Source organism: Gossypium hirsutum, chromosome D08, assembly GCF_007990345.1.
Source record: "Gossypium hirsutum isolate 1008001.06 chromosome D08, Gossypium_hirsutum_v2.1, whole genome shotgun sequence".
In the NCBI taxonomy this organism is placed as follows: Eukaryota; Viridiplantae; Streptophyta; class Magnoliopsida; order Malvales; family Malvaceae; genus Gossypium; species Gossypium hirsutum.
This window is the reverse complement of record NC_053444.1, coordinates 60,067,093-60,211,271: the sequence shown is the minus strand read 5'-3', so window position 1 is coordinate 60,211,271 and position 144,179 is coordinate 60,067,093. Positions and strand designations below refer to the sequence as shown.

General features: G+C 33.1%; 11 protein-coding genes and 2 pseudogenes across 13 annotated transcripts in view; 4 read left to right on the top strand and 9 right to left on the bottom strand.

Annotated features, from left to right (window-relative positions):
- Positions 1-1,993, top strand: part of LOC107929989 (hydroxymethylglutaryl-CoA synthase) — a 4,124-nt gene extending 2,131 nt beyond the window's left edge. Inside the window, exons 5-12 of the mRNA XM_016861547.2 lie at position 1; positions 197-270; positions 368-443; positions 555-610; positions 698-785; positions 1,061-1,201; positions 1,290-1,439; positions 1,569-1,993. The exon at position 1 is cut by the window's left edge and continues 158 nt beyond it. Coding sequence (XP_016717036.1) covers position 1; positions 197-270; positions 368-443; positions 555-610; positions 698-785; positions 1,061-1,201; positions 1,290-1,439; positions 1,569-1,775 — 793 coding nt within the window. The 3' untranslated portion in view covers positions 1,776-1,993. The remainder of the gene's footprint in view (positions 2-196; positions 271-367; positions 444-554; positions 611-697; positions 786-1,060; positions 1,202-1,289; positions 1,440-1,568) is intronic.
- Positions 1,994-4,383: 2,390 nt separating this feature from the next.
- LOC107929987 (transcription factor TCP19) lies at positions 4,384-5,737 on the top strand. The gene is made up of 2 exons (XM_041098627.1): positions 4,384-5,053; positions 5,086-5,737. Exons 1-2 carry the CDS (start codon positions 4,508-4,510, stop codon positions 5,542-5,544), a joined length of 1,005 nt encoding a protein of 334 aa, XP_040954561.1. The 5' UTR covers positions 4,384-4,507; the 3' UTR covers positions 5,545-5,737.
- Positions 5,738-15,174: 9,437 nt separating this feature from the next.
- LOC107930002 (cucumisin) lies at positions 15,175-18,664 on the top strand. Its single transcript, XM_016861558.2, has 10 exons — positions 15,175-15,315; positions 15,414-15,502; positions 15,620-15,714; positions 15,814-15,954; positions 16,041-16,140; positions 16,278-16,791; positions 16,875-17,197; positions 17,301-17,412; positions 17,515-17,728; positions 17,848-18,664. The coding sequence occupies exons 1-10, from the start codon at positions 15,220-15,222 to the stop codon at positions 18,498-18,500; spliced, it is 2,337 nt and encodes a 778-aa protein (XP_016717047.2). The 5' UTR covers positions 15,175-15,219; the 3' UTR covers positions 18,501-18,664.
- An 809-nt stretch (positions 18,665-19,473) lies between these two features.
- On the bottom strand, positions 19,474-23,622 carry LOC107930070 (phospholipase D gamma 1). 2 transcript variants are annotated; one of them, XM_041098625.1, is made up of 10 exons: positions 22,203-23,622; positions 21,968-22,090; positions 21,668-21,862; positions 21,205-21,453; positions 21,050-21,118; positions 20,809-20,956; positions 20,549-20,697; positions 20,283-20,450; positions 20,003-20,200; positions 19,474-19,912 (listed from the first exon to the last, which is right to left on the bottom strand). In XM_041098625.1, the coding sequence occupies exons 1-10, from the start codon at positions 23,163-23,165 to the stop codon at positions 19,619-19,621; spliced, it is 2,556 nt and encodes an 851-aa protein (XP_040954559.1). In that variant the 5' UTR covers positions 23,166-23,622; the 3' UTR covers positions 19,474-19,618. The 2 variants fall into 2 exon arrangements, with proteins under 2 accessions (XP_040954559.1, XP_040954560.1); XM_041098626.1 differs by having other exon boundaries at positions 21,968-22,081.
- Positions 23,623-32,228: 8,606 nt separating this feature from the next.
- Positions 32,229-37,400, bottom strand: LOC107930063 (homeobox protein HD1-like). 2 transcript variants are annotated; one of them, XM_041098114.1, is made up of 6 exons: positions 37,304-37,400; positions 36,496-36,834; positions 36,239-36,359; positions 33,201-33,391; positions 32,941-33,072; positions 32,229-32,734 (listed from the first exon to the last, which is right to left on the bottom strand). In XM_041098114.1, exons 2-6 carry the CDS (start codon positions 36,811-36,813, stop codon positions 32,594-32,596), a joined length of 903 nt encoding a protein of 300 aa, XP_040954048.1. In that variant the 5' UTR covers positions 36,814-36,834; positions 37,304-37,400; the 3' UTR covers positions 32,229-32,593. The 2 variants fall into 2 exon arrangements, with proteins under 2 accessions (XP_040954048.1, NP_001314239.1); NM_001327310.1 differs by lacking the exon at positions 37,304-37,400 and having other exon boundaries at positions 32,594-32,734; positions 36,496-36,813.
- Positions 37,401-61,006: 23,606 nt separating this feature from the next.
- Positions 61,007-67,596, bottom strand: LOC107930061 (ubiquitin carboxyl-terminal hydrolase MINDY-1). The gene is made up of 12 exons (XM_016861620.2): positions 67,182-67,596; positions 66,611-66,729; positions 66,419-66,525; positions 66,243-66,330; positions 64,002-65,076; positions 63,665-63,719; positions 63,467-63,548; positions 63,216-63,296; positions 62,390-62,494; positions 62,257-62,306; positions 61,849-61,966; positions 61,007-61,207 (listed from the first exon to the last, which is right to left on the bottom strand). Exons 1-12 carry the CDS (start codon positions 67,426-67,428, stop codon positions 61,124-61,126), a joined length of 2,211 nt encoding a protein of 736 aa, XP_016717109.1. The 5' UTR covers positions 67,429-67,596; the 3' UTR covers positions 61,007-61,123.
- Positions 67,597-71,121: 3,525 nt separating this feature from the next.
- LOC107929996 (protein STAY-GREEN homolog, chloroplastic) lies at positions 71,122-72,735 on the top strand. The gene is made up of 4 exons (XM_016861551.2): positions 71,122-71,547; positions 71,628-71,801; positions 71,897-72,064; positions 72,163-72,735. The coding sequence occupies exons 1-4, from the start codon at positions 71,437-71,439 to the stop codon at positions 72,442-72,444; spliced, it is 735 nt and encodes a 244-aa protein (XP_016717040.1). The 5' UTR covers positions 71,122-71,436; the 3' UTR covers positions 72,445-72,735.
- Positions 72,736-79,075: 6,340 nt separating this feature from the next.
- Positions 79,076-82,404, bottom strand: LOC107930022 (protein FIZZY-RELATED 2-like; annotated as a pseudogene).
- Positions 82,405-90,154: 7,750 nt separating this feature from the next.
- Positions 90,155-90,970, bottom strand: LOC107930007 (uncharacterized mitochondrial protein AtMg00810-like). The gene is made up of 2 exons (XM_016861561.1): positions 90,931-90,970; positions 90,155-90,837 (listed from the first exon to the last, which is right to left on the bottom strand). Exons 1-2 carry the CDS (start codon positions 90,968-90,970, stop codon positions 90,155-90,157), a joined length of 723 nt encoding a protein of 240 aa, XP_016717050.1.
- A 2,129-nt stretch (positions 90,971-93,099) lies between these two features.
- LOC121220365 (uncharacterized) lies at positions 93,100-93,735 on the bottom strand. Its single transcript, XM_041100060.1, has 2 exons — positions 93,547-93,735; positions 93,100-93,447 (listed from the first exon to the last, which is right to left on the bottom strand). The coding sequence occupies exons 1-2, from the start codon at positions 93,733-93,735 to the stop codon at positions 93,100-93,102; spliced, it is 537 nt and encodes a 178-aa protein (XP_040955994.1).
- Positions 93,736-95,680: 1,945 nt separating this feature from the next.
- Positions 95,681-96,577, bottom strand: LOC107930073 (uncharacterized). Its single transcript, XM_016861639.2, has one exon. The coding sequence runs from the start codon at positions 96,575-96,577 to the stop codon at positions 95,681-95,683; it is 897 nt and encodes a 298-aa protein (XP_016717128.1).
- Positions 96,578-97,531: 954 nt separating this feature from the next.
- LOC107930074 (expansin-A7-like) lies at positions 97,532-98,786 on the bottom strand (annotated as a pseudogene).
- A 9,449-nt stretch (positions 98,787-108,235) lies between these two features.
- Positions 108,236-111,150, bottom strand: LOC107930000 (PGR5-like protein 1B, chloroplastic). The gene is made up of 10 exons (XM_016861555.2): positions 110,592-111,150; positions 110,231-110,346; positions 109,876-109,972; positions 109,677-109,777; positions 109,441-109,497; positions 109,189-109,265; positions 109,010-109,061; positions 108,798-108,908; positions 108,619-108,716; positions 108,236-108,531 (listed from the first exon to the last, which is right to left on the bottom strand). Exons 1-10 carry the CDS (start codon positions 110,803-110,805, stop codon positions 108,462-108,464), a joined length of 993 nt encoding a protein of 330 aa, XP_016717044.2. The 5' UTR covers positions 110,806-111,150; the 3' UTR covers positions 108,236-108,461.
- Between the last annotated feature and the right edge of the window lie 33,029 nt (positions 111,151-144,179).

Here is a 144,179-nt window from a genome sequence, read left to right as displayed (position 1 = left end):
TGTAAGCAACCAATTTGCCTCTTAAAAGTTTTGCTGCTTTTATGGAATATATTGTTTATGCCACTTTAGTCAATAGGATTTAGTATGATGGCATTAGAAATCCTTTAACTCTCGTATCAATCACCTAAAGTTCATTTTTTGTTCACTATAAGTTCCTATTTGGGTAATGGTTCTAACTATTGACATGCATTCGTAGGTTGTTGATGGGAAACTTTCTCAAACGTGCTATCTCATGGCTCTTGATACTTGCTATAAGTATTTCTGTTACAAGTAAGTCGCTGCAGAAGTAACTGAAGCATTTTCTTCCTTTACAAATATGAAATTTAGACTATTTAAGCTCTGCTTATTCATTTATCTTTGGCTGCAGGTATGAGAAACTAGAGGGCAAACAATTTTCCATTTCTGATGCTGACTACATTGTTTTCCATTCTCCATATAACAAGGTAGCTAATTTTAGCTGTCATGGATAAATCAATGAACTTTCTTTCAAATAATCTCATGAATGTTGGACTTTCTCTAAGTTCTGTTTTTTTTTCCTATTTGAATGGTTGCAGCTTGTGCAGAAAAGCTTTGCTCGTTTGTTGTTCAATGACTTCATGAGGAATGCCAGGTTTTTCACTTTCCTTGATGCCCTTAGAGATTTTATTGATTGACTCATCACATTCTGATCATTTTCCTGGTTTACATGATTTTGCAGTTCTGTTGATGACATTGCTAAAGAAAAATTGAGTCCATTTTCAAATTTGACTGGTGATGAAAGCTACCAGAGCAGGGATCTTGAGAAGGTCTATTTTGAACTCAATAGTTTTTGACTAATTTTTGGAACAACAAACAAGCTATATTTAGCCATCTGGTCTATTTCCTTTGGTATACTTGAACTGTCAGTGTATTTTGTGAGGACAACTGGTTTAATAGATCCTTATTAGTTTGGTTCATCAAAATTAGGCACAACTGAAAACAGTTCCAAGATTTGATAGTGCAGACTTTCATGATAGATAGATGGTTGAAATTCATTGTTTCATACTTCTTACTTATGCCGCTTATAACCATGCATTTGCAGGTATCCCAACAAGTTTCAAAGTCCCTTTATGATGCAAAGGTGCAACCAACCACCTTGATACCAAAGCAAGTTGGCAATATGTATACCGCATCTCTTTATGCTGCATTTGCATCCCTTATTCACAACAAACATAGTGAATTGGTAATTGTTTATCTTTTTCCAAATATGACAAGTCTTCTGTCTCTGCTCATTTTCCCTTTAAAATCTGACATATTTAATAATGTTGCAGGCTGGAAAGCGGGTAATATTGTTCTCGTATGGAAGTGGTCTGACTTCCACAATGTTTTCATTGCGACTCCATGAAGGTCAACATCCCTTTAGCCTATCAAACATTGCAACGGTAATGAATGTTGCTGGGAAATTGAAGTGGAGGCATGAGGTATATTACAAGTTTGTCAGATATCTACAAAGATATCTACTAAAATAGATATCTACAAAGATAGAGACATACAACAGTAGAGTACTAAGTGGTATTGAAAAAGATTGTAATAGAGGTTTTCTCTTGCAGTTCCCTCCTGAGAAGTTTGTTCAGACAATGAAGCTGATGGAGCATAGATATGGAGCCAAGGATTTTGTGACGAGCAAGGACTGCGGCCTTTTGTCTCCAGGAACGTACTACCTCACCGAAGTTGATTCTATGTACCGGAGATTCTATTCAAAGAAGGATGGGGACTATACTGTCTGTGAGAATGGATCTCTTGCTAACGGACATTGAAGAACCGAGAGGAAGACGGCTTTGGCTTGGCTAAGATGCGTTACCTCGTGTGTATGTTAAAGAAAAAAAATGTTACATTTAGCAGTAAATCCGTTTTTTCAGCTTATTCTCGTTTTTTCCACCCTAGCTTCTAATAAGTTATGTAAACCAGTTTACTTGTGTTAAAACAGAGTAGTTGGCAAGTTCTTGAAGATTTAATAAGATTTTATTTACATTCATACAATTGGTGCTGCATGCCCAAGGTGCCATCCAGCTTCTAGATTTGGGTTGAAGGTTGATGCCGCATTAAGCACACAATTAAAGGCATGGCCATGGCCCTTGCTCCGGCTCATGTCTCATGGCCCATGGGGGTTTGTCATTTTTTTAAGAAAATTTCAGTATTTGGACGGCCTAAACGTATTTAGATAGTAGTTTATTTACTTGTTGATGGTCACATTATCAAAAGTATAGTCAGAGGCAGCGGGACCAAATTCGATTTTAGTTGAAGGGCAGGATAACCCATACCTTGCAATCTTATTCTTTGTCCCCTATTATTTCCTCTTTCGGTTTGCCAAATCCTGTGTAAAACCAAATGCGAATCTTTACTGACAAGAAAAAAAGAAAACTCCAAATGCTCCATTATAATGCAAGTGGATGTCACATTAACTGAGCTTCTCTGAGTCTGTATAATCAACATGTTTGATGTATGCAATCGGTAACAATTTGATTACACAATTTATATATATTCAAAGACAAAAACATTTAAAATAAAGACCATTCCTATCTACTTAGATGATATCTCACAAATATTTACTTCATTTTTAGTTCTTTTTCACCGATACTTAAGCTGCAGTACGATGGCCTCTTAAATTCTGGTAAAAAAAAGTAATCTAAGAGGAAGGATATTTTCATATTTCAGGTAGCTTTATTCAATTAGATTATGGGATGAATAAATTTATAAAAAATTAAAAATAATTTTGGTTGAAATTTTAAAGTTGAGTTAATAAATATCATATTATTTGGGGTTATGTGTTTTTTAAAATTTTAAGATAAATTTACTCTTAAATTAATATTATTGTTTTGTAAATAATAATGAGTTTTTGATAATTTCACAACTGAATTGAGGTTTGATTGATAAATGACTCTAATTCAATTAAATTCTTAAATAATAACATAGATATATTTTTCTAAATTTTATATAAAAAGATAAAATAACCTCAAAATAATATTGTTGTTTTTCTAGATTTTATGTACTTTTTAAAATTTAATATTTTTTTTGTAGACTTTTACCATTATAAATACAGTACATATACAAATTCAAGCAAGCAACTACAAAGCACAACAAATAAAGAACTGAACAAAAATCTATTAATGGCAAACCCAAACATTTTGGATTCTAGACCCTCGCACACCTCAAATGCATATAATGAGACTCGAATTAAGAATTTAGGTGCCCAATCACCAAGATATTAGCTTTAACCAATAGTATCAAGACCTCGAGAGCTACTTTTAAATCCAAACACAATGCGTCAATGATTTTAATTTCATCGCTATATCTCACTACCATAATAATTAGGTTAATATGTTGCAGGTTTTTATACCCTTCGTATATTTAGAATTTAATCATCTACTTTTATTTCAAAGAATTTATTTCCTTTACTTTTTGGATTTAAAAAAAGCAAGTCTAGGTGTTAATAATGTTAAAATTTTTCTATTAAATTTAGTTTCATTAAAGCATCATTTTTCTTATTATATGAATACTAAATGAGTATTTATTTATTTCAAAATATTGCACCAGTTACAAACTAATAAATTCATATTCATTATGACATCGTCTTTTTTTGTTACATGTTTATCAAGTTAGTATTTGTTTATTTCAAAATGTCACAACAGTAATTTGTTAACATAATAACAATATTTTTAGAATCAGACTAGTGGTTTAACCAACCAGATCATCAATTTATTGGTTTAATAAGTCTAATAAGTTCGATTTAAAAATTATTAAAAATAAAAAAAATCGATTCAATGAATTTTTAATCAATTCAAAATCACTCTCCAAATACTTTGACCAGCTTCGAATTCGATTGATAATTAATCTTTATCATCATAATTTTTTAATCTTACCGCCCCACCCCATTAAAACCAAGTCTCTAAAGTTTTATGAATCCATTAAAATCCAAAACAAAACTAATTAGTGCATGATATTGGAGTTTGAGTTCCATTAATACTTGGTTAATCCTAATAAGCTTTCTTATAGTGGCGGTAAGGATGGGGATTTTTATCTTGAGTGGGTAGTCCTTGGACCACCTTACATAGGCGGCTTTGGCCAATTAAATCAATTTTATTAACCCACAAACACAAATCTCTGATGCCACTCCCTATTTCTATTGGTTGAGAGTAGGGACCACCTATCCCTATCCCTATCCCTATCCCTATCCCTGTGCTTGGAACCAGCTGATCATCCAATGGTCATGAATTGGGGGTCCAACACCTGTCACTTTACTGCAATCACCACCGTTGGTTTCTGTACCCCTGAAACTGAAACCCTGAAAGAGGAGAAAAGTGAATAGATTGTCTTTGTTGTGTCATACGTTATTTTATTTTATTCTATTCATTTCATTTTCCCCTTTATAAATAATAATGCTCTGAGCTGGATCTGACCTCTTCTCCATTTCCATGTACAAACAAAAAAGCAACAAATATTTTCCCTTTGATTCCCTGCCAAAAAGGTAACGCTCACACAGTTTCAGGAAATGGATCTTGACGACGACGGAGGCACCTCTGATCTTAGCACCAGTGCTGGAGAACCTAACGCTGCCACCGATAAAATTTGTGAAAGCTCAGCGTTTCAGATTAAGCCATTTAAAGAAGAGCCAATAGATTCCCACCCTCCGCCGCCTATCGGGGTGGTCCCTGTTTCCATGCGGCCTCTACCCACTGTTAAACGCTCCTCCACCAAGGACCGTCATACCAAAGTCGAGGGCCGCGGTCGAAGAATTCGAATACCCGCCACTTCCGCCGCCAGGATCTTCCAGCTGACTCATGAACTCGGCCATAAATCTGATGGAGAAACCGTTAGATGGCTCCTCGAACATGCTGAACAAGCTATCATAGAAGCTACCGGTACCGGCACCGTTCCTGCCATCGCTGTCTCAGTCGGTGGTACCCTCAAGATTCCCACAACGTCGGGCTCAAACGCTTCCAATAACAAAAACAACAATAACCAAATAGACGACGACGGTGGTGCTACAAAGAAAACGAAGCGTCCGGCGAAAAGCGAATTTTGCGATATAAATGATGGGAATCCATTTGCAATTTCAAATCAACAACAGTAGTGACGCAAGCTTCAGGGCTGGCTCCAGTTACTCCGCAAGGACTGGTGCCAGTGTGGGCGGTTGGAAATACTGGAATGATGATACCAGCAAATGCGTTTTGGATGATCCCACAGCCCACGGCAACGGGCGCTGCTAATGGGCGGCTAAGTAACCAACAGCCATCATCGCCTCAAATATGGGCTTTATCACCATCGGTTTTTAACGTGGCTGCAAGACCCATATCTTCAATCGTTTCGACATCAAATCAATCTGTGTGCAATGGTTTGTCAACTTCAGCAGTGAATAGAAGCAGTACGGCAGTGGCTAAGAAGTCAACCATGGCGCCTAGCGGTAGCAGTGGTGGGGGTAAGGCTCAGATGCTTAGGGATTTTTCATTGGAGATTTATGATAAACAAGAGTTGCAGTTGATCGGGCGATCAGAGAGTCATCAGGCTGCAGATGCAAGTTGCTTCTAAGCAAATAAAATTTAGAGAGTTGAGTGTTCAGATTCTGAAACGGTATAATCCAATCAAATATTAATAACAACAATGGAAAATCGCTTTAGGGTTACCTCTGTATTATCTGTAATCCGTGTTTCTCAAAGTGATCGCTTCAGTGTTCTTTTCCTCATAAAATTTTCATAAATATCATTTCTTTACGCTACTCCAATTTGATCTTTGCACTATCCTAACACCAAAAGAAAAAACCTTATGACTTTTACGAATATGATAACAATATCAAATTTAATTTTCAAACGATTTTCTCCACCATATCCATGCTCTTCAAAATTAATTAATAATTACGTAGCATTATTCTTTTAAAGTGTTTAAAGGTTAAAAAGTATTTTTGAGTTAAGAGTTAATTTTTAACTTCTGCGTTTACAAAATATGTTTTTACAGAAGTATTTTTTGGAAAATTTGGAAAGTACTTGTTTAGTAATAATCTTATCCAAAAAGTATTTTTTTAATTTCTGCTTTTATAAAAAAAATTTTGTCAAAAAGTATTTTGAAAAACCTCGAAAGTGTTATGAATAATTTATTAAGTGGATGTCTATCATGATTAAGATAAAATTTTAATATACTTTAAATTCTAATCATTATTAGAATTAGATATCTACTTCTTTTATACTTTTTATGCCTATAAATAGAGATTCCGATAAAGCATTGTAAATCATCCCTTTGATCAATAAAGTACATTTTTTATTGCTTTCATATTTTCTTTGTTTTTTATTCTCTCTGCCTCTCTTTATTTTATAACATGTTCTCAGCATGATGATTCTCTATTTTTTTTTCAAAATCTTTTGAAGTCATCCCACAAATCAAATTCCTTTTCACCTTAAATTTTCTCCCTTACAACTTCATCTTCAGGATGTTGAAAAATTCAATCTCAGAATGGATTGTGGTTCCTATTCCCGATCCTTAATTTATAATTGTACAAGCATCGGTAAAAAATAGATTTGTCAAGGTGATGACGATGATGTTAAAGATCTTCAGGTGTATTTTACTATATTTTATTTATTATATTATGTTTATTATATTTGGAAACTATCATAACAACATGAATAGATAGATTCTAATTTAAAATCCACGCTTGTTTGCGATGGTGATTATGAAATAAAGAATCAATTAGGAGGTTTATAAGTTTGTCCTAGTAAATCTATTGCATTTCCCGAAGTGAATGTAAATATAAAAAAATAAAATATATACTCATGGACCACTAAAAGTGGAAACATAAGAGAACAATGAGAGTTCTAAAGATAACTTTTTAAAGGGTAAAGATAACTAATGTTATCAATGTGATATGAAAGATTATTGGCCACATATGTGGCGTATGCCCAAATATTTTGTTTCTGTTAATATTCTTTGAGGAATGATATGAAATGTAGTAATGAATTTTATCATTACATATAGAAAATATTTATCTTATTTGGTATTGAAACAAACAAATATTATTCCAATAATACAAAATTAGTTGAAAGCTCACTATCTAAAAAGCACAAAATTTGTTATGGTTAATACATTACTTTTAAAAGTTATTTGTAATGGATCTCATATTGTGATTGTGAATGAGGAAAATATTATATTTCATATGAATAAAAAAGGGGATTAGGTTATTAATTTATATTTATTTTTATAATCTTTGTGATATTTTTTTTGTCATCAGGGTTGAAAACAAAATATTTGACTGTGAAATATATACTTATGAGCAATAGAATATGATAATTCTATCTAAAGCTTATTATGGTTGGATGCACCTAAAGTTACAATTTTTTTAAAAAACTGTGAGTATAACTCTACAGTATTTAGAATAAGTTCTCAATTAAAATTATGTGATAAAATATTACTGATGAGAACTTACAAGAGAGAAAACTTATGTATGAAAAGTTATTGGTTATGTACTTGTTGTACATCTGGAAAATAAGATCCACTCTCAAAGTTTACTATTAATAAAATTTTGGGCATTTGAAGATTTTGACATATTCCTTGAAGGGAATACTGCATATAATTATTTGGAAATTATATTTATTGACTTTGGCATTATAGACTTCACATTGATTTAGACATTTCCAGTAGTAAATGTCACAATTGTACTTATATGTGGATACAAATTAAAATGAATGATAATAAAATTACCAATTTGTTACAATTTAGTACAATTGCAACACATGTTAAAGTAAACCAGAAGTTTACTAATACAAATGTGTTTACTACTTTGAGTGACTAGTTAGACCATCCTGGATTGTATATAATGCGAAAATTAATTGAGAATCCATATGGACTTCCATTAAAGAACAGAAGATTCTTTAATTTAAAAAATTCTCATTTGTTGCTTGTTCTCAATAAAATTGGTCCTTAGAAACTCACTAGCTAAAGCTGAGATTTAATGTCTTACATTTCTGAAATGATTATGGGCCCATTCATCCACCATGTGGATGGTTTTGATATTATATGATTTTGGTAGATGCATCTACAAAATAATCACATGCGTTATCAACTCGCAACATCTTGTTTGTGAGATTGCTTGTTTAAATGATTAATTTCAAATTATGCAACTAAAACAACTCATCTTGCTAATGTTGGTGAGTTTACATCCCAAGTTTTCAATGATTATTGCATGTTAATTGGGATAAAAGTTGAACATCATATAGCTCATGTTTACACACAAAATGATTTAGCTGAATTGTTTATTAAATGCCTCCAACTAATAGCTAAATCATTACTTATGAGAATAAAACTTTCTATTTCAGCATGAGATTGTATTGATTTACATGTTGCACGCATCAAGCCAATAAATTATAAATACTCTTCATTATAATTGATTTTTGGTCAAAACTCAAATATTTCCCATCTTACAATTTTTTGGATGTGCGGTATATGTTCCAACTAATCCACCACAACACATAAAGATGGGTCATTATAAGAGATTGGGAATCTATATTTATATGAGTCTCCTTATAATATTTTTGACCTATTAATTCGATATTTAGTTATGACAAGAGTTGTTAGTTTTCCCAATAGTAGGGGGAAAGAATAAAAAGCTAGATTAATAAAGTGCTTGAAATGAATTATCAATGTCTAAGATCCTCGTACAAAGCAATGTGAACTAGAAGTTCAACAGATAATTCATTTTACAAATCAACTGTCAGATTCATTAAATCTCACATACCAGCTGAAAATACTCCAATACGAATTGATGTCATAATAGGGCAAACTCTTAATACAAAAGAAAGTAATCCATGCATGAAGCGTGGAAGACCGGTCAGTTACAAAGATAAAAATCCTCGTAAAAGTAAAGGAGCAAACATTCAAGATGATCATATAGTGGAGGCGGGGGTTCCTGAAGAGACCCATGACATAATTAATTATAAAACTCAGGAGATTCAGGTATCTAAAAGTGAAAATGGAAATGGTGAAAATAAAGAAATCTCGATAAGTTATGTCAATACGAAAAAAAGATGGAACCGAAAAAAATAGTTGTCAACAATAATTTTTCTTATAATATTGCTATTAAAAGAATAAAAGAAAATAAGGATCTTGAGCCTAAATCTACTAAGGAATGTAAAAATAGAAAAGATTGGTCAAAATGGAAAGATGCAATTCAAGCAGAACTGAGTTCACTTTCTAAACATGAAGTTTTTAGACATGTAGTCCAAACACCTAAAGGTGTAAAAGCTAGTAGGATATAAATAGGTATTTGTGTGAAAACAAAATGAAATTAATGAAGTCGTAAGATATAAAGCTCGTCTTGTAGTACAAGGATTTTCGCAAAGTCCCGGCATTGATTATGAAGAGACATATTCTTCTGTGGTGGATGCAATCACATTTAGATATCTTATTAGTCTGACAGTACATGAAAAACTTGACATTCATCTAATGGATGTTGTTACATCCTATTTATATGGTACACTTGATAGTGAAATTTATATGAAAATCCCTCAAGGATTTAAAATCCCAAAAATATATAGAGTTTCTTGAGAAAATCACTCGATTAGATTAAAGAAAAGTTTATATGGAATAAATTAATCTTGATGTATGTGGTACCATCTTCTTAATGAATACTTGTTAAAAAAAGGTTACAAAAATGATCCAATTTGTCCATGTGTCTTTATAAAAAGGTTTGGATCAGATTTGTGATAATTGTTGTTTATCTTGATGGTCTAAATATTATTGGAACTCTTGAAGAGTTTCAAAATACAGTAAACTGTTTAAAGAAAAAATTTGAAATGAAAGATCTTGGAAAAACAAAGTTTTATCTTAGATTACAAATCAAGCATTTAAAAGATGAAATTCATGTTCATTAATCAACTTATATGGAAAAGATATTAAAGAAATTTTACATGGATAAAACACACCCATTAAGTACTCCAATGGTTGTATGATCGTTAGATGTGACTAAAGATTAATTTTGTCCTTACGAGAATGATGAAGAGTTTCTTGGTCTTGAAGTGCCATATCTAAGTGTCATAAGGACATTGATGTATCTTGCAAACAACACAAGATCTGATATAGCTTTCGTTGTAAACTTGTTACAAGATTTAGTTCTTCTCTAATATGTAGACATTAGAATAAAATTAAACATGTATTTAGATATTTTAGAGGGACCATTAATATGAGGTTATTTTATCCAAATGAATCAAAATCCCTATTAGTTGGCTATGCTGATGCTGGATACTTATTAGATCCACATAAAGGTTGATTTCAAACATGATATTTATTTACATGTGGGGGTACTGTCATATCATGGCGTCAACAAAACAAACATTACTTGCCGCTTCTTCAATCATGCAGAAATAATTGCAATGCATGAGGCAAGTCGAGAGGGTGTTTGGCTAAGGTTATTGACCCAATATATCCAGAAGATATGTAATTTTCCTTTACAGAAAAAGATGTCAATTATCTTATATGAAGATAATGCAGCATGTATAGCTCAATGGAAGAGTGGTTACATCAAAGGTGATAGAACGAAACATATTTCACCAAAATTATTATTCACCCATGATCTTGAGAAAAGAGGTGATATAAATGTTCAACAAATTCGTTCTAGTGATAATTTAGCAGATCTTTTTACAAAGGCATTGCCAACTTCAACATTTGAAAGACTACTACACAAGATTGAAATGCGTCGACTCAAAGATATAATGTAATATTACCATCAATGGGAGTCTAAAAACAAGTTGTACTCTTTTTCTTTAACCAATGTTTTGTCCCATTTGGTTTTCTGGTAAAAGTTTTTAACGAGGCAGCTTATAATAGAATATTGTGTACTTTTTTTTCTTTCATTAGGTTTTTTATCCCACAGGGTTTTTCCTAATAAGGTTTTAACTAGTCACATTATCTACTAATGGACATCCAATGGGGAGTGTTATGAATATCTTATTAAGTGGATGTCCATCATATCAAGATAAAGTTTTCATGTACTTTAAATTCTAATCGTTATTAGAATTAGATATTTACTTCTTTTATACTTCTTATGCCTATAAATAGAGACTCTGATGAAGGATTGTAAATCATCCTTTTGATCAATAAAGTACATTCTTTATTGCTTTCATATTTTCTTTGTTCCTTGTTCTTTATTCTCTCTGTCTTTCTTTATTTTATAACAAAAAGCATCTTGTTTAGTAATGATTTATCTTAAAAGTACTTTTTATCTAAAAAATGTTTCTTACAAACAATGCTAAACTGGTCATGTTAACGCTATTTAAAAAATTTGTGAATATATTAAAAATTTAACAAATTATATTATCAAATATATATGTTGACTGTAAAAATTAGACATACAACAATTAAAGGAGCATTTGTAAAGGGAAAATTTGATTTTTCTGTCCTTTTAATATAATTTTTAGTGGTGTTTTGTAAGTTATATTTTTATAATAAATTCTTTTAATTTGTTTATATTCAATATTTCAAATTATAATTTTATATAATAAGTCACAGTAAATTTTAGAACCGTTTAAAAATTTCACTGTTTTGTAAATTAAATACACTATTAAAATTGAAATTGATATATAAACATATAAATAAGGTAAGAATAAATTATTTAATGATCATAATATTTAAATTTAATTAATAATCTACATTAACTGATTAATAATTAAAATTAAGTAATAAATTATATTTAAATATATATATTTTCTCACGAACTACTATTATAATATTTATATTTTAAAAATAATTTTAAAAAAACTTGTTTATTTAATAATTTTTTAAAAATTAAACATATATACATTATTATATTTTAATTTTATAACAATATTATTAACCAACTCTTACAAATTTATGAATTTTTTTTAAAAATAATTAAATGTAATTTAACTAATACTAAGTAAAGAAAACTAGTAATGATATATTATATTATATTATATTATATTATATTATAAGGGAGGGATCAACTTACACTAGTGTTAAACTGAAGTGATTTTACACTCTGCCATAATTTTTTGTACGCTTAATATTTTAACAATCCAACCATTATATTTCATGCACCATTCATATAGATCATGCATGTCAAATTTGACGTAAATTAAAAAATTTTAACTATTTGTTTTATGTAAAAAAATTTGAACCATTCAATAAATATTAATATTGTAACACCTTGTTACCCAACCTGATCGCTGGGTCCGAGTTACAAGGTAGCACATTTGTTGCTGAAGTAACTATAGACAAATAACCTCGTTACCCATTCAATAAATATTAATATTGTAACACCTCGTTACCCAACCTGATCGCTGGGTCCAAGTTAAAAGGTGGCACATTCGTTGCCGAAGCAACTACGGTCAAATCGCCTTTATTTATTTTCTTACCTTTTCATTGTTTAATTGAGTTTATTGTATATCTATAAATTTATATTTTACATTGTTCTTCGTAAAGCAAAATCGACATAAATATATTTGTTATAAAAATATTATAGTGTAATTTCCTTTTAACAATCGAAATTTATTTTATAATAAAAAATATTTTGTAATAATGAATGATATATATAAACTTAATAATAAATATTTCTTATTAAAACTTAATTTAAATTACATATATTACATATATGAGAGTACATATTGACACATTAGAGTTGTAAGGGATAAATGAAGCTAAGCATTATTTACACAAATACTCATATTTATATAATTAAAATATTCATATTTTTATACTAGGTTAAAATATGTCACAAGTCATTATATTCTTTGCAAATTAGAAATTTAATTCATATACTTTTATTTTTGGGTCCCACCTCATTCGTTAACTTTATGTGATCTAATCTTTCTATCAAGCATGCCTTTCATTATATTATAAACTAGGGGCCCATGAATCTATTCTCATTTTTTATTTTTTATTCAGTAGTTAGCCCTTGAATCTAATTGAATCTAATAATAATACAAAATATAGAAAATAAGAATCCACTTTGAATTCGAATGAAATATATATTATTGTTATATTGATATTGTTATTGTTTCCACATATCTCAATTGATCAAATTCGAAGCAATTGCCCTCTTTTGATAACTGCCCTAAAGAGCCGTTTCGAATAATAAAGATTGTTCAAATTAGATTTTGAGATGCAGGAGCACCCTGTCTATATTAAGATCACAATCAAATATGTCGAAAATTTTCGCAGGTTATCTAAACTATATATAGTCTAGAGTCTAGCAATAATTGAAAAAAAAATTAGGAAAAATATTATGTTGATAAAAAATGAGTGACAAAAAAAGATAGAAAAGTTATCATTACATTTATCATTATGTTATAAGAAAGAAATCCACTTGTTTAGTTCTTTAATTCTTAAGGAGCACAAAAAAAAAAGGATAAAAGGGGAGGGGCCGATTGAGAAAAGAAAAGTAGAGAAAACTTACAAGCTATGATCTATCTGTATCTAGCTTATCAACTCCAAATATTGAAAATAAAAAGCAAAAGTCTTTATTTCAAAATACTTTGATATATGAGATGAGTCCAATATTTTGATTTATTGCTTATTTTGTTACTGAATTAAGTTGAGTGGTTTTACATTTACAAACACATAAAAAACTAATTTTGTGGAAAATAATGGTTTTTTTTTATGTTATGACTCTTATATATACGTCTGCTTTGGTTTGAATGAGCATTATTCTGCTATAGAAAAAAGAGGATTCTTGGATTGAGCTTTTTCCTCCCGGCGAGAAAGCTTTTATTTTGCAATTCATTTCAAAAGACTTCAATCGGTACACGCAAAAAAACTTTTAGTCCTACTTTTTAGATATCAAAATCCAGGTTCATCTGTTAGTATTATTAAAAATATTTTGTTAAATTTATGTTTATTATAATGTCGTTTTTTAGTTACATGAATACCAAATATATTTTTTTAAATGTGACATCAATAAAATTGACAAAAAAAATTTAACAATGTTAGCAATTGGGCTTTGATATTTAAATCTGAAAAGTAGAGGGACTAATTTCTTGAAAATAAAAGTACATGGACTAAGTTCTAAATTTGTGAAGAGTACATAGACTTATGACATAGTTTTACCTTTATACTACAAAATATTTATTATTAAAATATTAATATTGAATATTTTTCAATAATGTATGGAGAATATTGTTTAAAAGTATTATTTTTAAAATTAATTATTAAAATAAAATTGAGATATTTAATAATTTATTAAAATAATAAATTATATTAATGCTTTAGATATAGATAATTAAATATGTATGTTTAATAATATTGAAAATTATAATATTTTATATTAATATTTAATTAATTTTAAATATTTTAAAAATAAAAATAAAAATTTATTATTAATATAATAATATTAAGTTGGAGTTAAGTTAATTTTTATTTAAAAATAAAATCACACTAAATCAACTATTTTCTTGAGAGTGACTTATACTTTTGAAAAGGCTAAGTTATTTTACAAGAAAAATGGTTTATTTTTTGTTGATCTATAAGTCATTTTCCGTTGATTATGTTGTTTTCTACTAAACATACTCAAGAAAATACAAAAAATATTTTCAGTGAAACAAACGAAGCCTTAATCGTGATTTAACCTTAAAAAAATGAGCAATGTATTCAGAAGAAAAAGCAATAGTTAATAGTTAGAAAATTGACGTAATTTTCGTAGTGTTTTCTATTTCATCAGTATTTGGTTTGGTTGGATTAAAGATTTTGCGGATCAACTTCAGTTTATTGTTTTCTTTTTCCTTGGATCTTTTTATTTATTTGTTTAGTTAATTAAAATTCCATTAGACTAATTATCAGATTAATAACCAAATTAATTCAATAGCTAAGAGCTTATAAGAACCATGCCAACTTAAGTTACTCTGGTTTGCGATTATTAAATTTTTTTAATTAATTTCACAATCACCGTAATTACTCGTTTTACCTAGTTCATTTGATTGGACAAACTTACTTCCTCATAATCCACGAAGAGCAATATAACTTGTTCGGGGATACCAAAATAGAGACGAAGAAGATAAATAATCTTTTTTGTTTCACGTTAAATGATGTCCTAAATATAATAGATTGGCGATAATATTCATAAAATCGAAAGCAACAAAGATGGCCTGCTGCCAGTTGAGAAATAATGAGCGGACAAAACGATTAATCTAAATCACCCCTTATAAATACATTTCCTCCGCAAGTAATTGACACAAGTCTCATCAAGGTTAATTAAGCTAGTTCGTTTTATGAATGGCGAAGACAGGGCTGATGACTTGGCTCCTTTACTCCACATTATTTGCAGCATTGCTGTTGAATTCTGATGCAGCCAATGCCAACGAGAGAAAAGTAAAGCCTTTTGTTTGCGTTGTTACCCATAATTTTGGAACTGGCTGCTATTTTGGGTAGCTGTTGATCACTTGTGTTGTATATGTGTGTATATATAGGTTCACATTGTGTACATGGGAGACAGGCCCAAGGGGGATTTTTCTGCTAAAGCAACCCATCATTCCATGCTTACAAGCGTCCTTGGCAGGTTCTTTCTTTTCCTTCTTTTTACCAATACAACAACCCATAAGAAAAAAATCGGTTTACTTGTTAAAGTAATAAACTGAACTTGACAAAGACATGGCTTCCATTTAATCTATCACAGGTCTTCATCAGCCCAAGAATCCCTAGTCTATAGTTATGGTAACTTCAATGCATTTGCAGCTAAGCTAACTGCGGAAGAAGTTGAAAAGTTCTCAGGTGAAATGGTTAAACAAGACATGATTCATTGATTGCTAAAATTAGAAGCAATCATTTTCATGATTGATCCATGCTAAACGAAATATAAATTGGGTGCAGAGATGGATGGAGTAGTTAGAGTGATTCCAAACCATATACTAAAGCTTCATACTACAAGGTCGTGGGACTTCCTTGGTCTCAGCCAGAGCAATGTGGGCGCCCAGCTACAAGGTGATGTTGTCATTGGGCTCCTTGATACAGGTAAATAACTTAAATATGTAGACCCACATAGCTTTATCAAATATCAAGGCGTCAAGCTGACTTCAATGGGGGTCTTTGGTTTATAGGCATCTGGCCCGAGCATGAGAGCTTCAATGACCAAGGACTTGGTGCTCCACCTTCCAAATGGAAAGGAACATGTCAAGGGGCCAACTTTACCTGCAATAAGTGAGCTCCCTTTCTCCCCTTCATACCAATTGAATATGTATAAGGCCAAAAGGATTCTAAATAATTTTCTAAATTTTTAGATAAAAAGCATTTACTATTCAATCCAGTCAGCTAATAATATGAATTTGTCAACACAGCAAGATCATTGGAGGCCGTTACTACAACAGTGAGAACTGGTACTATGAAGGTGACTTGAAGTCTCCTAGAGACTCTGAGGGGCATGGGACCCATACATCCTCAACTGCAGCCGGTGACAGGGTGCCCGGAGCAAGCTACTATGGACTAGCTAATGGAACCGCAAGGGGTGGGGTCCCTGGTGCAAGGATTGCCATGTACAAGGTTTGCTGGTCCTTTGGTTGTGGAGCTGCTGATATCCTTGCTGCATTCGACGATGCCATAGCCGATGGTGTCGATATAATATCAGTGTCCCTCGGTTCAGAGTTTCCAGTACCTTATGATGTAGACCCTATAGCCATTGGCGCTTTCCATGCCATGAAATATGGTATATTGACATCAAGTTCTGCTGGTAATTCTGGACCATGGCCATATTCAGTTTCTAATTATGCGCCTTGGACATTGACTGTTGCTGCGAGCACCATTGACAGAAAATTTGTTGCCAAAGCAGTACTTGGCAATGGGCAAGCTTTCACTGTGAGTAGAACGGCAATCACTTAAGTGTTTTGTTCCTTCTCCTCCAGCTAATCATGGCTGACTTTTGTTCTTAATTCTTGAAGGGACTTTCCATTAACAGCTTTGAACTTTATGGAAAAACATATCCCTTGATTTGGGGAGGAGACGCTGCCAACTACTCTGCAGGCGCCAGCCAAGATCTTTCAAAATATTGTATCACTGGTTCCATGAATTCCTACAAAGTGGAAGGCAAGATTGTTTTCTGTGAAGTACTTTGGGATGGTACTGGCGTTCTTCTAGCGAACGGCGTGGGCACCATAATGGCTGATGACGAAATAACAGACTTTGCTTTCAATTACCCATTGCCAGCAACACAAATAAGCACATCTGACGGTGAAAAGATTTTGGACTATATCAAAACAACAGAGTAATCAAATCTTTTCGAATTGAATCCTTTACTATTACTTACTTGAAGCAGGACGTCAAGTTTACAATCTACAATTTTAATGAAAATAAGATTACTATTACAGGAATCCGATTGCAACTATTCTGCTCGGAGAAACATTGACAGATTACATGGCACCATATGTCGTGTCATTCTCTTCTAGGGGACCTAACCCTGTAACTCCAGACATTCTTAAGGTACTCAGAGGCTAGAATGCCTTAATTTTCAACATTCCATTACCTGTTTTCTTAAAGAAACCAAAACATAGTGTTCTAAAATATTGAATGCTTCATGTGTAGCCTGATCTCACTGCCCCTGGTGTTGATATCCTCGCTGCCTGGTCTCCAATTGCACCACCTTCCATTGACTGGGAAGACCCCAGAAGCGTAGACTATAACATAATATCTGGGACATCCATGTCTTGTCCTCATGCTAGTGGTGCTGCCGCCTATGTGAAGGCTGCCCACCCTGACTGGTCCCCGGCTGCCGTTAAATCTGCCCTTATGACTACAGGTATGTAAATCTCAATTATTTATTTATTTATTTATTTCAGGTTGTTGTTGTCAATGTTTGTACTTAAAGCTTGTAAATGGCCCAAATGATGGAGTGTTTTTCACATCTTACCTTTGCAGCAACTGTGGTGGATCCAAACAAGCACGAAGACCTTGAATTTGCTTATGGATCAGGACAGATCAACCCAGCACAAGCAATTAAACCGGGGCTCGTCTACGATGCAAATGAAACCGATTACATTAGCTTCCTCTGCAAGCAAGGTTACAACACCACAACTGTAAGACTCATCACTGGCGACAACAGCAGTGTATGTAGCAGCACATTGAATGGAAGAGCCTGGGATCTTAACTACCCTTCATTCTCTCTGGCTGTCGAAGATGGCAAGCAAATCGACGGCGTATTTACGAGGACAGTCACGAATGTGGGTTCAGCAAACTCAACCTACACTGTTCAGATGTACTCTCCTCCCGAATTTTCCATCAGTGTGGAACCAGAAGTACTGTCATTCTCAACTATTGGAGAAAAGAAATCATTCACAGTGAAAGTTGGCGGTGGATTCATTTCACAGCAAAAGATCACATCAGGTGCAATCATATGGACGGATGAATTAGAGCAATATCGAGTAAGGAGCCCAGTTGTGGTGTATAATGTTTTACCTGGTTATACTTTCTTCCCTCCACAAACATCAAAGTTCCAGAAGAAACCAACAACATTCCATGGTCCTCCTACTCCTTCCATGCATCACAAGAATGGAATCCTTGGACGCAACTAAGAACCACTGATTCAAGATTTTTTAAACTTTTGTTTCCATGATCGTTTTATATATGCAATAAGACTGCAATCAAGGAAATGTCCCTTTTTTTTTTTTTGAATAATGGGAAATGTACTGTTGAATCAAATGTAACTGTTTTGTTTTTTATTTCTAAAGATATTTACTGCAACAACTTCAGTAATTGTTTTTATTAATCCTTATGATTAATGAAAGAAAAATAATTTAGTAAATCTGTATTTATGATTATAATAAATTTTTTTATTGATTGGGTTTTTTTTTTATCAAGATAATACATCAAAATTTTTGTTGACCAAAACAACACTATATCGGTCAATTGACACTTATGACCAATCGAAATAGTGATTTCGTGTGAACTCTAAACAGTCTATGGGATATTGTGAAAGGCAGCTGGCATTTTATTTTTTGGTATAGATAAAATACTTATCCCATAGTAGTATAGCACTATATCCCATAGTAGAACTTTATTTTTATACATAGTAGTTTAAATCCTAATATTTTATTGGGTAAATGGACCTTTTAGAGGTTGTTTGGATGAGAATCAAATTTTTTTAAATAATCAAGTAAATATTTAATTTTTACAGAAGTACTTAAATAAAGATTTTTTACGTACTTCAATTTAATTTGTAGAAAAATTAAGTAAATATCATTTAGAATCAAATACATAACACCTAAATCAAATATTGCTTGAAAAGAAAATAAAGCAATCAGAACATAATTTGAAACTTGATATACGACATTAGAGAAGCTTTTGTTTGAGCACTTTCGAAAATGTTAAGCCCTTATGTGACTATTTTGAAAGGTTTAGTCTTCATTTGAATATTTTTATAAATATTAGGCCCTTAAGCAAGGATCAATTTAAGTGTTTAGCATATTTTATTATATAAGACCATTGCTCGTATACAAAGTGAATGCATTGGAGTTGACTAACTCAAGATCAAGATCAGTCCCCTTGTAATCAGAATATATATTCACGAGTAATTGTCTTAAAATGAACAAATTTACACACATTGCTATTTAACAAATGGTTTACAACTTACAAATTTCAATGACGCCATCTAATGCTTAGCTAAAAAAATAATCTGTTTTTCGTAAGTAGTTTAGATTGTGAGATTTTCTTGAGGGCCCATAAATGAACCCAAAATTTTTCCACCCACATCTGGGAATGTTTCACAGCCAGGAAGTGCCTTTACCTTGCCCATCCGATCAACTTCCACCGGATACTTCAGAAGGTGGCCCTTCATTTCTGTCACCTCATCAGCTATGTATTGTTTCCAGTTTTGCTCACTCAAAGACCGCACCCGCCTTACACAGTCCAGACTCTCTGGTTGCTTGAAACTCTCTTCAAGACCTCCAATATGCTCTGCCCATAGTGACATCCTATATCCGTAAACCTGCACTCATTTAAGTGAAACCTATTAAGTTTTGGTTCTAAATAAGCAAACAAGGACCTTAACCACAAAGAAATGTTAAGACATCCTTACCTGCCCATGTGGATTGTATCGTTTGCTTGAGCAGGTATGGTCAGGCTGATAAGCACCCATTGCTATTTCAGTGTCTCTAGTGCCTTCCATTGAGCGCTGGTTTATGTTAGCGGATCCTATTATGACATACTCATCATCCACTATCATACCTTTAGAGTGGATGTAAATCATAAAGCGCCGGTTCTTCTTAGCAAGTGCCTGTGTTACCAACATTTGGTTCATATTTTCTCATGGATGAGCAAGACTGGAATATTAAAGAGAGCTGAAACGGTCTATTTACCTGAGGAGTGTTTGATGCAGTGGCATCTCTAACAACCAAAGAATCTTCTACTTCTCGATTGCCAAGACAGAAGAAATTTAAAAAATCTTGAGGCTCATATCTATTCTCAAGTCCAGTTTCCACCAATGCCTTGTAAATTATGTCATACATCATTTGCATTGTTTTATGCTGCAGAAAATCAACAATTTAATACTGTGTGAATAAGTTTAACATCCAGCAGAAAATCTTAAAAAGAATCTTTTTTTCCACCTATAAATAGAGCTTACCTGCCAAAAGAGAATCCTTTGGATAGGATTGCTGGTTGTAACTCCTTCTGGCCACATTGGGATGAGAATGTAAGCACAAAACCTCTCATTTGATCTGATTTTGTTAGCAATTTTCAGAGCGATTTCCATTGGTATTAAATTGTTTGCACCTGCAACCAACAGCCAAAAGGCATGCTTAAAACCATATAGTTGAAAGCTAAGTTTCACATCTCGTTTATCTTCATTCCACTGTTATTTATCATAAAGGCTAAGTTTCTTGCCTAAATCTGTATGAGAATCCCAATTATATGATGATCCAAGAAAGTATTGATTCTCGATGTAGATGAAGCGTTGAGCAGCACGGATTGCATTCACATAGGCAGTGTGAATGCTCATGTCTATAAGAACATTCTTCCCACACACCAAGTTCTAGACAAAACATAAACATACAAGTCGGTTAAACTTTGTTATTCTTTCGACAATGATTGATAAGAACAGCTAAAATCCATAAGCTTCTCTCACCATTTTTATAGCATCTTTCGGGTCATCCGGAAAACCTTTCACAGAGTTGGAATCGATTGAACGGAAAACCTTCATAGTAGGGAAAGCATTAGGAAACATAACAAATAGGGAACGAGAAATTAGTTACACCAAAAGCTCACTAACATGCAAAATACCTGAACATGCCAAGTTTCTGGATCATCTTTGCGCGAATAAGGGATTTCTGACATCCGAACAATTTCAGGAATCCTTTCAATCTTTAGTAAGGAATCATCAACGGAAGTCTTTAGTTTTTGAAGCCCATGAGGTTTAGAAGCCTTTAACCAACGCTCCTCAAAGTTGGTGAGTACATCATAAGCAGCTGGACCATCGATTCGACAATGCAAATCATGCCATGGTTCTCTTGGACAACCAGCATCAGGTCCCTACAGAGGGTGAAAGACTAATGCTAGTAATAAAAAGTGCCTTATGTAACATATGATTCCTCAACACCAGGGAGTATTTTCCAAGTATATTCCACTTCATACCAAATACAACATGCCTATGCTGCATTATTACTATATATACATTGTTTAAATCTAGTTACAGACTAGTATCAAAACAGTCAATCAAACAATGGGGAGGAGTGACTTAAGTTACCGTGAAGCAAGCGTTGTGAAAGTCATCTTTGTGCACTGTTTCTAGTGTTCTGAAAAGTTGATGGTTTGGAGTATCGTACCGACCCTTGCACAAATCAAGACCACCAACAAATGCCGTAATCTTTCTTTTATTGTTACCGGCATCAGAATCAACAATCACAGTTTTCTGATGATGGGTATAGATTGTTCCAGTTTCCTGGTAAGCAAAGGTCAAATGAGAACAAAGTCCGGGTGCTTAACTGACAGTAGAACCGATTGCACTTGGATCATACACATATTTCTAGTAACTAATTATACCAACCTGCTTTTTTGCCCAGCTTCCTTTTCCAGCAGTTCGAGGGCAGAGTAACACTTGCACTGAAGAGTGCTTGAAAAAACGGCGAGTCTCTTCATCATTTGTATTCATGATTCCTTCCTGCAAATCCTAAAGACCAGTCAGTATATTCAAGCCTAAAAATTATAAATTCCTACTTGAAGATTGATTCTTAAGACAGAGAAAACAACATAACATAAATGGGGTTTGTTTAGTTGTTCACCGTTTTATATCCTAAAATGCTCCTGGAAGTAGGATCATCCCATACAAGGAGCAACACCCGCACACCTTCCTGGGATTTAATTTTGAGAAGATCTCCCAATGTGGTTTTTGATGCCTTATCAGTTTCACGAACAAGTCTAACATTATGATACACAGACCACCCTGCAATGTATATCAAACGACGAGCCTGACCTATAGCATTACAAATGTCCTGCCAGCAGGTCCCATGCTCGTATTGAACATTGCCATCAATCTTCAAATTGGGAAGGAAACCATCGTGGATATGAGCATCTTGATATAGAGTAAGTTTGCAACCTTGTCTAAGAGGGAAGTATGTACCAGGGACCCCATGATATTCAGGACCTGAACCTAATCCCTTATGGTAAATCGCCACTTGCTGGATTGGAATGTACTGAATTGATAAAGTCAAAACAGCACCAGCCTTACAAGGCTTCCCATTGGCACTAAGGATAGGGAATGTTCCTTCAACTTTTGTGCCTGAGAATAGCTGTTCAATCGGAATACCAACAGCTCCCATGATCTGCGAGCCTACCACATCACTGTCTTTAACAGCAAAGAGGATTTCCGAGGCATAATGTGCAACAGAAACGTTAAAATGTTGCATCCAAACCGGGTTCTCGGAATTACTAATAACAAAAGTCCTCCCAATTACAGCACCAGCTACGGAGATTGTAACATAAGGATCACTGGTTATCTTAGGCATATGGCTTTCCACTTTGTTGCCAACCTTCAAGCTAAACTTTCCAAACACATCACCTAACTTCTTGTGGAACATATCCATGTTAGGAAGGTTTTTAGCTTCCTTGACCCAAATATCTAAGTTGCCATGTAAGAGCAAAACTCTCAAGGACTCTTTACCGGTCTTAAATGGCAGAATTTGTTGGCCCTGACCATGGCTCGACCCTCCGAAGGACAGAGTTTCGTGGCAAACTGTATTAGCCATTAACTGAATGAATAGTAATGAAATCTGACCAATATCCAAAACTGGTACTCCAATAAATCTATGGCAGCTGTTTAGAAATGAACAAAAAAAAGGATCTTTATTGGATTGAACAAATTGGATGTAAAAGAAAAACAAACTCTGGGTTTTCAAGGAGATTTGAGGGTATATAATATGAAAGAGAAAGACAAGAATTTGAAATGGTAAAAGAAAGTGGGAGGAGAGATGCTTTGAATAGGCAGGTTATGTTTGATAAGTACGACAATATAATAAAGAATAAAGAAATTGAACGGCATTATTGATTTGAATTGAACTAAAATGAAGAAAATCTAGAACTACCCAATAAAAAATTAGTCTAAAGAGATCCCATTAGTATTTTCCTGGAAAAGAATATTTAAGAAGGCCAGGGGAAAAACATGTTTTACAAAGACTAGAGAGATGAGAGATGGAGATTCCATTACATGTAAAGTTGCTGTCAGGGCAAGAGCCAATGAAATAAGAGAGGCAAATGTTAAGGTAAACGATCTTTTTGCTTAGAAAGTTCCATTTCGTGTCTGGCTGACTTCCATTAATTACTTGTAGTAGTTTCTTATTCACATTGTGGGGTCGGGTGGGTTTAAATACTCAACACGATGCCGGTCTTTCGTCAACCTTGAACATCGGCAGCCACGACAAGCGACAACGACATTTGTTTCTTTATTACGAAATATTGAAGTGGAAAAGATAGAAAACCCCATCCATCATCAGCCTAACGCCCTAACCCATTAATGGTAATGGTAGGGGTTTGGTTTTGTATTAAAAGAAGGGAAACAATAATCGAAGCCGCCGCCACCCAATAATTCGTGATTGCAAGGCAGAGTCGATGTCATGAGTCATGACTAATCATAATGAAGCATATAAAAAAGAAAGAGCATGTCAAAAGTGTTTAACTAGAAAAAAGAATCATCTTTTAAACTTAAAACACATTAAAAATAAGTTCTTTTTTTTTCTTCTTCTTATAAATAAATCTAAGTTGTATATGGCAAAGTAAGGCTCACAGTGAAATGCAATTACAATTTTCTTTCAATCTCAAAAAAGGATGTATGTTATCATCCACTCTTGGAATGCATTTTGCCTTTTTTTTCTTAGGTGGGTCTTTGGGCTATGAAAAGACCAAACGGACCCCAGGATCATCTACTAGTCAAGCAGCCAGCCCACTACGACTTTATACAAAAAAGAAGTGGCCCAGATGGACTACTATATGAAGAACTGTTTACCGAAGAAATTATATTGGTGGATTCATTGGCAGCCTGTAACTCGGACTCGGACTCTTCTGCACCACTTCTTCCAAGAAAAGTTTACCCTTTCTCACATAAAGAGCACAGCAGTTCGATTTCAGTCACTCGGGTCGCTTGGTCTGAGTTAATACAGGAATGCAATATCCTTTCATCTTCAATTATCTTTAATGTTTCTTCTCTCTCAAGCATTTCCCATGCAAATCCCCACTAAACCTGTCCATGGGACGGGCGGCCCGGCTTAGCCCGATGGCCCGTCTGAAATATGGGAGGGTTCGGGTAAAACTATAGGCCCAAAATATGGGCTTGGTCAAAAAAATGAGGCCCGTTTAAAAAATGAGCCGGGCTCGGGCTCAACTTTTTTGGCCTGAGCCTAGCCCGGCCCGGCCCGAATATAATAAATATATATTTTTTTTATTTTTTAATTTTAAAATACTTTAAAAATATTTTTATTTTTATTTTTAAAATATTTTTTTTGTTTATTAAAAATTGGGCTGGGCCGGGCCGGGCTCGAGCTTATTATTTTTTCCCATGCCGGGCCTGGGTAAAATTTTAGGCCTATATTTCAGGCCAGGCCGGGCCCAGGCCTAAGAGTCGTGCCAAAATTTTTTCCGGGCCCGGCCCAAACCCAACCCGGCCCATGGACAGGTCTAAATCCCCACAAATCCAACTCTTTCTCACCTCTGTCATTCCACCTTTATTTTCCCTGCCGACAATTGCTAACATCAACACATCTACTATCCTTTTGGCAATGAACGGGTGAACATCGATCAGCCTAGCAAGAGAATGAACCCTTTGTCTCTCGTGACTAGCATTTTAATTTCCCATGGTAAGATTTTATTTTTCTTGAATTGAATATTTTTAATTTCATGTGATATAAAAAATTTGTTAATTATTATAGTGGTTAAATTAAAAAGGTTTTGTATATGTCTATTAAGTTATATATATAATTATCAATATTCATATAATTAATTAAATTTTTAAAATAGATAAATTAACTTTACATTAGAATTTTAAAATTTACTTAAAGATAAATTATTTATTCAATAAATAATAAAATTTATGGTGACAAATTAATTTTTTTGTTAGATATATATCTGAATATCTAAAGACAATGTCTATGTTTGATAAAAATTATTTATTTGCCCATTTAAGATTAGTAGCATTTATTTATGATAGCATATATTGTAATATCTACCCAAACAAGAATTAGGATATACTTGATTGTTTGTTTTTCCAAATTCATAAAGTAAATTCAATATTTTGAGAAATTATATATTATTTTACATTTATGTATTATTTTATAGCTATTTATCTTCACTTGCATGTCTCATTGTCACCTTAATTAATGGGTTAAACTTCTCTAAGACAATAGATCAAGTTAAGTTTCATTTAGGTGTTCTAAATCTTGACTTTGTCATTATTAGAAGATAAATTTGTTGTTGCCGTTGTTGTCAACTTAAATAGTAAGGAAGAGAAATTGTACCATAAACAATGAGAACGATAAAACAGATTGTGTCTTATGCTTTTGCGAACGACTATTGTTAACAACATTAAGATTACAATTTCACAAACAGAAAGTGTGAAAGACAATCTTATATTTGTGGAAGAACATTGCGGTTCTACAGACAAGTCACTTGTCGGTATTTTAATGTCACAATTCACAATCATTAAGTTTGATGGTTTAAGGGTGGGTTTGGATGGGTGGTGCGGTGCGTTTAGCTTACTTTTATCTCACGCTAGAATATCGCTACAATATCTAATCTCACTGCCACCGTTGTTTTTACACTAACCACAGGTAAATGCACTGCCCATCCAAACCCACCCTAAGAAGAATGCAAGAACTTATCAACAAGATGACTAATATTGCAACAAGAAGATTAAGTGGGATGTTAATGAATTGACTAGTAAGCTTATTTAGAAGGAAGTAAGATCAAAGAGTCAATGAAATCATTCCATCAACCTTATGGGTCAAGAAGCTGGCAAAGGACTTCAGGTAAAAACCAACAAATTAAAAAAAAGAAAAGAAAAATGCACTTGTCCATGTCTCTAACTATGAAAGAACAAATGATAGATAAATGTCACTTTTGTAAGAAGTAGGACACTATCATTGCTAAAAAATGCAAAGCTTGGTTGGAAAAGAAAAATAACTTTTATTTTTCTATATGTTTCCAATCAAACTTAATTGAAGTTTCTAATAATATTTGACTCTAATTAAAGGCATAGAGATATATCGTTTGGTTTTAGATACTGGCTATCACTTAGACCTATTTCAGATTATTTATGTACCTTCAGTTTGTGAATTTTATTGCTATTTCAAAAACTTGTTGTTTTTAGGTTTAATGTTAAGTTTGGATATGATTATTTCATTTTATTTAATAATAACACTATTTTTTGTTATTATTTTGCACGGTATTCTATTTCCAAGATTCATTAAGAATATTGAAGTTAGTGGGTGTACTTCCTTTTTTGGTACATTACAAATTGAGAGAGGAAGATGTCATTGCTAGGACTTGAACCTTGGACCTAGAGTGCCAACACAAAGCTCTTAACCACTAGCTCTTTTTCGTTGTAAGTTACTGAGAGTACTTCAGAAATAAGTTGTCGATATACAAGAAATTAAAGTGGATTTTTTTACACTAATAAGTTTTCTTTATCTGCAATCATCACAAATATTGTTTCAGCAATTAATGAATATCCTAATAATGCTACAGAACATTCAAATGATGAAACACTCCTATAAAGAAACTAACTCGAAAAGGTCTAACGAAAATGAGCCACAAATAATGTCATTAAAAATATCTCAAAAAGAGAGAAAATTGGTTATTCGATCATGATGGTTTTATTTACAAGAGCCAGGTTTCGATATTAGAATCAATAAAGATTCAGTTTCGTTTTCACAAGTCATAATAATATGAGTTTGCTAAATGGTTCAATGTCATGAAAGACGAGATAAGATTAATGGAACAAAACAAAGTTTGAGATGTCATTAATTGAAAAAAAAGATTCAAAATAAGTTGGATGCAAATAAGTTTTTAAAACAAAACTTGACTCGAATGACAATATTGCATACTATAAAACTAGACTCGTTGCCAAAAGTTATGCTTAGAAAGATGTTATTGATTATAAAAAGACTTTCTCACCAATTTTGTAAGAAAGACTCTTTAAGAATTATTATGGCATTGGTGGCTCATTATTATTTAAAGCTACACTAAATGAATGTGAAAACAATCTTTATTAATAGAGATCTTGATGAAAAAGTTTATATGAACCAACCTAAAAGTTTTTTAATTAAAGGAAAACGTGATATTGTGTGTAAATTAAAAAAAAGTCAATATATGGTGTTAAACAAATTTCATGCCAATGATACACTAAGTTTAATGATGTCATAATATCTTTTGGTTTTGAAAAGAACATCTTGATCGATGTACATATTAAAAGATCAGTGGGAGCAAGTTCATTTTCTTAGTTCTCATTGACGATATTTTGCTTGCTGCAAAAAAAAAAAAAAAGAAAAGAAGAAGGTATATTATGTCATATAAAAGTTTTTCTCTCAAATAATTTTAAAATGAAAGATATAGAAGAAACATCTTATGTGATTGGAATTGAAATATTTTATGATAGGTCATAAAGATATTGTTACAAATATATAAAAAAAGAAGAAAAAAAACTCATATCAAACATGTTCTAGAGAAATTAAATATGCATAACTATTTGGTAGGAATTGTTCTTATATAAAATTTAGTTTAATGTAACGTCCAAAAAATCATGTGGAATGGAAAGGAATTAATTCCTTATGTTTTTGTTATGGGTAGTTGAATAAAAGAATTGCATGCTCATATATTGAGATTCAATCAATCAAAAGTAGACTTGATGTCATATTTTACTGGATGCCTCGACAATAGAAAATGCACTTTTGACTATTTATTTTTACTCATTAAAGGGGTAATATTATGAAAAAGTGGTAAACAGTCTATCATTGCATCATTTATGACGAAAGCAGAGTTTATGATATGTTTTGAAGCTACAATTTATGTATTATGATTGCAAAATTTTATTTCAAAATTTGGGCAGTCAACACCATTACAAAACTGTTGAAATTTTTATTGTGATAATTTCACAATAATAATTTTTTTTTCAATAATGACAAATATTTCGAAAGTGCAAAACATATGGAATAAAAATACTTTGTTGTTAAAGAGGAAGTTTAAAAACAAAGAGTGATTATAAAACACATTAAAATTGATCTCATGGTTGCAAATCCATTAATTAAAAGCTTACAGTCAAAGGCATTCAAAGAATTTGTGCATAAAACTGATCTTCATTGTATTGAATGATTTTAGAATAATGTGACACTTGATTTCAATTATGACATTCCTTATATAAGATAGTGACCATTATACTGGCCTAAATTTAAGGTTATCAAAACAGTGGTTTCGGGACCACAAATCCGAAGAGAAAAATTTTATTTTCTTATATTTTTATGGTCTATGATTTCACAAAATGATTTCGTGAAAAATTCGTTTGAAAATTTCGACGTTTGGGCACTCAATTTAGTCAAAAGGACTAAATTGTAAAAAGTGCAAAAGTTGAGTTCTACATGTTAGAGGTGTCCAATTGTTATGAAACTTTAAATTGGAGGTACTTATATGGTAATTAGACCATTGGTTAAGTTGGTAGACAAAAATGGACATGGGATAAGTGAAATAGAAAAATTTTAAGTTAGGGGCAATTTGGTAATCTAGTAATTAAAATGAATTAAAAGAGAAAAAGATGGAAAATTATGCTCATCTTCTTCATAGTGAACGAAATCATCAAGGGGAGAAGCCATAGTTAAGGTTTTCAAGCTTCCAAGCTCCATAGTAAGTGATCCCAAGCCCCGTTTTTAATGTTCTTTACGTTTTTGAGATCCCGATAGCTTAATTTAGCTTATTTTAGCAATAATTTAACCTAGGGTTTTTATTTGGAAAAATACCCATAGGTGAAAAGTGTTTATTTTGATGTTTTATGATAGAATATGAAGCTAGAAATTATGTTAAACAACTTTTGCTAGCCGATTTTAAGTGAAAACGAGTAAAACGATATAATCGGTAAAAATACCTAATGTTCTTAAGTACATGTTAGAGTGGAAATTTGATGTTGTCATAGAAGGGAAAAATGTTCAGCATGTCATAAAACATAAGAATAAGGGATGAAGTTTAATTTCCGATTCTTGGGGCAAAAATGTAATTATGTAAAAGTTTAGGGGCAAAATCGTAATTTTAAAAAGTTAGAGTCGAGGGCTGTTTTGATGAATGTGAGTATTAAATAAGTTAAATTTTCTATTTTAGATTTTGATGAATGTGAGTATTAAATAAGTTAAATTTTCTATTTTAGATTAAGAAGAACGAAACTCGAGGTTAGACAAAGGGAAGAATAAAGTTGAAGACTAAGTTAGTGAATTGGACTATATTTGATAGCGAGGTAAGTTTACGGTAAATAAATACAATATTTTAATAATTATTATTAATGTTGTTATTTTCCAGCAATTATATATTTATTTCATGAATTTATTTGATGATGACCCAAGCATGAAATGGTAGAGAATAAAAATTAAAAAGTCTCGTTGATACATAAGGATAGTATTGGATACAAATGTCATGACATTTGGGTAAAGAGATCCCATGTAAGACCATGTCTGGGACATGGCATTGGCATCCTTGAGATCATGAGAGGTCCCATGTAAGACCATGTCTGGGACATGGCGTTGGCATCGAGATGAGAGGTCCCATGTAAGACCATGCCTGGGACATGGCGTTGGCACCGAGATGAGAGGTCCCCTATAAGACCATGTCTGGGACATGGCATGGGCACCGAGATGAGAACATCCCATGTAAGACCATGTCTGGGACATGGCTTTGGCATGTTATTATCAGAAGAGACCCGAGTATCCTTATTGTTCCAATGTAGCTCAACGGGCTAATAAGCGAATCATATTCATGAAAGTTCAGTTTAAAGCATAAGTGGCAAGCTCAGGTAAGTTATAAGAGTTAAGAACTTATTATACTATCAATTGATGTTCAATGATGCAGCAAGAGATGAGTAAGTTATGCACACAAGTATTCTAAGTAAATAAGAAAGAGAACTAGAATGAGATTAACTAAAGAGTAAACTAGAGATATAGTCACTTGAGTTTAATTATTTGTGTTTAATGTTGTTGTTTATTTGCTAGTAAACTTACTAAGCTTTATGCTTACTTCTGTTATTTCTCTTTCTCTTATAGTATTGCAAGGCTACTTCAAGGATCCTAAAGAAGTCGGAGATCGTCCACACTATCAAAAACAACTACTCGGTATTTTATGATGAAACATGTTTGAGTTATGGCATGTATAGGGATTTAGTTATTTTGTATGTTTGTAATAATGATTTTTCTAAAGAATGGTGTGTAAGTATTTGATGATGAATTTTTGTTTAAATGGTCAAGTATGAAGATGTTTGTTGTTATAAAAGTTTAGGTGATAAATTACGTATGGAAATCATGAAAGGATAAAATTTTGCAAAGAAACAGAATTCAGGCAGTACAGTGACGTGAATTTGAAAAATCACCTAGGATGGTATAAAATGAATTATAGGGTTAATGATATATGGAATTAAAGCTTGTTTAGTCTATTTTCATGTAAAAATAACGGTGTAGCAAAAAGAAATTTATATTTTAAGATATGTGAATTTTAGTGAGACAAGGTCAGAACTGTTTTTGGAGTCCCTGTTCTGAGTTTATAAAATCATTAAAAATTGTATAAAAATGGTTATGAGTTATAGTTTATATTTATAGATTTCTTATTGGGTCTATTTTCTATAGAAACAAGTAAGAACTTCATATGAAAATCATACAGTGAGAAAATTTATTTTTAGTGACAAGAGGTCAAGGCAGTCGATTGGTGAAACAGGGGAGACTTTAACTAATAAACTGTACTAATTGGCTAAGCCAAAAATTCTAAAAATTTTATGGTAGGAAGATATATGAGTCTAGTTTCAGGGAAAATTTACGGAATTAAATTTCGAGTCCCGTAGCTCGAGTTATAATCAATTTAGTAACTGCTGCGCGATTGGACAGGTTTGCTGTAAATAATGAAATTAATTTTCAAAGTAAATTTTTAAGCTCCGAATTAGTAAGATAAGCTAAGTAACGCCTCGTGCTTGACTCCGGAAACGGTCTCGAGTAAGGGGTGTTACAACCATGATGTGATCTATATGGAACTTTAAAACCTATTATATTGCCTTGTAATATTGTAGTATATGGAAAGAAGTATTTGACTTGAAGTATATATAATTGTTATAATTTATATTTGCAATTGTTGTATATTCAATATTTGTGTTATTAAATTATTTATCATATTATTGATGTGAGAGAATGTAAAATTTTAAATTCTATTTAGTGAAAGTGTTAAATTAGAAATTAATCATTTTCTTACAATCTATCACGATTACACACAAAGTTCAAACAAAGAGAAATCCCCAAGCCCATTAACACAACGCCAAGTTCAAACAACCATATCAAGCTTTCCTTTATGGATCCGTACTTGACTAGTACCGTTCTCTTCATACACTTCAACATTCTGGATTATTTCTCAGCTTTCTCAAGAACTAACAGAAAAAGTACTTGACACTCGTACAAGTGTTGCTTTGTCAATATATTTGTAAATAATAGATGACCAAGTAGGGATGAAATCTAAAATTTTCGTACGACGAGATATGGTTGATACCCTACAATCATCTTCCCATTATGGCAAAAAGGAGAAGTGTGCGAACCAAATGATGAAAGGATAGATATATATATGGATGGGAGACTACACAAGATTCAATCATGAATCGTAGCAACGGCTCACATCACATCACAACTAGTAAATTTTCCATAAGCGAATATTAGAAATTAGAGACATACATCACAATAATGAGGTCTGATAGTATGTTTACTTTGTTAGAAACTCGAATCCACTCTACACACTAAACAACATGTAAGCCATATAAAACTCAATCTATGTACTTAGGTTTCTTGAAACCACCTCACTTCCCACTTTACCTTCACAAAATGTTAGCCCACAGCTATTTACCGCAAGAAGTTGACATCAACATGCTCAAACTTTCTTCTTCTCCATTTCTCATTGAATTTATTCACCTCTACCGTTTTCGCTTCGACTTTAAAGAGGTGACAGATTGAGAGTTGCTATGCCAGTTACGCTTCCTCTGGTTGATGAACCAGTTGTTGATTTGCTTTAGCTGCAATCCTGTTTCCTCCACAAGTTTGGCCTTATCATCTTCCTGTAATTGTCAGCATAAAACCATATGGACCTTAATAGAAATTAAATCAAATTATCATTAGTGATCATTTGAAGTGGTTTGTCTTATACCAGGCAGCGATATAATGGCAAAAGTGAACATCAAATAAGATTAATGATTCGTGTTGTGTCGATCAAAATGAAACGACCATCTCAATAGGGCATTGGAAGTTGAAGTTAATTGCTTACAGTTGGGTATGGCCACTTTGAGTGTTGTTGCCACCAGTTCTTTAGCACCGTAGTTGTGTCACCTGGTAATTTCCCAGCCCTTCTTTTCCGTAAAATTTCCTCCCTCACATCTTCGATTCTAGATTTAAAACCCTGTATATACAGACATTACAAATTGTGTTACTGTTTTATTGCTTGATTATCATCAAATTATAAATGATTAATCAGCAACAAACACTACACCCGTTTCACTTTGCCTGCATGAAACAACAAGAAATCACCTGTTTCAATTCAATCTTGAGCTCCTGGCGAACCCTCTCCATTAAAGATCTTTCGGATTCAGTAGGAATCAAGGGACCAAAACCCATTAAATCGTGCCCATCGGTGCCGGATTGATCCAAAGAGAAGTCCATCTGCATATCATCCTCATCATCTGACATTGTTGCACCTGTTCCTTCACCCAATGTGACTCCTGAACAACAAAACAAAGAAATTAGTTAAGTTAAAAAAAAAGAAGGAAAAAAAAACTCAGTTCCAACACAATGTCAAATAGACAAGGTTACGTTATGTTTTGCAACCAATGTCTTGCAGTTGAAATCATTGTTGGGCTGTAATATCAATGTCATTTTTATTGGGCCCCTATCAGATTACTACAGACTAGGTATGTTCCAATGACATATTTTTAACCATTACCATAAAAGGTTTTTCTTTTTTCTTTTTTAAATTTTTCATGAAAAATCATTTGATTCACTATTAAAAGAAATAAAAAAAACTTCCTAAGCAATGATAAAATATATCCATGATTAATATGTAAAAATTTTAAATGAATCAAAACATATACTTAAAACTTTTCTTTTTTGTAAAATTCCATTGAAAATAAAGAAAATAATAAACCTTCATTTATTCAAGGAAAAAAGTACCTAACTTTCTTAATGAAAGTAAAACATAAATGAAGGCGATTCATTAAAATTTAATTAAAAAAAAACAAATTTGCAAATCAAAATTCTTGGATGAATTAGGTGCATAGAAAGTTTAAAGTAATTTTACAAACTTTTGTGTTGATATAAATGGATATGTTTCTGTATCTAAAATTATTCAATAGCCCGTCACTAAAAGGTGATTTAATTATGAAATAAATTATGCTAAATCAAATGTATAAGTTTTGTGCAAAGAAATAACATATGTGATGCTAAATCAAATCAGCTAAATATACGGCATGAATATACATTTTGCTTAAATACCTAAAAAAATCAAGCTAATCCAACTAGCAAATAGCCATTATACCCATAAATCAAAAGGTTTTTCTTTCCTTAGATACCACCAAATCACATTTCTCCAATTATATTGCATTCCCAAAAATTTTATATATTAGTTTTATCACAAATTTAACCTCTATATAACAAAATTCTCTTAAAATGAACAGAAAAAAAAAGCATGTGTCTATTCAAATTACACAAATAATTACTATATAATAAAGTCAAAAGATTCCAACCACACTTTGTTTAAATTACAACTTATTAACTTTGAACCCAAGCATGTACATTATTTGAGAGGACAATTGTCCCACTTATATTAAATGAGGCAACAAAAAGATTAGTCCTTTCCTACAGGTAATAGCTAGGATGTACCTTTTATCACAAGACCATTCATAAAATTACATTTTTATCAACTTTATATATTTTTTAATTTAATTAAACGTGACATGAACCCCTAACACCATGATTCAGCCTTTGCTCTTTTTATCCACATTCCACACATGTTATATATATATATATAAAAGATTTAGTGAAATTATCTTATTATTTTCACATATATAAAAGGATTCAAAGTTCTGTGATTGATTTAATGATACCGACAGTTTTTAAAATATATGTATGGTAGTTAGAGCTAACGAGTCATATTAATGCAGATTTAAACTACTCATGGAAGGTTTCAAGAAAAAGGAAAACCAGCAAACAAACCCAAACCATCTAAAGGTGCGCGCAAACAAAAATATTTTTATTTTGGCTTATATATACATCAAAGTTGAAATTATTAAATGTAGTGTCCCAAAGTATGTACTTGTGATTGGTAGCGGCTAATAACTAGACTCCCTTCATTACAATTTTGTACACGAGTCGGGAAAACGAACTGGTGAATGCTTCTGCTTTTAGACGCCATTTGTCAGAAAGGTCTTATGAATCAGCTTTCCCCAAACCCTAAAACAACGTAATTTACCACCAAACTAATAATTTCCTTTTTATCTCAAACCAAATGACTAAATTCCTTTTTCTACATTCTCTGTTACTATTTTTTTATATACGGATGGATAGTTTTACCATATATACATATATTTGTGCATTTATTTTTCTTTCTTCAGCAGTTATGTTTTATTGTACCCAAAAAAATTATGCTTTATTAAAGAAAACTTGTGAGGTATTAAATATTAAATTTTCTATTTTTCTTTTCTTGTAAATTTTAGCAGCTTCACGTCTCTAAACAAGGTAGAGTACTTAGGTTATATTAGATTAGCTTCAGGAGAGAGGCAGCAAATTTAAGTAAAGAAAAAGCATATAGTATAAGAAATATTATCATAATGAATCATGTTTTATACTTGAATTATTCTGATTGGCTCCATGGAAACCAATAGCGCATATTTTATATTTAGAAAACTCAAAGGGCATGGAGGAAATTATGAAGGGACTAATAGCAACCTAAGAATCCAAATATTCCTGTATATGCAACCTTGGAATCAATTGTTGGGTATGGTGAGGGTGCCATCTTCCACCAAACTAACTACCCCTTCCGCAGCCACCCTAACTGTAACCTACATATATATATATTATGTGTCGGTCCTACACCACCCACTTCTGGTTAGGGACTCTCATGCTTGCAAGAAACCTAAATATCTATATTTAAGGTTTCAATTACAGTTGTGACTTGCAAATATGTTTTTTTATTGTATCATTCTGATCACAGATCTAACAATGACCTTTCAGTCTTGGTGAATTGCTACGATTCCTTTTCTTTCGTGTTGCAGATACCTAACATTAAACCTTATCTTTCCCGGTACCAACCGCATCAAAACAAGAAGAGAGAGGAAGCATTATTATTAATTATTATCTTCAAACAAACAAATAAAGGAAAAAGGTTTGATTCTATCCAAAACCAGCTAATGAGGGTGATGTGCTAGTATTGTTTATATGATTCTATGAACTAATATGCCATTGGAATTGAAAGAAAGATCATCAATTTAATCAATTACAATTACATATAGCATATAATGTTTAATCAATTATCAATTAAGCAGGTCATGATAATTTTGGGAGAGGGGACAAACCAGTAAGAGCTTGCAAGTTATTTTCGATTTCACGGCAAGCCATGACAGCTTCAATGGCATGGACTCTGACATGTTGTTGAAGCTGTTCTTTGAAAGTACACAGAACTATCAAATATTGTGCCTGCACCAAACAAAAGATAAAACCCCGTCATAAACAACAAAAGCACTTTCCCATTTCGAAAAACAAAAACAAAAGACAAAACAAACATGATCTGGAATCAGACAAACGAAACTAAGAAAGAAGAAGAGGAATCGACCAAGAAGTTGTCGAGCTCCTGTCTTTCATGGGGTGATAGGGAATGACCATGTTGATGATGCTGTGAAGCATAAGATCTAAGAAGGTTATGAGATTGTGCTAACTGTGCGTCAATCAAAGGCAACTGGTCGATTGGCGTTGCCACACGGAGACAAGAAACATGAGCTGCTAATAGCTGCTCATATAGCGGATGAACAGCTATCTCAGCCTTCAGCTGTCGGTTCTGCTCACCGGAAACCGACACTTCTCCGCTGCTTAACCCTCCAATTCCACCACTCCCACCACCACTACTCATCATACCTAACCCTGGTTCTTGCATTTCTCGGAACCACAACCCCCCCTATATATAAATAACGTATTAGAGGAAAACTGAAAAAGGGAGTAAAGAAAGGAAAAAAAGGTGGTATTGATATATGTATATAGAAATGATCATCAATCAAGTAGTTAAGGACCACAAAGAAAGACCCTTGTGGTTGAAAGTTGAGAGTGAAGTAAGGTGATCAGAGCCTATATTGTGGAGTGTGTGTGTGTGTTCTTATTGGAAGAAAGAGAAATAATGTTTATATGAGGTTAATGGTGTGAGTATATCGGGATCTGAGACAAGATTTTCTGCACCCTCCACTGCTATATATGTTGCAGGGTGTTTTTTTACTTTTACATACACAGAGAAAGCCAAAGAAGCAAAAGCATGAAAATAATCAAAGCAGCATGTACTAATATATATGTGGGGGGAGTTTTCAAAGTTTTTGGAAGAAGATTTTTTATCAGAGAAAAAGATGAAGGGAGGGAGAAGGCCATGGAATCATTACTATGAAAGGCTGTTTGGAAGAAGAGAGGTCAGATAAAGCAAAGCCAACATATTAATAAAGCTGTTTCTTTACCCTGACAATTTCTGTGCTTTTTCTTCTTCCTTTTTCCCTATATATATTATAAATAAAATTTAGAAAAAAAAACATGCTGATTTGGGATTTTCTTTCTTTTTCCCCCTTATTTTAGAAATATCTAATTGTAAATAAGCAAGTGGCAAGTTTGGTTTGGTTTGATTGGAGTTTGGTGCATTTGTAATTGAGCTTGAAAATCTCTTTGTTAATTCAAGTTTTCTAATTACCGAAAAATTATTCCATATATCATCATAGAAATGTTTAATTTTTATATTTCAGTTAACAAATTAGTTACGTCTCTTTATTTTAATTTTTCATATTTTTATTTTTATATATTTTGAAATCAGTAAAGTTAATCTAATTGGATAACAAAGTAAAATATTACATTTAAATCATTGGCCTAGAATGATTAGTAAAAATCAACCATTTATATGTACCAAATTAGCAAACCTCAACATTTCAACTTTGTATGTTTACCGACAATTAGATTAACTTATCAATTTTAATAAAATAAAAAAGTTATCCATGACACATTTTCTGTAGAACATAAAAAAAATTTATCACGATTATAAAAATCAAGATGGGGCATCTATAAATCTATAAAAAGAACAATATTTGATACACTTTTGGTGCACAAGTCTCCTACACCATTAATGAATACTAACATTATACGTTATCATTAAATAAAACAAAGAATAACAGAGTGCTTATAAATAAATACTAATAATTTTATTTAGAAATAATTAAATAACAATTAATTATAAATAAATGTTAAAACCTTAAAACCTAATCCCGATATCCTAGACCTAAACTCAAGATCCTAAACCTTAAAATCCAAGATCCTAAATTCGAGAGTTACTAATAGTTATTTATAATAGTAACGATTAATATTTAATTATGTTTAAATAAAATTATTAGTATTTATATACAAGTCCTCTATATTTTTTGTTTAATTTAATGATAACGTGTCGTGTTATTATTCATTGATGATGCATGAGACTTATGCATTAACAGTGCATCAAATATTGTTTCTAAAAAAGAAATTCTTAATATATTTTCTTTTGTTTTTTTTAATATTAATTACCATTTTTTGGAATTACAAAATTTACCCTGAAAAATATATCCTAAATATTATCAAAATTGAACATCTTTTTTTTTTAATTACAAATGCTACTAGTGCGACTCAAATTCAGGTCATATCTAGGACGGTGAAGACCAGAATTTTTTTTTTTTGTAAACCTAGAACATTTATAATAACAAAGTTATATTTATTACCTTAGATATAGGTTTAGGTTAACAAGTCTATATATATCCCCAGGCGCAACAGTAATTTGATGTTTTGAGATTTAATTTAACATCCCAGTAGAAGAATGTTCTGAAATATTTACTTCATTTCTTTAACAGCAAACTTTAAGTACTACTTTAATCGCCACCTAAATTTTAAATTATACACAAAATCTTTAAACTCTTATTTAAAATTAGAAAAATAGTAAGATTAAATATGTTTTACTGGAAATAACTTGTAAAAAAATATAAAATACTATCTATTTTGAAAAAAAATTAAGTTTTTTGTTTAAAAATAATCGATTTACGTTCGCCAAACAGAGCTCATGATAAAGTCACTTTCCTATAATCACTAAGTTTTAATTAACTTAATCTTTTTTGTTATTTAAGAAAGTCGGCTGAGGATTGAGCTGTCAGTTGTCAGTATTTCTACCTTTTGCTGGTGCATGCTTTTCAGTTTTTTTTTATAAGTATTTTATCTTTTATTCTATGATTTTTTTTTAAAAATTGGATGTATCTTCATTCCATTTTAAAAACCTGCTTTTTTATATATATTCTAAAAAATATATTTAATATTTTTTAGTGTCAGGTATGTCTATTTTTTTTAAAGATAGGGACAAATGGGATAATAGCTTCAATTAACTCATAAAGAACACGAGTGAAAATACTTGTCTACAAAATAATCTAACCTACTGAAACAAAGAAAAATACATTTAGGATGTTATTTAAGAGTTAGATATAAAAAAAAATGTGTTATTATACCATCTTCCTTTCCTATTCGCCTGTTTGAAAAATGAAATTAATAAAATAGTGAACATCATTTGCACTCGGACATTATAAAAAAAAAAAAGTAGATTGAATTTGGATGTTTGTTCGGAAGCAATGCAATAATAATATGGTGGAGTGTTGCGGTTGCGATTGCCAATGGTGATGGAGTTGATTTGAAGCAATTTAAAAACTAGGAAATGCAAAATATTGTAGGTTTGCTTGTGTTTTTGGTGGAAATGTTTTGCTTAGCAAGCAATTGATGAAGTAAATTTAATTCCTTAATCATATATGGATTCGCAAGTCTAAAATCATTGATCAACCATGCAAAAATATTGTCGATTATTATTATCTTAGTGATATAAAAAAAGAACAGTTGTTGACAATTATTAACAACCAAACATCATTTTAGGGAGTTTTAATTAGAGAAATGGAGCTGTTATAACACATTTAGTTTTTGAGTTATAGTTATTTTTTAGGCTGAAAATGAACAACATATTTCGATTATTTGTGTCTAGAATTTCTCGCCATATGGTCTTTCAAAAGTCATGAATGAGTAAATAGACAAATGATATGACAGTCATACTTAATACTTATCTAGCCTAATCATAAATACAAAAATATAACATATATACACTTTTTGTGATTTCTTGAAATTCTGGAGGAATTCAAGTGTGTATTTCTGCACATGAAGGCACCAACTCCACTGGTTAACATTCAGATTTGTAATTTTGAGAGTGTGAGTTAAAGAAATAATTTCTGGTTTTTATGTTAAATTATATTATATATCTAATCTGATTTTGCTCTTGCTGATGAGTACTTAAATTCTAAGTTGGTACAAAATTTCTTAAATGTTTTAAAATCAAGGTGACGAGAAGGCCAATTCAATGAAGATTAATGAGTTCATTGGATCCTTGCAAACATTTCAGATGAATCTTGATGAATAAGAAAAGCAAACAACAAAAGAGAAAAGAACATTACATCTTCAGCCATGATTGCAACTGAAGGTGACGCTACCGTAGGTAAACTTCTACAACAGTTGGTCATTTTTAAAATAAACTTAAATAAAGTCATCCATACATATAAATATTGATCTTCGACCATGAATAGAAGTCAAGATGTTATGAAAAAATTTCAATGTCACGAATGCAAAGGCTATGGACATACCAAGACTTAATGTGAAGTTTTCTAGAGTTACCTCAAGTGGATATAAAAATGGAGATGTTGATGGCTAACAGTGACAATGATGCAGAATCAATAGAAGACTTCATGAGACATACAAGACCATGTTAGACAAATTGAGTGTAAAGTTAATGAAAAATTAATTAGTGAAAATTCTACTATTAAACAGGAAAATCACAATCTTTTGAAGGATTTTGAAAAGAAAGACTCCTTGCTAATTTTTCTCTAAAGGAATTTGCAACAACCTAGTCTACCTTGAAAATGATAGGATCGAAAAGTGAGAAACCAGACTAGATTCTTTTTGTTGGTAGACATGATTTAGGACATTAATGTCTTGACTATGTTGATACTAGTAAGTAAAGTATTGCTCCGACTGTGCTTGTTAAACAAAAAGAAAGCTTAGAAAAGCCAATGATTCCAATAAAGATGGGCTAATGAGAAGATTCAAAGACCCAAAGTTGGATTTGTGTGCCATCATTGTGGAGTTTTAGATAGACCCGGCCATGGGTTGAGTAGCTCACCTGGCCCAGTACGCTCGATCCAACATCTGTTGAGATTCGACAATGATTTTTATATCTCAAGCTGACCCGGCCTAGTCCAAATTCATTTTAAATAATAACAAAATTTAAAATTAATTGTAATTATAAATATATATAATATTAACATGAAAAATATTTCAATATTTTATTAATTTTTGAACAGTAAAACAAACTATTTGAATGGGGCAGGCCTATCTAAAAACTGGTTTAGGCTTGTAAGTTTTTTTGGGATCGGGTCATGACCAACCTGACTGGTAGGCTGTTGAAACCTACAAAAACAAAACCTACTTGAAAAAGAGTAATTAGTGGAAGCAACAAGTAGGGTCGTATCTATAGAGATTGGAAGTAACTTTATTTCTTCAAGCAAAAACAATAAAACTAATTGGAAGGGGGTTTTATGAAATCAAAAGATAAAATTAAACTAAAACCAAATTTAAATTAAAAATTTAGATTGAAGAAAGCAATAATTAAAAGTTTTAGGAAAATCAATAGGAAAAAACTCTAGCCAAAGGTAAATCTTCGTTTGATTTATGAATTTGATCATCAATGTAAAGATAACTTCAATGACTTTAATTAATTAGTTCTAGTTGTTGACTTAGCATCGGGCAACCAATCTCTCTTTACATGTTCGGTAACCCAAAGACAGCTCATTTGAAATTACATCTCTAATCGATAAATAACCTTCTAACTCAGCACCTAAGATTTAACTTAGCGGTAGCATTAAGAACGAGAGAGACCTAATTCTAACAAACAAACTCACCTCAATGGAGTTAATTTAAGTTAGATCACACATCCACACCACATAAATGTAAACTACGACATAAACAAGTTATGCAATTCATCACTAGTACTGGAACGTATTAAACAATTACAATTTTAACTATTCTAATTGACTCGACAACCATTCTAAGCAATTCAACACTGGCCACATATTCAATAAACCTGAGCTGTTGTAACTAAAACAAAAGATGCATGAATACCAAAGAACAAAGAATAATTAAAGCACAATAAGTCTTACAATTTTATTAAATCAAAATTCGATAAAACTTTTTACTAGCAAAGGGGAGTTTAGCAAGCCATAAAATCAAAAGAACACAAAGTAAACAAAAGTAGCTATTTAGTCTTTAAACGACCAATAGTCCAAACTCCTTCTCAAAATAGAGTATTTATAATATCTTTCAACCTAAATTAGGTTACAGAAGTCATAATGCCTATAAAAGACCAAAACATCCTTAGAACATGACCAAAACACAAAACTGCAAGTCACAATAAAGTGAATTGGCATTTGGGCACCAAAATTAGCAAGTCAAAACTGCGGATGTAGGTGTTTTTTTTTTCTCATGCTAAGGCACCGATTGAGGCTAAGGTACTGTTGCTCGCACGCGAAGGACCGAAATGCTATGCCAAGGTTCCAAACTTTTTGTTTTCGACTACATTTTCCCTTAATTCTTCGTTTAATCTTCGGTGGTCTCAAAACCCAAGCCTCAAGCTTTTATGCACCTATTTCAAGTTCAAAAACACCTAAATCAAATTCAATTATTTAAAAATACATAAAATAAAGGAAAACCTTAAAAAGATAGATAAATGCAAATAAGACTCGTAATAAGAAATCTAAATTAAAATGCAATATTTTACCTAAGGATCATGCAACGTGCTAAATGTTCGAGTATAAAATATGTAAAACATGTGCACTTATCATCGACCCATGGACAACTTTAGTTCCAGGGCATATCAAGCCTAGATGCAACAAACTCTTGATTAATCTATAGAAAAACATTTAGTTGGTTCTCTAATTGCAAGTCAGTTTAGAATTATCAGAAGATACTTCGAGGTATAAGTGTGGAGGAAGAATGAGAGGTTATCCTATGAAATGAAAAAGAATTAAAAGAAAATGTTCTTTTTTCCATTATTGAGGTATTGTTGGTCATATCATAACGCATTGTCAGAAGATATTGAATAACTTGAGATAAGGAACTCTTAAAATGCTAGTTGCAACTCAACTAAGATACAACCAAAAATATTTATGGGTGAGAAAATATCATCAATTGGTTAATACTCAAGTGAAACATGAAGTTGCAATTGACATAGCAACTACTAGAAATCATAATGAAGATATTTCAAACATCATGAATACTTGTTCAAGGTTTAGTGGAAAATATCCTTGTTGCTTCACGAGTTACAACTCTTACTTACAAAATTGTAGAATAATTAGAATTCATTGCCACCCCATGTTCAAACATCTTATTGAGAGGGAGTGTTGATGCTACTACTAAAGGAGAGTTCTTTAGCATGCTTACCGTTGTTATTTTTTCTAATTTCCGTGATGCTTCCGACTTACTATAACTATGTATTGCTATTAATTAAAATTCAACTTATGAAGATGTTCTTACAATTGCATCTACCCTAAGGTCCTTCGGATTTTTGTCCAAAAAATTAGGATAAGCTGAGCTTGAGGGATATTTGGAACTTGATTTTGTTGATGCTGCTTTTACTTCTTCTTTTTGCTACTAAAACTTTGGATCACTGGTTTGTTGACTTTACTTTTATGATGCAATGATGTTAGATTTTTTTATGAAATTTAAGGGAAGCTAGAAATTTTTCATACATTCCTGACTTGAAATAATTGGTTATAGGGCTTTTGGTAAAAAAAATGCCAAAATGGGAGAATTGAATTTGATACATTGACAAGTTAATGCCTTTAAAGTACTAATAGTTAAAAATTTAATGTGAAACATGGTTTAAAACTATTAAAGAGGTAAAGTACTTGAAACTTGTATTTTGGTAAAATTAGATAATAAACTTAAATTGGTATGCCAAGATGATAAGTGTTTAAAACATTATTAAATGGCACCTAATTTAATAATAAGAGAAAGTGGGTAAAATAGAATTTAGTTAAGGAATCACTAAGCATATTTGAATGCTTGGCACGTGGAATTTGTTTTCCTTGCATAGGTTAAGGGTCGACCTATGAAGACTATCGCTGAACCCTACACTTTCAAAGTCACACCCGAGCCAATAAAAAGGTCACGTTTTGGTTATGTTTATATGTTGATAGTTTAGCATTTTAGGTGTTTTGCAATTCACTCTATGTTTTGTATATTATGCTTCTAAATTGGTTTGTATAAGAATTGATATATGTGTGACAAATATGTAAGTATTTGGTATGGTTGAGTTTGGAGTATGCTAGTAGAAGTATGAAATGAACCTTAATAGTCATAAATTGGTTTGTGATTGATAGTATTTGTAAATGGTCATTCATGATAGATCTAATCGAAGAATTTATGCCAATATATGACTTCAAATGTTTATGCATGATGAATGTGGTTAGAATGGTTTTTGGTATGTTTAATTTAGTGTTTGGGAAATGTTTTTAAGTTGTCACATTGTTGGATATTGATATATCCAAACTCAATATCTAATTGAGATTTCTACAGGAACTTGGTATTAATATCTAGTAGTGTGGTACCTATACCACAATGGTTAAGTGTTGATACCTAAAAGGAGGGTATCAATGCCCTCTAGAACAATACCTAATAAGGTTTTTGAAATGAAAATTTACAAGTAACCAAAAGTTATCACTATTTATAATGATAAGTTATGTCTTTTAAATATAAAAAGTTGTCACTTGGTTCTTAACCAAGAGTTTTCACTATTCATTGTGATGAATTGTCTCTTGTAACTGAAAGTTATGTTGTTTGATTATAACAAAGAGTCATAATTATTCAAGTAGATATCTATTGAATAATTATGTTTATTGTTAAAATATGTGACTATCCATTTGGATAGTTATATCTCTATGAAAAGACATGAGAACTATAAATAGGAGTCAAATTTCATTAGTTTGATACACCAAAAACACATCAAAAAAGTTTCATTTTGTTCTCTTCCATCTCCTAATATTCCTAGATTGTTCTATAAAGAATTACTACAGAAATTCTTTATAGAAGTTGATATTCTTACCACTCAATGCTCAGTAGACTATTTCCGTCAGTGCAAAATGTAAATAGTCATTGAGCTTCATTGTATCATCGAGGTTCATTTGCTGGTAACTCTTTTGCACACTATAATATAGGTGGGGGTGAATTAGAACCTTAAAGAAAGCAACATTGATACACACCTTAAAGCCTTCATTATTTTTTCATAGGTTCATTGTTATCCCCCACACACTAACATTGAGTAGTGGTATCAGTACCACTACTCAGGTACCGATACATGGGTTCTAGTTATCAATACCTACATTGTTAAATGTTTGGATAAGTTTATGGGAGTTCAAAATTGAATGTTACATGTATCTACCTGCATAATTAGATAGTTTAATGGTGGAATAAGTCTGATAAGGTCCATATATTTATTATTTGAAAGGCCAGTGGTGCCTTCATGTGTTGAATGTAGCATCTCTTATCTAAAACTATTGACAAGTCGAGTAATGGGTGTTACAACAAGTTCTCCTATGTTTATACTTTTCGCCTAGTTAAAAATGTTTAAAACATTACAAGTTCTACTTTTGCTTAAATGTTCATAAAATGAGCGTATGACGCGTGTGATTCATAAAATGTAAGGTTACTTAGCAAATTACTAGGTACGTTATATTATCCTATTTGGTTAATTTGATTGGAATTTAAGATTTTGTTATTTGGTGAACAAAATGTAAGATTACCTAAAAACATATTTTATTAAATTATCCTTGTTATAGAACTTGGTTTTCTTTTTAAATAAAAGTTCACTTCCTTAAATATGGATATTGATATGAAAACTCATGGATTCTATTGGACTCTAAAACTTCATATTCTCTTTTTTGTTACAAAAACCTATATATATTACATTTAAAATGATATTATTATGATTAAAATATTAATTTTACTTTAAAGTATAAACCTTGTCCCATTATTTGTATACACTAATCTCGATTTTTTTAATTTTATTACTAAAAAACATTTTCTTTTTATCAAAAAGTATTTTAGATAATTTTTAAATTTGATTAATATACTATCTATATTAAATATGATTGTAGGACATGCATTTGGTTTGTAGGAATGCTCCCCACTTTTGTTGCCTCGTTTTGCTGTCCAACTTCCACATCTTGTATGTGTAATAGTGGGACATGTTTTGGTGGTTTTTTTTATGGGGAACCACCATTATAAAGACACCAAGCATAAGGTCTCTAACTAAATTCGAAGTCCTCTTCGATTGTTTGATGTGCTCGAAAGTGGTGTTACAATGTCTAGATTTTGGCATTTGGTTCAGGCAATTGCTGGAGGTATTTATGTTTGATCTTTTTTGCTACACTTTAACGTTTAAATCGTAATTTATGCTTATATTTGGTATTAGAGCATGGTTAATCTTTGCCTTGCCCAGTTTTAAAAGTTTATAAATTTTCTCAAAATAATGATGCCATATTTCTTTGAATTATTTTTAAACATTTTTTTTGAGAATTTTTATTACAAAATTTTGTGCAAAATCGTTGGATTTTATTAAAGTAAAATTTATGAAATTAATTATGTTACAAATAATTTAATGAAAAATTTAGAAATTTGTTGTTTGAATATATTTTTTATATGCTTGAAGTAAATGTTTATATGTGAATTATCTGGTTATTAGTTACATACATTTTTTAGGTGCATAGAAATTTTTAGACTTATTGCATAATATATTTAGTAATAAAACTTTAGAATATATATGTCTAGGGATCAAAATAATTTTACTTAATTAGAGAATTAGCCACAACAACTTTAATTAAATGAAATTATTTATTGTAGTAAAGATCTCATAAGGTTTATAGACATTAGATGTTGCATTATGGCTTAGCAACAATCTTGAATAAAATTTACTGTTTAATATCTAGCTAAGTGATTTTCATAATTTTATTTAGCTAAAGACTAGCTACAACATCTTTAGTTAAATAAAATTATTAAAGTTAAAAAAACACATACAAGAAACATATGTATTAAATCCCATTACATAATTTATTAAGATAAAGTTATAAATGATTTTTCATAGTTACCCACAGGAATTATGAAAATGAATTTAATATTTTTTATCAAATGGATAGTAAATGATTCTATCATAAAATGGATCTAATTGAATTAAAAATTTAGCCCACAGGCAATTTTTATGTCACTAGATTCATTATTTACATAATTTGCATTGGTAACTTATGATTTATGTTTGCCTAAAATTTTTGTTAAGCATGTATGTTCATTTATTTTACAGTTTTACAACCTGTGAATATGTCTAATAATAAAATAGATATCTCTAAATTAACTAGTAAGAACTTTAAGTTTTGGAATGAGAGAATTCTTCTCTAATTGGGATGCTTGGATATTGGCTATGTCATAAGGAAATCTGAGCCACATATTACTGAAACCAGCACCCAGGTTGATCTTGCTCTATGTGAAAAATGGGAGCAATTTAACAGCTATTGAAAATGTCCAAGAATTATTAACACCTATTGAAAAACAATTCAAAACTTCTCAAAAGTCATTAGCCAACACCCTAATTATGAAGTTCACATCAATGAAGCTCACTACCGTGAAAGGTGTATGTGATTACATCAACAAGATGAGAGATTTCGTAGCTCGATTAAGAGGACTTGAGGTTGAAATGTCTGAATATTTTCTGGTGCACTTTATATTGAACACTCTTCCACCTCAATATGGGTCAATTAAGATCTCCTATAACACACAAGGATAAATGGTCTGTTGATGAGCTTTTGGCCATGTGTGATCAGGAGGAAGCTAGACTTATACTAAAGATGGGAGAGAGTACACTGATGGTTACTTAAGGAAAGAAGACGGTTCAAGCCAAGAAAAAAGGGAAGGCTAAAATGCAATCCCAAGCTAACATAAAGAAAGAGTCTAAGTGTTTTTTCTATAAAAAGAAGGGACACTTAAAGAAGGACTGTGTCAAGTTTAAAAGTTGGCTTGAAAAAAAAGGTAAATCAATCTCACTTGTTTACTTTGAGTCCAATATGGTTGGTGTTAGTTATAACACATGGTGGATTGATTCTAGTTCTACAATCCATATCTCAAATTCTTTATAGGGATTAAGAAACCTGAGGGAATTAGTGGGAGCTGAGCGACACATCTATTTAGGAAATAAGATGGAGTCGCATGTGGAAGCAATTGGAACATGTGAATTCGTGCTTAAGAGTGACTTTGTTTTAGTTTTAGAAAAGACCTTTTATATTCCTAATTTTTCTAAAAAATTAGTTTCTATTTCAAAACTTGCACCATTTGTGTATTGTTTTAGCTTTTCAAACAATGGTTTAAGTTTATTTTATAAATCTAAATTTATTAGAAGTGGTGTTTTATCAGATGGTCTTTATTCTCTTAATTTGCAAAATAATGTCATTCATAATGTTATGCACATTCAAACTAGTACTAAAATTTGGGTTATAAATGAAAATTCTTTTATTTTATGGCACCGGAGATTATGGCACATCTCAATTGAAAGAATTAATAAATTAGTAAATGATGGGGTACTTAGTACTTTAAATTTTATTGATTTCAATACTTGTATAGATTGCATTAAGGGCCAGTAGACTAACAAGTCAAAGAAAGGTGCTAAGAAGAGTTCGACCAAATTAGAAATCATCCATTATGATATATGTTACCCAAATATGGATGTGTAAGGTCAGAAGTACTTTATCACTTTCATAACGATTACTCACGATACATGTATCTCTACATGCTTCATCACAAGAGCAAACCATTGAAAGCCTTTAAAGTTTTCAAGGTTGAAGTAGAGAAATAATACGATAAGCAAATTAAGATTGTGAGAACCGATAGAGATGGAGAGTATTATGGTAAATACATTGAGGATGGACAAACACCTGGTCCATTTGCGAAGTTTCTTCAAGATAACAATATAGTTGGCCAATACACCATGCCAGACTCACTTGATCAAAATGGTATTACGGAAAGAAGAAACTAAACTTTAATGAACATGGTGTGAAGTATGCTTAGCATCTCTAAGTTGCCTAAGTCCTTATGGATTGAAGCTCTCAAAACGATTGTGTATATATTAAACTGAGTTCCAACAAAGGTTGTCCCAAAGACACCTTTTAAGTTGTATAAAGGCTGGAAATTGAGTTTGGGACATATACGCGTATAGGGATACCCGTCTGAAGTAAGAGTTTATAGCCCACAAGAAAAAAACTAGACCAAATGACTATTAGTGGGTTTTTCATTGGATATGTCGAAAGGTCCAAAGAATATAAATTCTACTGTTCATCTCATAGCACTAGAATTGTGGAATCGAGAAATGCAAAATTTCTTGAAAATGGCTCAATTAGTGGGAGCGATCTATCTCCAGACACGATTTCCATAAGGTCAACCTTCCACTTAAGGTGAGAGATTGGTTATCATACATAACACCCCTCAAGGTCAACTAGGTGTTGAGCAATCAATCAATGAAAATCCACAAGCTACTGAAAACACTCTAGTAGATCAAGTTGTTCAAGAAAATCTGGAAACTATTGAACAATCATTTGAACAACATGATCCACAAGAAATTTTTGGTTCAACATTGAAGAAATCGACTGGAGAAAAGAAATCAACAATTTCTAGTGACTATATTATGTATATGTAAGAATCTAACTATAAAGCTAGACTCGATTATACTAAGACTTTCAATCATGTATCTAAGAAAGGTTCATTATGCATTGTGTTAGAATTAGTAGGTCATTTTGACCTTGAGTTGTAAAAAATGGATGTGAAAATCTCCTTTCTCAATACATGAAACAACCTAAAGGATTCTCCTTTAGTGAAGATGAACACTTGGTATGCAAGCTAAAGAAGTACATATATGGATTGAAACAAGCCTCCTGATAATGATATTTAAAATTCCATAAAGTTGCCTCTTTGTATGGTTTTGTTGAGAGTATCATGTATTAATGCATATACCATAAGGTCTGTGGGAGTAAAATAAGTTTTCTTATTCTATATGTGGACATAATTTTACTTGCAACAAATGACAGGGGTGTGCTACATAAGGTGAAACAATTTCTTTTTAAAAATCTTAATATGAAAGATATGGGTGATATGTCTTATGTCATTGGCATTAAGATTCATCGTGATAGGCATCGCAATAACTTAGGTCTATCTTAAGAAACATATATCAACAAAGTTTTAGAAAGATTTTGGACGAAGGGTTGTTCACCGAATGTTGCTCCTACCGTGAAGGGTGATAAATTCAATTTGAACCAGTGCCTGAAGAACGACTTTGAGAGGGAGCAAATGAAAAACATTCCATATGCTTCTGTTGTTGGAAGCCTGATGTATGCTCAAGTTTGCACAAGACCTGACATTATATTTGTAACAACTCGTTTTCAGTGAAATTAGAACAGTGGTTTCAGGACCAAAAATTTGAGGTCAGAAGAAAATTTATTTTAATATTATTTTATGGTCTACAGTATGATAGAAATATCGTGTAAAAATTTCGTTAAGAAATTTTACCGTTTACATGCCTAGCTTGATAAAAAGGACAAAATTGCATAAACTGTGAAAATTGAATTCTAGTAGTTAAAAGTATCAAATAGCTATGGAATTTAAAATTGGAGGTCCTTATATAGCAAATAGACAATTTAGAGTAGTTAGTAGATAAGAATGATTATTCATCATTAGAAATTTAATAAATTAGTAAGGTTAATTTTGGAAAGTTAATAAAATAATGACGATAAATGAATTAAATAATTATTATCATTCATTCTCATCATCTTTCATCAAAAGTATGGAAACCCTAGCCATGGAAGCTTGAGTTCTAGCAAACATATTTGGCTTAATTAGGTATGTATTTTAGTCTCATTTTTAATAATTTTTTATGTTTTCGAGATCGTAATAGCTTAATCTAGCATCTCGGAGATTAATTTACAAAATCGTTAAAGTATTAGGGTTTTGCCATGGATGAGTATAGTTGAATTTTGAAATTTTACGATAGAAAATGAAAGGTTATTTTTAGATAAACAACTTTTGTAAAGAGAATTCTGATAAAATTATCAATTAGAGACTAAATTGAAAAGATGAAAAATTTATGGATAAATTCTAAATTTTGTGAAATACATGGGCTGCTATTGATATGTATGAAAATCAACTAGGCTTGAATAAGGATTAAATTGTATGAATTTCATTTTTCGAGCCTAAGGACTAAAATGTAGTTAATTAAAAGTATAGGGGCAAAATAGTAATTTTGCCAAATGTGTGTTGGATCAAATTGAATATGAATTTTATTAAATTGAGTTAAATTCATTCATATAGATCCAAATAGACCTAATACAAAGTTAGATCGAGGCAAAGAAAAAGTATCGGACTAGTAGCCTTCATATTTACGAAAACTTATCGAGGTAAGTTCGTGTAACTAAATTGTATATTTACATGTTTTAAAATTAAATGTTGTTGTGTGTGATTTGTACAAATTTCCATCTGTAATTATGATCACATATCCGATAATTATCAAGTCCCCTTTGAACCTTAGAAATTCGAAGGATACAAATGACATGTCATTAGGGTTCTCGATATGGTTGTGATCCTGGATGTGTTATGGACACACCACAGCTTTCTTGAGCTTCCCGATACTTGGCTCTCATGAGCTTTGTAACACCCCTAACCCATATACGTTGCCGAAATAGGGTTATGGAGCATTACAAAAATTTATAGATCAAATACAAATATTTGATATCATTTAACATTCATATCATAACACCCCATATGTCCAAGTATTCAATATTACTTAATTGATCATATAAACCTATATGCATATTTCTCCAATCATATATTATCTCTAACCATACTTTATTATACGCATAAACTATTTATTACTCAACCACATTAAACACAACAAACATATTAAGCCACAGATACATATACATATCAAAATATGTCTAACTCAAGCCATTCCAATGGTTATTTACATCAAAATATTTTTAAGCCAACATTGGTTAAATTACCCTATACATGCCATTATAACCAAAATTTAGTTTTCTATATATACCGAAATGGGCCAATGGATAGTGTGATGTAGCTTTAACTAGCTTCCAACCTTTACGAGCTTCAGAGTACTATAAGATAGAGAAAATAAAATAGAGTAAGCATTTACTGCTTTCATATGACGGGAAATTAACTTACCATACATTTACATTTAAGGTAAGAATACATAATACAACCAAAGCAATTTGGTTAATAACCTAAACACATAACCTCATCAAACATGTTAGTCATGTATTTTACATGAATACCAAGAATCATATTTGAGCTTATCAAATATTAAATTCCATGTTCATAATTTTCACTTATTGTGTTCATATATCAATTCCATGTATATCGTGCATATACGGGCAATGATTCATTTCAAACTCTTATTTTTTCATTTGAGGATTTGACATGTTGAATCATTTAAAATATCGATGGATACACGGGTAATACACACGAAGTGTACAAATCTGTAATCTGTCAATTCGTATATGGTAATGCTCATACGAGCACATAAACGGGAAGCTCTTTCGAGCCATATAACGGGAAGCTCATGTGAGACATGTAATCGAAAACTCATACGAGCCAATATCGAGAAGGTTCAAGCGAGCCAATATCGAGAAGCTCTGGAGAGCCATTAATCGGGAAGATCATAAGAGCCATTTATCGAGAAGCTCTGAAGAGCCATATATCGGGGAGTTCATAAGAGCTACGATGTGTTTACAACACATGTAAGATCACAACCAATCGGAATGCTTCGAAGAGCTATTAACGGGAAGCTCGCAGGAACTATATAACGGGAAGCTAATGAGAGCTAATAACAGAATGCTCTTTCGAGTTATGGTGTGTCCGTAACACATGCAGGATCACAACCGATTCGGGAATCCTGTATCTATCGAATTTCATTTATTCAAACGAGACTTAATACTTGTCGGTCATCATCGAATTTGTGATTAATTTCATATACATTACAATAATACAATCACATACATACAATTCAATTAACACATATAAATTCTCAATTTAGTTACATGAACTTACCTCGATAAGTTTTCGTGTACGCAAAATCTACTAATCGACACTTTTTCTTTCCTTGGTCTAACTCCATATTTGATCTATCTGGATCTATATGAAGGAATTTAACATTAATTTAATATAATTCATACTCAATTCAATCAAATACACATTTTTGGCAAAATTACTGTTTTGTCCCTATATTTTTAAGTAATTATGATTTCGAACCTAGGCTCGGAAAATGAAATTCATGCAATTTAATCCTTATTCGAACCTAAAAATTTTCATATATATATCAATAGCATCCCATGAATTCCATAAAATTCAGAATTTTCCATGAATTCAACATCCTTTCAATTTAATCCCTAAATCATGATTTCATCAAAATTCTTTAACAAAATACTTTTAAATACCCATCAACATCTCCAATTCATCATCTAATAACTAAAATCATTTAAACTCATCAATGGTAACTTCCAAAATTTTCAGTAAAATCAAAAACTAAGATAAAGGTTAATTAGATCTAATTGTAACAATATCAAAAACAAAAAAAATTCAAGAAACGGGTAAAGATTTGACTCACTTGAAGCAAAAATTGAAGAACCAGCTTAAACCCTCTTCAATGTCTATTTTTAGAACCGAAAATGATAATGATTTATTAATCTAATTTACAATTTTGCCATTAATTGGTTTTTATTTTATTAATCTCTCAGGTTATGCTGCTTCATCCACTTACTTTAGGCATATTTATGCCTTAAGTCCTCCCCTATTTATTAGTTAAGCTATAACTATCATAATTAGCAAGTTTTGCACCTTTGTCAATTTAGTCTTTTTTAATAAATTAGACATGTAATTGGTAAAATTTCTTAACGAGATTGTCATACGACATTCCTATCATACCATACACTATAAAATAATATTAAAATAAATTTTCTTCCAACCTTGAATTTGTGGTCCCAAAACCATTGTTTCTATTTTACTGAAAACGGGCTATTACAAGCTTCCCGATATTTGGCTCGCAAGCGCTTCCCGATATACAGCTCGTATGAGATTCCCGTTACTTAGCTCACATGAGTTTCCCGTTATATGGCTCGGAAGAGCTTTTTGTTTACATGCTTGTATAAGCATACAAGTACATGAATTGACGAATTACAAATTTGTACACTTCGTGTGTACTGCCCGTGTATCCAACGATATTTTAAATGGTTCAACGACAAAGTTCTAATATGAAACAATGAGTTCGAAATGAACAATTACGAGTATATACTTGAACTACATGGAAATGATATTATATGATATATTGAAATATGATATGGAGGATACATGTACGTGAATCTTACCTAGTGATTATGTACATCCATGTTTATTGGTTATGGAAAGTGTTACATGGCTAACATGTTGAAGATATGTGTTTAGGCTTTTGGCCAAATTGGTTGGTTATATTAGCATACTTACCTTAAATGTGATTAAATGGTAAGTTAATTTCCTTGTTATACGAACTTACTAAGCTTAAATGCTTACTATGTGTTATTTTTCATGTTTTATAGTAATTCGGAAGCTCATTTTGGTTGGAAGCTGGTCGGAGCAACTTCACACTATCCATCAGCCTTTTCGATATAATTAGTAAATTAATTTTGGTTATAATGGCATGTTAGGTAAATTTGGCCAATGATGGCATATAAATGTTTTGTTGGAACTAGCCATTTGAATGGCTTGTGATGGATAAATTTTTATGTGTATGTAAGTGGTCTTATCATGTTTGATGTGTGTTTGAAATGGTTTAATGATGGAAATATTATAGGTATATTGATGGTTGGGTTGAATAAGTATATTTGATAAATTATGCATATATGTATTTGGTTATATAGGTGAAATTGGTTATTTGATTGATATGAGTTATGTTGTCATTTAAAGAGCCTAAGGGCATATTGTTGGTATGTGATAGTATTACATGTTTAAGTATTGATTTTGGCTTGATCTCAATGCCTTGTTATGGCTTGTTGATTTCCAAAATGTTGATTTAAGTTGATGACAAATTTGGGTGAGAAATATGCCTAGGAAAATGACTTATTTTTGTCTACACGGGCTTGTGTCCCCTATATCTTTAATTTGCACAAAACAGAATGCTCACACAGCCTAGCACACGGGAGTATGGCTTGGCCATGTAACCTAAGTCAAAGAGTTACACGGGTATAGACATGGGCAGTGACACGGCTGTGTGCCCCTATTTTGAATGCTCACACGACCTGAGACACGGGCGTGTCTCTTGACCGTGTGAGCCACACAGCCTAGCCACACGGGCATGTGTCCCCTGCACCTTTGAAAATTTTTGATATTTTCTGAAAAATTCTTTGAGTACCCGATTTAGTCCCGACTTATTTCCGATGTGTATTTTGAGCCTCGAGGACTCGTATAAGGGACAATATAATTGATTTTGATTGGTTTCCGACATGAATGTTATATGATATAAGAAGTCCGAATATTTGGTCTGTAAACTCTAGTAATACTCAGTAACCCTGTTCCGGCGATGGATATGGGTTAAGGGTGTTACAGTATTTGTAGTTGGAATATAGGGAAGATATTAAAGTAATCTAGGTATTGACCATTGGAGAGCTGCAAAGAAAGTTTTGAGATATCTTAAAGGTACAAAAGACTACATGTTTACATACAAACGATCAAACAATTTGGAGGTGAATGGCTACTCTGATTCAAACTTTTTCAGCAATGTTAATTCACAAAAATCAATATCAGGTTACATATTTATGTTTGCTAACGGAGCTATATCTTGGAGGAGTGTCAAGTAGTCCTTAACTGCTACTTTCACTATGGAGGCTGAGTTTGTTTCATGTTTTAAGGCTATCTCACATGGAATATGTTTGAAGAGTTTCATATCTGGGTTTAGATTTGTGGATTCAATTTCTAGGTCGTTGATGATATATTGTGATAATTCAGTTGCTGTCTTTATGGCTAAGAACAACAAAAGTGGAAGTCGAAGTAAACATATTGACATTAAGTATTTAGCCATAAGGGAACATGTTAAAGAAAAAAAATACTTAATGTTCCCTTATGGCTAAATACTTAATGTCAATATGTTTACTTAATGTAAAAAAATACTTAATGTTCCCTTATGGCTAACACTGAGCAGATGTTAGTTGATCCTTTGACTAAAGGCATGCCACCACACAAATTTAAGGATCATGTTGTCATTATGAGACTTGTTCCCACCTTATAAATTTTCGTTATAAGAACGATTATAAAGAAACTCTGTTAAGTTTGTTGTTTGTCATATTTTGTACTCACATTAATTTGATTATTTCGAAAAATATCACTAAAGTTTGGAGTTGGAATAAACATTGGGTTTATTCATTAAGAAATTTGGGCTAAAGCTTGAGACATGATATAATGTGATACATGGAAGATACTACTCAAATTCTAAGAGAAAATATCGCCATGATTCATGCATTATGTTTCCAATTTAAGTATTCATGAGCAATACGAACCAAGTGGGAAAATGTAGGACATGCATTTGTTTCGTATGAACGCTCCCCACTTTTGCTGCCTAACTTCCACATCTTGTATGTGTGATAGTGGGAAATGTTTTGGTGGTTTTTGATAGGGACTACCACCATAAATACCCTAAGCATAAGGTCCCTAAGCACCAAAAATAATAATAATAATTCCATCTAATGAGGTTTTCGAGTGCTTAGAAGACTTTAGCGATTTTTTTGTTTTCATATAGCTAAATTCGATGTCCTCGTCGGTTGTTTGACGCACTCGACAGTGGTGTTACAACGTCTGCATTTTGACATTTGGTTCAAGCAATAGCCGGAGGTATTTATGTTCGATCTTTTCTGCTGTAGTTTAACGTTTAATTTATGCTTACAATGATAAGCGATAATTTTATCTATTTTTTATACATGAATTTTTAATAATTTTTAAAAGAATATACATAATATATTTAATATATAAAAAATGTTATAAAATGGAAGAATAAAAATAAATTACCCAAAATTATTAAAGGATAAAAATGTCATAAAAAGAAGATTACCCTAAAATCTTACATTATTTAAGAAAGAGTTGATATTAAGACTGTCTTTATGATCTTAGCGCTATTGGAAATAATATCATCTGCTCAAGTTAATCTTTATGAATCAAACATAAAAATATTATGTTAAAAAGCAAGATTATCACTGAAAATATAAGACAATTTCAACAAAAACACATTTTAGTGGCTTTTTCATACAAATAACCTAAAAAATTAATTAATTAACAAGGACTAAAACTTATTTAAGAAATTGACTTGATTTTTATAATGGCAATCATTGTTGCTTGACTAATCGACGATACCACTCACTTTTTTCCTCAATCATTTCCTTATCATCATATTTTTTAAAAAAATTTTGATGTCGTCACTATGTCAGACGGTATTAGTATATATTTTTTAAAATACTCATAAAAATACGAATATTCACGGTAGAAAAAATATATTTTTAATGAGTGTTATAGGTGTGGAGAAAAAATACGGGTATTTTTCAAAATACCAGTGAAAGATATAAAAATATTTTTTTTCTTTCTCTATCATAAATACTCGTATTTCCACAGGTATTTTAAAAAATATATACGGGTGTCGCCTAACACAATAATGACACCAAAAAAAAATCTTTTTTAAAAAAAATAGGATGATTGAATTATGATTGAGGAGAAAAGTGAGTAATATTATCGGTTGATCAAATGGCACCGATTATCACTATAAAAATCAAGTTATTCTTTTAAATAATTTTTTGTCCAAATCATTTTGTTAATTAATTAATTTTTTTAGGTTAATTGTATTAGAAAAAAAAAGCACATTTTAATTTATGAAGTTTTTGGTTTGGAAGAGCAAATGACGTAAATTCCAAAGAAAGAAGTGAGAAAAGGTAAAGCATCGGCGTTGGGAGGGGTGGTGGAAGTAGAAGAAGGGTCACCGTCACAGCTGTAGCTTTGTCCTATTCCCGAACCTAAGATTGCGACAACCTCAGCCTCAAGGGACCACCCTATTTTTATTTTTTTCTCCTCGGTTTTTTTTTTAAAGTTATTTATACCTAACTAAACAAAACAGTGGTCCCCTCCGCTCTATAAAGAAAGTATACATTAAATAAATTAGTATGAATTTGTTGTAAAAAGAATTAGCATGAATTAATCCATTTAATTCCATATACATGAAAAAAGAAGAAGAGAAAATTACAGGTATTTTTTCTAATATTTTAGATTAATGTGTGGGTGTTGTCAAAATCATCTACCCCACAATATATCCTTTCATATGCTTTTTTTTTTTATTTTATCCTTTAAAGTCAATAATCAATTAATCATGATTTCCGGGATAGGACAAAAAAAGCGTATGGTTTTATATAATTATTATTGTTATCCAACTACCCTATTAAATTATAATATAATAATGTGCTCTACTTGTCTGATTTTTTTACATCAGTTGCTATTATTTATATTTGCATTTTTAAAATTAACTTAGTTTATGTAGATGTACTTTTAAAAAAATTTACTATGTAATTGTTATATATGTGTGGAAATTATACAAATTTATTTGTAAAGTTTTATATTAGTAAACTAAATTAAAATAGGGAGAAAAATAAACATTTTAAAGTATAAAATTCAATAGCATATGAAAGAATTATCTAACTATGCATGTGAATAAAAATTTATTAACTAATAATTTTTTAGTTGAAGTGGTAGTAGCCTCACCTCATAAGGGTGAAAACACAAGGTTGAATATGGGGAAGCACACTTGCTGGAAGGATCTTATCTTTAATGCTCTTGACTCTAAAGGGGTTTGTCTCAAATCTAATGTATCTCTATTTGGTTCTAAGAAATAGAAATCATTTTTGTTGAGGGGAGATCAACTCCTCTAAGAGAAGTCTTCGAAGTATTGTCCACAAGGATGTTGACCCGTTCCCTCAACAATAGAAGGTATTGTCCCCTAAAGGAGGGTTTTGTCTCCCCGCGAACGATTCACGAAGGGGGCATATCACCCTTGGTGAGATTCGAACCCCTAACATTTGAAATATCGGTCACTTGTTGGGGTATATGGTACCACTTGAACTTCATAACCCAAGTGGTACGATACACCCTAATAGGGTCAGGAGTTCAAATCACATCAAGGGCTAAATGTTTATGTCGCATCTTGGTGGATGGTCATACACCTACGTACAATCAAGCTGTCCCTCAAGAATAAAAACACGCCCGATTCTTTTCAGAGAAATCTTCAAAGGGTTGGCCTCGGAAAAAACATTTGATAATTAATAAAATACTAAAACAAACATTTGGTTGAAAACTTTAAAAATGATTTTTCCTAAATGAAAATGAAAATATATGAAAAATAAAAAATACTATTTTCACTAAAAATGTTTTGTAAAAATAAAAAACTTTTAAAACAAGTGTTTGAACTTTAAACTTAATTAAAGAATTTACTTTGATTCATGATTTATCATAAACGAACTAGATCAATCAATTGAACTAAAAATTAATAGTCCAAATAGTATCCCAAAATCAGGCAAGACTAAACATATAAAAACTTGTTCCATTAAAAATTGTTTAAACTGAATTTAAATATTTAATTTTATTGTTATAATTTATAAAATAAATTTATGTTTACTTTTTTCTATTTTCAAATTTATAGATTTATTTTATAATTATGGAACCGACATTTCAACAAAATTTGATCCAACTACCAATTGTTTTTCAAATTTGTTTCTCAAGTTAGAAACACAAGTACGAAAGGCATTTTCATCATAAATGGTAAACTTTTATTTGTATTCACCAAATTTGTTTCAATTTTAAAAATAATAAAACCTATTTTAAAAAAATAAATAAAAATAAAAGTTAAAAAAAAAAACAAAAGCAATTTACCCGTATTTTGTTTAGAATATAGTGCACTTTGGTTTAATCCAATCATTGTGCAATATCAAATTTTAAATATATTTAAAATATCTAATTATTTGTTTGATCTAAAAATCTCAAGCATTAAATACATAAAATAATGTTTCTTTAAATTATACATATACAATGAGAGCTACATTATGTAGTGATAAATAGAACTAGAAACTCCGCAAACAACAATGATGTAATAAATATAAAAATATTATTTCTTGAAATCCAAATTATTTTCAATGCAAAACAACATGAATTCAAACGTTTTTATACTCTAATTCAAATATTAAAATGAAGTTGCACCATTTTTGCTTTTAATTTACTTGTAAATTTTAAGAAACGCCACGATAATTTCTCAAAATATAAATAGTAATATATAAAATTAGAAAAATATAAATTGAACATTCTCTTATGATATGTATATATTGTTGTCACTCATGGCGTCCAGTGATAAGTCAATTTTAAGAAGATAAGGCCCAAAACCAATGGTCGGCCCTGACACTACAACAAGCCAATTGATGTTTGACCAGTTGGAAGATGAAAATCGAGTTTTGACCAGAGGCACAGAGAGAGAAAGAGATCAAACCACCCTACACCTGCATTTATATATCACCATCATCCCATCCATCCCACTCTTTTCTTTCAAAACTTAAATCCCAAATGCTGTCTGTCAATTTGTTTTACGCTACATCACCATCACTCCCCCACCCTGTCCCAAATCCCTCATCTCAATTTATTGTTCCCCAGGGCTTCTCCTGTTTCCACACACACCTATTCCAATCACATAAATACCAATAACCATGCTCAACCTGCCTTCCTTGTAATTGGGACCACCCAACTTCCATTTGATTTATCAATCATCTATATATGATGCAGCCGTGGACTGATGATATAATTTTGCCCCCTGTACTTCCCCACTTTTTACAGTAAATTACTTCCCTCATCTAAAATCACAGTATGTATGCGGTTAATCAAGGGTTTTATTAGTAGTGTCGAAATACCAATTGAACCACAAGACACATATCATTATTTACAGTTCCAAGACTCTTCCTGAATGATGCTTTAAAAACCAACCAACCTCACATCACAATACACTTTTCTTTTGATTTTGCATCTTGCCTTGGCATTGAAGATGACGGGCTCCTTCCGCTGTTTCTTGGCACCTGCAAGACGCCACTTCTTTTATTCAGAATTTAATGTTCCATAAACAAAGTTGATCTATGAATTGAAGTCGCTCTATCTAATGTAGAAGTGCATAATAATAGTAAAGGATTAATTAATAATAGTTGTTAAACACATCCTATAAGTCATAACAAGCCTATTAAAGTCATACCATCTACTCTCCATCTTTCAGGCAACTGTTTAGATTATATACAAGTCAGACTAGCATTTAGGGTACTAACGGAAAGCCCAATTTAGTCCCAATTATATTCAACTCTTTCAGATATACTTACTATAGGCATATCTCTTCCATCAAAACAGTTTACTTTCTGAACAAATAATATTATTATACAACAATAATTTTCATGTCAGTTACGCTTTGCCTTGCATAAAAGTTGGAAAAAAGTGAGGATGGAAAATTCTTGTACCCCAAAAAAACTATTAAAATTCATAAACACTTTCCTATCCTTAACGCTAAGCAAAGCCTTACAGGCCCAGGTCAGTCCAGCTGAGTTTGAGAAAAGAAAGCTCATCACACCACAAATCAATGCAAACATTCCAGATGCAAGGGCCAGGAATTGGAGATCAGACACTAATATGATACTTTTTTCATGATATCTAGAAGGAAGAGGGAATAAGATACCTGGGGACCTGTTACTAATCTTGAACCACCAACAACCGGAGGTTGCTGCACATTCTGACGCTGTGGCTGTTGTTCAAACTCCTGTTGTTGTAAAGCTATTGCGAGCTGTAAATCTGAGCTGTGGTGATATCATCGTAGAATCAATAACCACTAAACATGTTTATAGAAAATTTTAATTCATGCAAGAAATATTAAAAAAGATATTTTAACACAACTGGCTTTCCAGATGATAAACACGGGATACAACATTTCAGAAATATTATCAAACGTCTAATATCCACAAAAGAATGACTTCCAATATGTAAAAAAGATTAATCACTGAGGCTAATTAGAAAGTACTGGCATCAAGAGAAATAATTGAAGAAGAAAATAATGTAAATACACATAACCAAAAGTTAGTATAATTACGTTATATCCAATCCACCTTGTGCTGCATTATCAATGCGGGCAATATAGTCCTGCAGAAGGTAATTCTTATGTAAGTTTCATTAAAGTCATTAAATCGACATTCATAATACTCTTGCCAAAGGGAAATACATACAGCCGTACTAGCCATAGCATTTTGTTGATCCCAAGCACCATTGGTATGACTATCCATCTTGAATTCTTTGAAGTTGCCAGTCATAAATAGTGTGTCTCCATTGACCTGAAAGCACGGGTAAAGTTTTGGATACCAAACTCAAAAGAAACAAGAACAGAAATGAAATAGATTAACAACAGTAAGAAGGTACGAATTTAAAATTTTAATATATTTAGCAAAAAAAATTCAAAAGTTTTTTTTATCATATTAGGAAGTTGAAAAGGGCAAAAAATATAAAAGAACGGAGAAAATGCATCATCAAATGAAGACCATTTAAAGGTATTAGTACTGTGGAGTATGTATAAAGAAGGAAAAATCTATATCTGAAAAGCAGTTTTCTATTTCTTGTCACTTAGGCATAGTTGTTTACATATGAACTTTGTTTACCGCACAGCATGGAGAAAGATCTAGTTTTTTCTCAAAGCACAATATGTAAATTCAGGGGTAATATTCTTCCCTCTGTTCATATTATAGTCGTTACAGTCAACAAATAGGAAAATCCACAGACCATAGCTATAGCTAGAACTTCCTTTCCAAAGACTAAAACCACTGGCGGGCAAAGATTTTTGTTCTCGCTTATTTATTATGTTTTCCATTACTTTATAATGCTAAAGCAAAAAAGACCAGTTAAACATCATGACAAACTTCAAGAAAAACAATATACTTTGAGCCTTCAAATAAGCAACCGTATAAACATTCCAACTTTACCAAGTTTGAGTACAACATAAATGACACCCAAAACTCAAAGAAATGATTCTTGGTTAAGGTCTCAAGGTAATAATTTTACCTCATTTAGTTTCTCCCACACCAAATCAGGCTGATTTAGATAGCCTTGGTCAGTAGCTAAAAGATAAAGTTCACCGTCATACTGCATGAGTTTCATCAAACCAAGAAATAATTAAAATAGAGCAATAAAGAAACTGATAGAAAAATTGGCCTATTAATTTAGTAAATTTGTTCAAGAGTTACAAGCATAATTAGCAATTCATAGACAGCTATAAGCAATAAGTCACAGAAAAAGTCACTCCAGCTCCTAACCTTAAACATGGTGCTGAAATGATTATTACGAAAGAAAACACAAAGCTCTCGTTCTTTAAGACCATCTTGTAAGCAAAAAAGCCTGCAAAATATATTAATAGTCACTGAATGGCAAGCTTCCTCATGCCATAAAAAAATAATGATGTACTCAAAAGTAAATAAGATCTTTAAAAACCGATAAAAAGCTACTCAACATACCCATAAAAGGTCAACTGACTGGCATTGTTCTTCAAGAAGTTTCCAATCAACTCCCCTGTATAGCATTAAGAAAATAAATACTAGGTCATCTCACATAAAACACATGAAAATATCTAAACAGAAAAGTCCATTTGGATAAAAAAGGACTTTTAACAATTTAAAAAAACTGAAATGAACAAGCGAATACATTAGTTTTCCCTTATATCAAATTTTTAAGTAAGCAACAAGCAACCAGCAAAAGGTAAATAGCAAACACAACAAAGAAAGAAGCTAAAATTGATAAAAGAAAGATAACCACATTTTAGATTTACATTTTTTATAAGGTGCACCTACTAACCTTGCTGCAGAGTGATTTCATCTTTAGACCTCATATCGGAGTCCTCCACAGATGTTTTGCCAGCTTGTTTTGCAAGAACTACCTCACCTTCATATATAGGCTCCCGGTCTTGATATGTTGTTGTTATTGAATCTAATATGCAGTCCTCACCTTCATATATCGGTTCACTTCCATCAAGACTAGAAGTGAACACTTCAGGCACATCTAAATGATGTATTCTGCCACTAGATGAATCTGAACCAGCATTCTGTAAAGACACGGATGATTCTTCAGTCGTGTCACAACCATTCACATTATCTGGAATGTCAAGAGCATCAGTTGCAGATGTGGATTGTATCTCAATATTTCCACCCCCTTGTGAAATTTCAGTATTTTTTCCATCTGCAGAAGCAGTATTTTTTGCAAGAGAAATAGTAACTGCATTTTCAATCTGGAGCAATTCATCAGCACTACTCCCCTTAACAACCATTGTTTCAACATTTTTCTCCTCGACCACATCATTAGAAAGGGTAATATCCCCAGATTTAACATAAAATGACTGATCCTGATTAATACCATCAGTCTTTAGCAACTCTTCTTTTGAGACGGTCTGAAAACATGTCTTACCAACACTATTATTGCTCAAGGAAATACAATTATCTGAAAAGGATGGTTCATGCTGGTGCAAGTTCTGATGTTCAGCACTTCCGTCCCCCTCTTGTTTATCTACAGAATCTACAGAAACAGGGTTGTTTGAACACGATCTTATATCTAAACTGCCAGGATCACCATTTGAGGTTGGCAATTCAGCCTCTGATAATTTCAAGGCTATCATTAGCTCTGCTTCCTCCTCAAGATCCCCTTTTCTTAAGCTTTGCTGGTCAGAAACAGAACGAGGAGAATCATCAAAAGATCTCGTTTTTGACAGGCAGGGAGAGGGAACTCCTAAAGTGGCAGTTGTTGCAGCAGCAAAATCCACACAATCTTCAGAGTTGTTTTTGCGTGAAATCTCCATATTTCGAGTTTCCAATGCGACAAGCTCCCCCATAATAGCATTATAGGATTTTGACCCAATGGCACTAGCAGTTTCATAGTCCTGGCACATGTGTACCATGACAATAAACCATCAAATACTAGACCAAATAATTTGTACTACATAATGTGCGATTAATCAAAAATCAAGATGTGCAGGTCCAAACCTTGTAAGCTAGGTCTAAGCAGGATGGACGTCTCAGAACATAACAGAACAGTGATATAAATGGCTATAAGAAATGAGATGTATAATACGAAAAGAAAAAAAAAATATAATAATCTAGAAAAGCAAGCAATACAATCTGATTATAAATGAACATACAAGCATGCATAATCAGAAAACCCATAAAGCAATGCATGTAACATATCCATAACGGGACTTAATCCATCTCAAACATTAGAGATTTGATAGACAAAAAAATTTAATGTCTAATGTAACTTGAACCATAACACAAATGTCTAGCCAAACAAGCTACAGACCCAACTTGAAATGGTTTGTGGTCATAAAACCTACATGAACCCTTGTTAACAATGAAGTACAAATCAGTCCATCAATCCCACAAGAGCCCAACTACCTAGCTCATTCATCTGGAGGTAAGCTGCTGGGACAATTGAAAACATGATTTTGTGTACAAGGGTTACTCATATTTGTCTTGATCGTTAAAAATATGGCTGTTATGCACCGTTGACCATACAACAGAGCCATAGTCAAGATCATACAAGAAACTATACATTCTTTGGCATATTTTTTCAACAGTTGGTGCCCCAGCTTGGAAAATTAGATAGAATAACAGAATTCAATATGCTTTATGGTGCACTAGCAAATGCTCCTTTGTCCAGCTGCAGTTTTCTACACAATCATATTTACAGCTGCTATATCTAAAGCCATTAAAGCGCCGTTATTACAAATAGTAAAATAATAGTTCATACTATAATGAAGTGAAATACCCAAAAGGCATATAATCGGTCAGAAAGGGAAGATTTTAGTCTGTTGGCAGTATTCATGGGGACCAAGAATACTGAGAATCTTATTTAACCTATGTACTAGGCACATAACAAGCTTCCTTGAGTAACATGAGGAGCATGGCAGGATTATTGATCTGAAATGATGTGGATGCAGACGACAGTTATATAATCAACAAAGGCAGTAACAACATATAAATGCAATTCTTTCTTTTGGAATACACGATTCTTATTAGCTTGAGAATACTTGCTATGCACTAAGCATACCTGGGGATCAACTATCCAACCATGATAAAGGGGAATATCAAGCAGATCAAATATGGCACACTCTGGAGTGAACTCAAAGTCATCTATTCTGCCAGTTGTACACATAATTCAATAAGAACTGAAGAAAGAGGCCATTTATAGAAAAAAATGAGAGAGAGAGAGATGAAAAGACTAACCTCCTGAATTTAATATTCACATCAATCCCTGTAGCAAGGCGCGGAAGTAAATCAATAGCATCTGCAATATTCTGCTGTTGGTTTTCTACATACCCTGCATCTTTATTCTATATGCCAAAAGGATTTATAAGTATCATCCTACTGTAGCAGCAACAAGCAGATGAGCTGAGCATAATAAAGGAAAGAAATTACATTGACATTACTGTTAGAATCAATCAGGCGGTCAGCTACCAGTGAAAGCAATTTCTCCTGTGAAACTTCAGCTATATCAGCACTCAGGCTCAAATTGTTCCTTAAAAGGAGAATATTACCTGTCACAGCCCCCAACAAGTGTTCATTTTCAAAACTTAATTACCTCCAACTGTAATTTGCATAAAATTAACAATATAGTGCAATTAGACTTTTGATCATGTTTCAAATCCAATTTCCAGACAGAAAATGTCATTTCCAAAATCTTCCTTTTTCTACTTCAATTCACGGTCTAAGGTCTTCCACAAACAGCAGGAGGAACAGTAAATTATTAAAAGATAATCAGAACATTCCAAATGATCAAAAAGATCGATAATAAATCGCTCCGGCAACAATCAATACGCAAATCGAAATTCTCCAACTTCCTTTTCACTAAAACTACAAACCTAAGAAGTCAACCAAAGATTAAACTAAAAAAAAAATCTAAAGAAATTCCAATCCGAATCACCTAAGCAATACAATTAGAAAACAATCAAAATCTAAAACCCTAGAAATGGAAAGAAAAAGGACTTACAGATGGCAAGGAGGGGGCAAGGTCCATTGTCGTTTTGGAGAATAATAGGCGTAGTACGACCTAAGAACTGGATTGGCTTAGTCTTGTGCAAGCACTCTTTAATTCCGTCTTGCTTTTGTTGTTCCTGATTCTGTCCTTCGTTCACTGCTACTTCCTTCGATTCACATGCCGAAGAAGCCAAAGTCAAAGGTGAAGAAGAAGAGGAAGCATCAGCAGCAACAGGAGGAGGTGTAGCAGCTGCGGCCATTTTTCCTTTTTTCTTTTTACTTCTGGTTTGAAACAATTTGATCACGGAGAAATATTTACTACTGGATGAAACAAGAACGAAAAATATAAAGTGTTTATTTACACCAGTTTCTCTTTCTAAGAGTATTTTATAGGCTTAATGCCCTATGTAGTGACAATCACAAAAAGCAAGGCGATTCAACGGAAAGAAAGTGAACCATTATAAGGTTCTTTTAATTTTGACGGGCAAAACCAATGTTTTCATTTTCTTTTTTCTTTTTTCTTTTTAATTTGGATATTAATTTTACTACTTAATTAAAATCTCATCAAGTGGTTGGATTTAACAATAATGTACATTGCACACCCAAAAAAAATATAAGTTTAAACTTTAAAATAATATTATTAGTTAAGGTAGCAATAAACCCCGAACATGCATATTATAAAAAAAAATCTCATATACTTTTTTTTATCTATTAAATATCAAATTATTGTTCACTTTCTTACAAGTAATCTAACAAAATTGTATAAGATGATTTAGGAGGTTACGAAATATATTCATGATATACTAAAAGTAAACAAAAAATATTTAATAGCATTTTAAACTCATAAATATTTTTTATCAGTGTCTAGAATGAAAATACAAAGAAAAATGAGAATTCCATTTATTTTTATACAAAAGTAACCAAGGGAGATATTTGTTCAAACTCAAATTTTTTACCTATACTTAAAAAAATTTTATTAGGTTGAAAAATGATTTTGGAGAAAAAAATTCCATGAGTAAGTTTCGAATTTCATGTCAATCATGTAACATGTTATAGGTGTTGACTTTGAGAATTTGATTTATTTATTTATATATGGAATAATGCGTTTCAAGTTCATGTAATGTATATACCTTAGCAACCAAGAAAAGGAAAAATGGTCAAACTAGTAACGGTTAACATTAGCCACATAATTAGGTTTAGTTTTTTTTTTCTTTTTACGATTTTGAGGCCACATCCTATCCCAGGGTGCTTACGAGATAAAAAAGTATTTTTGAGTAAAATTTAAAATTTTATGTTTTTAGTTGTAGTTAAAAAAGCAATTTTGTAAGGTTTTTTTTATTTTAAAAGTATTTTTAAAAAGCTTAAAAATATCTTGTTTAGTAATATTTTTTATCCCAAAAATATTTTTTAGAAGCAATACTAAACGCACTCTAAATATTATTATGAGACAATTTAAAATTAGATTACTGTTATAGATAAAGTTTTAATTTGGTTGGTATTGATATTATTGTCAATACAAAAAAATATGAGTTCAAACACATTCAAGCGCATTTATTCTTTGAGGTAAGATTATAGTTAGTACTAAGCTTTGTAAAAAAAAATAACTAGATTGTTTTTTAAAAAAATAAAATTAAATTATGTAATTATGTGATAAATAATAATTTAGTTGAAAGGGGAATTTACCATTTCCAGCTTTCTTATTTCGGTAGCTGATGTTGGTTGGTTTTTGACTTTGAAGACCCATTATCCCGAATAAAGCTTGGGTTTTCGTCTTTGATTCGGCCTTTCCACCCTGCTAACCAAACCAATAAATCACATAATAACCAAATGGGATATGAATTTTGGTGATGGACCTCTCAAAGGCAGAGCCAGCAACCAGTCATTGTTTTCAGGACTTGGCTTCTCACCAAATGTTGACATATCTTTATAAATATGTGAAGCAGTTTATTTACGTGGTAATCTTTTAATCTAGGCACCTATATTTATACCCTTCATTACTTACACTACGCCGGCCACCTTTTACGTCTTCAAGGCGTAATTCATTGCCACAATTATAACTTTACTTTTATGTATTAAATTGATATTTTTTTCTACTAAAAATTTTTCCAGAAAACTTAGTTATAAACTAAATTATTAAAACAATTTGCACACACCAATAAAACAAACACCCTTAATCTCATACAATTCATATTATATGTCTTACTTAAAACTGCTTTGAAAATTTATTTTTAAAAATTTACCAAATCATTTTTAGTAAAATAAACAATCTAAATAGAATGATTTTTCTTTTAAGCTTTGCGTTAGACGGTTTGCGGCACTACTCCATCAAGCCTCAGACCTCAGCCAAACTAAGGTCCTTTTCACGGCTATTTGAAGCCCAGCTTCTGGTCTGACTACGTAACAAATAACAGTCGAGATTTGGGCCATCCACACAATAAATATATGGATATTCTCTTTTCTTTTCTGTTTTTTTTAAATGTTTTTATTTCGTGATGGAGGTTTTTTATTCTTTTTATAAAAACGAATATGAACAACGTGGAGAAAATGGTACACACTTTTATTTGATCTCTTCGATATAAAACAAGGCAGTACCGCATAAGTGGATGTTTGGTTTTTTATTGAAATTGGTGGATACTGGTATCGGTTTATTCTTTTTAATATATGTATATGAAAAAATTATTAAATATTAAATAAATATGAAATATAAAATATTCACAAACCAACTATGCATAATGTTGATATCAAAATTGTACGAAACAAGTCAATATGATTGATATAAACCTGAATTTTAATCTGTGTAAGAAAAGAAATTGATTGTACAAATTTATTATTAGAACTATGCGCATTAACCGAATTCACTGCGAAATGGCCTACACTAGTACAAAGAAGAAGGACAGTGTTTTTGATAAAATTTTCATAACAATCCCTATATTATATTTTAGACTGCATATTTATCTTTTTATTAAAAAATGGGTAACTTACCTATACATCAAGAGTATTGAATAACACAATTTTAATGAGGAATTATTTATCTCCATTTAGGCTTTGCTTGGGAGAGTGAAAAGATAAAAAATTGGAAGAATAGAAAACTAAAAAGATGAAAAACATATATTTTTTTCCGTAAGTGTGTTTGGTAGGAAAGATGAAAAAATGGAAAGAACATGTAATTTTCTTTTCATTCATTACTTGGTAGAGTTGAAAAAAAGAAAAAAAATAAAACATTTAAAAAATGTATAATTTTTAACTAACAGATGCATCTCTATCATTTTCTCTCCTCTTATCTTTTCAATTTGGAAGAATTAATTTTAATACATTAGATAAAAAATGATTATCCCTCATATTTTCTTTCTTTTCTAATCAAATACCTTTAAAATTTATTTTTCTTCCACTTAGCCACTCCTTTCTCTTTATCTCTTCACTTACCCACCTAATCAAGTTGTGCTTATTATTTTTGGTGGGAAAACTAAAATGCAATTTAATTTAGAATATAAGAATTGCTCCGTTCTCTTAAATATATGCCATCGTTATATTTTTAGGCTAAAATTTAAATATTCCATATACTCACGTTAATTATTTAATTACTTATTTTTTATTATATATTATAATGACATTTGAAAAACTTATAGTTTATATATATTAAAGTAAATAATTTATATTAATTTTATACGACAAATAAAAACTATAATAATAATAATGAGACCCCCAAAATCACATTTTCCAGCTAACCTTACACGACAATTGAAATATGGTAGCTCTCAAATGCCAAATATTAAACTAATGAAATAAGTGTCACTAATAACATCTTTTAACGAGGGTGTGACACCCGCACTCAACACGTTACACAAACCAATTCATGTGTCATTGTCAAACAACTCTTTGGTCGTTTTTTTTAATTTGTCGCCAACTGACTACAATTTGATTATATTATTCATGTGTTTGTTTTTTTTTAATTGAAAAATGAACATAATATTTAATCTCAAAACCCTTCCCCAAACGCAATTCCAATCAATGGGATCTTCAAGTTGGCTTACCAGACAAGCAAAATCAAAAGCTGAAAGCAAACAAAAGTTGCCAAAGTTTCCAAGTCTCACTCTCCTTTTTTCTTTGTTCCTCTCTTTCTTTTTGGCTAATAATACTCTATCTAGTACCTACTTATCTTGGTTTACTGTTTTGGGGTTTAGCCGTTTAGTAGTATTTCATTGTTGAATAGTTTTTCTTGGTTGGGGGGTGCTGCTTCTCTCCATCAAAGTTGGAGATTCAAGATTAACATGGGAACTTTGAGTTTTGCTCCGATTCTGCCTACAAAGCCAAGACCTTCAGTCTTTGAACAAAACAAGTCTAGAAGAAGATCCAAGAAGAAGAATCTACCTATTGTTCCTGTAATCTTTCCTTTTTTTTGGGGGGGGGGGGACTTGGGAGATTATATATTGGTTTGACGTGTTGGAATGGATTGAAACAGGTAGCAAGGTTGTTTGGGCCAGCTATATTCGAGGCATCAAAGCTAAAAGTTCTGTTTTTAGGAGTGGATGAGAAGAAGCACCCAGGGAAGCTTCCCAGAACTTATACACTTACACATAGTGATATAACATCGAAACTTACCTTAGCGATCTCACAAACCATTAACAACTCTCAGGTAAATCTTTTTATAGCATCATAACCCATTTCTTTAAGTTCTTTTTATTATTATTTAGAATTAAAAAAAACAGGGGATTTGGGGTTTGATTACAGTTGCAGGGTTGGGCGAACAAATTATACAGGGACGAAGTAGTGGCTGAATGGAAGAAAGTGAAGGGAAAAATGTCACTACACGTCCATTGTCACATAAGCGGAGGCCATTTCCTCTTGGACTTGTGTGCTAGACTTAGATACTTCATCTTCTGCAAAGAACTACCCGTGGTATCTTTTTTGATCATTCATTTTTTGTTGATATTCTTTATTATCATTTCTCTGTATTTATTATTTAATCTTCTGGAAATTTTTTTTTAAAAAAAAAGGTACTGAAGGCGTTTGTCCATGGAGACGGGAATCTGCTAAAGAACTACCCAGAATTACAGGAAGCATTGGTATGGGTTTATTTTCACTCAAACATTCCGGAATTCAACAAAGTAGAGTGTTGGGGTCCACTAGTGGAAGCTGGGTCCCAACAAGGAGGGAAAAAGCAAGAAATATTGGCAAGTAACTGGGAATTGCCTCATCCATGTCCAGACAACTGTGACTGTTGTTTTCCACCGATGAGTTTGATCCAATGGTCACAAGAGCTTCCCCACCAAAATTAAAAACATCATGGGTCCCAGTCAACTGCAGCGGTTACGTCTACTAATCTGGAAACTTGATATTTAATTTCAAAATTATAAGATCATTGCTTACCATTCATTTATAGTAAACATGTGTGTTGTCAAGATGTAAATATACAGAAGTCAGTTTTCTTAAAATACTTCACTTCAAGTAATAGATCTTTTTCAAGGGGATGTGTTTAAATACCATCCATATGCTTGCTTTTAGCGGACCAGCTACACTTCACGTCAAAGTGTGCCCATAATTTTTTTAATGAATATTTGGCTTTTATATTTTGTTTTTTTTATGAACGATTTTGTGTAATGTACCCCTAAGTTTTTCATTCATAAAATTATTATTAATTAAATTTTATTATATCGTAAAATTTTAGTAACGATGTTATTAAATGAATTTTAATTTTTAAATCAGATAAATAGAGAGATTAATGTTTAGTTTAACAATGCTAAGTATATTAAATAAAATGTTTTAAGAGCTTGAAAAAAGTACTTTTCAAAAGTAAAAAATTTTAGCTTTTTTTATTCGGAAAAGAAAGGATTACATGCAATATGGATGTCACATTATCTTATCATTTTTTTAATAATTTAATATCATATTAATATTTTCATCTTAAATTTTAATATTTTCATATTAGAAAAAGTCAAATCTAATTAAAAATTCTAAAATTTAAAATTAAATTGTTAATGTGGTTTTAAACTATTAGAAAGAAATAATATATTTGTTTCATACAATTTTTTTTTCACACTTACTTTTTATCCCAAAAATATTTCTTAAAATAGTGTTAAAATAAGCGTAAGTTCTAGGAAATAAAAGTTGAGGGACTGAAGCTTAGGGACTTAGTCATATTTAAACCTATTTAAAATATTAATAAAGTTAAAATGATACGTTAAAATACATCAATATCAGTATATATATAGGGCAAAATATCAAAAAAAAGCCCTATTTTTTTTAAATTTATCGAAATGGGCCCGGTGTTTTATTATTTACCGGAATGGGTCATTTTCTCCGAAATCGCGTCCACGTCAGCGCGATGTCAAGGGACGTGTCAGAACATCGCGTCCACGCCAGCGCGCTTTGCTTACGTGGACAAAATCGCTCCTACGAGGACACGATTTGCTGACATGGACGAACAGTTTATGTTTTTTAGCTTGGAAAACTTAGAAAGGCCATAACTTTTGGCTCGGTTATCCGATTGAGACGATTTTTTTATTTCGAATAAATTTTCGAGATCTACGCGCTGACAAACTGCTGAAGGCGGTTTGCCGCAGTTTTCTTCGAAAAAGATCCTTTTTTGCTTAAATTTTGATTTTTTCGGTTTAAAATTGAATTTTGAAACATTCAAATCATTATTTTCCTTATTTATTTGAAGTAAACACCGGATTTTTGTTACATAATTGTTGTATTATTTTTTCTGATTTGACACGTGTATGGAATAGGTCCGATAAATCGTTAGAACGTAAGTAATATAATTAAGATAATAACAGTATTTCTATAATATGTCAATTAATTAGTTTAGCTTAGTTGGTTAAGATGTTTGCTCTTTTCCTTTAATACCTTATACAAATGAAACCTTATACAAATTCAAATAAAGTTTACTAGAAAAAAAAAGGGGGTACAATCACTTAACAATTTACATTAATCAAAATTGATGGTTAGATGGAGTTGCTTGTAGGGTGAAACATTATGGTGCCCTTGTTGAGTTCTGGGTGGTTGGTGACGGTCTATTTGGAGCTTAATGTTTTCCTCCTTCGAACCTGCATTTTCATCATCTATTGACGAACCTTGGGGTGTATCAAAGTAACCCGAAAAATCATATGTCCTAAAGGTTTGACATGTAGGTGTGAAGTACTAGAGTGCAGAGCTAAACATATCATCTATCACTGATGACCCCAATTGTTGATAATAAGAACTGGAACCAAACATTTACGTATGATATGAGTAGCCTTGGAACTCTAACACAAAACTGTTACTACGCAACTCTAGATGATAAGAACTAGTCTGGATATTCATGTACATGAAAATTCATACACATGTTGCGATTATGTTTGTGTATGAACTGAGTACTCATTATCCTTTACATTATCTTCGACAGCTATAGGTTTGGGCCCAAGAGTAAGAGGCGAGTGTCTTCAGTGAGGATGGGAGTGACTCAGTACACTTTGTTGATTTCCTCATCGGTGCATGTGTCCAGGGACTATCATCAACCACCAATCAAATACGACAACCTGTTTTCTATATACCATCATTGGTAGTGGATCGAGGGCGTGAAATCCCCCACACAAGAGTCCATTTGAGGCCTCCTATCCAACCAAGCATTCCACATTATGATCCATTATTGATGCTCAAATTTTACATTTTTTGCATCTTTTCCTCTCTTATTAATGTCGTGGACATTGTCAAAGTTGACTAAAACGTCTAAAATATCTTGCTTACACCCGAATTGTCGCAGAACCCAGTCCCCGTTGTACCATTCAACAGTTGAAAATTTTAGGGTAGGTGTTTTAATGCACCACACATATGAATGGTGACAAGCCGACTAAGGAATTACACCTGCAACATATGACATCCATAAGAACTGCACAATTAATATCATGATTATAATGACATGAATAAAATAACATAACTAAAATAATAAATGACATGACTATAATTTTATTTTGAAATAAGTTTACCTCATCTCCAGTGTATGCCTCAATCATTTGTCTATACAATAGGGTTTCTGACTTTCCAATCCCCGAACAAGTACACCATCTAAAAGAAAACAAAATTGCTAGATAATATTTTCATAAAAAAAATTTTAATCAATGTTTTAAATTTTTTTTACCTATTTACAAGTGGGAAATCATATTGTTAGTGACTCAATGATGCCAAAAATGTCATTTTACCTATATCTTGTGTATCGTGCTTTGTCGCCCGACAAAGCTCCCAATACAACATTGCTAATACTGTTGAACTCCAACTATACGAATGGGCAACTTGAAAAGTCTGCCAACATAAACAAGTACCAAGTGGACTTTATTATTACATGAGTCTGACGTGAGTACCCTTATCAGCTCCGTTATATACACCCAAACAGTGCACATCTTCCCCCACTTAGAGACAATACTTAGTAAAGTTTTGAAATTTTTCTTGAGTTAAGAAAATTTTAAATTGGTAAATTTAGCAACACCATCACCCGATAATCGTCCAAGCAACTGATAGCAAAGTGACACAGGTTTGATCACTTTACTTGAACCTGTGGCTGTAGCTTCGTCAACTAGGAGCCTAAGTTGCAATGCAACATATTCTAAGGTGATGGTGCACTCCCCATATAGCAAATAAAATGTGTGGGTCTTTGAGCACCACCTCTCAACCAAGGTCGATATCAAGTCAGCCCTAAGCTTAAACATCTTAATCAATGCCACTGTTTCAAATCTCGCGGCATCCAAATATGGGAAAATACGTTCGTCTAGTAGGTAGCTCAGACCATGGACACACACTCTCAAGATGTGGTACTCACCTTATCCATAACAAATTACCATATTAGTTAAATATGTCAATTAAAAAAACAATGACGTGCAAATTTATAAAATACTCGTGAACAGCAAATAACAATTTTTTTTACCGACACATTAATCATCATGGTAGTGTAATTGGTTGCTTTAATCAATAAAATCATTTCGATATATGCAAAAAAAATGAATAAAAATGTAACAGCCCACCCGACATAGACTGTATCAATATGTTGTTTGGCACATAGTTGAATAAGCCAGGGTAGAAAAAAGATGAGGTTGGTAAATTCTCCGTTAAGTGTCTAGGTGACGTATTGCGTGGATTCAACATTTGGTGGAATTCGTCATTTTGGTGGACTCTTTTGGGAGACAATTCACCAACCCTAGATACTTTAGGGTGAACTTATTAGTTCGCAGATCGATAGTTTTATTTTCTGTGTTTTAGTGTGAAAACTTGACTTGGTGAGTATCATTAGAGTTTAGTTGAGGTCTAATTAGGATTCAACTAGAGTACTGTAGATGACAGTTTGATGTGTTTTGGTAGCTGGATAATTTGTTTAGTTGACTTGTTTTAGTGTGAAAGCAACGTTTTACTACTCACTAAGTTGATTAGTGGTAGTAGTTATGTTTGGTAGATAATTAGGTTTCAAAATTTTAGACAAGTCTTTTCTCGGGTTTCAAAGGTTATAGTGGGATTTTCTGACTCTCCCACTAAGCTTTGTCCCCGCCTATATATGGATGCCGATAGTCAACATGTTTCACCTTTGTTTTTTCTCTGCATCCTTTTCTAAGTCTCTATAAATTTTTAAGGTATCTTCATCAGAGAAGGCAAAAGAGGTTCTAGTAGCTAGTCAAAACGCCATTGTTAAGTACCAGCTTACTAGTAATTTCTGGAAAGCCTTTAGGTTGTTGTCGAAGGGATTTACGTTTTTGCATTAGTGCATGTATGATTAAATTAGATAAATGATCTGATAGTCATAATTGTTTCTTATTTAGCTCAAGAAGCTAGTGAAGGTTTGTGCAATCGAAGCAAAAGACAAGTAGAGTAGATTCTATTCTAAAGCTTGTTGGTGAGTTCCTTTTTACTTCCTTTGGGTTATGGTATTTCCATGATATGTAGGTTGTGTACGGTAAGTTGTCTCTACTGTAAATGAGTCGTTGTGTTGTGTCTGGATGCGTGTGTAATAAACCAACGTTGTATGTGTGAGCATGGTCATTTTCGAGGTAAGAACACCCTCCTTATTGCACGAACCAAGTACCAGAAAAATTGTTATATATGAAAATATAGAAAGGAAACCTGCTTGTAATGCCTCGAGTAAGGCAATTATATTACAAACCAGATTGATAAATCACGGCTCAGCCTTGCGGGAGAATATGTGTTCAACTTAACAAGGATGATATGAATATGAATACGACTGAATTGTGATTCTAAAATCTAAATTATAGGTCTGAGGCTGACACAAGGAAGAGTCATTTGTAAGCTTGCATAATTGTGAGAGTTACGCATGAGTTGGCAAATAGTAAACGCCCATATACTGTGTGATATTTAAATTGACAATATGATCCCGCCAGTGAACTGTAGAAAACATTATTGAGTATTGCGTCTATACGATAGAATCTCACGCATAAGTTTGTTTTTCTTATGGGTATTGATACTTGTTGAATAGCGGTATTTCTATAAATTGTTGCATCCATTTTTGGAACTCACTAAGTTTAATTAAACGTACTCCGTTACTTATCCTTTTTCAAGCGTATTTCTAGTAGAAGAGGAATCAGTTGAAGGGGACTACGCCGGATCTGCGATTACGAGTGAACCACTTGTTTATTTTTGTATTATGCATGACTATTTGGCGGATGACGTATACATACGTTTTGCATCTAACTTTTGAAATTATCTTTGTCGTTTGTATTATTCTATCTTAAAAAGAGAATTGCCCCTCACTATGGAAGGGTACGCCAAACTCCCTTGATTTGTATTTTATGAACTTATCTTTTATATGCATATGCCTCAGCTAAGCAGTGGTTGGATAATGAGACTTCTCTTGTATAATTCTTAATATTTTCTTTGAAGACGCAATATTGAAAGAAAGAATAATAGTTTTAAACTTAAAGGGAAACCTTCATAACTGTTTTATCAAAGATTTAACTTAACTCGAAAGATTTGAAACCGTTTGTAACGCCCTAGTCCGTTGGGGAATCTATCTAGCTGTTTGATACATGTCATATCTTCTTGACGAGCTAAGGGGTGTTACAAAATATATCATTTTAAAACAATAATGTTTCCACATAATGATATTTAGCACCCATTTTTCGTAAATAAATTTATTTTTGTTTTATTTAAATAAAATATCCACATAATAATATTTATCACCAACTAAACAAAAAGTTACTAAATAAATTACCTTAACTCGGTTGTTTGCAATTGAAATATTCTATTCTATGCAAAATAACATTAAAACATAAGTATCTTTATTAATATATATATATAAACATAACTAATCTAGTAAAATATAAATTACAAACATACAAAAATAATAATGAACCAATAATGTCAATCACACATAACTAGAAATGGTTTCACAAGTTGACACAAAATACTAACAAATAAAATATAAACATAAATATATAATAATATAATCTTAAATATTAAAAATAAAATATAAACATATAATATACAAACTATTATTACAAAAAAAAATCATGCCTTATCATAATCTTTTCCTAAAACTTCAACACAAATAACACAAACAATTCTTTTCTTACTCTTTTTTTCTTTTCAATTTTTTTTAAATTCCCATCCAGTGCTATCAATGTGTTAAATAACACCACTTTAAAAAATAATTTTTTCTTACACGTATAGTATTTTAATATTTAAAGAAAATACTCATCTTTTTATGTTGTCTAACTAGTTGAAAGCATTCCTTAAAAAAATTTCAGCTAGAATGAATGTCAAATGATAAGATGCTTTTTAAGATGGTGTTTCTAGCTTGTCAAATGATAAGATGCTTTTTAAGATGGTGTTGTTTGACACGTTAGTGAAAGAATATATTATTTTTGTAATTAATCTATCACCTATCATATTTTTGTAATTAATTTTTTATATTATTTAGATAAAAAAACAATATGGAAATTGTGCACCTCTTATTAAGATGGATCACAAAAAGAATCGTGCTAAGAACAAGTAATATCACCTCCCTCTATACAATAAATCTCTATTTTAATCATTGAACCAAAAAATTCTCTATTTTTAATCAAAAAATAAAGAATATTGGGATTCATAATCTAGCCACAATTTACTTCTTGAACCTGCTCCACATTTCTACACTTTACTACATTTTGTGGGTTGGTTCAGGCTGACAAGTTCGGTAATTCAGAGAGCATGAGGAATGCTCCCACCATCTCTTCATGAAATCTGATAATTCAGAGCACGATTTAGAGTCAACGAATTGAGGTTCGTCCAAAAGATGATGCTCCTATTTTGCTATCAGTGTTCTGTTTAAAAACATCATGTCGACAAATATATTAGTTGCTTTATAAACTTTTGGCTAGCAGACAGTTTGCATACAAAACAGAACAAAAGTAAGCATTCAACAGTATTGAATAGAAATCAGCTTTGTTGAGCAAAAATGTATGCCATTACCTGAGATTTAGAGGCAGGGAACAACCTCCAAAAGCAAAGTGTCTCATCCCCAGATCCCGTAACTATTTTCTGCAAGGAAAAAAAATAAAAGAAAAAGTCATTTCACCATAGGAAAACCATGTACGCACAAATAAAGCTCAACTATAGAGTAGAAGGTGAGGGTAACCATGAAGCGTGGGAAAGCAACCTACCTGTCCATCCGGAGAGATTGCGAGATAAAGAACTCGAGTTGTGTGGCCCGTGAGAGTAGCCAACTGCATCATTACAATAAAATTTTAGAAAGGAACAAAAGTAGATGATGAGCAACTATTATCAAATATACACTATTTTTAAACTTCGCATACCTTTGACATGGTAGGGTATCTCCAAACAATTATATGGTCCTGGGAAGATCCATGAGTACTGACAAGTTCATTGACATTCTTAGGCCACACAAGATTGCTTATCTGTCATGCATAAAATGGACATTATAACTGTAAACTCCAGTATTAAGCACTTAGGCACAAAAATAAACTAGTGGCATCTCTGTTCGGTGTTTTTTCTCATTCCATGCACGTGTAAGGACAAATTAAAGGGGCACGATATGATAGAGACCAAAAAGGAAATGATCACCTGACAGCCAGTGTCCAAGCAGCTCAAGTGTGTGTTAGTGGTTGTATCCCAGAATCGAATACAACGATCAGTTGCACCACCTCCAGATGCAAGAAGGCCATGCCGATGGGGAGACCATGCAATTGCTTTTACAGCAGCGGTATGCTCACAGTGTTTCAGGACAGGTTGAGTTGAATGTTGATTCCAAACAAGAAGCTGCATATGGTTGAGAGATTCCCCATTCAATCAGTTCAAAAATTGAACAATATAATAAGTATATATAGGAATAAATTACACAGGGAAAAGAACATGTATTACATACTCTGTTCTCATTACCGCCTGATGCTAGTTCACGGTCATCGTAAGACCACTTCAGTCCACAAACCTACAAATAGCCACCGGAGATTCAGACTCGAGAGTTCGGGAATAAGCACATAAAAATGAATGAACACAAAAAAAGTAGCACTATCATTCCCAAAATAACTAATGACAAACATTGGACGATGAATTCATGACAAACAAGAGAAAGAAGTGGCAATTATGAAATAAAAGGAGATGCATGTCAGAAAAATCTGAACGTTTGAAAAAATAACAAATATCCAGTTGTAATAGTATTTGTATAAATGCATATATACACAACTGTCAGGGCAAAAAATATATATATTGCTGAGCATGCTAAATCAAACTGAGTAAGAGTCTCACCTCATTCTTGTGTCCAACAAGCTTACTGGCAAAATCATCCCGAGCACGTATGTCTCTTTGAAGAATGCTCTTGTCATGACTACCAGAAGATAATAGAGAAGAGCTCCAAGCTAACACCCCAACACGTGATCGATGCCCTTCCATTGTTCTTACCCTGCGGCAGTTAGATGCATCCCATATCTACAAACAAAGTGATAGATATTAACTCACTGCATTATCCTATGTGCAAAAGACTGGAAGTGAAATATAGACAGAGGTTAGAAGACTCCAAGCAAAGGCGATAGTGGAGCAAGAATAATCTTTCAAGAAAAAAATATCCTATAACCAAACCTGAACTTGGCCATTGTTAGTTCCAACAGCAAGGTGAGTTCCACATTGAGCCCAACCAACTGAACAAATACTATCACGAATCCCCAAATCACACAACTTGGTAACCTTGTTACCACAAGCATTCCATAAATAAACACAACTTTCCAACCCCACAGCCAAGACATTGTTGGGTGACCAGTCCACCAAATTCAAATAGAAATCATCTTCCAATCCAGGTGCATCCAAAACCTAAAAAAAAAAGCATAGGAATAAATGTTAACCCAAAATTTTTTTATTAAAAAGACCCTACTAATTTTCTAATTTCAACCCAGTTTACCATAAAACGAATAAAGACCTCACCTTGTAAGGTGAGGTGGGAACCTTCCTGGGAGCTTTAACAGGACTATGGCTAATGCCAAGGCCCGACTCGTCATACCCTAAAGGTTGAAGCGAATGTAAAGACCGTTTAGTTTCAGTTTTGTACCGGAAAATATTGCGGGAAACCGGAGTACCCGGCGTATCGGGCCCAAACAGCGTGGCGCCTAAAGGCTTTGATAAGCAATAGAACGGTCTTCTTTTCCTTGGTCTGACGTGGGAGAATTGGAGATGTCGAAAAGTGCGAAATTTGAGCCGGATCTGCTGGGGATAAACCTATCAGAGTAAATTGTGTGCGACGGAGAGTTGTTGTAGTTGGAGTCGATCATGCGATTGATCGGCATAGTCGGAGTCGGAAGGTTTCCTGGATGGAGGATGTTAAGAATGTCAACACCGACTTCTCTTTTCTAGTCGAAGGTTGTGTCCATCGTGAGAGGGTGCAGCCAAAGAGAAGGGCGGGCTAGACCTGCAATTAAACAGGTCCTTCGGCTTTTGTACGAGAGTTCAAATCCGATGCGAAGCTGTTGAAGATGGAAGATTACGAAGGTAGGGAGGGATAAGCGGAGGGAAAATCCCTAGAAGTGATGATCTCTTTTTCACAGATATCTTGCTTCATCTTCAAGCACATCAAGCTCATATTAATTGCACTAGAATTAGAATTCTATCAAGAAAGAAACTGCAATAGAAACTTTTTACTGGAATTATCAATATATCCGTTATTATGCCGACTTTGTAAACCGAGGTATATAGTCCGTATCAGATCCCGCCATTATGTTCTTTTTTAATTTTTTAAGCGGTTAAATTTTAGTTTTTCTCTTTTTATTATCTATATTTTAATTTTTAATATAATTTGGTGGCTAATTTATCAATATATGCTTAAAAATATAAAAATTGAGAAACTATACTATTTTTTTAAAATTTATCTATTTTTGGAAAGAGCAAGGAAAACATATCCTTTTTAATAAAAATTGACAAATCAGTTTTTTTTGTCAAATGGTTAAATGTTAGTGTTTTTATCCTTTAGTTTTAGATTCAATTTCTCTCATACTCATATTTATATTTTTATTTCTTTATGTTTTAAACTTTTTTTTATTTTATTTAATATTTTCGACATATTAGCTCTTTTGGTTAGATGGTCAGATAACTATAATTTCATTCTTGAGTTTTAAGTTTGATTTCTCTAATAAGCATTTTAATATGTATTTTTATTTCATATTGTTTCAAGTTTTTTTTAATTAATGTTTATAATTAATAAATATATTGTTTTCAAGTTTTTTTATTTTTAATTCATCTCTCTTCTATTTATAAAATCAAATAATGGTTTAAACAATATATTTATTAATTATAAACATTAATTAAAAATAAATAAAAAAAGCTTGAAACAACATGAAATAAAAAAAATGCATACTAAAATGCTTATAAGATGAATCGAACTTAGGACTCAAAAATGAAATCACAATTATCTAACCATCTAATAAAAAAAACTAATGTGTCAAAAATATTAATTAAAAATAAAAAAAATCTTAAAACAACATGAAATAAAAAATACAAATGTGAGTAAGAAAATAATCGAACCCAAGACTTAAGGACAAAAAAACTAACATTTAACCATATAATCAAAAGAACTAATTTGTCAATTTTCAGTAAAAACACATCCTAGCTGACGTGGCTGAAAGTGCGCCCTGCAGGATGCGTTTTTCTTTCTCTCTCCAAAAACAGTATAGATTAGTAAATTTAAAAAAAAAACATATTTTCTCAATTTTTATTTTTTTTAGCTTTTACTGATAAATTAGCCTAATTTGGTTTATATTTATATTTATAATATTGATGACGAGTCTAAATAATTAATATCGTTAACTTTTTTATTAAATTATTAAATATTTTTTATAGATTCTGAATATATCTGCTCTTTTTGGACATAATTCCTAGAACTACTCATATTCCCTCTTCAACCCATAAATAGGAGGACAATGCGTTTCAGTGCACCCGAACCCACGTTCTCCTACATTAACAATAATGTTCATACCAATCAAGTTAAGACTCAATCAGATTATAATTATAAATTACTCTTAGAGCACGTTTGGTTCGTTGTATTGGAATAGAGGCGTAATGGAATAGAGGTGTAATGGAATAGAGGTGTAATAGCAAATCAACTGTTTGGTTGAGTGTAATGGAATAGAGGTGTAATAGTAATCTTGTGTTTGATTGAATAGAATAGAGGTATAATAGCATAATGGAAAAAACTAAAATGACTAGAATACCCTTAGCATAAATTTGTTTTGGTAAATGATTATTGTTATTGTTATTAAATTTTAATAAGATTATTAATATCAATAATAAATAATTTAATCATATTTTAACATAATTATTATTAAATATACTTTAATTAAATTATATAATTTAATAAAATTCTTAATAATCAATATTCTTATATGAATTTACTCAAATCATAATATATGATACTATAAAATATAATTTAACATAATTATTATTAAATATATTTTAATTAAAATATATGATTTAATAAAATTCTTAATAATCAATATTCTTATATGAATTTACTAAAATCATAATATATGATACTATAAAATATAATTTGAAATAATTATTATTAAATATATTTTAATTAAAATATATGATTTAATAAAATTCTTAATAATCAATATTCTTATATGAATTTACTTAAAATCATAATATATGATACTATAAAATATAATTTCAAATAATTATTATTAAATATATTTTAATTAAAATATATGATTTAATAAAATTTAAAATAATTATTACTAATAAATTTCTTATATGAATTTGTATAATTTAATATAATTGTTATTAAATATAATTTAATAATAATATATAATTTCATAAAATTCTTGATAAATAAATATTCTTATATGAATTTATATAATTTAAAATAATTAATATTAAATATAATTTAATAATGATATATAATTTCATAGAATTCTTAATAATAAATATTCTTATATGAATTTACTAAAATCATAATATAACTTGAGAATTATATTCTGCATAAACATAATTAAGTTATAATAAGCCACTTCACTTGTTTGATATCATAGTAAATAATTTACCTTTTTTACACTACTTATAATCATAAGTTTGTATAAATTATTAACAATAAATAAACACCATAATTAACTTGAACCCTGTATTAACTTGATGGATAAAGTATTTATCACCTCAAATATGATTTGGGTGACCGCAAATGTGATTTGAGCTCAAATTATACTCATAGTAAGCTCAAATTTTTATTAATGCCAATGCCAACACTACCACATTTGGGTTCAAATTATACTCATAGTAAGCTCAAACTTTTATTGATGCCAATGCCAACACTACCAAAACCTTTTGAACAATTATTTCGAAGATTTAAACCAACAAAAAGAAAATCAATAAGTAATAAAACCATAGAAAATAAAAGAAAAAATTTGCCTTTGAAGCACATTCAATTGTACACTTGATTCTCTTTGATATCTCCATGATTTCTTCATCTTTATTCATAATATCAAACATAGGCAAACAAAACGATAACTGTAACCCCTTACCCCTACCAACATTTTATTGTAAGTATAACTAACATAGGATAACTAGTTGGCCTCTTAAAACAGTCAAAGACCAGACCCCAAACCAAACCAAACTGCTAAACAACAAAGCATACATCATTAAAAAGACCCCATCCCCAGATTGCATCATTTTCAATTCTTAGAAAGGAGGAGCATAGAGCTGGAGAACATTCTGCCAGGACGGTCTGCTGCTAATATCATCCCACCAAGCACTCACATGCTTCCTGCTGGTTTTCATGTATTCCTTTCCCATTTGACCCACCAAGTACTGAGTAAATGGCAGGTGGCTCAGGTCAACAAGGCTGAAGAAATCACCAGCCAAGTACTTGTTCTTTGACAGCCTCTCCTCATAAATATCCAGAACTTTGCAAATTTTGGCACAAGATGCCATCCTCTTCACAACAGCCAAAGCAACTCATAGTTCCTCTTGCGAATTATCTCTAATTTGCAAGATCCAAATCTAGGAATTCAAGGAAGAATATCTGTGAGTACAAATATCAAAAAAGAAAAACAGATTTCTTGTATAGAAACCGCAAAACAAACAAAATGCAAATACACAGAGCACAAATATTAGGTTAGATAGATGAAAGCAATTTCCAGGAAAAACTGCAGAAGTAAAATGCATTTAGTTTTTTCACAATCTGCTAGTTTGTAGTCCAGATATTACAGAACTGGAAGTCTTTTCATTGTGTCCATGTGGAGCATTTCTTTAGTCTGGCAAACCAGATAACATATCTTGTTATATAATATTTGTCCTTGAATCAAATAACATGCTATAAAGCAAACTCCCATTTGTTTTGCATAAGAGCAGAAAGAAATGAAAGGAAATAAAAAAAAAACTATTCCAAGTATGCATATGAGATCAATTCCATAAACTCATGAAATTGCGGCATTTCATTCTCAAACATAATATCCTATGAAATGAGAGGTGAGTTGAGTTAAACTTTCATTGGGTTATCAAAATGCAGCCTGGCATGCGCAAACATCAAAAGAAACCACAGGCAGTATTGCTCACAATCAACTTGAAATCATTGGAAATAAAGTTTGGTAAGGCTTTTAGCCACAACAACTTTTCATAAAACGAAAATACCCAAATCTACAATTTCACCCGCTTTAAATACCTAACAGTTCCCCTACTACTTAAAATCGATATATTATGAGAAATTCTATTCAATAAACTCTCCCCAGTAAAACGAAGCACAAATATCCAAGTTAAATCACTCTATCAAACAGATCAACCACTCACCAAATGTATAGCTTATAAGATTGCGCATAAAAGGCCAGTCAAACACAGCATTCAACAACCTTTTTATTTATTTATTTATCACAGTTTTAAAAAATCAAACAGTTTCATGAGTACCGAAAATCACCTAATTACATTGACCCGTTTGCATGTCAATCAAAAGCATCCAAACGAAAATAATATATAATAATATATATACACATCCGTATAATAGAAATACCACCTGAAATTTGGGGATGATGAAGTGAAGCAATCAGTTCAAAAAGAGACTCTGCCTATTAGTTGAACTGAAGATCTAAGACAGTGAAGCCGGCGAAAACAGAGACCGATAGAAAAAATGAAGAAATGAAAAGACAGACAAATCAGCATGCAAAGCAGCCACAATCCAAGCCAAAGATAGAAAACTAAAATGAAAAGTTCAAGATTCATACCTCACGCCGAGACCGAGAGAAAAAAATGAAGCAGTGGCTTTCAAACGTGCTGCAACAAATGAAAGGGAAAAAATGATCGATAGAGAGAATCGGTAAAGGCAGACGAGGAGAAATGATGAGGACAGAAAAAGGAGAGGGTCGGGTGGGGAATGAGGGTAAAACAGAGAGTTGGGAAGGGAAGCCGGACGTAATGGGTAATCCTCGATTTGGGAAAGGAATAGAAAAACAGGGAATTTGGGGATTAGGTCGGGATTGTAATACGCGCGTAATACCTATTACAGCGAACCAAACGCCGGAATGGGTCAGTAATGTAATAGGCGCGTAATCGGGGCGTAATGAATTACCTATTACACTGAACCAAACACACAGTAACTATTACACTGAACCAAACACACAGTAAAAGTCTTATAGACTAATAAGTAGTTTTGCATTTTTTTAGGTTTTTGTTTTTTTGTTAATGTTCAAATTTCAATTTTAGCCCCTAAACCATGCTAAAACTTAAGGTTTAAGCTATCTACTTTAATTTTAATGTAATTTGGTCCCTTTGTTTTTATAATGTCATTAATTAGTCTAAATAATTAATATTGTTAACTATTTCAATCAAATTACTGTCATCAATTTTTCTTAAGAAAACTATTTCAACAGAAAAAAAATTATTTTATCATGATGGGTTTGATTTAGTGTTTTTGTTTTAAAATCCTAATAAGTATTTTCAATGTTATTATCAATTTTTCTTAAGAAAACTATTTCAACAAAGAAAACAATTCCATTACCTTCAATCTTGATGCTTCACGATTACACCTTTCGACTCAGCCATCACCATTAAATATTAATATTTGAATTTTAGAAAACACACATTTAACTATGCATCAATTTTGGACGTTACAAGGGTGTTAAAACTTTCCTTGTGCGTAACTGATTCTTGAATTCAAATTCCTTTTCTATATTCCAACACAAATGTAAAATTGTCTTTCTTCAAAAAAAAATTCTTTTTTTTTCAAAAGGATAATTTTATATGTAATTGATCATACCTAGTAACAAAAATTAGTGGCGACTCTTCGTTCTTTAAATGAAACATCATATTTTTCAAAACCAAAGTTTTTATTCTTTTAAAATTTTGACAAGCTAATTTTTTATTTTAATTGAAAATTGGTCGCGACATTTTCTCTTCCAATTGTTCTGACAAGTGGTATTAGAGCTTCAGTTCAAGAGAAAGGCTACTTAAGTTGACATGCCATAGGATAGATCGAGTACGAGTTATTTTGGCTACGACTCGATGAGTGATGGGCAAATTTTTTCTTCGGTTATACCAATGAGCATAGGACACAAATTATTTACTTCGACTACTAATCTTCCAGAATTATAATCTGGTGTACATAATCATCTATTACAGTAAGTGACCCATAGGGTCACGGTGTGACGAGAGACTTGTTGTCTTGACAAGGCCATTACAGTAAGTGATGTTACGACGTTGAGCGGCTTGACGTTGTGACATGATAAACTGTTTGGCGTCGTCATGTCGTGGAAAGGAAGACATCACGATGTTGATCCTGCATTTTGAATTCTTTACAATTAGGTTTCATTTCTAGCTTGGATTAGCTCTAAAGCTTACGTAAGCTTGTTTAAGACCCGAAATTGACTTTATTTCATGTTGAATGTATGTTTTAACTGAATTTTAATTATTGAATGCTATGAATTGTTCGTGCTTTAATCAGAGTTGCTATGGCAAAGGATGTGACATCTCGTAACTCAGACCCAACGATCAGGTCAGGTATTGGGGTGTTACACATCAATAGTCCCGTATATGCACTTACATTAGGTAGAGAGGAGTCTTAAGCGGTGCTTAAGGAAGAGCTTAGGGGAGGCCTCCAATGGGCTCTCAACTAGGCTACGGGTAACTTAGCCTAATAGAACAAAGGCCTTAGTAGTGACTCCGGTAATATAAGTTCAACAACTATCTCCCAATAGTTCCTCAACGTACGGATGGATAGAAATATCAATAAACTAAGCATTCAAAAATGCTTAGTGATGTTCAAATAAACTCCTCTCCTTCTTACAGACAAATGTCTCTTCATTGATAATATACTTATTTCTCTTAGCAACATGTTTTTTTTTTCAATAGCAAAATTTTGCTCCAAGTAATTACTTTCTCAAATTTGCTCCACGTCATGTGATAGAGTCTACTCTCTAAAGGAATACCATCAAGTCAAATAAATTAACTCTCATTTCTTTTGCTCTAATGCCATATGGTAAAGTTTAGTCTTTTAAGAGATACCGTTAAGTCTTTCAAGAAATGCCATCAAGTCAAATAACTTGATTCTAATTTCTCTTGCTCCCAAGCCATGTGGTAGAGTTCAATCCCTCAGGGGATATTATCAAGTCAAATAACTTAACTCTTATTTCTCTTACTCCCACCCTTAGGGAATACCATCAAGTTAAATAACTTGAATCTCATTTCTCTTGCTCCCACGCCACATGGTATAACTTGATTCTCATTTTTCTTGCTCCCATGCTATGTGATAGAGCCCAATCCTTTAAGATTCCTCAGCAGTAAGCTTTATCTCTTCAACAGTTGAGCATTAGAAATAAACTTTTCTTTCCTCACAAGCTTCTCCTTAGCAACAAGCTATAACTTCTTAGTAGTTACTCTCCAACAACAAGCTCTAACTCTATTAAGTTATGAAACAGAATAAAAGAGAGAGTTGGAAAAGAAAACAAAACCAGAAAAATTTTAAAACTAAATAGTGTATCTTTCATTAAGATTTTGGTGCATAATATACAAAAGGCTACTACTATTGCAGTGGTTAATCATATCCTAAAACTTCAGCAAGTATTACATAAAAAATGTATCCTAATCAAATACAAACTGACACATTAGGTGTATCATGCTTGACTGCTTATAATTGCTCTGTCAAGCTAAAATATAAAAAAGGTTGACATACACTTTTAGAATATCTAAGAAAAATCTCATCTAATACTCCTCTTTGAGATTTTTCTGGGAGACTCCAAGCTTTGTTCTTAGAAACTCAAATTTAGGCCTTGAGATAGCCTTAGTCAGAACATCTACAACTTGATCTTCAGATTTGCAATATCTCACACTAATTTCTTCAAGTCTTTCAGCTTCTCTGATAGCATGAAATGTCACATTAATATGCTTAGTTCTTTCATATTGGACTGGATTTTTGATGATAGCTATAGCAGATTTATTATCCACCCAAATTGCAGTAGCTTTATTAATATTTTGTTCCAAGTCAGCCAAGATCTTTCTAAGCCAAATGGTTTGATTAGCTACTACTGCAGTAGAGACATACTCAACTTCAGTTGAGGATTAAGCCACCATATCTTGCTTCTTTGAATTCCATGCAAATGTACCACTTCCAAAAGAAAAAACAAAACCCGAGGCGTTTTTGCAGTCATCTACATTTCCAACCCAATCATTGTTAGCATAACTTTCAAGCTTGCAACTATCGTTCTTCAAATACCATATGCCATAGTTAAATATACCTTTAATGTATCTCATAACCCTTTTATTTGTACCATAATGAGTCTGACTAGGAGCTTGCATGAATCTAGATAGTAAGCTTGCATCATACATTATATCTGGCCTAGTAGCAGAAAAATATAACAAGTTCCCTATCAAACTTCCGTAAACAAAAGCATCAGCCTTTTCAGAATTATCTGACTTAGACAACTTTTCATTCAAAACCAGCGGAGTAGCTACTGGTTTGCAATTTTCTATTTTGAACTTCTTCAAAACTTCCAGAGCATACTTTCTTTGAGAAATAAAAATACCAGCATCAGATTGGTGAATTTTCATCCCAATTAAATACTTCATATCACCCAAATTAGACATTTCAAACATACTTTTCATTCTTTGTTTGAACTGTTCTATAAACACTTCATTATCTCCCTTAACAAACAAATCATCAATATACAATGAAACAATAAGTTGCTTCTCATCATCAAGCTTTTTAACATACAATGCAGCTTCACTTTCGCTCCTTATAAACCCTTATTGTAGCAAATAGGAGTAAATTCTGCTATACCAGGATCTAGGAGCCTATTTCGGCCCATAAAAAACTTTGTGAAGCTTATACACCTTGCCTTCATTTTCTAAACCTTGAAAACCTTCTGGTTGTTCCATAAATATCTCGTTCTCAAGCAAATCATTTAAGAATGCTGACTTTACATCAATGTGATAAACTTTTCAGCTTTTCATTGCTGTTAAGGCTAGTAAAAGTCTTATAGTGTCATTCCCCGCCACAGTAGCAAAAGTGTTTGAAAAATCAATTCCTTGTTGCTGAGAATATCCTTTCACCACCAATCTAGCCTTATGTTTGTTCATAGAACCATCTGGATTTAATTTGGTTCTACAGACCCACTTAACACCAACCACCTTGAAATTATTTGGCCGGTCAACAAGCTGCCAAGTTGAGTTTTTCTCAATTATTTTGATCTCATTAATCATTGTTGCTTTCCATTCATCATGCTTAGCAGCTTCTTCATAGCTTGTAAGTTCTAATGTAGCCACATTGCACCTAGTATAAACCTCATCTAATGATCCAGTGCCCCTAACTACAAATTCTGTATCAGTTTCAGATTTTGAAATTTGTTCTTGAGACACAACAATTGGTGTTTGTGCTGTAATTTCATTTTTCTCCCAATTCCACTTTGCATGCTCGTCAAACTTGACATTTGTGCTAACAAACACTTTCTTGGTAGACACATAGTACAACTTGTAGCCTTTGGAGTTGGTACTATAACCCAAAAATACTGCAACTTCAGCCCTTTTATCAAGCTTGCCTCTCTTTACTTCTGGCACAAAAGAAAAACAAACACATCCCGAAAATCTAAGATGTTCAATTGAAGGCTTTACACTATGCCATGCTTCATGAGGGGTTTTTCCAACTAAGGTTCTTGTAGGTAACAAATTCAGCAAGTATACTGAGGTGTTCACAACCTCAACCCAAAATACTTTTGGAAGATCTTTTTCAAACTGAAAACATCAAGCCATCTCTATGATTGTTCTGTTTTTCCTTTCACTCACTCCATTTTGTTGAGAAGTGTAAGGGATAGTCAGTTATTGTTGAATTGTAACTTGTTGACAGAACCGAGCAAATTCCATTAAGTTGTACTCAGTCCCATTATTAGATCTCAATTTCTTCATTAGACGGCTCGATTTAACTTCGACCATGCTCTTGAACCTTAGGAATGCGTCTAATACTTCTATTTTTTTTTTTAGAAAATATGCCCAGCATATTCTAGTGTAGTCATCCACAAATAAGAAAAAGTACCTGCTTCCATTAAGAGATGGAGTACTCATAGGTCCACACATATCTGTGTGAACTAGTTGTAGCTTCTCTGTAGCTCTTGAGCAGTTTTTATGTGGGAAGAGAAGCTTTGCTTGCTTTCCAAATTGACATACAACACATACATCAACTTTATCATAGATAACAGGTTGATTTTTAACCAAGTTTATTTGTATGCATATATCTCAAGGCTGAATTATTATAATGCCCAAGTCTTTTATGCTATAAGATAGAATCATCCACTACACTAGCATAAGCATTCAAATATGATTGTTTCCATTCTATTGGAAAACTTTTGTTCTTCATTTTGACTGTCATCAAATTAGAACTAGTAGGATAAAAAATGAAACATGACATATTTTGAAAGTGCAAAATATAGTTCTTTTCTAACATTTGTCCCACACTCAATAAGCTTTGGCTTATATCAGGTATAAGAAAAACATCAGAAATAAACTTTGTACCTAAAGAAGTTTCAACTTCAATCATTCATTTTCCTTTGACATCCACAAGCTCTCCATTTCTAATCTTCACCTTAAAGACATAGGACTTGTCTAACTCCTTAAAAAGGCTTGCATCATGAGTCATATGATTGGTGCATCCACTATCCACCAGCCATGTTTCTATTCCACTATTTACAACATAACAAGTAGCAATGAAGAGAATTTATTCTTCTTGCTTGAGCTTTTCAACAGCCTGAGCTTGGCCCTTTTGATTTGCTTTGTTTTTACAAACCTTATCTATATATCCAAGTTGATTACAAGCTCTACATTTTACCCCTAGTCTAAACCAGCAAAACTTTTCAATATGATTTCTTTTCTTGCAATAAGAACAAGGTGGATACCTTCTTTTTTTTGCTTTCCCATTTGTGGTCATCTCCTTTTTTCTCTTTATTTTTTCTTTCACCAGATTATTTTTTTCCAAAATTGTTATGACCATGTTTGTCTTTGAACTTTGCTTGAAAAGCTCATTTGGTTGACTCCTCAAGCCTAATAGCCCTTCTATGCTCCAAAGCTTGAAGAGCATTTACAACTTCTATCAAGGTAAGTTTTGAGATGTCTTTTGAGTCTTCTAGAGATGAAATTTTTGACTCAAACCTCTCTGGAACACTAACCAGCACCTTTTCAACTATCCTCTTGTCTAGCAACTCCTCCCCGTGTAACCTAATTTGGTTTACGACATTCATAAGCCTATTAGAATTCACCTTAACAATCTCTGACTCTTTCATCTTTAGAACCTCGAACTTTTTCCACAAATTCAGCACTTGAATCTGCCTTGTTCCGTCACTTCCTTGGAACTCTTCCTTGAGCTTGTCCTATGCTTCATTTGCAGTTTCACAGGTCATTATCCTTGTAAAAATCACATCTGTTATAGCAGAGTGAATGCAAGAGAGAGCCTTGTATTTCTTAGTTACCTCCTCATTATGTTGCTTGATTTGAGAAATAGTTGGATTTGCTCTCAATGGAGGCACATCTCTACTTGTTTCTACAGCATCCCCCAGGTCAAAAGCCCTCAGGTATGCCTTTATCTTCACTGTCCAAATAGGGTAGTTTTCTCTTGTGAATATATGAGGATTTGGGGGTGCAAAGTTGCTGGAAGTCATATCAGGTTCTAAAAAGTTTTTTTGTGTAGAAGAAGATTTTTTTTTCTAATTTTTCAGCTCACACACAATCCCTCAAAGTTAATTTTTTTAAGCTCTAATACCAAGTTAAGTTATGGAACAGAATAAAAGAGAGAGTTGGAAAAGAAAACAACACCGGAAAAATTTTACAACTGAATAGTCTATCTTTCATTAAGATTTTGGTGTATAATATACAAAAGACTACTGCTGTTGCAGTGGTTAATCATACCCTAAAACTTCAGCAAGTATTACATCAAAAAGATTGTATCACCTAACCAAATACAAACTGACACATTAGGTGTATCATGCTTAACTGCTTATAATTGCTCTGTCAAGCTAAAATATCAAAAAGATTGACATACACTTTTAGAATATCTAAGAAAAATCTCAGTCATCTAATAAACTCCTCAACAACTGATTTTCAACAGCAAACTTCTCTTCCTCGACAATTTCCGCTTCTTAGCAGTAAACGCCTACTTGTTAGTAGCAAACCTTTCACCTTATTCACTCTTATTTCTTTAGCTCCCACATACTTGATAGAGCCTAGTCCCTCGGAGAATAACATCAAGCCAAACAAGTTAGCTTTTACTTTTACATATTTCGCAAAGAAAATGATGTCCAAGCTTTTTTTAGGTCATCATTAGGTCACGGGGGTCTTTCATCTCCACCTTCACATGTCTTATCTTCATCTCTTATTCATTATTTTCAACTTTATCCCTTGATTTCTCTATTTCAAAGCTTTGAGACCGACTTAAGCATTATTCCCAAGCACAAGCTTCAGCACCCTTTAGCTTATGCTCGTCTTGCAAGAGCTCGAGAACACCCAAATTCATCACTAAACCTGATCCATAGCCGAAAAAGTATAAACATACTGCATACGAAATTCTAACTCAATTAATTTATTTTATTCAACGGATTTAGGTTTATATACAATTTGTTTTATCCAGAATTTGCATTCTTTGTAACAATAGAAGCTATAGGCCATAATATAAGAAAAAGAAATGGAGGTTAATTATAACATCCATGAATTAAAGGTCCCACTTTTGGCTGGCATAGCCAAGACCTATTTTCTATCTTAACTGAGGGAAATAATTGTTTTTCCTTTTCAATTGCACGAGAATACTTTTTTTAATTCATATATTAGTCTGTTATATCTAACATTTGAATTCATTAAAAGCATTAGAAGCTGAAAATCTCTTGTTATATAATATGGAAGCCAACGAATTGTGGTCCATACACCCTAAAAGGCTTAAATTTCAAGGGTTTTTGGCTGATAATTATGTTTTGACTTTTGATACACAAAGGAGAAAAAGGATTTGCAAAGCATGTAGTCTTTGCGTTCAAACTTTGCCACACCTATCAATCAAAGAGTCTCTTCTCTCAGCCAATAACTTATCTTCTTAAAAAAAAAAAAGCAGTATCCAATGTTTTACATGCAAACTTTTTTCTTGTTTTGTTGATCTGATCTCAAGCATGTTGATGGGGGTGGGGATGGATGAGGGGTTAATGGGGCACTTTGGGTTTCTTTTGTCCTTTAATTGTCAGTGAAAGTTACAATCATTTTCAGAAAATACTTAAAGCTCATGGTCATGGCTTTTTGACTAACGTATCGTATTGTACACCAAAAAGAAAAGAAAAACCCTTCCCCTTTATGCTATTTGAAATCCGAAATTTCAAATAAACAAGATATAGAATGCTGAATCCTTTAGTAAGAAATGTAAAAAAAAGAACATATCCTGGACAGGGTTGTCATTTTCCTAGACACTGACTGAATAATGAAGTGAACCAACATATCCTTTGAAAAACAGAGTTGTTTTGTTTCTGGATATTGAACATAAGAATATTTGGTTGGATTTTGTTTTTCTATTTCAGGTACAAATAGAGCTAACCTTTCCAAAAGAATGATCGTAGATACTCAAAGATCATGTTAGATTGTAGGTGTTGTTCGAGCCCTTACATGTCCAACCATGGAAACTTGAAGAGCTTCCTCTTCATACGCTCTTCTCACCAATTCCTCCATTCTTGCTTTCTTCTTCACTTTAACAAACATTGCCACTAAAAGCAACCCTAAGAGGAAAGCACCCAAAGCAGCTCCCACCGAGCTTCCCACCACCAGTTTCCATCTGCTGATCTTCTTCCTCACTGGCAACGACGGTGGTGGTGATTCCATTACCAAACCGAAATGGCCATGCTTGGTTGCAACACAAACATTGGGTGATACTTGCTTCTTCAATGTTACTTTGCCATTTCCTTCAAAACTAGCGCATAATGGCCAGTTTCCTGTCTTGTTGGATGCCTTTGTAATGTTGCTGAAATCTATTTTAATTGGTTTTTCCCTGGCAAGAATCCCAAGCTCAAAAGGGCTACCATAACTCAGATCACTGTCAGCATTATAAGCGAGGAGGCCTAGTATAGGTGACACCAGCTGGTAACCTGATAGATCATAGTTAGCATAATAGATGGATGACCAATTATAACCCAAGTTTTGTCTTACTACCATCACTCTCTCTGCACAAGGCTGCACAATCACACCACTTCCCAGATGAAATTCCTTAACCTGAGCACCATATCTGTGAAGACTTCCACATCTGAACCTTACTGTATCCACTTTGATGCCAGAGAAATTTGCAGGTAAAGTTACAGTGTGTACAATACCTGTTCTCAAGTCCCTGTCAAGAGACTTCACAGTGTAGTCCCTAATGAGAAGATCAAGAAGGCGAGCTGATTTAATCCCTTCAGCTTCAGCTTCAGCTTCAGCTTTCATTGAGAGAAATGATGCCCATGAAAATATTATGAATATGAAAGAGAAAAGATCAAAGCCCATGAGAGGGATCTTAGGATCTCTTCTAGATGTGACAAGTTCTGATGTTGCAAAGAGGAAATGTTTGTAGTGTTTTGGGAAGATTATAGATGATAAAGGCTTTGAATTGAAGGGAAAAGAAAGTTGTTGTTTGTTTGCCTTTTTGCAATATAGGGGTGTCCAAGGTAGAATCTAAGTGACATAGCTGTAACATTGCAGCATTGACTCTTGTAGATGATGTGGGGGCATGGGATTTTCCCTTGTTCTTTGCTATCAACCCATATACGATCCACATAGAAAATTACTGAATATTATATGATTTTAGTAGGGCTTTTGAGTTTATAACAAGCAACAGCCACCGCTACGTAATTTGCTTTTAGACTGGCGACATAGTGATTTTGGAATATACATTAATAAATTTGCCTTTATGGGTTTGTGGCATGGGAAGAAAACTTTTGACGAGATTGGGAGAAATGATTTGGGGGGTGGGTTGATGATGATGACCCCTCATATCAAAAAAGCAATTTATAAAAGGAAGGTGGCGTGCTGTGTGATTGAAATGAGGGTACATTTCCTTCTTTAGGGGGCTCACTACTCATGTTGTGTTTTTAACATGTTTCCCACTCTTAATAAATTTGTGGGTCTCATGCTAGCTATCCATATGACATCCCATTCCATTTCTTTTTACCTCTCTCATTAGGTCCCCAAGCACACATGGCTTCATGCTTGGTTAATCTAGGTTTATAGCTCAGGCCTAAGACATGAATTATAATAGCAAATCTTTTGATTTCTTTATTTCAATCTTAGCAGATATTGATCAAAATACAATTTATCTGCAGAAATAGTTTTTACATGTAAAAGAAAAAATTGAACCATGGAGCTACTCAGTTGCCTATGCTGTAGAAAGTACAAATGAAAATAGAGGCTAGAAAAAAAGGGCAAGCTAAAAAACAAAAAGAGGTATTGTGAATTTGTGGATTAATGGAAGTTCACATCTGTGGTGTAAGTGGATCCTACATTCCAATTAGCAGGTGCAACATCCCAGGCAATGATAGTCTCCTTGGATGTGTATGAAGTGATCTTAAAGGAAAGAGATTGGCCTCCAAGAGTTGCAAATGCCTGATATGTAGCTCCCCAGTTATGGCTCATGCTAATCCACCCTGTTTTGCTTCCTTTAACCCACATTTGGGCAATGTCACCCCCGCCTCCTACATTCATCACGTATATCAACAACCAGTACCCATTTCCTTGGAAATAAAATCGAAGGCCCCCGGCCTTACACATGGAACCCTGCAACCATTGGAATCCAAGTTGATCATGGTTCATAACGTCCTTCTTCATATGTAAATTCATGTTGAATAATCAAACTGAAAATTTAAATATACCTTCTATACATGACAGGGACAATGCCAGCTTTCCATTGTGCAATTTTCATAAAAGCGGGCTTGGACATGTCGAAGTGGACTCGTGGAGGGTTGCACCAGCCACCGTAGTTGGAGTCTTGGGCCCAATTTGGAGGGCAAAGATTGGTAGCAGTCACTGTGGTGAATGGAACCCCAGGGTAGCACCAAGTTGACTCAACACACTTTATCTGGTAACATGTCCCACAAGCAAAACCATTGTTGAACAACGTTGTACTTAGAGCAGCTGTGTCCGTACCATAACCATTGCTAAACAAATTCCCATAACCACAAGCTCCTCCTGTCACCATAACAAGTGAAAATATGCACTCATCAATAACTAGCCATTATGAAGATGATTATATGATGAACATACCCAGCGTCTCGGAGGCAGTTTCGTCGCCATAAAAGGTGGCATGGGCAAGAGACCAAGGGCTTGGCCGGAACTCGATTGGTAATGCAACAGTGACTAAAGATTTGCTGACGATGATGGCCAACGTTGCAAGCGTCATCGAAAAGAAGTTGAAACTCCATGGATCAAAAGAAGTCATGGTTTATTTTTCCCTTGGAGACGAGTTCTAAAACAAATTAGAAGAGTGCTTGATGACTATTGCATATGTATGTGTTTCCTTTATATACCAACGTTTAGCACAAGGATCAAAGGCAAAAACCAACTTTCATGCCTTCGTGACACTCACGAAGATAAATTGTCTTAAGTCAAACGCAAATTCTCTTTTTGGAAATGGATCGGATGTAATGCTTCTTCTATCCTTTGATATTGTTTTTTAATGATCTTCAACGTGGGGGCAGCTTCTATTTCGTGCTCTAGTAGGTTAATTAGATGATCAATGATAGAAGGAAAGTTGACCACTGTGATATTGTTTTTTTTTTTTAAAGATTTTATTCTGCTCTCGATCCCTGCACATCTAAAATTTATTCCCTACTTTTAATTTCAAAAATTTAGTCCCTCTAATTTTTTATTTTGTAATTAAATTTTAGTTTATAACTCCGATCAGTAAATTTCGCAAATTAAATGATTTGAACTTTTTAAAACGAAAAAAAAAAAGCTGGTTTGGTCGCGCGAAAGCCATGTAAGAAAAAATATATTAACTTTTACTTTGCTTCTTTAAAACAATGCTAAAGATCCTTATAACCTCATCTTCATAATTAGAAACTTTACAAATTCATATTTAACCTTTTTTTTTGCTTATTTAGTCTTCAACAAGTTTAATATTGACATGTAATACCTAATTTTAGCCCGAGCTCACAAAAAAAGAAAAACTCAAAGTAATATCATTTGACCCGATCGGAATTGTCCATTACTTGAAAAGGTTGAAGGTCGATCTACAAGCTTATGGAAACATAATCTTCAGGGATATACAATCTTAGATATGATATGTAATCTTAGAAGATATGATTTTGTAATATTAGAGATTTAATTTGTAGATACCCTTTAATCTCAGCCGTTGATGTAATTGATTTGTACTGTTGGATTTGGGGAGACTCAACTATAAATAGAGGCCTCTCCCTTCATTGTAAAAAAAAAAAGAGGAATAAAAAAAGAGAACGATTGACAGTTTTTTAAAAGTGGCTTACTATTTTTTTTCTTTTGATTATTTTTTACTTATTTACGATTTTAAAAAAAAGGGAGAAGGTGATACCACTGCGAATTTTATTTATTTTATTTAGCCCCTCCGCCTTTTAATGTTTTTGTAATTAAGTTTTTTTTTTTATTTTTTTTAATTTACCCTTTTATTTATTTTTATTTCAATTTGGTCTAATTTGAACGGCGTCGTTTAGAGGAGAAGGGAAAATTGCCCTTCTAGCCCCTCTATGTAATTCGAGCGTTCAATTAAGTCCTCCAGACTTTATTTATTTGTGAATTTACCCCGAATCTTTACTGGCGATCCAATTTAGTCCATTCTCATATTTTCTTTAAAAATCAATATTTTTGATAATGCAATTGTATTCTTTTAATTTTTATTTTATAATTCTCATATGCAATTATTATTTTTATATGTATATTTAAGCATGTATTTATGTTTTTTTTATACTAAAATTTTAGCATACTTATATTTTATATACACATGTTTGATTTATTTAATTAATTTTAATATTATATTAATTGTTTAAAACTTATGTATTTTTTTATGTGTACAGGTATATTTTTTATTCGCTTATTAATTTATGTTTGCATATTTTTATTATTATCTTGCCTATTTATTTGATATTTTGTACGTCATTATTTTGTTTATTTATTTGTTTATTCATGTTATTTCTATGAAATTGTTGTATTTATTATTGATATTTGTTTAAGGGGCATTCATTCACATATTCAACATAACATTACCCTATCTCTTATTTAATTTTAAAATAAAACGTTTCAAAATAGAGGTAATACTCGTATTTAGGATTTCTCAAGGAAATTGAGCCCTAACGTATTGGGTTCCGATTTTTTTGAAAATCTAACAATCGAGTATTTCTCTTTAATCAAAAAAAAATAAGAACTCATTATTGGGAATTCAACACGTTGTGTCCTAACGTATTGGATGTGACGCATTGATTTCTTGAAATGAATATTTTTTTTAAAAATAATAAAGGGAATATTCCGAGTTTAGGATTTTAGAGGAATTGTGCCCTAACGTATTGAGCCGCGATTTCTTAAATCTTGAATAAATGGATATTCTTTTACATTTTTTATTGCACTAGTATTTTGCCCAAATTCGTTTTTGGGGAAAATTAGAATGTCGTGCCCTAACATATTGGGTGTGGTATTTTATTTCTCTAAAATGATAAGGGTATTAATACGTAACGTTTTAAGTTTTTGCTAAGGATTAAGATTTTCAAATTTTCGACATTAAGACATTTATTAATTAACTAGGTACCAAATTTTGGGCGTAATGAGGGTGCTAATCCTTCCTCATACGTAACCGACTCCCGGACCCGTTTTTCTAAAATTTGTAGACCAAAGTCATTTTTAGGTGACCCAATTACACCTTAATAAAAGATTGGTGCCGACTTCCAATTTTCATTTTTTAAAGTCGACAACCTAAATTTTTTGTTTTTTTCAAAAAAATAGTTTCGACAGCTTGGCGACTCCGCTGGGGACGTTTTTTTAAAAAAAATAAGAGAGTCGAGCCACAAAGTTGATTAATTCTTGTCTTATAGTCGAGAAAATATTTTTTATAAAAAACTCATGACATCCTTCATTATCTTCTTGTTTAAATATTGTTTGCATTATACATTTCATGAGCTGAACAATTTTACCCTTTTAAGTGGGAGTAAGAAGCTATGCCTTCGTGAGGTTTTCACCTCCGTGTAGGGTAGTGGATTGCTTCCGGGATACATCCGTACCTATGTCTTCGTGAGATTTTCATCTCCGTGCAGCCATAAGGAAATGTATTCCCTTGAACCGAACTCGATCCATATGAGCCTATAATGGGTGAGGATTGAGGAATCTGCTGGTTCGGGTACCTTTACTTTAGAACCGAACCGCATATAATGAGCCTTAGGAGCTTACCTTAGGTAGAACCGCACTAAACCCTGGTAGATATCCGAATAGATGTTTTACTATTTCTTGATATTTTCTGTGTTTATATATGTTACTGACCTTTTGTGTTTTATTTTGATTGCATGACATGACATTTCATTTCATCATAAAAAAGAGGTGTTGATTCACGTTCAGTTGTTAAATAGAGAGCTTGTCATAAGAAAATGGGTTTCTTGATAAAGTGGATGACAATATGGTTGTCTGAATATGGTCCAAGAACACGTGATAAGAGAAGGATGATAATTTAATGGAGGACTACACGACTATGGCTCCGTTACCCAAGGATTCAAGATGATAAAGATTATTTGAGAGCCGTTGAACTTTCTTAAAGAGAAGCCAACGAGCATCACGAGGATGAGTGAGCAACGAATTGCGACCCGGATCGAGCAAAAAGGAGATAGAAGAGACGTCCTTTTTGAAAAGTTCGTGAGAGTTATCTTAACGCTTGAATGAAGAAGAGGATCGAATGTCTTCGCCTATGAGGGCAAGGCCGTATAAATATTCATTTTATGTAAAAAGATTTGTTTTCTAGTAAAGTTCTCTAAATGGAATTGAATCAGAATCAACGTCTCTTTATACATTCATTTCATGCATTCGCATTACATGATATCATAAGCATTAAAGTCCACTAAAAGATTCTAATTGATATAAATCATTCCTCAGTTAATCTGGAAACCAACCAGCCTACTAAACACCACTACGGTACTCGATCAAAAACTAAGGACATGGATCAAAGGATGGAAAGGCTAGAACAGTTCCAAAAGGAAATGCAGGAGCAACTTCAACAACAAATGAATGAGCAACAAAAAATGATAGACAAAATGATGGAATCTCAAGGGAGTATGATGGCTCAGTTAACTCAATGGTTGAACAAGGGAACTAATAAAGGAAAAGGCTCTGTACTCAATGTTGAAGAAAGAGACAATGAGGGACCTGTCTATCCTCTAGGCTTTACCCCTCAGCAAGTTGAGGTACATCCGTACAAGTCCTCTGTCACCATCAAGCCTCAGCAGTTTCAGGCCGATGATGTAACAGCAATAAACTTTTGAGCTAGATTAGGCTCTAACCCTGGAGACAACCTTGCTAATCCCGCTATCCCTGACTTCGATGAGACAGTTGCGAAAATGAATGGTGAATTGCCGAAACAGCTCGAAGAAAAGTACAAATGGCTGGAGGAAAAACTTAGAGCGATGGAAAGTACTAAGGGCTACCATGGAATTGACGCTAAAGAATTGAGCTTGGTTCCGGATTTAGTACTCCCTTATAAATTCAAAATGCCTGAGTTTGAGAAGTACAATGGAACTAGTAGCCCCGAAGCTCATGTTACTATGTTTTACAGACGGATGACTGGGTATGTTAATAATGACCAACTGCTGATACATTGTTTCCAGGATAGCCTCGCAAGGGCAGCATCCAAGTGGTACAATCAATTGAGCCGTACCCAGATTAATTCATAGAGAGATCTAGCACAGGCGTTCTTAAAATAGTATAGCCATGTGACTGACACGGTACCTGATAGAATTACTCTTCAGAACATGGAGAAGAAGCCTGGTAAAAGTTTCAGGCAATACGAACAGAGATGGAGGGAGGTCGCCGTCCAAGTTCAGCCACCGCTTTTGGAAAAGGAAATGGCAATGCTTTTCGTTAACACATTGAAGGCTCCATTCATCACACATATGTTAGAAAGCGCCATAAAAAGATTTTCTGACATAATCATGAATGGTGAAATGGTAGAAAATACTATCAGAAGTGGAAAGATTGATGCTGGAAGAAATAACAGAAGGCAAGCCTCAAAGGGAAAAGAAAATGAGGTGAACTGCGTGAATACGTACAGCAAATCGATTACGGTAAATCAACCGAGAAAGGTGGTTACTAATCAGCAGGATTCATTAAGACAAGAATCAGGTGTGAAGCAAGACACTGAGAAGCTCCAGTTCACGCCAATTCTAATGTCGTATAAGGAGCTGTATCAAAAATTGTTTGATGCACATGTTGTTTCTCCTTTTCATGTGAAGCTTCCACAGCCTCCGTATCCCAAATGGTACGACGCAAGTGTAAAATGCGATTATCATGCGGGAGTTACGGGGCATTCAATAAGAGAATTGCACTACCTTCAAAAAGCTAGTTGAAAGACTCATCAACCTGAATGTTGTCAAGTTTGATGACTCATCTAGTGAAGGAAATCCGCTACCCAATCACATTTGATAATGGGGATGAATGTGATGTATGAAGAAGTGTTGAGAGGCGTACACATCAATGCCATATTTGAAGACAAAATTTACAAGGAACCTTGAAGATATTCGCCCTTATCAACTTAGAGGTGTTCTACGTAATTGAACTGCGGAAGAAATCTCTGTAGTTTTTAGAGTTTATTTAGAGTAATGTTCAGAACAATTTTGTTGTTTTTAGCCTAAAAATGATAAAAATTCTTTTGCGAAATAGGCTCATGTCTAAACGTCATTATTCTAATAAAATACATCTTTGCATTCATACTTTTTTATTCTTTTTATTCTTTCATTCTTTTGGATTTTCTTCCACATTTTTATTCTTTCATTCTTTTGGATTTTCTTCCACATTATTCTCTCATTCATAATTATATTGTACAAATAATTATTCATAAATTCGCACATTCTTTGTATATTCTTTGGAACTTACTATGGGTTCCTAGATATCAACGACATGAGTGACGCTACTACAGACTCAGAATCTCCTTTTGAGCGAGACATGTGTTTAGAGGGATCTCATGACTTTGAAGATGGCATAGATTGTAGCCTATTTCCGGACCTGTTAAGGATGGCAGAACAAGTCGAGAAACGGATCTTACCCTACAAAGAATCATTGGGATACTTGACTTCTCCATACGTGGGGCATAAAGGTCATTTGGTCAATCTAGCCAAAAGAGTCTGACGATCATTGATTCATCTTTGTGGTCGTCAATTACTTTACTAAATGGGTGGAAGCTGCTTCATATGTCAATGTCACAAAGTTGACAGTTAGCAAATTCGTGAAGAATCAGTATGGAACACCAAAAGGATCATATCTGACAATGTACTAAACAACAACACAATATCAAAAGTTTGCAGTCTGTTCATGATTAATGCCATATCGCCAAAAAGGGGATGACAAAAAAAATAAAAAAAAATCTACCAGGGCAATGTCATTCTCTTGGGTCCATTGCAGTTTTGCCTATTGAAGACAAGATTCTTTCCCTCTGAGTTTTTGGATCCAATACCGATTGAGGAAGAATGTTCAAAGTTATCCGTCATGGTCAAATGCGCCAAAAGTAAATGATGCGAGCTCACAAAAAAGGTCCGCCCTAAAGAATTCCTTGTGAGGGACCTGGTATTGAAGAAGATCCTTTCCATACAAAAAGAACTTCATCCCAAGCTAGGAAGGACCTTATGTGGAAAGCCTTATCCGGAAAAGCATCGACTTTGATCAGAAGGGATAACAAGAACATGCCTAATCTTACGAGTTCAGATTCAATAAAAAATATTTCAAAAAAAAAGGAGATGCCAAGGTGAAAATCTGCAAAGGACGCTTTGAGACCAAAGGGGATTTGAGTTGAAAACCCGAAAAGGGCGGCTCAAATATTGATCAAAATGGGGCATGAGGTGATCAGAGCAACTCGAATCTTGATCAGATTGGGGCATGTGGTGATATAGTTATATCTGAATCAACAGGAAAGAGTAGGCAAAATCTTGGGGCATTAGCAGAGTATTGTGGATCTCCTAAACACATGTCAAACTCAGAAGGATCTTCAAAAAGTTTGTACAGAGAAGTTCAAGTTGCGATATCTGGGGCACCCAATTTTCATACTATTGAATTTGTTATTCTTGGAATACTTCATTCTTTTCAAAGATACACATTCCCAATCAATTTCTTTGTTATCTTTTTTTACTATAATTTATTATTATCCCTTGTTTTGACCTTTTTGTAAGCATGTTGCATTGGAATAATGATCAATGGACTAATAAAACTTTCACAAGGAAAGTTTTGCATATTAATCTAGAAGTTTCTAAATAATACAAGAGCCTGAAACAGGACTATTATTTAGAACGCACCAGGTTTAAAGTTTGGAAATCTGAAAAGGAAGAGTCTAAACTAGGACTTTCGCTTTGGATTTTGTTGTAAAAAACATTAGTTGAACAAAATAATAAGATTTCGTGTTGATGACAAAGCCTAAATCAACAAGCAAGTAATGATCACCAGGCAATAGAAAGAGGTTGCCTCAGGAAGAGAGCCTTCATTTGTACATGAGCCTTTGATACGACACCCTGGGAATGGTGTAAGAGACTAGAAAGATTTAGATCCTGTATCCTTGAATTGTGATAGGAGAGGATTGAAGAAAAGCCATATGCTCTTGGGTTACAGTGGGAGAACGATGGTATGAATTTTTGCGCCCCAATGGATTAAACTTGGAGGTTCACAGTGGGGGGCAACCTGGCTAAATGTTTCTTTAGAAAAGCCAGTCATGCAAGAAGGCGTTGTAGCATGCCAGTCACAAAGCCTTAATAAACTTCGAGTAATTACAACCTAAGCGGGATAATTCTTAGAAAAATAAAATTTTGCATTCATGCAAACGCTATTCACACATGTCTAGTTAGGAGCATTTGGTGCATTTTGATCATGCCATCCTAATCATTAGGCATAATTAGGTTCATTATACAGGTCATGTTCCCCAGAGAATAAATCAGTGAAAATAGTAGATCTTGCCTTCCTGCATCGACAGCGAAGCAGATCGAAAACAAAGCATTGCTTTCCTCGGTTGTAGTAGAGCAGGTTAAGGATAACAGATCTTGCCTTCCTGCATTGACAGCGAAGCAGATCGAAGATGGCGGATTTTACCTCCCTGTGGTTACAGTGGAGTACATTGAAGCCAGTAATTCTACTTCCCTGGACAACAGTGGAATAGATTGAAGATTTCAGATCTTATCTCCCTAAGCAGTAGTGGAGCAGATCAAAGATGGCGGATTTTACCTCCCCGTGGTTATAGTGGAGTACATTGAAGCCAGTAATTCTACTTCCCTGGACAACAGTGGAATAGATTGAAGATTTCAGATCTTATCTCCCTAAGCAGTAGTGGAGCAGATCGAAGATGGTAGATTTAACCTCCCTGTGATTATAATGGAGTACATTGAAGCCGGTAATTCTACTTCCCTGGACAACAGTGGAATAGATTGAAGATTTCAGATCTTATCTCCCTAAGCAGTAGTGGAGCAGATCGAATATGGTGAATTTTACCTCCCTGTGGTTACAGTGGAGTACATTGAAGCCAGTAATCATATCTCCCTGGTCAGCAGTGGAATAGGTTGAAGATTGTAAGTCCTATCTCCTTGATATTGCAGTGGAGTAGATTGAAGCACCAATTCTTATACATTTGAAGATGCAGTAGGATGGAATGTGGCTGCTTGAAGAAGAAGAGCATTAAGATCCAGCGTGACTGGGCAAAAATTGGCCATTTCTAAAGTCTTTGCTTCGTTCCTGTTACACGACAACGAGCAAAGAGGGGCAGCTGTAATACCCAATTTTAGCCCCGGCTCACAAAAAAAAACCCAAAGTAATATCATTTGGCCCGGTCGGAATTGCCCATTACTTGAAAAGGTTGAAGGTCCATCTACAAGCTTATGGAAACATAATCTTCAGGGATATGCAATCTTAGATATGATATATAATCTTAGATATGATATGCAATCTTAGAAGATATGATTTTGTAATATTAGAGATTTAATTTGTAGATACCCTTTAATCTCAGCCATTGATATAATTGATTTGTACCGTTGGATTTGGAGAGGCTCAACTATAAATAGAGGCCTCTCCCTTCATTGTAAAAAAAAAAAAGGAGGAATAAAAAAAGAGAACGATTGGCAGTTTTTTAAAGGTGGCTTACTATTTTTTTCTTTTGATTATTTTTTACTTATTTACGATTTTAAAAAAAAGGGAGAAGGTGATACCACTGCGAATTTTATTTAACCCCTCCGCCTTTTAATGTTTTTGTAATTAAGTTTTTTTTTATTTTTTTTAATTTACCCTTTTATTTATTTTTATTTCAATTTGGTCTAATTTGAACGGCGTCGTTTAGAGGAGAAGGGAAATTTGCCCTTCCAGCCCCTCTATGTAATTCGAGTATTCAATTAAGTCCTCCAAACTTTATTTATTTACGAATTTACCCCGAATCTTTACTGGCGATCCAATTTAGTCCATTTTCATATTTTCTTTAAAAATCAATATTTTTGATAATGCAATTGTATTCTTTTAATTTTTATTTTATAATTCTCATATGCAATTATTATTATTTTTTATATGTATATTTAAGCATGTATTTATGTTTTTTTTATACTAAAATTTTCGCATACTTATATTTTATATACACATGTTTAATTTATTTAATTAATTTTAATATTATATTAATTGTTTAAAACTTATGTATTTTTTTTATGTGTACAGGTATATTTTTATTTTAATATTATATTAATTGTTTTGGGATTTATCAAAATGAATTGTTTTGCATGTTGAAAAGAGTAGTGTGACAAACGGCATTGTATTAATTTTATGAATTAGAAATGATACCACTATGAACAGCATGGTAAGAACGAAATCAAAAGAAAACTTCAGCTGTATGATTTTTTATGAAACTAAACTCTTTCAGAGCATTGCATAGAGTATGGTTTTCATTAAATTTAAAGATTTTCACAACATTTTTGCTCTCTTCTCTTCTTGTCAACATGCCTGTTTAGGTATAAATATGTATATATATTACATGTTTAATTACAAATAGAGTGTTCCACATAAAAAAACACAACAGATACATGTTTTACAATGCAGCACTTATCAAAATTTCCTACTTAGCTGCTCATCATAACCCACTAGGTTTACAACATACATCACACTCTTCACTCCAACTTTATGAGTCAGTAGCATTCTTGATGTTGATCTCTGGAAGTACTTTCTCCTGCAATCAAGCTTGGCTTCCTTCTGGCAATGTAATCAACCTCGTTTTCGCATTATACTCCAACGTGGTTTCACAACTGAAGTGAAAAGAAGAGTTGGGAACTTAAAAATTTTGCAGCAATGTGAAGGGTGAAAAGACAGATTATGGTTAATGGTGGACTTACTTTGAACATTTAAGAGTGTTGGTGGTTCCACCACTGGAAATTGATAGTATGGTGCCAAAGAAGGAGACGTTCTCAGTACCACAGTTTGGGCAAGGGCCCTGTAAGGCAAAGTTAAAAATTAGTTTCATATGGGGCAGTTCATAAGTACCAAGGGAAAGGGATGGAACAAGGGTTTTTACCTTTAGGATCAAAGAGTCTTTCACAACCACTTTTGTAAGGGATTGTGCTAAATAAACTATCAGGGGCACGGCAGCAAACCAAGTGAAAATGAAACTGAATGGTTCTGGGAGCTGCAATTCAACAATTTTGATTAAAAAGTTCTAAGTACAAAAATATATCATCCTTTGCATGTATTAGTTTAAGCAGCAAAACAGTGGCAATAACAGTTTACCTCCAAAAGGTATGTGATTTCGAATCCGGTGAGATCATCTAGGAAGAAAAACCTGGCAAGACCAGAACATAGATCGAGTGATTTGTGGGGCTAAATCATATCATAACTAAAGATGAAAAAGCATATCAAACTAGCTAACTTTCAGGATAACAGCAAGAAATAAGGGAGGAAGAACTTACAATCCTAGTGCAACTACAGTCGCTGGCACGTTTAAGAGGAACATCTTGAGATAGTCAACAGATAGGTCACTGTAAACCTATGGGAACAAAGATATGATAAGATGAATATGAACAAGGAAGTTCCTTGTGCTTGTGAAGTTGAAAAATGGCAGGAATATATGCAGTGCTTGCCTATGAAGCATGCTTAGTGCAAAATTATTCATGGTTATCCATAAATACACTAACAAGAGATGAAAATGAAAGACTGTATACCTTTCTACTTCGGAGACTGCATCGTGGACCCTCAACCACAATCTCACTTCCTTCCATCTAGACAATAGTTATGAAAAAGAATGAACAATATTAAAAGGAGATGCCGCATTGAACTAGCAAAGCATAGTTTTCCTAGCTTAAGCATTGAAACCTTTAGCAAGGTCAGGTCTTAATACCCCACCAATGTTTTCTATATTTGATATATCATTTTATGTCATCTGAGAAAAGAGACAAACCTTTAGCCTCATCTTCAACTCATCAAATTCTTCGTCACTCAAAATTGGTTTCCCAGATACATAAGCCATTGAGGCTTCTAGAAACTTCTGTTCATCAGAGCCTGCAAAAATAGTAGAAACCAAGGCATCTTCAATTAGACTAATGTACATGATTCAGAACCTTATTGCTTGAACAAAGGCTTGATAGGAAAGACTGTACTTAGCATGACAACACTACTTCCTTCCCACATTAGTTCTTCCTTGAGATTATCGAACTCCTCGTTCGACATTATAGCTTTTCCCTCGTAATAGAATGCCTGCATAAAACAAGAGGAAGCAAAAATGGTGTCATCATCCATGCTCAACAGCCAGGTTGAAGTTATGTGGTCAAGCAGTATTCATTGCCTATGTTCAAGTGAGCGTCACTCAGATATGTGTCCAACATGGTTTTACTAATTTTTTTCGAAGTTTTTTTTCCAAGGATCATACTCATATACTCCGAGTGATATAGTTGCTTGGTAGCACTGATATGTGTTAAATGTTTGCAATGGGAAAACGTATTTGTGCTAGCTTACTTGTAGGGCCTGAAGAAACTCTTGTTCCATTTCACCCAAAGACTTCTTCTCTTTCTTGTCTATGCTACAGTAAGGCAGAATTTTACTATCAACAACTTCATCTTCTTCGACCTGACCTGCAAATAATGTTAGAATCACATAGGATTCTCTCCAAAGTCCAAACGGAAACGAGTCCTACTTACATAGATAAACGTACGGGTGCTCAAATTGCCCCCTAAGGACCCACTAGTTATGAAAAAAAAAAAGCAGCATAAATAAGGAGACTAAATCACTTTAAGGAACATATATATTTCCGATTTTCTTGTAAAACTAACCGTAATTAAACAAAAAAAGGTATGGGTGAAGAAAAGATGAATGAAACCTTGTTGATCGGCAGTAGCCTTGAGGGGTAGTAAGAGCAATCGGCGTCGAAAACATAGATGCTTCCCACTGGGTTGAACCCTGATAGAAGAAGAAGAAGAAGAAGAAGAGAAACAAACCACGGGTTTTTGAATAGTCGCAGTGAAGAAACGAGGAGGCATCAAAGTGAAAGCCAATTTGCTAGCCATTGATGATGATGATGATGAATAAGGCATGAGGAAGCAGGTGGGTTATTTGGGTTTTGGTGCGAGATATTTGTGATTATTATTATTGTTGTTGTTGTTGTTGTTATGTTTTGTTTGGGAAGGGATTGTTGGAGGGAAAAAAGACAGCTCGAAGATAAGGCAACTAAGGAACGTGAGGAGGGAAATGCAACGGTCTTGGGTATATTGTCTTGGCTTCAAAGGATAACCGATTTTTGATCTTACAAAATCTGCCACCTCATCATCATATGCCTTGGTCGTTTTCCAGGATGCCAGTCTTCCTCCACGTCATTTCTTTGGGCTTCGTTTCCTCGATATGGGCTTTGGGTTTCTTCTACTCTTTTCGAGCCACATTTTTCTTGCCAATAACTTTTTTGATGGGATTATTAATTTAAGAAGGACCGCTTTTTCGGTATCTATCTATATTGATTAATGACTACTGCTTTAATTAGGCATGAATGAATTTATTGTGTTTAATAATTAAAATATATTACTTAGTCGATTAACATCCATATTATTATCAATGTAGAAAAATTTATTTAAGGGTTGAGTAAGGGTTATGAAAAATTTAGGTATTCTATAAAAAAAAAACAATTAAAGTATATTAAATTAAGGTTAAACTACACTCATGGTCACTAAACTATTAGTAAATTTATGTTTTTGTCACTCTATTTCAAAAAATTATAAAATGGTGACTAAACTATTTAAAAGTTTTCATATAAGTCATTGAACTATTCGAGAGTTTTCATTTAAGCCACTATGCTATTAAGTTTTTTTTTTAAATCGGCTAATTAACTCCAAGCGACAATCCGATGCTCAATATAGTGAACCAGTACCCATTGATAAGTAGAAGAACATACATTAGATCCAAGTCGATCTGACGGTTAATGTCAAAGATCGAAGAAGAAAGTTGTTGGGACTTTAGTGCGTAGATTTGTGACGTTCAAAATTGTTTTATGAAAAAAAACTAAATTGTAGAAGAGAAAGGGAATGAGAGCTTTCAATTGGTGCAAGCAGTGCGAATAGAGAAGACATACAATAACGATTTTAATAGCCCAGTGACTTAAATAAAAACTTTTGAATAGTTCAGTGACCATTTTGTAACTTTTTGAAGTTGAGAGATCAAAACATAAACTTACTAATAGTTTAATGATCTTAAATGTAATTTACCCTTAAATTAATTCATATTAATTTTTTAAAATTTAATGAATTTACAAATATTATATCTATGAGATTAAAATAAAGATATTTGACAAGTAATATATTAAAAATATCTAATATTAAAAAAATAATTTATAAATTTTATTAATACCAATGTTGAAAAAATTATATTATAAATTATGATACATATATTTATACAGTATTTTATAAAAAAAATTTATACCCATGTAAATTAAATGCATAAAATAAGTGGTTTTCTTTTACAATAATATTACATATTTTAATTTTAATTTTTTTTATAATAATAGACATGTGGGAAACTAATTTTTCAAAATGTTTTTTAGGACTACCTTGATACACAAGGATCTGAAGTTCAATATACATGCCAATATTTTTGCGCTACCTTAGAATCAGGTTCATGATATGATTAAACTACCTCAACACCTATTGTTGTCAAGTTTAAAAGAAAATATTTGGAAAATAAATGGCCAATGTAAATTAATTTTTGAAAACGGCTGGGGGAAATAGGCAACCTTAAACTCGACAACCTTGGTTTTCAATTTTTTAACAAAAATTGTAAAAAAAAAAAAACCAGATGACATAAATTAATTTAAATTCAACGAAAATTTTAATTGAACTCAACACTAATGTTAAATGATAGTTTTTCACAAAAAATCAAAGCTAAATAGTGATCTGCATTCTTCCCTAAACATTACATAGCTAAGAACCTCTAAATTACAATATCTAATCATATCGTAATGGTTGTCAGGTTATAGGGATTAGAATAAGGGCATATTTCCCTAAAAGTAGCAACATTACATTATTCTTTTGTGGCTCGACTTCGTGAAAATATGAGTATAAGTTGGCCTGACGAGAGAATCACACTTCTTTTAAGGGATGTAGGTTTTTATCACACAAGCCAAATTGGGAGAGTTACTTTTGATTTGTCATTCATATATGCTTCCATTGAGGTTCAAGACTCTGACATTTCATTTCCCATGCAACAAAGCAATAATAAAGCGTAGCGTTACTAACGAGGCTTCTAGTGGACAAACGTTCTATAATGGGAAGCTCTAATTTTATCATGTCATTGTCTGAGCATTAGGAATATGTATCAACCTTCCCACGGATTTCAACTATCACTGGGTGAAGTTTGATTGGTTGAAGAGGCACTTTGAGAATCTCCCACAAAATCCAACACTTGATGATCTTGAGTTCCATGCTCGAGTATACATTCTTCACATGATCAAATGTGTGTTAATGCTCGAAAATTCTAGTAACATAGTTCAATTCATGTACCTATTATTGTTGTATAATTTCTAAATAGGTAGTACATATATTTGGAGCTCTATTGTTTTGGCTTGCATATACAAAGCATTGTAGAAGGGATGTAGAGTAGGGACTGGGGAAATAGGAAGTGGATAAAGCCACCTTGTGATTTTCCAGTCATAGGGATGATACCAATTTCTCATCATTGCATTTATACCCATTAAACCATTAATTTTCCCACTAGTAAGAAAGTAAGTATTAGAACCCCAAATCTTTAAATCAATGTGTACATCAAAAATTTCGAACCAATTACAAAATGTCACATGTCAAGACAATATTACCATGGGTCAAGTCGAAATTACTATAGGGTAAAATGATAACATCATATCTGAATCATAATTATTTTTCTCTAATTAATTGATAAATGGTAAAAAAATTATATTGCCACTAATTAAATTAAAATAATAAAGTGATAATGTTAAATAATTATTTTATCTCTAATTAATTAAATTAATAATAGATAAATAATAAATAAAAGAGTTTAAATTCTTCTAGAACCCTTAAATAAATAAATAAATTCTACAAGAACGCTCTTTTGTTTAGGTGACTGGCACTAAAAAAGGGAGTCACGCTAAGCCATTCTATATATATTCACAAGTGAAGAAACTGAAGAAAAGCTAAAGAACTTGAAGAAATTTTGGCGAACATCATATCAATTCTGAAGAAAAGCTACCTCTCGATCTAATTCAATTAAAGAGAGGAGGTCAAATTTTATTTTTGAAGAAAGTCGCCTTTCAATTCAAATGAATTGACATAAAAGAGGCTAAACTCATTTTTTTTTTCAAGATTAAGCCTAAAAGGCCCTTGAAGCGAACAACATTGGTTCAAGATCAAGTCTCAACAACCCTTAAATTAAAATCAAATCAAATTCACAAGTAAGCATCTTTTAAAAAACAGCTTCAAGAGCAAGTTACCGACACTTAAAGTAAATTACATCATTCCAATATCAAGTTTAGACAACCCTTGGATTGAAACTCAAGTTGAAGAGAAGAATTAAAGGAGAATTTCTTTGTATCCAAGAAATTTTTAGAGATTGTAACTTTCTTTTTAAGTGGTAATTAAAATTTGACTCTAAATTTTTCAAGTCAATATTCAACTCAAAATTTGTATACAAATTTCTAACATACGCAGTAGGACAATCTCTATCTTTCATCTCTTCTCTCTAAAAGTCAAAGTTCAAAGGTGCGATGGCCTTAAAGAAGATAATCATCAACAAACTATAGAAAAATATCATCATCAATAAACCAGCTCATAAGCTTTCTCAAGCTAGCCCTACTACTCGTTCAACTTTATCGTTAAGCACCAATGTCTCTGGTCATCCATATGGCACTAAGGAGAAGACGAAAGCACTTTTAGAGTTGTTCGATCAATTCTTCAATGCTCAATGACAACCCACTTTATGATTCACGACTTAAAAGAAGTTTCTACGGATCAAGTGTAATGAATGACAGAGATGTTCGATCAAATTCTTCAATGCTCAATGTCAGATTCTAAAGTAATGAATGTCATGAAAAATGGCACTACAACCTTGGAAGAACAAGTGGCGTCTCTAGCAAAGACAATCGAGAGTCTTACTACAAGCCTCAAAGGAATGGATGATCGGGTCGCTTTCATGATGGCTCAAATTGAACATCTAAGTGGAAGCAACCAAACTTCTTGCAACGAACTCAACATCAAACTCTTCAAGAAGTTGGTGAAATCACAGTTGTTCAAGAATGACTTCATAGTCTTTCTTCATATCAACTCAAGGAGCTCATCAGAAAAGCCATCAAATATCAAGTTGGAAGTGTTGTTCTACCTTCATATACATATTCAAAATTGTATACTCAAAGGATTGATCATTTGAAGATACCTAAAAATTATCAACCCCTGAAAATCTAATAGTTCAATGGCAAAGGAAATCTATGTTAACGTGTCATTCATTTCGTGGAAACTTGTAATAAAAAAGACATTGATGGAGATCTCATGAAACAGTTCATTTGATCATTGAAAGGAAATTCTTTTGATTTGTACACTCGTGACATTGTCAACATGATTGAGCTCATAAGATCAAAATAGTGGAAAGATGAGCTAGTATCAATTACATCCATTGCCAAAGGAATCCAAGTCTAAAATGTAAAGAGAAATTTTCAAAATCCTTTGCCATTAACATGTGTATACAATGCATGAATTGGGGCTTGCACTACATTCTCTAAGGCATAAAATCAAAGTCCTTTCAAGAATTAACTTCTCGAGCTCATGACATGGAGTTAAGTATGGTATTTGTTGCAAATCAAGAACCTCTTGAGCAAGTAGTTCACAATGGCTGTAACAACCCAAAAGTCTGTGGTGACAAAAAATATGGTTTCGGGACTCCATTTCCATAAACTAGATCCGTATATTTTTTTTACTAAATATTTAAAGAGTTATATTAGAAGTAAATTGAATTTCGGTTAGGTAATTTTATCGAATTAGGGATTAATTGAGATACAGTGACTAAATTGTAAAAGTGTCAAAAGTTCAATTTCTTAAGAATATCTCAATTGAAAAATGATTTAGGGCCTAAATTAGCAATTTTACCACTTTAAGGTTAATGTGGGATGGTGGTTTAATGTATATTAACATTATAGTATAAACTTAGTTATTTTTTATTTTATATAATATAAATAAGAAATGTTAATTAAAGAAAACATAAAATTTGAGTGGGATGAAAGAGAAAACATATGTCTCTTTCATTCTCAAATTCAGAACCAAATAAAGAAAGGAGAAGGACAAACAACTTGGGTTTTCTAATTTCAATCCCAAAATTGGTTAGTACAATTTAGTCCTTTTCTTGTAATTTTTATATTTTTGAAATCTCAAAAGCTTAAACTAGTTGACCCTGTTGTATTTTTTGGAACTTTTAAAGATTTAGGAAGTTGCAATTGTTGGATTTTTAAAGTTTTAGGTTCTAATTTGACAGGTTTTAAACTTGGAATTGAAAAAGACTAAATTGTAAAGTCAATTGATAGTTTTGTTCAATAAGGACTAAAATGCACAAATTTTTAAATTTGTGGTAGAAATGAAAAATATGAGGTCCAATAAGCACTATAGTGAAATCAACATGAAAAATTGAGGTTAGACTTGAAAGTTAAGTTAGTCCTAGTTTTAAGGACTAAATCGAATAAAATGTAAAAGTTGTTTAAATTAGCAATTGAATGTGAAATTATTTGTGTATTGATAATTTTGTATGTTTGTGTTAATCCGTAGCTAATATCAACCAGAATTCCTCGAAAAAGAAAAGGAAAAGACAAAATCGTATATGAATAGCTCGAAGTTTACAATTTGTATTTCTATAATCCTAACTACTTTATAATTGTTGCATAATGAATTGTTTGTGCATGGTAAGAATATGAGGTGAGATAATTTGTTATAATGAGTTTTATTGGATTGATTTGGATTAAATAATGTTCATAATGACTAAATTAAATATATGTAAAAAATGTGTATGTTTATATAAATGTGAAATTGAATACATATTGAGATGATTTATGTCGCCATATGTATGGATAAGTGATTTCATGATGAAAACACATGTGAATTGAGATATTGGTTGATAATGAAATGAGTAATGAATACCCTATTACCTGTTTAGGCAAAGTCAGATATAGTTGGCATGCTATAGGATAGAAAGAGCTCAGAGTTACTTCAGCTATGAGTTGATAAGGCATTGGGTGCCAAATTACTTTGGTTATACCAATGAGACACTGGTTGTCAAACTTATTGATGAGCATTGGGTGCAAACTATTTACTTCAGATATATCCAATGAGACAATGGGTGCCAAACTAGTGTATTGGTTGGATCTGTGTTTCTGTCTAAGTCCGAGTCAAATTAATAGGGAGATAAATAGTAAAAGTGGAATAAGAATAATTGACATGATGATGATTAAGTCCTCGAAATCATGATATTGAACAACATAAAGGAAATGTGGTATTTGATCATTGATATTGCAAATAGATATGAAATGGTAATATTATGATCTTATACTTATGAATTGAATTAGATTGTTGATGATGAGATGAGAAATAGTTATTTAAAATGATAGTTGCATACCACTACTTATTATTTATTTGTGCATTTGAATGATTTATGTCATGTTATAATATTCGGATCGTAGAAACACCACTGAGATATACTTAGCGTACGGTTTTATTTTCCATGTGTAAACATCAGCATCCAGCGACAATCTCAGACTTAAAGTGTTGGTGATGTTTTAATCTGTTCATGGCATGTACCTAATGGAGTCATATGTTTTGCGCAGAGTCCATTAGGACAGACAATGTTAGTAGACCGAGTGTGTAGATGATGTTCGTTGGAAATTCAAGACATATATTTTCTTTTTGATATGTTGGTTATGCTATTTTGATATTTTGATATTATTTTGGGTATGGATTGGCTAACCAAGCATGGAGTGATATTAGATTGTCGTAAAAAGAAGTTTCTTGTTTAGAATGCTGATGGTAACATGATAGAAGTGAATGGTATCAAAATGAGCGGTTCAACTTGTTTGAGCTAATAAACTCCTAAATTAAGGTTGTGAAGCTTTTCTAACCTATGTTATTAACTTGAATGCTGATGATAATCGGGTCAGTAAGATTCAAATTGCTTGTGAATTTCCTTATGTGTTTCCCAAGGAATTATCGGGATTACCACCATATTGGGAAGTTGAGTTTGCAACCGAAGTGTTCCTTGGTACAACTCCGGTGCCAATTTCTCCTTATCGTATGGCACCGACAGAGCTGAAGGAAATGAAAGTTCAATTGCAAGATTTACTAGACCGTGGCTTTATACGTCCTAGTATATCACCCTAGGGAGCCCCAGTATTGTTCATTAAAGAGAAAAATGGTTCAATGCGACTTTGTACAGACTATTGACAACTGAATAAGCTAACAATTAAGAATCAATACCCATTACCTCATATCGATGAGTTATTCGATATGTTGAAAGAAGCTTTAGTATTTTCTAATATCGAGTTATTATCAGTTGAAAGTAAAAGATAGTGACGTACCGAAAACAATGTTTCGTATGCGTTATGGCCATTACGAAATTTTGGTGATGCCTTTTGGATTGACAAATGCTCATGCAACATTCATGGATTTCATGAACCGTATCTTTCATCCCTATCTGGATCAGTTTGTAGTTCATCGATGACATCCTAATTTATTCGAAATCAAAAGTTAAACACGAGCAACATCTCAGAATTGTTTTGCAAGTTTTGAGAGAGAAGAAATTGTACGGAAAGCTTAGTAAATGCGAATTTTGGTTACCCGAGATTGTATTTCTGGTACACATCATTTTTGCAGAAGGGATTCATGTTAATCCGAAAAAGATCGAGGCTATCTTATAGTGGAAAGCACTGCGGAATGTGTTAAAGGTTCGTAGTTTCCTTAATTTGGTCGGTTATTATCGAAGATTTGTAAATGGGCTTTCGAATATAGTTATGTCAATGACGAAACTGTTGCGAAAGAATGTTCAGTTTGTTTGGAGCGATCAATGCCAAGAGAGTTTCGAAAAATTGAAACAGGTATTGACTGAACCATCAATCTTAACCTTGCATGAATCGGGAAAAGACTCTGTGGTCTATAGCGATGCCTCGTTGAATGGTTTAGGTTGCGTCTTGATGTATGATGGTAAGGTGATCACGTATGTGTCCCGTCAGTTGAAAACGCATGAATGTAACTATCGGACGCATGATTTAGAGCTAGCCGCTATGGTTTTTGCTCTAAATATCTGGAGGCACTATTTGTATGGTGAGAAGTGTCATATTTATATCGATAAAAAAAAGTTTTAAATACCACTTAACCTAAAAGAAGTTAAATTTGAAACAACATTGTTAGGTTGAACTCTTGAAAGATTATGATTGTGTCATTGGTTACCATTAAGAAAAAGCTAATGTAGTACCCAATGCATTGAGCAAAAAAGCAATAGCTGAGTTACAGGTGATGTTCGCTCAACTCGGTATTAGTAGTGACAGTAGCTTATTAGCTGAATTGAAAATTAAACCAGTGTTGTTTGAACAAATCAGAAAGGTGTAGCTTGTAGATACCAAGTTGTCTAGAAAAAATGAAATAGTTCAGCATGGCACGGTTGAAAATTTTAGTATTGATGATCGGGGTTGTTTGAGGTTTCGTAATCGAATATGTGTTCCAAATGTTGTCAATTTAAAAGTGTTAATACTTTGCAAAGCTCACGATAGTCCTTTTGCTATGCACCTTGGTGGAACAAAAATGTATTGTGGTTTGTAGGAAATGTATTGATGGCCCGATATGAAAAGAGAGGTTGTTGAATTTGTAGCTAAATGTTTGACTTGTCAGTGAATTAAGGCGGAACATCAGGTTCTCATTAGACTTCTTCAGTCTATTTCGCTTCTTGAATGGAAATGGGAACGTATTACAATGGATTTCTTGATTGGGTTACCATTATCTCCAAGCAAAAGAAATGTCATTTGAGTTATAGTTTATTGATTTACGAAGCCAACTCATTTTCTTACAGTTAGAATCGACTAGTCACTTCTGAAGTTAGCTGAGGTATACATTTAAGAAATAGTTGATCGATTGCACGTTGTACCTATGTCGATTATTTGTTATCGGGATCCTCTATTCACCTCAAGATTCTGGAGACAGTTACATAAATCTTTAGGTATGAAATTAAATTTCAGCACTCTTTTCACCCGCAGACGGACGAACAACCAAAACGAGTTATTTAGATTTTAGAGGATATGATTCGAGCTTGTGTAATTGATTTTGAAGTAGCTAGGCTGGGAATATTATTTACGGTTAAATGAATTTGTGTGTAATTACAATTTCCTATCAAACATCCAGATGGCTCCCTATAAAGCATTATACAGTTGATCCGATTTATGTGAAAGAAAAAAAAAAAGCTGAAGAACTTATTGTTTATTGATTAATTTTTGTCAACTTACCTCACAAAATGCACTTTTCAAGAATATAAAGCTTATATCTTAGCATAGAAAATATTGTCATCCTAAACGTTATTGTCACTACACATAGCTTAATATTTAATGAATTAATTTTTTTAATATAAATGTCATTTCAACTAGTACAACTAAGCTCTAGTTATCAAATTATTTTTTATAAGGTTTCTAGCACCTAGTATTAGGGTATAACGCCAAAAATAGTTGCATAAAAAAGATCAAAGTACTAATTAACTAATAAAATCACATGAAATTCAAGAAAAAGTTGAACAATTTATTGTTTATTATATCCTAGGTTTTTGTACTAACTAAAATATAAACATAGTACATATATAAAATTGTATGAACTAAATTATTGAGAAAACTATGATCATGCATATATTTTATAGTTTTAATCACAATTTTTTAATCTGATTAAAATTTATATAATAAGTTTTTAAACTTTTTTAAAAAGTAATTAAGTCTTTGCTTCTTTCTTTTTCACTCATTTGAGTACTTAAACTTTTAAAATGTATCAAAAAGGCTTTCAAACTTTTTCAATAAAAAAAGTAATTAAGCCTCTTTCTTTTCTTTTCTTTTTTTTTTGTACTCAATTGGATACTTGAACCGTAACTAATTTTTTAGTTAAAGTTACCACGTGTCACAACCACAACATGATATGTGACAAAAAATGATAAAAATAAAAATCAATAAAAGTTATAAAAATTATTAAGTTTTAATAAAAATATAAAAATATTTAAAATTAGAAAAAAAATTATAAAAATCATAAAATTTATAAAAAAAATTGTAAAATTTTATAAAAACTGTAATTTTTTATAAAAAATATAGAAGTATAGAAAAAATTCTAAAATTTTATAAAGTAAAAAAATTATAAAAAATGTAAAGAAATATAAAATTCGTAAAAAAGTTATAATAATTATTATACTAAAATAAGCATTTTAAAATTTTTCTATAACTTTTATTGATTTTTTATTTTTTATCATTGTTCTCCACATGTCATGCTGTGTTACGATATATGATTACTTTAACTGAAAAAATTGGGGATCATTAACTTTAACGACCAATGGTTAAAGTTAATGGTTAAAGGGTATTTTAATGTATTTTATAATTTTTTATGATTTTTATAAAATTTTAGAATTTTTTATAGTTCTTTTATGATTTTTATTAAAAAATTTTAATTTTTAATAAATTTAAATATTCTTTTATTTTTATTAAATTTAATAATTTTTATAATTTTTATTGATTTTTATTTTTTATAATTTTTTTGCCACATGTCACGCCATGGTTGTGAAATGGGTGGCTTTAACTAAAAAAATTAGGGACAGTTAATTTTAATGATTAATTGTTAAGGCTAATAACCAAAAAGATTTTGTAATGCATTTGACAGTTTAAGTATCCAATTGAATATAAAAAAAATCAGGGGATTAATTGTTTTTTTTAATTTGAAAGCATTTTTTATGCATTTTAAAAGTTTAAGTACTCAGTTAAGTGTAAAAAAATTAGGAACTTAATTATTTTTTGAAAAAAATTGAGGATATTTTACACCTTAAACCTAATATAAATATTCACGTATTAAAATATATTATATAAAATGTCCTGAATATAAATTAAATAACACAAATATAATAACCATCCAACTAGACATTTTATTCCGTGGATGAGGATAGTTTTGCTAAAAGTAGTTTCTGTCGCATCCTGTTCCTACTGGTCTTGAACATGAATTGGAAATATTACGGGGCTGACTGAAAGATCCAAACACGAGCTACCAAGTATCAACTCCATCATCTCAATATTTAAATTTAAATAATTCATTTTGCGAGGGGATGTTTGATAAAATAAAAATTTAAATGTTAGAGTATTTTTATTGTTAAATTTTAGGGTTTTTTTTATTTAAATAATATAAAAAAATAAATACTGAAATAGAATAATAAGGCTATTATTTACAAATATAGGCAAAATGCACTGTAAACCCATGATGCCACCTGAGGAATTGGCAGCACCAATCTCCCCTAGTAGTAATGATTCAGCTGATGATTGCATAGTGTAAAAAATAATAATATTTCTTTGGTGCCGCCTGAGCAATTGACGACACTGGTGTTGTATTTCTCCCCATTTTTTGTATTGTATCAGGTAAAAAAATTTAATGGTGCCCCTGACGTGTCAGGCGGCATTTGAATAATTTAACATATAAATTATTATTTTTAATTATACTCAAAAAAGCTAAAAATCGGGTTTTGGGAGCCAAACTTGTTGCTGAAGGGTTCGGCTCCCAAAACCCGATTTTTAGCTTTGTTTTCTAAATTATATGTATTATTATATATAATTTAAGTATAAAAGGGGATTGAGTTTGGTCCCCTAACCCCACACAGACAGACGTTGAAAGAAAGAAAAAATTCCCCCAGCCTCAGCGCAATTTTTTTTGCAGTTTCAGAAAAAAAAAACGGAGAACCAATTTTTTGCAACTATTCATTTTGATTGTGTTATTTTAGAAACAAAATAACCGTTTGTTGTATTTTTGAAACTCACCAGAAAATAGGATTCAGGTTTGGCAGGAATATGTCTATCGATGATATGAAAGAAAAGATCAGTGCAAAAATTTCCCGGTGTTGTGGAAGGAGGATGTCGGAACTATTTTACAAATTTTCAGTTTCGTCAAATCCTATCAAATTTACCGAGATGAAACTTTTAGATGATGACGACGTCGAGACAATGGCCGCACTGTATTGCCCACTGTTGACACCATTTTTATTGACAAAACGGAGTCGACTTGGATTTTGAAAACGAAAACAAAAACGGGAGTCGCCACCAATCATTTTTGATGAGGTGTGATCGGGTCACCTATAAAATTGGTTGTTTTTAATAAAAGATTTAATTTGATTAAAACAACGATTTTGGTCCACGAAATTCAGAAAAACGGGTTCGGGAGTTGGTTACCTAGTTGATTAGCACCCTCGTAACACCCAAAATTGGTACCTAGTTGATTAATTAATGTCTTAGTGTCGAAGATTGAAAACTTTAAAGAGTTTTAAAATACGATCCTTTATTGAAATGTTAAAAATTTTCGGGAAAAGGACATATTTCACGTTAATCGAGAAAAAAATTATATCTAGTAAGTTAGGACACAATGTCTTGAATTCCCGATGCGCGAATGAATGCCAAAAATTTACTTATTTAAAAGATATTTAGCTATCTCGGATTTTAAAAAAAAGGGGATCATGCCCAGTAAGTTAGGACACGATCTTTTCTTAATTCCCGAGATTATTTAAACTTGACAAAAAAAGGATCATGCCCAATAAGTTAGGACACGATCTCTTCTTAATTCCCGAGATCGTTTAAAACTTGAGTTTGAAAATATTCGTGTATTTAGATTTATTGCGAAAATCGAAACCCAGTAAGTTAGGGTACGACCTTTTCGAATCTAAATACGAGATTTTGCTTATTTAAAAATCATGATTTATGTATTAAATAAAGTTAATCTAACACGAAATGATAGGAATAAAACGTGATGTTAATACTCGTAACAAAGCAATAATGAATTCGATAATGTAAGTAAGAATAATATGAACAATCATCAATAATGAAATAAATAAATAAATATAAGAGACAAATCAATCATATAATAGCAAGTAAATAAACTAATAGAATTAAAACGTTCTTTCAAAATAATAATGAACATGTAAATAATAATAAAGAAAATGAATAAAATTAAAAATGTAAAGGGATATATATATGTATGTACATATATAGATATCAATTAAAAAATATGTATGTATATGCGTACATATATATATAAAGTGTAAAGTAAAATTAATATATAAGTATGTATATCTATATAAATTAAGAAAAATGTTATGTACGAATATATATTATTAAAAATGTATGTATGCATGTATATATACATAACAAAATTTGAAACTAACAAGACATAAATGAGTAAATAATGATAATAATAATAATATTAATGATATAATAATAGTAGTAATAAGATTAAAATAGTTAATTTAATAATAAAATAGCTAAAAAAACAAAAGCAGGATTAAATTGAAAATAAACTAAATCTTAGGGGCGAAATCAAAACTGAAAATAAAGAAATGGATTAAATTGTGACGCGCGCGAAAGTAAAAGGGGCTAACTAGGAAATTATCCCCTGTTGATCAAACGGTGTCGTTCTGCTAAGGCCTAGGCGCATGACCTCTGGACCAAATTGAAACAGAAGCAAAACTCTATGGCCAAATTAAGTAAAATAAAAAAACTACATTGAATATGCCGCAAAATCAGAGGGGCCAATTGCGCAAATGACCTCATAAATAAAAACACGCTGATCCTCACCCCAGGGTCGGGTCACCGCACGGGTCAGGGCCAAAACGACATCGTTTTGGCGCCTGACCCTTAATAGCAAAATGACGTCGTTTTATACTTAGTATAAATGTAAAAAAAACCCAAGAAATTCAGTTTCATCTTATTTAAAAAAAACAAACAGAGAGCAAAAGCTCTCTCTCTCTCTCTCAGGCCTCAAATCCGACCATGGTCTGGCCTAGGGTTTCGGCGTGCCTCCGTCGTAGTGCCACCGTGGATGGCGACTGAAGGCGCAAAATCGGGCCTTTTTGGTCCCTTTTTGAAGCCAATTGCCTCTAGGCCACGGATCTAAGGCCGAATTTCGTGAAAAATGAGCCCAAGACCCAAAAAACGAGGAGAAACCGCTCGTCTTCTCCTCCTCTGGTGCAGCGCAGGTAAAGTTCTTTTTCTTTCTTTCTATTTACTTACTACTTTTGTTTATATATATGCGTAAAAGAAGATAATCAACAGAAAAAAATATATATAGATCTATAAAACTGAAAAACGAAAAATCACCTTGAATGTTTCTTGCTTTTATTATTTTTTTGAAAGTGTTCGTAAAAAAAGAAAAAAGAGGAGCTCTACAAGCCTTAGATCTTGGCTTTTCTAGCCGGTTTGAACATAATTTTTCCTCTTTTTTGATTGTTTTCTGCTTGGTTCTCTTTTATTGCGTGTTTGTAGGTAATTGATGGGGGCAGCTGAAGTGACAGTGGCGGCGACGACGACTAGGGCAGGTGGTGATGGGACATACGGCGGCAGAAGCTAGGAACCCCTAGGTGCGGCACACCTAGGGTTTGATATTGTTGTTTTTTATTTGGTTTTTTTTTGGGCTAGGTTTAGACAGTTGGGCCTGTGCATTTTGGGCTTAGGGTATTGGGTAGGCTGAATTGGGCTCGTTTGGGCTGGTGAGTTAGGTCTAGGTGGGTTGGTATTTTGGGTTTTGGGCCTCGGGTAAATTTGGGCTGCACAGCTGCCCCTCTTTGCTTCATTTTCGTGTAACGAGAATGAAGCAAAGACTAAGAAAGACCAAATTTGCCCAGTCTCGCCGATTCTTAACTTTTTGGTACATTTCTTCTTCAAGTAGCCTCATTCCAGTCTATTGGGTCTTGTTGCTTCGATCCACTTCACTGCACTTCAGAGAGACATGAATTGTAGCTTCAATCCACTCTGCTGCAACTTCAAGGGGAAGAGATTTGTGGTTTTAGTTTGTTCCACTATAACGTCAGGGAGATAAGACTTGTTGCTTCAATAAAGTTTGATGCGATCCACTCTACTGCAACTTCAGATAGATAAAATTCATCATTTTATTCCGCTCCACTGCAACTTCAAGGATATAGGATTAGTAGTTTCAATCTGCTCCACTACAACTTCAGGGAGATAAGATTGGTATCGTTAACCTGCTCCACTGCAACTTCAGGGAAATAAGGTTTGATATCTTTAGTCTGCTCCACTGCAACTTCAGAAAGATAAGACTTGTATCTTCAACCTGCCCCACTGCAACTTCAGGGGGATAAAGTTTGTTATTTTAATCTGTTCTACTGCAACTTCAGAGAGATAAGGTTTATGGCTTTAATTTGCTCCACTGCAACTTCAGGGAGATAAGATTTGAAGCCAGTCTTCGATCTACTTCGCTGCCAATACAGGAAGACAAGATCTTCTATATTCAATCTACTTTGCTGCCAATACAAGAAGATAAGATCTGTTATCTTCGGTCTACTTCGTTGCCAATACAGGAAAATAAGACCTGCTATCTTCAATCTACTTTACTGACAATACAGGAAGATAAGATCTGCTATCTTCAGTCTACTTTACTGCCAATACAGGAAGACAAGACCTGCTATCTTTGATCTACTTTGCTACCAATACAAGAAGACAAGATCTGCTATCTTCAGTCTACTTCGCTGCCAATAGAGGAAGACAATATCTGCTATCTTCGATCTACTTTACTGCCAATACAGGAAGACAAGATCTTTCATCTTCGATCTGCTTCGCTGTCAGTACAGGAAGGCAAGATCTACTATCTTCACTGATCTGTTCTCTGGGGAACATGACCTGTATAATCTATTTTATAAACCTAATTATGCCTAGTGATTAGGATGACATGATCAGAATGAATCAAATGCTCCTAACTAGACATGTATGAATGACATTTGAATGAATGCTGAATGTCATTTTTTTCGAGAATGATCCTTCTTTATTACTTAGGTTATCATTACTCAAATTTTATTAAGGTTTTATCACTGACGCGCTACAACGCCTTCTTGCTTGGCTGGCATCTCCAAAGAAACACTTAATCAGATTGCCCCCCACTGTCAACTTCAAAGTTCAATCTACTGGGATGCAAAAAAAAAATTATATCATCATTCTCCCACTGTAATCTAAGGGTAGAAAAATATGACTTTTTCTCAATCTTCTCTTATCACAATTCAAGGATACAGAGTGTAAAACTCTTTGGTCTTTTACCCCATTCCCAGGTGTCATACCAAACGCTCATGCACCAAATTTTCTTCTCCTAGGAAACCTCTTCTTATTGCTTGGTGAACATCGCTTGTTTATTCATTGAAGCTCTGTCATCTTGTCATTTTGTTCAATCAATGTTTTGATGACAAAATCCAAAAGGATGGTCTTAATTTAGACTTTTCCTTATTAGATATTTCAACCTTTAAACTTGGTGCATTTTAAACAATAGTCATGTTTTTGGGTACTTTATTATTTAGAAACTTCTAGAGTAATATGCAAAAATTTCCTTGTGAAAGTATTATTAGTCCATTAACCGTTATTTCAATGCAACATGCTTGCAAAAGATCATAACAACGGATAAAAATAGAATTGATTTGGGAGCATAGCTTAAAATAAATTATCAAGGATAGCAAGAAAAAAAATTGATTTGGAACACATATCTTGAAGAAGAATGAAATATTCCAAGAACAAAAAGTTCAATATAAATACTATGAATACTAGATGCCCCAGATATCGCAGCTTGAACTTCTCTGTACAAACTTCCTGAAGACCATTCTGAGTTTGACATGTGTTTAAGAGGTCTACAAGATTTTGTCGATGCCCCAAGATGTCGCCTACCGTTTCCCGTTGGCTCAGGTATAAAACAAGATCACCACATGCCCTAATCTAATCAAAATTTGAACTGCTCTAATCACCTCATGTCCCATTCTGATCGAAATTTGAGCCACCCTTTTCAGGTTTTCAACTCAAATCCCTTTTGGTCTCAAGGCGCCCTTTGCGGGTTTTTGCCTTGGCTTTTCTATTTGTTTTGAAGTCAAAGCGCCCTTTGTGAGTTTTCACCTTGGTCCTTTTCCCTCAAACAAAGTATTTTTTGACTAAATCCGAGTTTACAAGATTTGGCAAGCTTTTACCATCCATCTCGCTCAAAATCAAAGCTCCTCTAGAAAAAGGCCTTTTTTACAACATAAGGTCATTCCCAATTTGGCATCCATTAAAATCCTTTTGTACAGAAAGAATCTTTTTCAACACCAGATCCCCCTCATGAAATTCTCTGGGATGAACCTTCTTGTTATAGGCTCGCATCATTTGTTTCTGGTACCTTTGACCATGACGAATAGCTCTTAACCTCTTTTTTTTATTAGGTTCAACTAATCATATTGAGATTGAATCTATTAGGCCTCATCTAGCTTTAATTCGGCTAATACCTGGAGAGAAGAGATTTCAACTTTAATGGGTAAAACTGCCTCCATCCTATAAATCAGAGAAAAATGTGTTGCCCTAGTAGAAGTCCTAATAGATGTTCGATATGCGAGGAGAGCAAAAGGTAATTTCTCATGCTAGTCCTTGTAGGTTTCAGCCATTTTTTCTACAATTCTCTTGATATTTTTGTTAGCTGCTTCCACGGCACCATTCATTTTTGGGCGATACGGTGGCAAATTATGGTGTCTGATCTTGAATTGACTGCAGACTTCTGCTATCGAGCTGTTGTTCAAATTCAATGTATTGTCAGATATGATCCTTTCGGGCATTCCACAGCGACATATAATTTCTTTTTTCAAGAACTTGCTGACTGCTAACTTCGTAGCGTTAGCATATGAAGCAGCTTTCACTCATTTAGTGAAATAGTCAATAACCACAAAAATAAAACGATGACCATTAGATGCCTTCAGCGATATTGGCCTGATGACATCCATCCCCCACATAGAGAAAGGCCATGGAGAAGTCATAACGTGAAGTGGTGAATGAGGTGCGTGCATTTTATCGTCATACATTTGACATTTATGACACTTCTTGGCATAATTAATGCAATCTCCTTCCATGGTTGACCAAAATCTCATAATTTTTCTAGCCATCGTGAAGCCGTTGGCATGCGTTCCACAAACACCTTCATGGACTTCTTCCAAAAATTTTTTGGCCTCCACAGCATCCACACATCTTAACAATACTTGATCCCTTCCCCTCTTATACAAAATCTCTTCATCAAGGACATAATCAATGGTCAGTCTCCTCAATGTCTTCTTATCATTCTCCGTTGCATGGTCGGGGTACTCACGATTCTTTACATATTGTAATATGTCTTGGTACCATGGACGGTTATCATTTTCCACTTCCTCAATACTGTAGGAAGGAGCTGGGGTCTCATGAATGCTTATTTGAATAGGCTTCATGTCTTCTAGTTTGTTCATTTTGATCATAGAGGCCAAAGTGGCCAAAGCATCAGTCATTTGATTTTCGTCTCGCGGGAGATAACAAAAAGTGATACTGTCGAACTCCTTGATCAATTCCAAAACCAATTTTTGATAACAGATTAACTTTGGGTCTCTCGTTTCCCATTCCCCTCTGAGCTGGTATATTACCAAATGCAGAGTCTCCATATACCTCCAGTATCTTAATTTTTTGCTCTATGGCTGCCCGGATGCCTATAATGCAAGATTTATATTCAACTATGTTATTGGTGCAATCAAAATCTAATTTACTGGTGAAGGGATAATGATTTCCATCAGGGGACACAATGACTGCCCCAATTCCATTGCCTACAGCATTCGAAGCTCCGTCAAAGTTTAGCTTCCAAGGATGATTTTCATGGGAATCTTCTTCAGCGGTTGCAACATACATCAAGTCTTCATTCGGGAAATCGAAATTCAGAGGTTCATAGTCTTCTAAAGCTCTGCTGGCCAGAAATTCTGTTATCACGCTTCCCTTGACAGCCTTCAGATTTACGTAGACTATACCAAACTCGGAGAGTAGGATCTGCCACCTAGCCATTCTCCCATTCAAAGCGGTTGACTCTATCATATACTTTAGAGGGTCTAACTTTGAAATTAACCAAGTCGTATGATAGAGCATGTACTGCCTCAATCTCCGTGTCGTCCAGACCATAGCACAATATAATTTTTCAATGGGTGACTATCTCATTTCACAGTCAGTAAATTTCTTACTGAGATAGTAGATTGCCTTCTCCTTCCTCCCTGTCTCATCATGTTGACCTAGCACACATCCTATGGAGTTATCGAATACCATTAAATATAGATTAGTGGTTTATCTAGCCTAGGCAGAGACAACACTATAGTATCGAATAAGTATTGTTTTATCTTATCAAAAGCTTCCTGGCATTCTTCATTCCACATATCTGGATTATGTTTCTTCAGAAGATGAAATATGGGGTCACATTTCTCAGTCAGTTGTGAAATGAACCGAGCAATATAATTCAGTCTTCCTAAGAAACCTTGAACGTCTTTCTTAGTACGTAGTGGACGCAAAACTCGAATTGCCTTGAGCTTGTCTGGGTCGATTTTGATCTCTTTCTCACTGACTACAAACCCCAGAAGTTTTCCCGACCTAGCTCGAAATATACATTTGGCTGGATTGAGTTTGAGTTGGAACTTTCTTAATCTTAAGAACAGCTTTCTTAAGACTTGCACATGTTCTTTTTCTGTCAGGGATTTTGCGATCATGTCGTCAACATATACTTCAATTTCCTTATGCTTCATATCATAGAAGAGGGTCACCATGGCTCTCTCGTATGTAACTCCTGCATTTTCAACCCGAATGTCATCAGTTTATAATAGAAAGTCCCCCATAGGGTTATGAATGTGGTTTTCTTCATATCTTAAAGATGCATCTTAATTTGATTATATCCCGAGAAACCATCCATGAAGGAAAATAGCGAGTATCCTACAGTGTTATCCACCAGAGTGTCGATGGGAAGCAATGGAAAATTATCTTTTGGGCTAGCCTTATTCAAACCTCTTTAATCTACACACATTCGTACCTTCTCATCTTTCTTAGGGGCAGGTACAATATTGGCTACCCATTCTGAATATTTGACCACCTATAGGAACCCAGCATCGAATTGCTTTTGAACCTCCTCTTTTATTTTTAATACAACGTCAAGCCTCATCCTCCGGAGTTTTTGCTGAACTGGCTTGCAATCCTCCTTTATAGGAAGTCGGTGAACTACAATGTTGGTATTTAACCAAGGCATATCCTGGTATGACCATGTGAAGACATCTTTAAACTTCCGAAGCAACTCAATAAGTCTTGTTTTGCTTCTTCAGCTATGCATGTTCCGATTTGTACTACTTTTCCCTCCTCCAGGGTCACAATCTCCACCATCTCCTTGTGAGGTAGGATTTGTTTCTCCTCCTGCTCTACCATTCTCAACAAGATTGGAGATAGATTGCTATCTATGTTATCTTCAAAGTCATGAGATCCCTCTAAACACATATCCCGTTCGAAAGGGTTTTTCGAGTTCATAGTAGAGTCACTCATATCATTGATATCTGAGGACCTATTGTAGGTACGAAAGAATATATAGAGAATGTATGAATTTAAGAATACTTATTTATGTGGTATGATCATGAATTAATGAAAGAATGATTTGGAAGAAAATCCAAGAGAATGAAAAATCCAAAATGACTATTCGTGCAAAAATAATGAAAGAATCTTGAAAGAATATCTGTTCAAAATAATTGCAAAGATATATTCCATTAAAATAACGATGTTTAGACATATGCCCATTTCACAAAAAGTTCCCGTTGTCTCTAGGCTAAAACAACAAGCATGTTTTGAATATTACTCTGAGAAAGCTCTAAAAACTTTAGGTATTTTTTCTGCAGTCCAATTATTTAGAACACTCACAGGTTCAAAGGGGCGGATATCTAACATAGTCCCCTCTTTACTCGTATCTTCATGTATGACATTGATGCCCTCTTCTCTCAGCACACTTCTCTCAAGATGAATAATTCCCCCTGATAGAAAGGTTTTAGATATGTGGGGAATTATCATTGGTGGGGAATTATCATTGGTTCCCATTTAATTTCCTCTCCACCTAGGCGTGTCATTCTCCCTCTTGTCTTTTTTCTAACTCCATTCTTCTCTGCTTTATGTCTGGCTTATATCCTAAGCCAAAGCGATCTTATTTTTCCTTTAGCATTGGAGCATCAATTCTTCCTTGGAGACACCTCCCTAATTCTCTTCCGGGTAAGACTCCTCTTCCCATTAACAATTGTAACCCCATCTTCGTGGTCTTAGAAATTTTTGGTATTAGAATTTTGCTCCACCTAGAAATAAATGTTGCACTTACAAACTCTAAAGATTGAAAGGAGCACTCAATTACTTCATCATTGGCTTCCACGTAAGGTGCATCATTAGCTACAACCGATATGATATCCTCCTCGGTGTTTATAGTCACCAACCGACCCTCTGTCACCAACTTTAACTTCTGATATAATGATGATGGTACAGCCCCCGGCGAATGTATCAATGGTCTTCCTAACAGGCAATTATAGGAGGGTCTAATATCCATTACGAGAAAATCCACCTCGTAAATAGTTGAACCGATCAATAGAGGTATTTCGATTCTCCGCATGACCTTTCTTTTTGTACCATCGAATGCCATCACTATATTTTGGCACGTTTTCATATAAGAACTATCCACAGGTAACCTGTTAAGTATGGATAGGGGTAATACATTCAATGCTGACCCATTATCTATCAAAACTCCTGGAAAAGTATACTCTTTGCATCGGGTGGTAATATGCAAAGCCTCAGTGGACCCCATGCCTCCAGGTGGTATCTCGTCATCATTAAAGAAGATAAAGTTATCGGCGCTTATGTTGTTGACCAGCGGATCTAATTTGTTGACGGTGATGTCAGTGGCTACATAGGTTTCATTTAGCACCTTCATCAACGCCCTTGGATGCACTTCAGAACTTAAAAGCAAGGCTAACACGGATATACGGGCAGGTTGTTTATGCAGTTGCTCCACAACACTATATTCACTGTGCTTCAGGAATTTGAGAAACTCATTGGCTTCTTCCTCTTTCACTGGCTCGATAATAGGTAACGTAGGCTCAGCTATTTTTTCTTTCTCGGCCATTCCTTTTATTGGCTTAGCTGGAGGACTTATCAAGTCGTAGCGTTTCCCACTACGCGTATAAGAACCCATGCCATGGTCCTCTTTTGCAGTACTAGCTGAAACTTCCTTTCCTTGAATGGTTGTATTGAACTCATAGTTCCACGGGACTTTCTTGTTATCCTTGTAAGAGAAAGTTGCGGGCTTCTAAATTATTATCTTTGGTATTACTGGCACTCCCACCTCATTTTTCCTTGGTTGTGAGATGATGACCACAGAGTGGCTTACTTTCGAAACCCTTGTCGTTGGTTCCAACGAACATACGCTTTTCCCCTCTTCGGCTTCTTCATAGAACTCTACTTCCTTGTCGTCCATCATTCCTTAAACTAAGGCTCTAAACTCCGTGCACTCCTGAATCCCGTGCCCTTCTTCATGATGAAACTCACAATAATTTTGCATTTCACCGTATCTCTTCTCTAAATCCATACTAATCAACCCTTGTTCTATCATTTTCATCCAAAACCATTTCAAAGGGGTCCTTACTTCTACAGTATTTGTCTTGATTTCCCCCCCATACTTATCATGTTTACCCCCTTATCAGCGTGGTTGGGTAATGGATTTTCTACACTGAGCGAATCATCAAACTTGACAACGCCCATATTAATCAGCCTTTCAACTAACTTTTTAAAGGCGGTGCAATTTTCTGTTGAATGCCCTGTAATCCTCGCATGGTAGTTGGATTATGCATTCGCGTCGTACCATTTAGGGTACAGAGGCTATAGGGGTTTCAGGTAGAAAGGGGAGACAACATGTGCATCAAACAGGCTTTGTTACAAATCCCGGTATGGCATTGGAATTGGCATGAACTGGGGCTTTTCAGCGTATTGTCTTATACTGGATTCCTGTCTTGATGGGCCTTGTTGATTAGTAACCACTTTTCCTTGTTGGTTCACTGTGATCGATTTTGAGTAGCCCTTGTTGTAGGTGCTCATGTTGTTCACCTCATTCTTCTTTTTCTTCGAAGTCGGCCTTCGGTTACTTTCTCCAGCCTCAATCTTTCCACTTCTTATGGCGTTTTCAATCATTTTTCCATTCATAACTATGTCAGAGAAGCTTTTAGTGGCACTTCCCAACATATGTGTGATAAATGGAACCTTCAGTGTGTTAATAAAGAGTATTGTCATCTCTCTTTCCAGGAGCGGGGACTGGACTTGAACGGCAACCTCCCTCCACCTTTGCGCATATTGTCTAAAAATTTCATTAGGCTTCTTCTCCATATTTTGCAAGGTGATTCTATCAGGGACCATATCTGCTACATAACTGTATTGCTTCATAAACGCTTGTGCTAAGTCTCTCCATAAACTAATGTTGGTACGATTTAATTGATTGTATCACTTAGATGCTGCCCCTATAAGGCTGTCTTGAAAGCAATGTATAAGCAGTTGGTCATTGTTAACGTATCCAGTCATAAGCTTACTAAACATGGTAATATGAGCTTTGGGGCAACTGGTCCCGTTGTATTTCTCAAATTCCAGAATTTTAAACTTATGGGGGAGTATCAGATCTGGGACCAAACCCAAGTTTCTAGCATCAATCCCCTGGTAATTCTCACTACTTTCCATAGCCCTGAATTTTTCTTCAAGCCATTTACATATCTCCTCCAGCTGTTTTGGCAATTCTTCCTTTGTTTTCTCCTTCTCAGCCACCTCATCTAAATCAGGTACGATGGGATTTGTAGGGTTCTATTTGGGGTTAGAACCTAATTTGGTTTGGCAGTTTATTAGCATTGAGGTACCAGCCTGAAACTGCTGATGCCTGATTGTGACAGAGGATCTACGTGGGTGCACATCGGTGTGAGGCTGTACATGTGGAGGAGTAAAACCCGGAGGGTAAAGGGGTCCATCATTATCTCCTTCTTCGACATTAACTATGGGGTCCTTTCCTTTGTCATTTCCCCCAGCCAACAGCTGTGTTAACTGAGTCATCATGTCCTTTCAGGACTCCATCATCTTTTCCGCCATATCTTGCTGAATTTTTTCTAATCACTCCTACACTTGGTCTTGTATATCTTTTTCGAGCTGTTCGAGTCTTTCCATTCTTTGATCCATGTTATTTGATTTTGCCCGAGTACCATAAGGGTGTTGGTTTTCCAGATTCACTGAAATGATTTTATTTAATTAGGGTCTTTTAATAGTCGTTAATGCATGTGATGCAATGCAATGCATGAAATGAATGCAAAAAGAAATCAATTCTGATTCAATTTCTTTTTGAAAACTTTACTAGAAAACAAGCTTTTTTACATAAGATAGATTACAAATACGGCTTAGCCCTAATACTCAGAACTCTAATATTTTTAAGTAACGAGGCTAATTCCTGTCCTCGATTTGATTCCAACTCATACTTCACACTCAGCATATCCGCTTGTAATACCAAAGTCTACAACTGATCAGCTACCTCTCGGATTTGAGCCGTGGCTTCTCCCATAATATGATCTCTATTTCTAACTTGGTTCTGAAAGTAGTGCAGCTGCTCATGCTAACGATCTTCATTAGCTTCCAAGTACTCAATCCGGATCTCACAATTTCGCAATGCCGTTTCTAACACTTCTATTCTTTCTTTCATTTCTTCAATTTTACTTAAGCTTGCTTTCAATTCCATCATAGAATTTTGATTTCGATACCGATTAAGAGATTCTTCTAACTCAGCCACTCTATCCTTTAGTTCATCTTTTTCCTTTTGGTTCTCCGACAAACTCTTCTCTAGAGCCTCATTTCGCTTTTGGACCTCTTGGAATTTCCTGCGTTTGGACCTCTTGGAATTTCCTTTCCCATCTATTGGCTTTGTTCTTTTCTTCTTGAATATCTTCACGCCACTGCTCTGAAGTTTTTCCCAACCCAGCAATTCTCATTGATAGGCGCAGCTTCTTATAATCCGTCTTCAAGCTCTCTGGGTCTTCCTCGGCCTTAGCTTTCCCTTTTCTTAATCTTTCAGCCTCGAGTTTCTAAACATCCTCGTCTAATCTCAAGTTCATCTTTTCTTCTTCCATTCGCTCTATCTTCTTTTCTAATTATGCATTTCTCCTTTCAAAATCTTGCTTTATGATTTCTAATTCAGAATGGACGACCCGTAAATGTTCCTCTATTGACTGACTATTTTCGTGACTCTACTCGGGGATATTATCATTGATTCTCCTAACACACCATTCATTATACTCAGGAGTCGTCATTGGACCTACGGCTAATCTCTTCATCTGACAAGTCTGGTTCCACGCATTGGACATCTCTCGAATCTTATTTTTGTAACCATCACCCCTATACGAGAATTCACACTTAGCTAGTCCCTAAGTTACGGGTGCAAACTACCTTGATCTATACTGTCTAAGCACTAGCAATGGGGCATAACCGACAGCTTCCCAAATTCCAAGCAAAGGGACCTAATCAAAATCACTGCACCGGTACAAAATTTCATCCGGAAGCAACCACGGAGCTTTCCACTCAATGTCTTCTTCTTGCAGATTCTAAAGAATTGTCATCCACTTCTCTTCCGAGATGTTGTCCCTCCTTGGTGTAGCTACTATCTCTTTTACCGGTGAATAGTTTTCAAAGAAGACCCGATACGAAACCTTATCGACTTTCTAAAAGTAACTGTGGAACCATGCTAGTAAAAGCTGTGCACATCCAATGAATCTTCCTTCCCCCGCTCTCCGGCAGGCGCTTAGTGACCTAAATGTTTCTGCCAAAATCGCAGGAACTGGTGTAACCCCCTTATCAAGTTGGTTGAACAAGTCAGTGACTGTCTCATCAACATGTCTCAAAGCCTTGAGGAAGACAACTAAGCTGTATATGCTCAAAGCAAAGACATTTACCCTCTTCTTCGCATCTGGGTGTGCTAGAACTATATCTTTCAAATTCTTCCAAGAAATGCACTTGTTATCCCCCTTTTGTTTGATTCGAGTCGCAACCCACTGCTCACTCATCCCAGTTATGTTCATCAACCTCTTCAAAAAGGTCGGTGCACTTACAGCTCTCGAGTAAACTCTGTCGACTTGAATTTTCGCACACTGAAGTAAAGCCATGTATTCTTCTACCGTAGGCACTAAGTCAACTTTTTCGAATGTAAAACAATTGTAGGCGGGGTTCTAGAATTGTACGAGAGCCCAAAATAGATGCTTGTCTACCTTCATATCGAGCAGGTAAGGTAAATCCCCATAATTAGCATAGAATAGCTGTTTGACCTCCTCGCTCCATTGATCCCAGATTTCCTTCAATTCTTACAAATTGTTCTGGGTTACACTAACACGGGTAAAATCTCATAATTCTAATACATATCCCTCAGACAAACTATCACCTTTCTCGAGTTGTGTTCTTTCAGACCAAATTTGGACAGCCGCATTATCTTCCAACTTATTAAGAAACCCCCTTTCCATGATAAGCTTTCTATCTAGAAATCGAACATGAACCAATGCCTTTTATTATGAAATGCCATGTAGTTGAAGTGTCATGTAATCAAAGTAAAACACGAAAAGTAAGTATCATGTATAAACCCAATACAATCAAGAAATAATAAAACACATATTCGGGTATCTTCTAGGGTTTGGTGTAGTTCTACCTAAGGTGAGCTCCTAAAGTCTTCTATATGTGGTTTGGTTCTAAAGTTGAGGTACCCGAACCAGTAGATTCCTCGATCATCACCCATTATAGGCTCATACGGACCGAGTTCGGTTAGGGGAATACATTTCCCTATGGCTGCACGGAGATGAAAATCTCACGAAGACATAGGTACGGATGTATCCCGAAAGTAATCCACTATCCTGCATGGAGGTGAAAACCTCATGAAGGAGTAGCTTCTCACTCCCACTTAAAAGGGCATGATCAATGGTCATGCAATGTAATGTGCAGAAAGATACCAAAACTTAAACTAACACAGCAATTATAAACCACAATGATGAATATCAAAATAAAGACAGATAAAATGCAACAAAAAGATCGTATATTTAAATCAAATTTTCAATTTTTGACAAAAAACAAAAAATAATCAACTCGTGGCTTGACTCTTTTATTTTGGTTCCCCGGTGGAGTCACTAAGCTGTTCACACCATTTTTTTTGACAAAATGGGGTCGACTTAGATTTTGAAAACGAAAACGAAACCGGGAGCCGCCACCAATCATTTTTGATGAAGTGTGATCGAGTCACCTATAAAATTGGTTGTTTTAATAAAAGATTTAATTTTATTAAAACAACGATTTTGGCCCACGAAATTCAGAAAAATGGGTTCGGGAGTCGGTTACGTACAAGAAAGGATTAGCACCCTCGTAACGCCCAAAATTGGTACCTAATTGATTAATTAATGTCTTAGTGTCGAAGATTGAAAACTTTAAAGAGTTTTAAAATACGATCCTTTATTGAAATGTTAAAAATTTTCTCGAAAATGGCATATTTAATGTTAATCGAGAACGAGAATTATATCCAGTAAGTTGGGACACAATGTCTTGAATTCCCGATGCGTGAATGAATGCCAAAAATTTACTTATTTAAAAGATATTTAGCTATCTCGGATTTAAAAAAAAAGGGGATCATGCCCAGTAAGTTAGGACACGATCTTTTCTTAATTCTCGAGATTATTTAAAACTTGAGAAAAAAAGGATCATGCCCAGTAAGTTAGTACAAAATCTCTTCTTAAATCCTGAGATCGTTTAAAACTTGAGTTTGAAAAGATTCGTGTATTTAGATTTATTGCAAAAATCGAAACCCAGTAAGTTAGGGTACGACCTTCTCGAATCTAAACACGAGATTTTACTTATTTAAAAATCATGATTTATGTATTAAATAGAATTAATCTAACACGAAATGGTAGGAATAAAATGCGATGTTAATACTCGTAATAAAGCAATAATGAATTCGATAATGTAAGTATGAATAATATGAACAATCATCAATAATGAAATAAGTAAATAAATATAAGAGACAAATCAATCATATATAATAGCAACTAAATAAACAAATAGAATTAAAACGTTCTTTCAAAATAATAATAAACATGTAAATAATAATAAAGAAAATGAATAAAATTAAAAATGTAAAAGGATATATATATATGTATGTACATATATAGATATAAATTAAAAAATATGTATGTATATGCGTACATATATATATAAAGTGTAAAGTATAATTAATATATAAGTAAGTATATCTATATAAATTAAGAAAAAGGTTATGTACGTATATATATTATAAAAAATGTATGTATGCATGTATATATACAAAACAAAATTTAAAATTAACAAGACATAAATGAGTAAATAATGATAATAATAATAGTAGTAATGAGATTAAAATAGTTAATTTAATAATAAAATAGCTAAAAAAACAAAAGCATGATTAAATTGAAAATAAACTAAATCTTAGGGGTGGAATCAAAACTAAAAACAAAGAAATGGATTAAATTGTGACGCGCACGAAAATAGAAGGGGCTAACTAGGAAATTATCCCCTGTTGATCAAACGGTGCCGTTCTGCTAAGGCCTAGGTGCATGATCTCTGGACCAAATTCAAACAGAAGCAAAACTCTATGGCCAAATTAAGTAAAATAAAAAAACTACATTGAATATGCCGCAAAATCGGATGGGCCAATTGCGCAAATGATCCCATAAACAAAAACACGTGGATCCTCCCCCCAAGGTTAGGTCACCGCGTGTGTCAGGGCCAAAACGGCGTCGTTTTGGCGCCTGACCCTTAATAGCAAAACGATGCCATTTTATACTTAGTATAAATGTAAAAAAAAACCCCAAAAAATTCAGTTTCATCTTATTTAAAAAAAAAACAAACAGAGAGCAAAAGCTCTCTCTCTCTCTCTCTTAGGCCTCAAATTCGGCCATGGTCCAGCCTAGGGTTCCAGCGCACCTCTGCCGTAGCGCTACCGTGGATGGCGGCTGGAGGTGCAAAATCGGGCTTTTTTGGTTTCTTTTTGAAGCCGATTGCCTCTAAGCCACGGATCTAAGGCCAAATTTCGCGAAAAATGAGCTCAAGACCCGAAAAACGAGGAGAAACCGCTCGTCTTCTCCTCCTCCGACACGGCACAGGTAAAGTTCTGTTTCTTTCTTTCTATTTACTTGCTACTTTTGTTTATATATATGCGTAAAAGAAGATAATCAACAGAAAAAAATATAGATCTATAAAACTGAAAAATGAAAAATCACCTTGAATGTTTCTCGCTTTTATTATTTTTTTAAAGTGTTCGTAAAAAAAGAAATGAGAGGAGCTCTAAAAGCCTTAGATCTCAGCTTTTATAGCCGGTTTGAACATAATTTTTCCTCTTTTTTGATTGCTTCCTGCTTGCTTCTCTTTTATTGCGTGTTTGCAGGTAATTGATAGGGGCGGTCAATGTGACAGTGGCGGTGACAGTGACTAGGGCAGGTGGTGATTGGACATGCAGCAGCAGAAGCTAGGAACCTCGACGGTGACTAGGGCAGGTTGTTTCTGAGTTGGTTTTTTTTGGGCTAGGTTTAGACAGTTGGTTCTTTGCATTTTGGGCTTAGGGTATTGGGGCTCGTTTGGGCTAGTGGGTTAGGTCTAAGTGGGTTGGTATTTTGGGTTTTTGGCCTGGGGTAAATTTGGGTTGTACACCCGCTACAGAGGGTGAACACTAAATTGATTCAATTGTTTGTTGACTTAGCCTATGCGGAGCCCATTAAAGATGTAACTCTGTTAAGTCAACAATATGGAGTGGAAGACCTGTGTACAGAGGTTCCTAGTTCATCTGTTGATAAGAGGTCGTTTATGTACGATTTTGACATCGATCTCAACGTTGGATGTTCGTACCAGTATGGTGGTGGATCCACATCGACATGGGTTGAAAACCCACACCATGTTGCTTTACAAATACATTCAATCATTATTGAGGCTGATGTGCATGGTAAAGATGGATTCGATAATAATGGTCATTCTGACCACGAATGTGAAGATTTAAGTGACCTCAATGTAGATGATGTCTCGGATATATCAGCGACGAAGGAGCAGATGATGAAAATGATTACACCCCTTTGGTCGAAAACCCAAGTCGTGACATCGTCATACGCAATGGTCCCAAGGCCCACATGTTGATCATTGATCCAGGTGCGGCGCATGCTTTCGAGATCCTCGAGTACCCGAACGTAATATTTGTTCACCTGATGTTAGCAGATCCCAAATCGAAAGAGTTGTTCGTGGGTCAAAGATTTGCGAGGAAAGACAAATGCGTCGCTGCCATCAAGCGGTATAATATGAAGGTATAGATCGACTACAAAGTGGTTGACTCTAAACCAACAATCTATTTTGGTGAGTGTTGGAAGTCGATAGAAGGGTGCAGGTGGCGGGTACAAGCTACATTTATCCAGAGGTCCAAATAGTGGGAGATACAGAAATATGTTGGGCCTTATACATGCACGCCTCCACGTATGACGCAGGACCACCGCAAGCTTGATTCAAAAACTATTTGCAACTGTATCCCTCCAATGGTTAAAGACATGCCTACCATTTCTGTATTGGTACCGATTGTTGGAATACAAGAATGGTTCCAGTACCACGTTTCATACCGGAAGGCATGAGTGGCTAAGCAAATGACCATGGATCAATTGTATGAAGATTAGGATGTGTTGTACAACAAACTTTAGGGGTGGATAGCCACAATGCGAAAGTCCGTTCTAGGGACTATCGTTGACTTGCAAACGTTGCCTTATAACGATAATTATTTTTTTCGAAGCCCATTATCGTAATTAACTTTTTATATATAATATTTTTATATATAAAAAGTATATTAATATTATTTTCAACACAAATCTAATTATTCAAACAAACATATAATGTTCAATGTTATATCTTAAAATATACAAATTATTATTACAATATAAAAAAATAAATGTACACTACCAAAACTATCTTAATACCTAATTCTAACAATTATATTAATTCTACTAAAATAAACATGCACTACTAAAACTATCTTAATAAACATACACAATTCTAATAATTCAAAAAATAATAATATTACAAATATCTAAACTAACACAATTCTAATAATTTTCATAATTAAAATACCTTAATACTAATAAATAAACTTTTAACACAAATCTAAATTAATTATAATAATGATTAAAAATTTACTATTACAAATCTAATATCTAAATAATTCTAATACTACAAAAAAAATTAAAATATCTTTTTTTTTCTAGCGGGGACCCTTCTTTTTTTTTGGCTGTGGGTAGCTAGGGATTCTTAATTTTTTTTCCTTAATAGAATGTTTGTGTGGGGGTTGGGCGACCAAACCAACCCCTTTTATAATGAATTTTTAATATATATATATACATATAATTTTACAAAGTAGAAAAAGTTGTTTGACGGCACTGGTTTGACGGCTTGCCACCGATGTGATTGGTCAGTCACGGGTTCAGCCCTCAAAAATTGATTTCCAGCCTTTTTTTTAAGTTTAATAAAAAAACACATTAACTATTAAATTATTTCGGTGTCATCTGAGACATCAACACCGCTAAATTTTTTTACGTGATACAGTATCAATACGATATAGGTGTCGCCTATAACAACCTGGTTTTCAGTTGTGTTAAAAAACAGTGGTTTTAGAACCCTATTTTCGATGAATGAAACTGTAAATATTATTAATTAACATTTACGAGTTTATTTTGAATTATATTGAATTTTAGTTAGAAGGTTTTATTTAACGGTTAATTAATTAAGGTGCAAGTGTATTGACCCTAAGGTCAGTTGTGTCAAAAAATTTGGTATCGGGACCTGATTTCCATAAACCAAACCAGTAAATATTTTATTAAATATTTACGGAATTTTTATATAGGTGAACCAAATTTTTGATAGGTAACTTTATTGAAAAGTAACTAATCAATGTATAAGGACTAAATCAAAAAAATTACAAAAGTTAACTTAAGAACTTATAAGATAATTAAATTAAATTTTATAATTGTATAAAAAAAATTTTATCACATCCCAATTTATTTGTTGTGGATTAAATTTAAAGTAGTATTGGACCTAGGATGTTTAATTATTTAGTTGTCTTGGAATGACTTTGTAAATTAAGTTACTAGTAATGATTAGTTAAGAAAGATGCAAATGGAACCCTTATAAAAACTAATTAATTAAGCAAAGCTTAAGGGATATAAGTTATAAGGGTTAAATATATTATAACCATATAATATAGTTATCGAGGTAAGTGGAAATGTGTGGCCGGCTATTGGAATAAGTTGGCCAAATTATTACAATTGAGAAGGGCTTATTTTAACTTAATTGGGGAAAAACTTGTGAGTGGGGAGTTAGTGAAAAACAAACCAAATGAGAAGGAAAGAAAGGAATTTTCATTTTTTTTTTCTTCTTGGCTGGTTCGACTGGAGGAGATAGGGTGAGATATGGCTGCATGGTGGATGGAATTTAGCAACTAGGTTTCTCAAGTGGAAGTTTCAAGCTTGGTAACCTCTCACATCTCTTCTCTATATCAAAATAATGTTAAATTTCAATGGAGACTCATAGTGGGAGGTAAAACCGTGAGTGGAAATGAAATGAAGCCCTCTTTGTTTAGCTTAAACTCTTTAATGGTTGTAAATTTCGGTTAATCTTGTGATAACATTTTTCTTTCCTCTCTAATTATCATGGTTGGTTGTTTATGTAACACCCCTAACCCGTATCCGTCGCCAAAATAGGGTTACGGAGTATAGGACAACAGAATAATAAATCATTCAAATCATACATTAATACAAATATAATCAAATTGCTTGGACTTTAAGAAATTCAAATACTAACCAAAATACAAAATCAAAATGACATTAATCGAGTAAAAAACACATCAAAACCAATCTAATATGTGCCTAACCAATGTACCCTCATTGGTACCACAATATTCAATTTAATCTCAAAATACACATTAATTCAATTCATCAACTCATTTAAGGAATACCAAATCAAAATACCTAAGAAACGAGGGCAAGCTTTGCTGTACTGGGACTTAGGAGAAAGAGAGAGAAAGCAGCTCCTCTTCCTCTTTTCATCCATTCATCTCTTATCTTATTCCTTAATTCATTTTCTTCTTTACTAGAAAGTTTTTCTCCTTCATAGACTATCTCGCTGTACCGAGAGATGAGAAAACCATAGGGACAGAGCTTAAAAGAGCTGCTGGCGGGCTTACCCTGGATACGAACAAAAGGACGACCACAACCACAACAAATCAAATATAGGTAAGCCACACATACTAGCATAATAACTATACCTCATTCTCATACCCTTTGCAAATTGGTT

Coding starts and splice junctions, on each gene's coding strand:
- LOC107930061 (XM_016861620.2), bottom strand. CDS start 67,428: ATGGCCGCAGCTGCTACACCTCCTCCTGTTGCTGCTGATGCTTCCTCT. Junction 65,077..66,242: donor GTTGGATAGTTGATCCCCAG/GTATGCTTAGTG, acceptor CACATGTGCCAG/GACTATGAAACTGCTAGTGC. Junction 61,967..62,256: donor CAAGGTGGATTGGATATAAC/GTAATTATACTA, acceptor ATATCACCACAG/CTCAGATTTACAGCTCGCAA.
- LOC107930073 (XM_016861639.2), bottom strand. CDS start 96,577: ATGGGCTTTGATCTTTTCTCTTTCATATTCATAATATTTTCATGGGCA.
- LOC121220365 (XM_041100060.1), bottom strand. CDS start 93,735: ATGACTTCCAGCAACTTTGCACCCCCAAATCCTCATATATTCACAAGA. Junction 93,448..93,546: donor TCAAGCAACATAATGAGGAG/GTAACTAAGAAA, acceptor AATGAAGCATAG/GACAAGCTCAAGGAAGAGTT.
- LOC107930063 (XM_041098114.1), bottom strand. CDS start 36,813: ATGCAAGAACCAGGGTTAGGTATGATGAGTAGTGGTGGTGGGAGTGGT. Junction 36,360..36,495: donor AGGAGCTCGACAACTTCTTG/GTCGATTCCTCT, acceptor TGTTTGGTGCAG/GCACAATATTTGATAGTTCT. Junction 32,735..32,940: donor CAAAGTGGCCATACCCAACT/GTAAGCAATTAA, acceptor TGACAATTACAG/GAAGATGATAAGGCCAAACT.
- LOC107929987 (XM_041098627.1), top strand. CDS start 4,508: ATGGATCTTGACGACGACGGAGGCACCTCTGATCTTAGCACCAGTGCT. Junction 5,054..5,085: donor AATTTTGCGATATAAATGAT/GGGAATCCATTT, acceptor AAATCAACAACA/GTAGTGACGCAAGCTTCAGG.
- LOC107929996 (XM_016861551.2), top strand. CDS start 71,437: ATGGGAACTTTGAGTTTTGCTCCGATTCTGCCTACAAAGCCAAGACCT. Junction 71,548..71,627: donor AGAATCTACCTATTGTTCCT/GTAATCTTTCCT, acceptor GGATTGAAACAG/GTAGCAAGGTTGTTTGGGCC. Junction 72,065..72,162: donor TCTGCAAAGAACTACCCGTG/GTATCTTTTTTG, acceptor TTAAAAAAAAAG/GTACTGAAGGCGTTTGTCCA.
- LOC107930002 (XM_016861558.2), top strand. CDS start 15,220: ATGGCGAAGACAGGGCTGATGACTTGGCTCCTTTACTCCACATTATTT. Junction 15,715..15,813: donor AGAAGTTGAAAAGTTCTCAG/GTGAAATGGTTA, acceptor AATTGGGTGCAG/AGATGGATGGAGTAGTTAGA. Junction 15,955..16,040: donor CATTGGGCTCCTTGATACAG/GTAAATAACTTA, acceptor TTTGGTTTATAG/GCATCTGGCCCGAGCATGAG.
- LOC107930070 (XM_041098625.1), bottom strand. CDS start 23,165: ATGGCTAATACAGTTTGCCACGAAACTCTGTCCTTCGGAGGGTCGAGC. Junction 21,863..21,967: donor GAAGCTGGGCAAAAAAGCAG/GTTGGTATAATT, acceptor TTTGCTTACCAG/GAAACTGGAACAATCTATAC. Junction 20,957..21,049: donor CGAAAGATGCTATAAAAATG/GTGAGAGAAGCT, acceptor TGTTTTGTCTAG/AACTTGGTGTGTGGGAAGAA.
- LOC107930000 (XM_016861555.2), bottom strand. CDS start 110,805: ATGCCTTATTCATCATCATCATCATCAATGGCTAGCAAATTGGCTTTC. Junction 109,498..109,676: donor AGTTGAAGATGAGGCTAAAG/GTTTGTCTCTTT, acceptor ACTATTGTCTAG/ATGGAAGGAAGTGAGATTGT. Junction 108,909..109,009: donor AAATCACATACCTTTTGGAG/GTAAACTGTTAT, acceptor GTTGAATTGCAG/CTCCCAGAACCATTCAGTTT.
- LOC107930007 (XM_016861561.1), bottom strand. CDS start 90,970: ATGGAACAACCAGAAGGTTTTCAAGGTTTAGAAAATGAAG. Junction 90,838..90,930: donor TCAAGGTTTAGAAAATGAAG/GCAAGGTGTATA, acceptor TGCTACAATAAG/GGTTTATAAGGAGCGAAAGT.